General features: G+C 41.8%; 17 protein-coding genes, 1 long non-coding RNA gene and 4 other non-coding genes across 37 annotated transcripts; 11 read left to right on the forward strand and 11 right to left on the reverse strand.

The window, feature by feature from the left end:
* Nucleotides 1–1,069: 1,069 nt before the first annotated feature.
* Nucleotides 1,070–2,950, forward strand: LOC108953190 (putrescine hydroxycinnamoyltransferase 1-like). The gene is made up of 2 exons (XM_065155938.1): nt 1,070–1,762; nt 1,857–2,950. The coding sequence occupies exons 1-2, from the start codon at nt 1,349–1,351 to the stop codon at nt 2,745–2,747; spliced, it is 1,305 nt and encodes a 434-aa protein (XP_065012010.1). The 5' UTR covers nt 1,070–1,348; the 3' UTR covers nt 2,748–2,950.
* Nucleotides 2,951–3,063: 113 nt separating this feature from the next.
* Nucleotides 3,064–12,502, forward strand: LOC103986766 (uncharacterized). Of its 2 annotated transcripts, XR_010497518.1 has the most exons (12): nt 3,064–4,046; nt 4,342–4,456; nt 4,729–4,839; nt 5,006–5,178; nt 5,264–5,590; nt 5,682–5,807; nt 6,314–7,075; nt 7,167–7,322; nt 7,395–8,058; nt 8,188–8,281; nt 8,956–9,188; nt 11,925–12,502. XR_010497518.1 is itself a non-coding variant. In XM_009404859.3 (11 exons), exons 1-11 carry the CDS (start codon nt 3,753–3,755, stop codon nt 9,113–9,115), a joined length of 2,982 nt encoding a protein of 993 aa, XP_009403134.2. In that variant the 5' UTR covers nt 3,064–3,752; the 3' UTR covers nt 9,116–9,333. The 2 variants fall into 2 exon arrangements, 1 of the variants encoding a protein (XP_009403134.2); XM_009404859.3 differs by lacking the exon at nt 11,925–12,502 and having other exon boundaries at nt 8,956–9,333.
* On the reverse strand, nt 9,715–15,291 carry LOC135641002 (NADP-dependent glyceraldehyde-3-phosphate dehydrogenase-like). The gene is made up of 9 exons (XM_065155937.1): nt 15,014–15,291; nt 14,083–14,276; nt 13,879–14,007; nt 11,571–11,690; nt 11,318–11,454; nt 11,058–11,213; nt 10,477–10,855; nt 10,141–10,257; nt 9,715–10,067 (listed from the first exon to the last, which is right to left on the reverse strand). The coding sequence occupies exons 1-9, from the start codon at nt 15,156–15,158 to the stop codon at nt 9,954–9,956; spliced, it is 1,491 nt and encodes a 496-aa protein (XP_065012009.1). The 5' UTR covers nt 15,159–15,291; the 3' UTR covers nt 9,715–9,953.
* A 2,752-nt stretch (nt 15,292–18,043) lies between these two features.
* LOC108953171 (uncharacterized) lies at nt 18,044–21,599 on the forward strand. 2 transcript variants are annotated; one of them, XR_010496975.1, is made up of 2 exons: nt 18,044–19,355; nt 19,465–21,599. It is a non-coding gene; the product is annotated as an uncharacterized LOC108953171 (long non-coding RNA). The 2 variants fall into 2 exon arrangements; XR_010496976.1 differs by having other exon boundaries at nt 18,044–18,634.
* A 1,235-nt stretch (nt 21,600–22,834) lies between these two features.
* LOC135640211 (zinc finger protein 1-like) lies at nt 22,835–26,193 on the forward strand. Its single transcript, XM_065154448.1, has one exon. The coding sequence runs from the start codon at nt 23,159–23,161 to the stop codon at nt 23,903–23,905; it is 747 nt and encodes a 248-aa protein (XP_065010520.1). The 5' UTR covers nt 22,835–23,158; the 3' UTR covers nt 23,906–26,193.
* Nucleotides 26,194–28,007: 1,814 nt separating this feature from the next.
* Nucleotides 28,008–30,716, forward strand: LOC103986702 (proteasome subunit alpha type-4-like). Its single transcript, XM_065154447.1, has 2 exons — nt 28,008–28,148; nt 29,766–30,716. The coding sequence occupies exon 2, from the start codon at nt 29,767–29,769 to the stop codon at nt 30,517–30,519; it is 753 nt and encodes a 250-aa protein (XP_065010519.1). The 5' UTR covers nt 28,008–28,148; nt 29,766; the 3' UTR covers nt 30,520–30,716.
* A 1,933-nt stretch (nt 30,717–32,649) lies between these two features.
* On the forward strand, nt 32,650–32,721 carry TRNAW-CCA (transfer RNA tryptophan (anticodon CCA)). Its single transcript has one exon. It is a non-coding gene; the product is annotated as a tRNA-Trp (tRNA).
* Nucleotides 32,722–32,929: 208 nt separating this feature from the next.
* On the forward strand, nt 32,930–33,001 carry TRNAW-CCA (transfer RNA tryptophan (anticodon CCA)). Its single transcript has one exon. It is a non-coding gene; the product is annotated as a tRNA-Trp (tRNA).
* Nucleotides 33,002–33,452: 451 nt separating this feature from the next.
* TRNAW-CCA (transfer RNA tryptophan (anticodon CCA)) lies at nt 33,453–33,524 on the forward strand. Its single transcript has one exon. It is a non-coding gene; the product is annotated as a tRNA-Trp (tRNA).
* Nucleotides 33,525–37,422: 3,898 nt separating this feature from the next.
* Nucleotides 37,423–39,260, reverse strand: LOC135641783 (FCS-Like Zinc finger 7-like). The gene is made up of 2 exons (XM_065157492.1): nt 38,821–39,260; nt 37,423–37,828 (listed from the first exon to the last, which is right to left on the reverse strand). The coding sequence occupies exons 1-2, from the start codon at nt 39,129–39,131 to the stop codon at nt 37,672–37,674; spliced, it is 468 nt and encodes a 155-aa protein (XP_065013564.1). The 5' UTR covers nt 39,132–39,260; the 3' UTR covers nt 37,423–37,671.
* Nucleotides 39,261–41,998: 2,738 nt separating this feature from the next.
* On the reverse strand, nt 41,999–44,726 carry LOC135584404 (elongation factor 1-alpha-like). 5 transcript variants are annotated; one of them, XM_065153680.1, is made up of 4 exons: nt 44,569–44,626; nt 44,371–44,442; nt 43,292–43,767; nt 41,999–43,202 (listed from the first exon to the last, which is right to left on the reverse strand). In XM_065153680.1, the coding sequence occupies exons 3-4, from the start codon at nt 43,751–43,753 to the stop codon at nt 42,321–42,323; spliced, it is 1,344 nt and encodes a 447-aa protein (XP_065009752.1). In that variant the 5' UTR covers nt 43,754–43,767; nt 44,371–44,442; nt 44,569–44,626; the 3' UTR covers nt 41,999–42,320. The 5 variants fall into 5 exon arrangements, with proteins under 5 accessions (XP_065009752.1, XP_065009753.1, XP_065009750.1 ...); XM_065153681.1 differs by lacking the exon at nt 44,569–44,626 and adding an exon at nt 44,219–44,245 and having other exon boundaries at nt 44,371–44,425; XM_065153678.1 differs by lacking the exon at nt 44,371–44,442 and having other exon boundaries at nt 44,569–44,726.
* Nucleotides 44,727–45,540: 814 nt separating this feature from the next.
* Nucleotides 45,541–51,471, reverse strand: LOC135639780 (protein SCO1 homolog 2, mitochondrial-like). Of its 2 annotated transcripts, none has more exons than XM_065153683.1 (8): nt 51,161–51,471; nt 48,625–48,757; nt 48,413–48,488; nt 47,292–47,498; nt 46,653–46,742; nt 46,427–46,559; nt 46,205–46,329; nt 45,541–46,073 (listed from the first exon to the last, which is right to left on the reverse strand). In XM_065153683.1, the coding sequence occupies exons 1-7, from the start codon at nt 51,235–51,237 to the stop codon at nt 46,221–46,223; spliced, it is 825 nt and encodes a 274-aa protein (XP_065009755.1). In that variant the 5' UTR covers nt 51,238–51,471; the 3' UTR covers nt 45,541–46,073; nt 46,205–46,220. The 2 variants fall into 2 exon arrangements, with proteins under 2 accessions (XP_065009755.1, XP_065009757.1); XM_065153685.1 differs by having other exon boundaries at nt 48,609–48,757; nt 51,161–51,176.
* A 2,174-nt stretch (nt 51,472–53,645) lies between these two features.
* LOC135640707 (VQ motif-containing protein 22-like) lies at nt 53,646–54,452 on the forward strand. Its single transcript, XM_065155406.1, has one exon. The coding sequence runs from the start codon at nt 53,646–53,648 to the stop codon at nt 54,450–54,452; it is 807 nt and encodes a 268-aa protein (XP_065011478.1).
* A 4,128-nt stretch (nt 54,453–58,580) lies between these two features.
* Nucleotides 58,581–66,249, forward strand: LOC103986706 (protein LNK1). Of its 7 annotated transcripts, none has more exons than XM_065156949.1 (12): nt 58,581–58,727; nt 58,876–58,943; nt 59,052–59,118; nt 62,713–62,926; nt 63,042–63,255; nt 63,352–63,616; nt 63,723–63,803; nt 64,225–64,291; nt 64,382–64,893; nt 65,162–65,304; nt 65,697–65,838; nt 65,947–66,249. In XM_065156949.1, exons 3-12 carry the CDS (start codon nt 59,095–59,097, stop codon nt 65,950–65,952), a joined length of 1,668 nt encoding a protein of 555 aa, XP_065013021.1. In that variant the 5' UTR covers nt 58,581–58,727; nt 58,876–58,943; nt 59,052–59,094; the 3' UTR covers nt 65,953–66,249. The 7 variants fall into 7 exon arrangements, with proteins under 7 accessions (XP_065013021.1, XP_065013022.1, XP_009403067.2 ...); XM_065156950.1 differs by having other exon boundaries at nt 64,228–64,291; XM_009404792.3 differs by having other exon boundaries at nt 58,582–58,727; nt 64,219–64,291.
* Nucleotides 66,250–72,910: 6,661 nt separating this feature from the next.
* Nucleotides 72,911–79,137, reverse strand: LOC135641060 (DIS3-like exonuclease 2). 3 transcript variants are annotated; one of them, XM_065156065.1, is made up of 8 exons: nt 78,638–79,137; nt 78,212–78,537; nt 78,078–78,131; nt 77,924–77,992; nt 77,268–77,339; nt 74,756–77,017; nt 73,887–73,958; nt 72,911–73,812 (listed from the first exon to the last, which is right to left on the reverse strand). In XM_065156065.1, the coding sequence occupies exons 1-8, from the start codon at nt 78,759–78,761 to the stop codon at nt 73,417–73,419; spliced, it is 3,375 nt and encodes a 1,124-aa protein (XP_065012137.1). In that variant the 5' UTR covers nt 78,762–79,137; the 3' UTR covers nt 72,911–73,416. The 3 variants fall into 3 exon arrangements, with proteins under 3 accessions (XP_065012137.1, XP_065012138.1, XP_065012139.1); XM_065156066.1 differs by lacking the exon at nt 77,268–77,339 and having other exon boundaries at nt 78,638–79,135; XM_065156067.1 differs by lacking the exon at nt 78,638–79,137 and having other exon boundaries at nt 77,268–77,358; nt 78,212–78,297.
* Nucleotides 79,138–80,251: 1,114 nt separating this feature from the next.
* On the reverse strand, nt 80,252–84,942 carry LOC135641627 (cryptochrome-1-like). The gene is made up of 5 exons (XM_065157143.1): nt 84,331–84,942; nt 83,160–83,378; nt 82,059–82,765; nt 80,942–81,711; nt 80,252–80,493 (listed from the first exon to the last, which is right to left on the reverse strand). The coding sequence occupies exons 1-5, from the start codon at nt 84,677–84,679 to the stop codon at nt 80,442–80,444; spliced, it is 2,097 nt and encodes a 698-aa protein (XP_065013215.1). The 5' UTR covers nt 84,680–84,942; the 3' UTR covers nt 80,252–80,441.
* A 3,555-nt stretch (nt 84,943–88,497) lies between these two features.
* LOC135641896 (small nucleolar RNA snoR83) lies at nt 88,498–88,620 on the reverse strand. The gene has a single exon (XR_010497834.1). It is a non-coding gene; the product is annotated as a small nucleolar RNA snoR83 (small nucleolar RNA).
* Nucleotides 88,621–92,423: 3,803 nt separating this feature from the next.
* LOC135639803 (protein EXORDIUM-like 2) lies at nt 92,424–93,629 on the forward strand. The gene has a single exon (XM_065153720.1). It carries the CDS (start codon nt 92,469–92,471, stop codon nt 93,384–93,386), a length of 918 nt encoding a protein of 305 aa, XP_065009792.1. The 5' UTR covers nt 92,424–92,468; the 3' UTR covers nt 93,387–93,629.
* A 4,248-nt stretch (nt 93,630–97,877) lies between these two features.
* Nucleotides 97,878–100,513, reverse strand: LOC135640337 (ABC transporter G family member 1-like). The gene is made up of 7 exons (XM_065154663.1): nt 100,123–100,513; nt 99,558–100,022; nt 99,401–99,487; nt 99,189–99,317; nt 98,924–99,115; nt 98,739–98,825; nt 97,878–98,657 (listed from the first exon to the last, which is right to left on the reverse strand). The coding sequence occupies exons 1-7, from the start codon at nt 100,453–100,455 to the stop codon at nt 97,974–97,976; spliced, it is 1,977 nt and encodes a 658-aa protein (XP_065010735.1). The 5' UTR covers nt 100,456–100,513; the 3' UTR covers nt 97,878–97,973.
* An 11,469-nt stretch (nt 100,514–111,982) lies between these two features.
* LOC135640267 (ABC transporter G family member 1-like) lies at nt 111,983–114,705 on the reverse strand. Its single transcript, XM_065154553.1, has 7 exons — nt 114,298–114,705; nt 113,733–114,197; nt 113,576–113,662; nt 113,364–113,492; nt 113,099–113,290; nt 112,914–113,000; nt 111,983–112,832 (listed from the first exon to the last, which is right to left on the reverse strand). The coding sequence occupies exons 1-7, from the start codon at nt 114,628–114,630 to the stop codon at nt 112,149–112,151; spliced, it is 1,977 nt and encodes a 658-aa protein (XP_065010625.1). The 5' UTR covers nt 114,631–114,705; the 3' UTR covers nt 111,983–112,148.
* A 5,214-nt stretch (nt 114,706–119,919) lies between these two features.
* LOC103986769 (plant cysteine oxidase 3-like) lies at nt 119,920–121,392 on the reverse strand. The gene is made up of 5 exons (XM_009404862.3): nt 121,144–121,392; nt 120,906–121,060; nt 120,676–120,808; nt 120,242–120,448; nt 119,920–120,170 (listed from the first exon to the last, which is right to left on the reverse strand). Exons 1-5 carry the CDS (start codon nt 121,262–121,264, stop codon nt 120,046–120,048), a joined length of 741 nt encoding a protein of 246 aa, XP_009403137.2. The 5' UTR covers nt 121,265–121,392; the 3' UTR covers nt 119,920–120,045.
* A 5,204-nt stretch (nt 121,393–126,596) lies between these two features.
* LOC135639791 (transcription factor bHLH94-like) lies at nt 126,597–128,043 on the reverse strand. The gene is made up of 3 exons (XM_065153698.1): nt 127,510–128,043; nt 126,848–127,237; nt 126,597–126,756 (listed from the first exon to the last, which is right to left on the reverse strand). The coding sequence occupies exons 1-3, from the start codon at nt 127,927–127,929 to the stop codon at nt 126,652–126,654; spliced, it is 915 nt and encodes a 304-aa protein (XP_065009770.1). The 5' UTR covers nt 127,930–128,043; the 3' UTR covers nt 126,597–126,651.
* Between the last annotated feature and the right edge of the window lie 5,426 nt (nt 128,044–133,469).

Raw genomic sequence — 133,469 nt, forward strand, 5'->3', positions numbered from 1 at the left:
AAGGTCAAAAAAGAAGAATATTTGTTGACTAAATTTAGAGAGATGAAGAATTCTAATTGTTCTTCTTCTGTCTTTTGTTCTATCAAATAAATATATATATACTTATAATTACAAGAGAAAAAAGTTGAATTATATTTTTTATTTTTATAGAGAAATATGTGAATAAAATGAAATCTGATATTGATAAAGGGGTGTAGACGTAATCAAATTTTCAACGATGATCGATATCTTAACATCGTATGGCTCCTTTGTATTACGTGTGACGATATCTCACATTGTAATCAACACATCAATATCACTAGGCAACACCCAGCATCGTGAAGTCGACACTTCTATGATCAACACATAATTGGTATAAGGTTAACAATTAAATTATAATAATAAGGTTAAGCGAATCAACTAAGCATTGTAAAATCTTAAATTCGATGTAACATGAATATGATTGGGTTTGGGTTAAATGTATAATTCCCTATAATATTATACCCCATAATTGATATTGATTATGGGAATAACGATCCAAAGAGTCCACTGTAAAAATACTTGCGAAGTACATCATTCAAATACTTTTTAATACTACTTTTTAAGTTATATCCGAATATGTTAAACCCTAAGTTTAGTAGCAAAGACATCCATTGAGAATGTCCCAACTTAGTCTAATTCGACACTATTAAAATCAAACAAATAAGTCCTTAATCGAAATTAAACTAAGATAAATATTAAAAAAAACCTAATTGACTTCGAATCAGCATGTAGTTGGGTCAATCAATTCGTGACTTAAGAGATGGATACCAATGTGTTATATATATATATATATATATATATATATATATATATATATATATATATATAGATGGTTGAAAATTTGAATATAATATCTATCAATGCCGTCCGAACTCAACCCAATTTTGAATATTATATTGATTTCATCGTTTTCTTAGTCAAAATTGATGAAATCTTATATGATCAGATTTGTCGCTGACACAGATGGCTGCTACCAGTCACGAATTTGGATCCTCTGCGAGCATCTCGGTGGCGCCATGGCGGTGCCACGAAACACGAGAGGAGCTCCTCCCATTCTTACGTGGGAGATGAAGCAGCAGGAAACGCCATGTCCGGAATCATTGGGCAGGAAGATGCTGTCCTTGTTACTCATCGACACCCTGTTTGCATCTCTGCTACGAAATCGCCATGAAATTTACTGCACTGCACTACGATCACCTAAAAAGAAACGGTATCCAAAGCAGTCATTTATTTCTACTGCTGCTGCTGCTGTGATCGTCTGCAATTGTGCCTGTGCCTGAGAGAGAGAGAGAGAGAGAGAGAGAGAGAGAGAGAGAGAGAGAGTGTGATGGAGACCATTGAATCAGGTATGGTGGTTCCGGCCGAGGAGACCCCAACACACAGCATCTGGCTCTCCAACCTGGACCTACTGGTGGCTCGCTCCCACACCCCCACCGTCTACTTCTACCCCCCCAGCGCCGCCCGACCGATCGGAGGTTTCTCCTTCGCCGTAGAGGCGCTGAAGGCGGCGCTGGCCAAGGTTCTGGTGCCGTTCTACCCCCTGGCGGGCCGGATCGGGCTGGACCCAGCTGGCAGGGTCGAGATCCAGTGCACCGGGGAGGGCGCCCTCTTCATGGTCGCCCGGTCCGCCTCCGCCATGGACGACGTCCTTGACGACTTCGCTCCTTCGGATACGATAAGGCAGATGCTGGTGCCATCCGTGGAGTCCGGCAACGCTCCTTGCCCCCTTGTCATGGTTCAGGTGATCTTCCCCCCTTTAATTTTTTGTCATTTTTCTTGTCGATTGTTCGCCATGTCCACGGGATCGGCTAAAACCTCAAGCAAATCTACTGCAGGTGATCCTCTTCAAGTGCGGTGGCGTGTGCTTGGGCGTAGCAGTGCATCACACTGCCGCCGACGGGCTCGGCGCGCTTCACTTCGTCAATTCATGGTCCGACATCGCCCGAGGCATCAACGTCTCTGCCCCTCCCTCCCTCGACCGAACCCTCCTCCGTGCCCGGTCACCGCCGACCGTCCTCTTCGACCACGTCGAGTACATTCAAAAGTCAGCAGCCAAGCCGTCCACCGGCAAGGCCCCTTTCGATACCGCCATTCTTAAGCTATCGAAAGAACAGCTACATCTCCTCAAGGGCAGCGGAGGCGGAAAGAAAGGTCTCTCCACCTTCAAAGCAGTGACGGCTCACGTATGGCGGTCAGCATGCAAAGCGCGCAAGCTCGGGGGCGACCAAGAGACGAGGCTCTACATGACGGCTGACGCACGTACCCGCGTCAAGCCGCCGCTTCCCGCAGGCTTTGTGGGCAATGGCATCTTTAGAACATCGGCGGTTGCAAAAGTCGGGGAGATCCTGTCCAATTCGCTGGAGTTCGGGGCCGACAAGATCAACGACGCAACTGTTCGACTAAATGACGACTACATAAGGTCGCTGATAGACTACTTGGAGCTGCAACGAGACGTGAGAGGCCTGCAGAAGGGCTCATGGGTGATTCCCGGCACCGATCTCTGGGTGATCAGCTGGCTGGGGCTGCCTATATATGAGGCTGACTTCGGGTGGGGGAAGCCGGCGATCATGGTGCGCGCGACGCTGCAGTTCAGTGGATTGGTGTACATCATGCACGACTCCGGCGTGGAGGGGGGGCTGTCGCTGGCGGTGGCCATGGAGCCGGAGAACATGCCGCTGTTCAAGCAAGTATTCTACGAGGAACTTGAGGCTCTGAAGCAATCTTAGGCATGATTCTTTTCATCAGCTTTGATTTCTTGGTGTTCTGTTTGAATTTAGAGTGTCAGAATCCGATTAAGTAGAGCTTCCATTCAAATAAGGCCATCTGCAACTCGAGCATTTCTTCTGTGTTGTCGCTTGAAAGCTTGAGTGAATCAATGTCTGTAGTAGTGTCCTTAACTCCTTTCATCGCTACTGTGTGTTTGTGTCAACTGCATTCAGCATTGGACTTCTTGGAGCTGATCTACAGGTGGGCGAAGCCGGCGTTCATGGTGTCGGCGACAGTGTTCTGCGAAGCCAGCATTCATGGTGCCGCTTCTCTTATTGTTCCGTGCCGCGCTGGACATAGAGTTTGGGAGACAAAAGTCCAACAGACGGCGACTCTCTTGTCGTCCTGTTGAACGCTGCTGGTGTACGCTTCGGACGTAGGCTGCAGGGAGAGGACTGGGAGGATCAGGATGACGAGGGAGCGGAGCAGAGCCGCGCCGTCGGTCATGGAAGGGATCAAGCACCTAACGAGATTTGGAAATAAACATTCTTCAGCAACAGCAGAATCGGCCGTGAAATGATTCAGGGGTGATGTGGTGTCCAACACAGATGCGCGCAATGTCGACGTCATCTCTCGCTCACGATATGCGGAATTAAACACGTGGGCACAACAGTCCGATAGTTCCAATTCTCCCACCCGCGTCAATCGCCAACCGCTTCCTCCTTTCAGTGGGTCCCACCCGAGAGGAGTCGCTACCTTCCTGCCCACCAACCAAGGGCCTCGATCTCTCCTTCGTCGTGATATCGCAAGCTGCCACCGTTGGATTTGCGCCCAAAACCGCACGCCGGGGTTTTATATTCACACCCAACCCCATAACTCCGCGTCCTCTTTCGCGGCCAATCTTTGTGAGAGACAGAGCGCGAGAGAGAGGGGCGCTCCGCCGAAACCCTCGTCTCGATCTCGCGGCCCCGATCGCCAATACCGGAGGGTGGAAACCCGATCGCCTCGATCTCGTCTCGTCCCCAATGGCAGACGATCTGGTGGAGGCGAAAAAGCCGGATGGCTGCGACGCCGACGCGACGGTGATCCAGAGGAGGATCGAGTTCCACCCTGCCCGTAAATTCTTCTCACCATCGTCCAATGGGGCTTTCTATCTTGAAACCCTGAACCCCGATTCGGAAACTCCCAGGCCCTCGGCGTGCAATCGGGATCCTCCCGCGGTTTCGGCGCCGTCACTGGGGAGGAGATCGGATGGTGCGGAGGCCTATGAGCATGAAATGGACCCCGAGCTCAGCTCTAGGATCAGGTTTCGTAATATTGTAAGTGCAGTTTTTGGTATGCTGCCGATTCGGGATTCAGAAGTTGTTGATCTTGTAATTTTGGGGAGCGTCTTTCTTGATTGTATGGTACCTACCGCTTGATTGGGCGGTCTATTCGTTTATCTGATGGGAAACAGTTGTAGTCTAATAGTTTCCTTCTTTACATTATCTCTTACTTTTATGTAAACCTCCCAGATTGGCTGTTAGTCTGTTTCCTTTGCTTTTACAATCACATACTATGGGTTTTGAGATTGTAACATCCCGAGTAAAAGCGTGAAAATCTTATAATTTACAGGGTGCTGGATTGGCCAATCTTGGCAACACTTGTTTTCTTAATTCAGTCCTTCAATGCCTGACATACACTGAGCCTTTTGCTGCATATCTACAAAGTGGGAAACATCAAATTTCTTGTGAGTTTTTTTCTCTATCCTCTTTCCTTTTTTCGTTCATTTTTTAGCACCAACATTAATGTTTGCATGAATATCATTAACTTGTATTTTTGTGGAAAATTTCTTGTTTGTCTAATCAGTTCAGGGAAAAGAATATCAGTTTGTAGAAAATAGCCTGACTAATATTTTCATCTGCACTATATATATGTTTACACAGACCAGATTTAGTATACATTCGAATTCCTATTTTTGTTTATTTTTTATTGATTTCAGCTCTGAATTTGCCTTTGTAGGTCAGATAGCTGGATTTTGTGCAATGTGTGCCATTCAGAACCACGTCATGATTGCCCTACAGTCAACTGGAAAGATATTGTCACCTTCTACTCTTGTCAAGAACTTACGTTGTATCCTTATTTGTACACAAAATAATTTTACCTTTCTTGCAGCCCTGTAACAAATATTTTTTTTCTGCCACTGAAAATGATGAATTTAAATTTAGAAAGGGTATGTAGTGAGTTAACAAGTAGTGCTACTGTAACTTAAAGCTGCAAACCTTAACCAGCTGATCAGGCATATCTCGCAATTTTCGTAATTCTAGACAAGAAGATGCACATGAGTACATGGTTAGCTTGCTTGAGTCCATGCACAAATGCTGTTTACCATCTGGAGTCCCTAGTGAGTCCCCTACTGCTTATGAAAAAAGTTTGGTACACAAGATATTTGGTGGCCGACTGAGAAGTCAGGTTGCTCATATAAACCTTCTGTCTATGTACCTGCAATTTTTACAGAATATAGACCTGTCAGTGAATCTTGAATGCTCTATTGCAGGTTAAGTGCATGCAATGTTCCTATTCTTCCAATAAATTTGATCCCTTCCTGGATTTGAGTCTCGAAATAGCAAAGGTTGATTCTTTATGGAAAGCACTAAAACATTTTACTGCTGTGGAACAATTAGATGGAGGGGAAAGACAGTACCAGTGTCAAAACTGCAAAGAGAAAGTTAGGGCCCTCAAACAGCTCACCATTCACAAGGCCCCTTATGTTCTCACTATTCATCTTAAACGTTTTGATTCTTTGTTTCCTGGACAGAAGATTGACACAAAAGTGGATTTTGATCTCACTCTTGATTTAAAACCTTTCATCAGTGATCCACATGTGTGTAAATTCATTAAAATTAGTCAGCCTTTCATCTTGAACATTCTGATGTATGTAAACATCTGATTCTTTGCCTCATCAATCTTTTCAGGAAGATGATTTGAAATACACCCTTTATGGAGTTTTGGTGCATGCTGGCTGGAGTACCGAATCTGGTCATTATTATTGTTATGTTTGTACCTCTAGTGGCATGTGGCATTCTCTTGATGATAACCAGGTTTAGTTTATGTTTTGCTTTGTTTGTTATCATGTTATGTTTATGTTATTATATTTTATCAGTAAATCGTTGAATCTTGACTTCTTAATAAAATCATCAATAATAATATATACAAGCTGAAAATTTATATTTTAGGGTTGCATGAATAATGTGTAATGGATTTATTATGATCACAGGTCCTGGTAGGAATTCTCTTGGATATCTATTACACCATGCTCTGCTCATGTGCCAATGCACCTCACAATACAATATGATCAAAGACACCAATAGAAGGGGGCAAGGGGAAAGATTCCCTTCCTTCAAAATGGAACTTGGAAGATATTATGATAAAACCAAATCATATCCTTAGGTTATATGTGTTAAGCAGAAAAGAGAAAAGACTTAATTATGAGTCATCTGAATTGCTTTTACTGTGATTTTGTCTGAGCAACTGAAAGTTTGGCTTGTTCATGCTTGTATTATTTTAGTTGGTTCTCATGTTGATTCTTTCAAAAATACGATTGCAGGTTTACCAGGTTAGTGAGAAGACTGTCCTAGAGCAGAAGGCCTACATGCTATTTTATGTCCGTGATAGGAGTTCTATAGTAAAGAAATCATCAGAGATGATTCAAAAAGATTGTGTTTCTACTAATCCTCCTGGGAAGAAATTAATTCCTCACTCAGCCTTAGTTATAAAGGGAGCAGTTCTAAATTGTTTGGTGGATGGGAAACTAAGCACCTTGGAATCTAGTTCTGCCATACTTAAAAGTTATCCTATTACTGATTGTCATCCTGATTCTGGAATAGGTTCTTCATCGGATTCCCAGTTACCTGGAGTAGCATTTTTGCGAGAAAATGACAACAACATACAAAATGAAAATGTAGCTCCCCAGAGTGACAGCCAGTTGCTAGGGAGAAAAGCTGCATTATTGCGAGCAAATAGTGATATTATGTCAAATGCATTGCAGCAAGGGAAAAAATCAGCGGATGCAGCATCTTCAAAAGAGTTCATGATGCCTGTTTCCCAGATTATTCAACAGAGGTTGATTGAAGATTCAATCGAACCTGCACGGGACAAGGATTTTGTTGTTATGGTTACCCATGCAAATGATGCCACTGTCACCTCTGAAAGTGATCAAACTAACAGTGGAAAATGTCTTCTTTCTAATGATTGGAATGAAGAGGTGAAGTCAGAAGTGCTCCTCTCTGTGCCAAATAATGCTTCCTGCTCAGACTCTTCTCCTCAGCAACATCATGAGAAGATTCTCAAGCAAATCAATATGCACGAGGTAATTTCAGCATTATCTATCAGATCTGATGCAAGTGCTTTTCCAGGGAACATATTACTCTTTGTTGACCTTGGTTTGTTTTGGCATGTAGAATGATGATGTTGCAATTGCAATTTATCAGAATAATGATGCACTTAGCCAAAAAGGAACAAGTAACGTACCTGCAGATAAAAATCCTCTCAAACTTTTAAACCAGTTGGGATTCATGCAGATGGCATCACATGATAAAACTTCCGTGGAACATCAGGTGGGTTTCCCTTTCTTCATTCCTGATTCTTGTGTGTACAATCTAAACTTTTCCTCTTGTTTGCATATCCAGATTGGTAATGAGAGCAAGAGGTGCTCAACTAACACACAGTGCAATGGGGGCTACCTTAAACTGGAGGAATCTGGAATGACTAATGTATTAAAGGGATGTTCAAGTGGTTTTGTTGAGAAGGAAGTTCTTGACGTAATGAAATCCCAAACAGGACTAAAGCCAAAAAAACATGTAAAACATTCACTAAATGGAATCTATTTTGGCCGCAAGCAACTGTTTCTTTCTTTGTTGAGTGCAGATAAAATCAGGAAAAGAAACAGAAGAAAAAAGCGGCTTTCAATTATGACAAGCTTGCAAAAAAAAGCTGTACCTGATGATGTTAGCTTGAATGATCAGGGCACATCAACCTCTGAGATTGTTAAAAATGTTGTACTTTCTGAGTGTTCTGGTCGAAAGAATTCTCGTGCTAGTTTCAAGAAAAACAGAAGTACCTGCAGTATGAGGAATGATAGTTACTGTAACAGTGAATCTTTGAATATATCAACTGGAGGAATTGGCGGGGACAATGGTAAAGATCGAACACATGATCATCCTGAGCAATCAAGATGGTGTTCCAGCTCCACGGATTATCAGTGTAACTCAAGAGACACAATTTTAGATGACAATGGGCTCCTTCAGCATAATATTATGAAACTACTCATGAGGGGCTTGAACAAAAAAACTGGTACCATCTACATTTCAAATATTTGTTGAATTGCCTCCCTTTTTTCTTGTATTTTTTGTTTGGATTCATGATCTTTGTTACTTCACCTTAAATTTTACACATTGATTAATGCTTTCTTTTATTATGCAGTTGCCAGATGGTATCACCTGGAATCACCAGAGTTCAAAGTACACGGACTTAAAAGTTCAAGAAGTAGCAGGATTGATTATGTGGTGGATGAATGGTAAGTTACTTGTACTGTGTCATGGCTATGGAGATAAATGGTACTAGTACTGCTTTCAAAGCCCATAATTGATAAAATTAAAGCTACTACTGCAGCTGGACGGCCAACTCTTATGCTTGTTTGCCAGCATGTCAAGCCATTTATATTCTATGATTTGGTTGATGTTTCACTAAGGCCTTGTTTTTTTTTTTTGGCATGCGTTGGTATAACATAAAGCTCACTAGGGAAAAAGCCCCACAGTTTGACTGGCATTGGTGCATCCTCATTTGGTTCATATCTATGCCGTAAGAAATGGCTTACCAGTTAGGACAATTTTCTTACACAAAGCTTAATGCGACAAGGATTGCATGGCTTACCATGAGATTCTGCCATTCCGTGACCAAGCACCAGCCTTGAGATGGCAATCTTCTGCTATAGTTATTATGCCAATTATCTGTTGCCAAATTCATCTTGAAAAATACTTCTCTCTATATTGTAGTGTTTATAGTACCTACGTGTACATAGATTATCTGAACTGGAAATCTTTGGCTTGCACAGGAGGTTAGATTCTCCTTCTTACTACTGCCAATGACAAATTGTTGTTTATAACACCAACATTACCAATTGCTCTGAGTGCCATTATTTATTTTTCTTCCCATGGATTTTGGTGTCATTTGATCCATAAACTATCTCAGGAATGAGGAGTACTGTCAAGGCAGGAGGAAGAAGGCAAAGAAGTCTAAAGAATCAAATGGTGGCCAAAACGAGTTCCAGGAGATGACCAATGTAAAACAACAAGAAAGATCCAAAGTGAAGAAACAGAGGTTGCTGAGTATTATTCCGTTCAGGATATGATGGCAAAAATGAAATTGCTGTTCTCTTAGTTTTTGGTATTCTTTTTTGCCAAACGAGAACGGAGGAGATTATGGTCATTTCTCTTCTCTTCTTTTCCCTTCTCCTTACAGCTTTGGCTTGTAAAAGAACTAATTTATCTGAGTAGAAAGCTATGACAAATTAATACTCGTCTGATTACTTTTCCCCAATGTTTGTTTTATTCTAAAACAAAGCATGCACATATGTAAGTCGAGCTCAGTAACAGACTTTTCATCAATCATTGTTCTAATTTTTTGGATTGGGTTTTCATTTATATTACATGTCGGATTTTCGTTATCCAGTGTTTTTGGAGACATCAATCTTTCTTTTACCGATATATTTTTGTTTTTTAAGAACGAGATTAGGTTGTTAGATTAAGTGTTTTTTGTTTTTCATGAAGGATAGATAGATGATGAAAATCTTAGTTATCTTATGATCATCTATCAAAATCTTAGTTAAACTAACTAATATGTTAAATAAAATTTTGAACCCCTCTCAACATTTTGAAAAATGAATGGATTGTCAAAATATGACCAAATAGGTTCATAATAGAAAGACTAGAGTAGAGTAGAAATAGGAAATGCAAGAATAAAAACCACCAGCCAACCGTATTGGAATCTGATATTGATGCTGTCCTACAATCTTTTTCATTTCAGATTAAAACTAAGAATCGAGCATAATCGAGCTTTCACAGCACACACAACTTTCTCTAAGCTTATTTAACATGTGGACTACTCCACAAGATCTTTCAACCCAAACCGATTTATTAGTCTTTCTCACTCACTACTTATCCAACATCTAAACTAGCCTATGAGATCTTTCAGCCGATGGTGTAAGATGGAGATGGCAAGTTAATAACCGTGCTCTTTATCTTTGTCATCATATTGATGCTGTTAGTTATGCCTTGCGATCCAATGCCGCTTTCTTTCAAACCCTGCAGAAATCAAAGATACCACCACAATCAACTACTTTATGTTAACTCCAACATCAAAAGAGTTGCTTATTACCTGGAAAGGGAAATGGTCAGGTCCTCGAGCTGGTGCCGAATTTATCTGAACTGTTCCTGTCTCCATAGCATCACTGATCATTATCGCTTTGTTGATGTCCTTTGTGAACACACATCCCTACGACAAATACATCGACTACAATTTAGCTAAACTAAAATCTAGGAATGCACTAAAGTAAGTATATGATATCTAATTAATTTGATATAGCAATCTACTAGACTATGGCTATTGTTTTTGGAATGCACTAAAAAAAATCTATGATTCTTGTACATTTCACTCTGAATGAAGTAGGCTTAGAACTAATTTGGTGTCAATAGGATCTCGAAACAGCATTACCTGGAGGCCAAAGTTGCTGGCATTACAATGATGAATACCTTCCTCGACAGAGCTGATTCTAATCACAGGCAGCACAGGTCCAAACGGTTCCTCCCAAGCAATCCTCATATCAGGTCTGACATGATCGAGCAGCAATGGCCAAATGAGATTTCCTTCCCTCCGGTACTCCTGGCAAAATGTGGCTCCTTTCTGCTTGGCATCCATAACCAAACCTTGTATAAAATTTGCAGAAGATTCCGACACAACTGGAGTGATGTCACAGTTCTCCTCTGGTGGACCAATAGTTAGATTTGCCATTTTCGCTTTCACCTTCTCTACAACAGCATCAGCTACTGATTCCATGATTAGAACTACTTTGACTGCTGTACATCTTTGACCACTGTGATGGACAAAAGTAAAAACAATTCACATTCTGCTGAAATAAATTCCACATCAAACTAAAACCGCAATGTGACGGTGTACTCATCTCTTCTAAATCTCTATCTAAATCCTCCCCCCCGCAGATAATAGAGATGAGAAGTTAAAGAAATCATATAAAAGTCGATCTCAGTAAATATTTATATGGGACTCTGTTACAAGACCTGTAAGAGTAACCTCCTTTCACTATATTTGCGGTAACCAAGTCAAGATCAGCATCTTCAAGCACGATGCATGCGTCTTTGCCTCCAAGTTCCATCTGCAAAGGGATCATTCCAGCTTTCTTTGAAATGGCAATCCCAGTATCACCTCCAGTAAAGCTGTGATAAGAAGCAAATAATTTTTATAATCATGGCCTTTAGGAGACGAACAAGGCATAAAAAGATACAACCTCGTAAGATAGTACCTCCAGGTATGCTATTACCTTATACAATTTACTCCAGGGTGCATCGTTAAAAAATCGCCTATTTCAGATCCTTTGCCAGTGACACAGCTGATCAGGCCTTTCGGAAAACCAGCAAGGTGAAAACAGTGTATCATGTGAAGAGCAGCCACTGCACCCTGGCCACGAAAGGACAGATAAAAGTTGTTTCATACAATTTCCAAGATCAAAGACATGAATTTTGAGAATATCTTGCTGATTGTATAAGTGGAGCATTTAGATTTAATTTACATACCTGAGTAGGAGGCTTGAGCACGAGGGCATTGCCGGCAATTAATGCAGGGGCAATTTTGGAGACTGCTAAGTTTACAGGATAGTTGAAAGGAGGGATAGCTAACACAACACCAAGAGGGATCTAGAACAAAACAAACTCAAAATCAGATTGCAGTATATTTCCCAATGTAGATTATATAAAATCGCAGTTGTAGCTCAGTTCGGAGAGCTTCGGGTTGAAGATCTCCATATCATCTTTTATCCATATTTACTGCAATTGTCCTGTTGTAGTAGATATTTTTTTGTGTTTTTCCCGTTGATTTTGAAATTTTGTTCCTTATATGAAATGTGTTTACTAGCCTTTGATCCATTGCAGGTGCAGAACTTCGGAAAAAGGCTGTTCATTGCAACTCACCTTAAGGTGAAGACAGCACTTCTGTGATTTTGCAATAAATGATAGCTTTCTATCGGGGGGTGTGCCTTGGTATGCCGGTAAGATTGCTCCTTTGTTACTTGAGAAAACATGATTTGAGGCATAAAAACAGTCTCGCTGTATTTAAGTGTAAAGGTGCATATATTGATCCTTCCCAAACCTCACATCAGCGGGAGTCTCATGCATCGGATACGTCCTTTTTATGACAACTTTCTATTGCATCACATCTTAAGTTATATGCAAGATTAAATCTATATAATCAAGGATGCTATAATTGCACATCCATGGATCAAACATTGCATAGGGTAAGGTGACCCCTATAGTTTCTTGCCCATTCAACTAATGAAAATGCTCTTTCTAGTATTTCTCAAAAAATCTTTTTTATATGTTATATGTACAAAGTGAAATATCTCTCTAGTTTAAGAAGTAGAAGAAAATGGTAAATCAACTTAGATTGAAGAAACAATTGGCGATCTAGAGTAACGAAGCAACTACAGAGTTTTCAGGGCTAATTACATATTACCCCCTATAGTTAGACCTCTTTAGCATCTTAGTCCCTAGACTTAAAAAATTTTCATTGAAATCTCTATAATTATAAAAGTGAAACATCTAACTCCATTTATCATAACGTCGTCGGTTTTACTGATAGAAACACAAAATCAATGGGCAAAAGAATAATTCCTAACGTCTCAATTATATTTTTGGTGGTGGCAGACGATGGCGCCGTTGCAGGCCGTAGGTGGCTGTTGTGGATGAGGAGGAAGAGTGACGACGAGAGATTAGACAAAGAGAAGGGGAAGAGGACGACACAGATGTCGACGCTCTACAGCTGTATAGGCCTAACGTAGATGCAAAGTGACGAAAGGATTGCTCGGCATCTACATCGGCGCCAACGCAAATGCAAATACAAACGTCGTCGCTCTGTATCTGTGTCGGCATCGTTGCAGTTGCCGAGCAACGTCGATAGATGCAGAACGTCAACATCTGCATCGTCCTCTTCCTCCTCTCTCTTCGCCTCATCTCTCATTATCACTCTCCCTCATCCATAACAGCCACCAGCGACGTCGCTGTCTGCTACCACCAAAAACGTAACTGGAATGTTGAAATTACTTTTTTGCTCATCGTTTTCTTGTTTTCGTCGGTAACACCGACGACATTAGGATAAATGGAGCTAGATGTTTCACTTTCATAACTATAAGAATTTCAATATAAATTATTTAAGTCTAGGAATCGGGGTGTCAAAGAGATCTAACTACAAAAAGTAAGCTATAATTAGCCCGAGTTTTTAAGTTATCATACCCAAAGTAGGATGAAGAATATCCTGATTTATTCAAAGAAGTACAAGAGTTTGTGGATAAGATATTTAACAAACTGAATAGAAAGATCGATACAGCCAATAATTAACCACATACAAAAACAACAAAAAGCTTTCCTAAGTATTTCCTATTAGCCTTATAACTCTTCCATTTTTTACACCCACTGTGCTTCCTTTTTCAAATGTAATCATCCTAAACAAAGAAAATCATAAAATAAAATATTTTATCAATACACATGCAAAATTATGTTCTCCTCATCTACATTTATTTTTGAAGTCCAAGGAACTTTTTTATTTTCCTACTAACTTTTACTGCATTTCTTTATGGATGATACACTAATGACTAGGAGATTGATTCAAATCATCAACTGTTGTATAGCCAACTTTGGTTACTAAAATCGTTTCAAACATATTCAACTTCATGAAGGTGAAAAACTCAAAAATATATCAGGACAAGTTTTGTTTACAACCTATATCAGGACAAGTTTTGTTAAAGATGTCCTTGCATTATGTCTTATTCCTTCTCATTGCTGAATAGTTACGAACACCAACAAGAACAAGAAAGAAAATAAAGACGATCACCTTGGAACTGAGGCAGTACTTGCTGCGCTCATTACCAGGAAAACTATCCGAGACCAGGAGCTTGCCCTCTCCGAGAATCCTAACTCCATCCTCTGCGGTGTATGATATCAGATCCCCCGACCTTACCACCTTCATATTAGCCACTCAACACAAATTAAACCAAGATCGATAGATACACGGCAATAAATGAGAAGAGTCTACTACCTCAGTGACAGCATCCTTTGCAGGCTTGGCGATCTCTTTGACAAGGCACTCGGCTATGGGGTTCTTGTGCTCTTTGAGGATCGCAGCCGCCTTGTGGAGAAACTCCGCCCGTTTCCACAGCGGCGTCCGCGCCCACAACTTTTGTGCTGCCTTTGCAGCGTCCATCACATTGTTCACCTCCTCTTGCGTACATGCTGGTTCAAACACCCGGCCAATCAACAGTAAAAGAAAAAGAACAAGAACAAACATTAAAAACCTCATCACCAAAGCTTGAAATAAAGCACAATTAGATGGGCCAATTATCTCTATATTTCATCAAGAGGGAAAAAGAGTTCAACTAAAGCTTGAAACAACAGCTCTTTGTTTCGAAGGTCATAGAAGAAAGATTCGAGTGGCGGTGGTAGTGAGGGTAGCAACGAAGGGCTGGCAGGGCTGATGAGGAACTGAGAGCATGAGTAGCTGAAACAAACTCGGAAAATGAAGCTGTGAGCAGTCATGGTCTTCAATATCCCCTTGATATCGAGGATGCCCTCGATGACTGGGATCACTCCGCGTTCATTGCAGGCGATGTTCTCGCCGCCGCCTTGACAGCATGCATCCTAAAGCGTATGAATCTGTACTGACAAATTACAGACCTGATCCCCCAAAAAAGATCAATTTTTTAGGGGAAAACTCCAGTAAAGATTCCATTTCTTGGTGAATTTCCAGTCTCCGAATACCAAAAGGCTGAAATTACATCAGAAAATTGGAAGAGTTTCCAGGGATTCCGAACGTTGTTGGTTGCTATAACACATAAAGATCACTTTTTTTTCCCCCCCCTCTAATCGAACACGACCAGATCACCCACCGAAGAAGAAGAAAAAGCTAAAAGAACTAAAATTTCTGCTCCAAACAAGCAGCTTCGAGAACTAGGGACAAAGAATTCCATCACCTTGGACCTTGTACTGAGGCGTCCTGGTGGTGGGATTGATGATGGAAACAGACTTCCCGGAGGCGGACTTCTTCCACTCCCCGTCGGCATAGTACTTGTAGACCTCCCCGTCGATGATCTCCGCGAACACACCCGTTCCCGCCATGACCGTCGAATTCTGTCCCCTTCCCTTCTTCCACCACCACCGTTCTCAGCGCCGCGCGAAAGCAGACAGGAGGCGAGCAAGCGGCCGACAAACGAGTGCTGGAGCAGCAGCAGCAGCGGTCGGGGGAGGCGACCGACGGACGAGGAGGCTTATTATAAAGCAGCGAGGGGCTAATTATTAAATATTTTTTTAATTTTTATTAAAAGATTGAACTTTTTCACTTGCTGATTAAAAAAATGACTAGATTTAATATAATATAACTAAATCTACCATATACAATTATTATTGGTATTTATTATTTATTTCACATTAATTAGATGGTGAAGGTGCAAACTTCGAGGGAGTCCAAATTCTTTATTATTCTTACCGTTAATAATATTTAGTATTTAGATTCTTTATATTTTAAAAAAATATATTATTTTATTATTAAAAAATATTTAAATTTATTTATTCTAATATCATCGATTTTATTAAGAAAAATATGAAAACAAAATATGAAAAGATAATTTTAACGTTCTAGTTGATGATGATAGATAATGTCGGTGGTGACGGACAATAATACCGTTAAAACTATTATGCATCTACGTTGATGTTTGCGCAATTGCTACTGTGGATGAGGAGAGTGATAGTAAAAGGTGAGGGTTATTCTACATCTACGTTGATGTTTGCGTAATTGAGGAGAGTGATAGTAAAAGGTGAGGATTATTCTACATCTACGTTGATGTTTGCGTAATTGCTACTGTGGATGAGGAGAGTGAAAGTAAGAGGTAAGGGTTACTCTGCATCTATGTGACGTTGATGTAGTTGTCAAATGGCTCTCACATCTTGTTGTCGCTCTCCTCGTATATAATAGTCATCCGTAGCTCTCAACGACGATGTCGTCTGCCATCATCAACGTCATCCGTTACCATCAATTAGAATATTAAAATTATTATTTTATATTTTATTTTTATATTTTCGTTGATAAAACATCGATGATATTATGGTAAATGGATCTAAATGTTTCACTTTCGTAATTATAGGGATGTCAATATAATCTTTTAAAATATTGAGATTAGAATACGAAAGATAACTAATTAGTCGATACATTTTATTCCATTCACAAACTGTCCGTCCTTTAGGATTTTGGACCTCTCACGAGTCTCAATATATCAATTTATGGAAAACGTTATAAGCTTGTTTGTGGGTAGGTTTTTAGAGAGTTTCTTTCCTCATCGGAGACTGCTGCTGATGGAGATGCCTTTGGTTTCTTTTCTGGCCATGAAGAGGAGTAGTACAGCGAGGTAATGATCAAGCAATGGCTCAACAGAGTGTATTATTAGTTCAGCTACTAGTGTTATGAACCCAATGGGGGTTATGAATGCATCAGTAGTTTTGCAGATCAGATCAATGCTACAATTCACATGGGTTTTAAAGAAGATTCTCTTGGAAAAGTATGCAAGAATATCCTAAGAATTATACTGCTTTTGAAGGACAGTCAATGTTGGATTTGTACTTTTCTGATTCTTCTTACATCATAAAGCTTAGCATATTCCAGATTGGCTTTGTTCTACCTTCTCTGATTACCAAGTAAATTACCATACTAATTCATAGCGATGCTTTCAAGTCTCTTGCCACATTGATATTTAAGAACAAAAGAGACTTGATGCATGGATATTTAATTCTCATGATTGGGTTGGATGCTTGACAATGTCATCTGTTGCTAATGGTGGTTCACTGCAAGCTATATATGCCATGCCCAACCACAGAGAAAACAGAGAAAGAGATGCACTTGTGGTAGGAGATGAAGAACATGTGGATGATGGGCTCTCTTGTTATCCCAATCAAAAGTGGATGGCATATCTTTTGAAAGATGGGTGACTCCACATTTTGCATCCACCACTAGATTGCAAGGACCAGGAATTGGTGGTGTTTATATGGTCATATCAGAAGCTAATATTTTCTGGAAGAACAATCTTTCATGTTCTTAAGCTCCCACAGTAATCATATCTTTTCCCTGTGTTACACATTAAAAGGGGAAAAAAGAGGTTTGATATGAGCATTCTGTATGCTGGTAAGAGTCATTCTCTAACATAATCTCTGCACACAAAACTGTTAAATGTAATTAGGAAATTGAAATGAATCTTGACATCGAAATACCTGTATCTGTAGATAGATGATGTGTGCTGATGATGACAAGAAGGAGGTGAAAGGCAAACAAGGGAGATGGCTGATGGAAAGAAGATGAAGTCAGCTTATCTTCGAGTCTGAAATATGACAGAGAAAAGTGCTGATGCCATGGAAAATGAGAAGCCCATGCTTGCAAACCTTGGAATTAATGCAGCTGAGGTGATATCTGCAGCAAAAGGATGAAAACTGTGTCTTCGAGGAAGAAGAATCAAACGTCACCCCCCTAAAATAAGCAGATATGGTTGATTGAGTAAGCATTTGTGCCATGCCATCGATTGAACCCTCGTAGATTGTGTACAATCCATTGTTACATCTCCAACCTTGAATTCCTTACATGTGTGTTGATTGTATCAATTGCATTGATTCCTTGTCGAAGTGATCGAATCAATCGATAGCTCTCGATCGATCCAACTGTGTGTACACGTCAGATGTTTGGCATCACAGATCGTCCACGTGTTGTTGTCAATCAGATGCCACTTCGAGACATACGTGACCGTCGCACGACTCTTAAAGCGTACATACACATCTCGACAAATCATAGGTCGTCCACGTGTTGCAAATGAGATGCCACTTCACTACGTAGTTCGGGTACCCCGGGCACGAATCTTGAAGTATCGACGAATCATAGAACGTCCATGTTTTGTTAATCAGATGCCACTTCGATATATGGTTAGGGTACCTGGGCACGAATCTTGAAGCGCGTTTATTACATCGACGAATCATAGATCGTCCACTGTTTGTTGATCAGATGTCACTCCAATATGTATTAGGGCAACTGGGCACGAATCTTGAAGCGCGCAGCAGAGGCACCGTGCCTGCTTTTTATTCTCCGTGAGCTGCGCAACAGAGAGGGAGAGGGGAGAGCGAGAGGGAGGAGAAGGGGACTAGTGCGCCGTTACCGAGGGCGGGCATGCTTCCTCCCCTTCTCCTCTACCTCCTACGCCGACGAGTTCTGCCGTCGGAAGTGAGCGCTCCTTTCGGGAGTGTGTGTGTGTGTGTGTAATATATATATGTTCAAGAGGCGATGACGATGAAACCTTCCTTGGGGGAGGCGGTGGCGGGGCAGCTCGGATGGCTTTGCCGCTGCTCCGCAGGGCAAGCAACCGCTGCAGCCACTCCTCCAACAGAGAACGGATGGTTTGTTCTCCAACCTGTCCGTGATGGATCAAAGGCGAATCCGAGCCTCCCCTTCTTCCTCCTGTTTCCGTCCTTCAAGATCATTCCAATATATTCTTTTTCTCTACAATCTTTCTTCCATTTTCTTTCTTTTGGATCACATTCAGTCTGAAGCTTGATTCTTTCTACGGGTAATCGATTCAGCATTCCTGCTTCGATTTTAGGTTGTTGATCTATATTTAGGGTTCTTCTTTTTACAAGATTTCCTTTTTGTTTATGGTGCGGTGTGTGTCTGATTTCCAATTCGTTTAGAATTTCTGGTTTCGAACTCTGCATTTTAATTTTTGTGATTGGTTGGTGTGGCTAATAGATGCCTACATTTTTAGGGTTTCAATTTATAGTGTTTCATGGATTTGGAATGACCTAAGGCAGGCAAGGAACTTCGAACCCCAAGGCTTGCATGACTAGGGTTTCAATCTATGGTATTTCGTGGATTTGGTCGTTCTATTCTTTTTGTTGTGTTGCAACCCCCAAATTTATTCTGATATTATAAGCTTCGAATAAAATAATCGAGACTTCAATTCAAGCCGAGAGAGGGTGGCCGTAGCAGAGTCTGACATTGATGAGACGTGTCGGGCTCTTGCTGGACGTGATGAGTATCCGCTCCTTCCTTATCTAATAAAAATACTGTTTATCTAATAAAAATACGACTTTGATGAACAGATTCGACTGCTTGCAAATTCCTTAATGCAAACTAACATTATCTTTGGGCAATTGCCCAAAATAAATCTTCAAGATCTGGGGTTTCCATCTTCACGTTCTACGATGGCTTTATGCAATCTTCACGTTTTGATGTCCTGTTTCGTACCCATTTTTTCGGTTCTTCGAGACCTTTTTGTACCTCTTTGCCTTGTGAGTTACCTGCAAGATCAAACAGCTTCAGTCTCATCTTGCAGCTGTAAAAAGCCTTGATTGCTAACAGCAAGTCCTGAATCAAATCCCGTCTTCACCCTTTTTGCAGTTGCAGCCATCTCTTGGTTCTGTTATTCAGAAGTCTCTTACATGCCGATGTGGGATCGCGTGGGCTTTGAAATTTTTGGCCGTGTAAGTTCAAAAAGTTCTTCTTTGGATAATGTTCAGTGTCCCAAAGTTCCCTCCTAAATAACTCTCTCATCCAGTGTCAGATTTTATGGATATGAACCCTATTCTGCTAAATTCAGTGATTTGTTTTATATTCATATCTACTAGATCATATTCTGCCAAATAATTTGGAAGTATATTATTCTCATTATTTTATGACTATTCTGGAACCCTTTGTGCATATCTTCTGAATACGCATGATATCAAATGTTGTGTGTAGATGAAAACACTTGTATATGGGTAATATCACCTATAAATGGCTGCATGTTATGTTCCGTGCTCAAAATTTTGCCAACAAACGATTATGTGGAGGCTCTAATTTACTTGTTATTGCCAGTTTTCCTAGTACATGTTTTTAGCCCTTTTTCAAATAACAAGTTTTTTCTCCTGCCTTCTGTTTTTTTAAATATTTTATAAAGTTTGAGCAATTGTTCCATCAGCCAACTGACTGAAATCCAGCCTTGGCCAGGCTGATGGCCAGTTGGGTTTGATATATATTGTTTGAAAGGCAGCTCATTGGATCTTGGTTAACCCATGGTTATCCTCCTGTCTTTGGATTCCTCTCTCTCTCTCTCTCCCTCGCGCCCCCCCCCCCCCCCCCCCCCCTAGGAGTTGGCTGTGGTGGTGGAATTTTTCATGTTTTCTATCTTTTTTTATACAAGGAGGTGATGATGATTTACTTGGAAAGGGCAAAACTTTGTTATTATGTCTTTGCTGCCGTTGTTGTTGTTGTTGCTGCTGTTTGTTTTACCCTATTGTGGTAACTATGGTGGTCCAACAATTGGGTGCTGTAATAAGACTGGCGAGGCAAGACTTGGATGGGCTCTTACTCTGTGAGCAACCAGTTGCAGCCATGTCTTATTTCAGTTAGAAGGAAAAGTCCTGCTTGCTCTAATTGATCCTGACAAACTGTGGTATGGGAGCATGCAAAGAACTGGACATATATATATACATATATACATACATATATATATTCACCCTTCCTTGTCATACTCAATGTTTGAAAAGATGAGTAAATCTGAGCCTCCTCTGGTCAACATATTTGGTGAACTTTTTGAAGTAGTAAAATAGTTTCAAGATGGGCAAATCTAAGATTATGTACTCCATTGTCATGTTCGGACAGATTTTTCAATTCTTAAGTACAAATGATGATGGGTAGGGTACACGAATGAATTTTGTTGTATCTGTTTCCAAACTTAGCTATCTTTTATTATCTATTTTCTGAGATATACCCATGACTAACTACTGAGATACCCAAATCCTCCTCAGCTCTCTATTTTCTGTCTTGTACTCATTCCAAACTCAATTTACAGGTATCTTGTTGTAGCTTAAGGGGCTTAGCCCTTAGGTATGCACAGAGTACATGAAAAACTCTGACCTGCTGCCATCTAGAAATGGAAATGGGAATATGACAAAATTTTCACTCTTTTTGTTAGCAAAGCCTTCTTGAAACGTAACATCTTCCTATAGGCATCGTACAGGCCATTAACGAGAAATTGATTCTGCTTTCTTTTTTGTTAATAATTTTTTGTTTTTTCTTTATACCTGAGCTCATTTTCCATTGTGGTAGATGTCTTTGGTACTAAAGTTGCTCTTTATGTGAAATTATTCAACTTTAGTACTTAGAAAATTGTCTTGTTTACCACATTGTGCTTAGTGTTTGACAGGATCTGCATATCGAGTGTATGAATTCTCAAACTTACAAACTACTGTGTGCAGAAGAGATGCCCGGAACAAAAGTTCTTTGATGTATTGTCAGTCATCTTTTATATCTTTTCAGAAGCTACAGATTGGATGTGGCCTGAATCAGTGGGCGTTATCTAGTTGCAATAAGACCGAGTCAGCGCAATTCAAAGCCTAAGGCCACCTGCATGCTTGAAATGAAATATGCACTGCTGTTTTATCAACTTGAAAGCGCAAGTCTCTTTGAATCTGTACCTATTCTCCTGTTTTAGACTACTCGTTCTTGTTGCTACTGGTGATTGGTTTTGCAATTCTCAACGACATTAAACTGAATGAGCTGCCCCTGAAATTGTGCTAGCCAGAGATTAGCATTCATCATCATGTTCAGTAGTCATTTGCTTGAGAACTGATGCAAGCACGTAAACTGGGACTAGGATTTGTACTGTGGATTGTTCGAGTTGGATATGTCGGCAGATGCATGGTTTTCCAAATTATCCCATTCTTTCAGCTGCTAAACAGTATGTTTGTCGTGTTGTCAAATACAAGCTTTTTTAATCAGGGAAGGATTATTGTCTGGTTCAAAATCAAGAAGAAGAAACAATTTCATGAAGAAAATAATAAAGAAGATGTACATAATTTTAACATGGTATATAATAATATTTTTAATTTTGGTAATGATTGTGAGATAAATATTAACAACTCTAGTGTCAACAATATCTATGCATAAATCCTCTTTTAATCAATTGAGATTCAAGCATTAATCGATTTAAATTTATATCATTTTTTAAATGTAATTACACTCATTATAACTATACATCCATCTTTTCAAATTTTAGAAATGAAATTTTAATTTTAAATTATTTTTAATTAAAAATAATAATAAGTTATCGGTTCAATATCAATTCTAAGTTTTCAAAAATCAAAATCATCGGTTCTGAAACCGAAGCCATTCACATTCGACTGCTTGCTAGAAGCAATGCCACAAAATGTTACGTACTTAATTCTTATTCATGAACATCATCACATAAAAATCGTAGACAAGAAATAGACTTTCTAAAGCATTTGCCGGATTGCTGTAATCTCCGAAAGCAGAAACAATCACAATTATGCATCATCTTGTAAGGAAAAGTATGGGTAAGACCCACCCCATATATTGTTGACCTTGACATGAGAGTTGCCTGTAGTCATTACCTGGTTTGACCATGAAACTGCCAATTCACAGAGATACGGTATTCTATCTTTCCATTAAACTCACTTGCTACACACAACTAACTCTCCATTCGGCATTCCCATTCCACGGAAAAAACGTGCACGAAAACAATCCCAACCAGAAAGGGAAAGACGGTCATGCCACATCACCCAGCACGCGGCATAATCGCTGGCCGGCCAAAGACCCAAATAGAAGTCGTCGTAACATAAATCAAGACGTTGTCATTCTCCATCAGCACAAAAGAAACAGATTCATGTCAATCTTTTATGATTGACCAGCAAAAGATTCAGTATCAATCTTGCATGATATGATTTGTATCAGAGAAGCCATCTCTACTCATCTGAGATCGGTTTTTGATGTTTCCTTGGAATTAATGGGACAAAAAAGCATGCACATAAGGTGAGTGTTAAGGAAGAGAGAGAGAGAGAAGGCATGAATGGGGAACTTAAATGCTATTTTCCTTGTTGGCTCCTCTTTCTCTGTGCAGTCTTCAATTTTATCTACAGGTAACTGTAGACCTGTGCTTGTTTCCTTGGAAATGAGATGTGAGATGGCGCAGAATCCTCATCATTCGCTACTCTTTCTTTCTTTCCATGTAGACTTCCAAGGAGAAGCCCTCCTTTTAAGTCACCGCCAACGAGCAGAGCCAACGAGCCATCCATCAAACCTAGACTAGACTTCCATGGCAGCACTTGGGTTCGCCGTTGATGCCACTCTCTCTCGGACTTCTTCCGCCCACTCTGATACCCGTGTCGCCAAGGACGAACCTGTCATGCCGTTGGAGGAAGAGGAACAGCGGCAGGAAGGGATCGGAGAGCAACCCGAGTTCAATGGGAAGCTGTTGGACCTTAGCTTGTCCAACTCGGACACAGAGAAGACCACGTCGCCGGGGACGCCAGTGTTTGTGCTCAATCTCATCGAGTCCTTGGGTTCCGTGGAGCCACCGAATCCGGAGTCGTCGGAGTCGGAGCCCCGCGTGTTCTCGTGCAACTACTGCCGTCGGAAGTTCTACAGTTCGCAGGCGTTGGGCGGGCATCAGAACGCGCACAAGCGCGAGCGGTCCCTGGCGAAGAACGGCGGCCGCGGGGGTGCCCGGCTCGGCGACCAATTCAGCCACAGGCTTCCGCCGAGCATGGCGGCGCTGCCACTGCACGCGTTGTACGGCGGGCGGCATCTGGGCGTTCAGGTGCACTCGATGATACACAAGCCTTACTACGGCACTTCCTCTGGCCTCGTGTTACACGAACAGCACCGGCCGACGATGATCTTCGACCAGCAACATGGCGTCGGCACAAGGACGTCGGTTCTCGTGGAACGGTTCGACGAGCCTGGGGTAATGACCGGGGACATCCGATGGGTTGACGCCGGAGACAGTGGTGTAGGGAGCAGGAAGGAGGTGCAGATGCTTGACTTGACCTTAAGGCTGTAGAGAGGTGGTGTTAGGAGCTCAGCGGTTGCTTCTTCTTCCTTTCACTTCATCCCCCTGTTCTGGTTCTCTCTCTTGGTGAAACCAATGGTTAATATAGATTGCTTGTTCAGAATGAGGAGCTTCACCGATTTGCCGAATCGTAAACTCCTTTCTGTTTAGGCCATAACATGGAAGAAGAGAGAAGGAAACACAGTATAAATCCGATAACAAAGTGGCAAATATGGTCTTTGATCATCCTTACTGATTAAGATGACACTTAATTATCTTGGATAATGCATGCATGTAGTATTATCCAATGAAAGAAATCTCAAATATCACAAATTTCACTTTAAATAAACCCTTCTCTAACATATAATCAATTTTTTGATATATATATATATATATATGCACCACTAAAGCCTTGTAGTGAACTTTATTCTGCAGTGATAATTACAAAGGTATTTTTGCTGTCAACTCTATATAATAAGTCACCATTATCTCAAAAACAGTGCTTTAGACAGCACAAAAATGTGGCAATAACCATGGATATGGATGTAAAAAAAAAAAAAAAAACTTAATTTAATTTCAATCTTCCATGCAATAAGGTAAGTTGAATTTACAGGCCACAAGAAATAAAGAGAGAGAGAGAGAGAGAGAGAGAGGTGTACAGCATAGTTTTGTTTAACTTCATCCAGAAGCAGTTATTTAAGATTATAGGCATATATTGCATTGATTTCAAAGACATAAAGAGCCATTACAACTAGATTAAACTCCTCTGCAGGAAGTAAGCTGGCATCATGACAAGAGAGTAGGCTCAAATGCAGGAAATGCTTAAGTTTCTGAGGGCCAGTTAGGAATAAGAAGGGACCTGCAGGTTGTAGTAGTAACAGCAATTACTAACCACAAATTAGTGCAATAAAACTTGCTTTTCCACAATATCTTAATGCATTTAGGTACTTGAAAGGTTCAGGTGAACTATAGGGAATTTTCTTCATCCTTGCATCATTTGATTTGATGCTCCTATTCAATGAGAATCTACTGTTGGTCTTTATCCTGCTACATCAATAAGCTTTGTTTAGAATCAATCCCCTTTACAACTTACTAATAAAAGAAAAAAAGGAAAAAAATATTGTCTTTTCAAAAGGTCTTTGCAAGTGAGTGGAATCATCAACATTTAATTCTCAGAGAATCTAGAAAGAACAGCTTATGGCTTATAACATGTACAAATTATTATTTTTATTCAAATAACTAACAAATTTCTTATGGAGAAATATTCTTATGACATGTTGGCTAGCAAAGAAAAGATATTTGAGCTGTTCTGAATAAGAACTTGTAACAATGTGTACAATGAAATGAAGAGAGATGAGTTATTGTAAGGTTATAGACTATGTTTTCGGCTTTAAGGCCACTAGTGATTGGGCTAACCCAACTCGATTACTGGGCTGCATTACCACATTGGGTTGGACCTGTTGAGAGTCTTTGGAATAACCCAACCGATAGAGACATTTCCACAAACACTTGATGTGCACTATATAAAAAAAATGTGTACCTTGCTTTGGCTGCGATTCGCACCGATGTCGGTAGCAAAGCGTATCCGACGGTGATGGGCACCGTGTTTACAGCGCGTCCGTCATGGCCCACGCCGCCTCTTTCGCTCAGCGGCACAGCCGTCGCCCTCTGACTCATTCCCAGCCTGTCTCTCAATACAAAAATGCGTACAGCGTGGGGGATCGAGGAGAGATCCAGAGGCTCGAGAGCGGAAAGGTTTCATCTGGTGCAGGCGCAACGATGGCCACTGTAGCAGGGCATGCCCTGCTACAGTGCGTCTTCGACCGATGCATCGCCGCCTTCGACACGGAGGTGCGACGGCGGCCATACCACCGCAACTGCGGCTGCGCCTTGCACCGAGCCGGGCAATCCCCGGAGGGCCTCCCCTGCAACGGCCGCGTCTCGTTCCGGATCCATCCATCCGGGGGAGATCTCGCCGCTTCCATGTCGGTCTCCGGCGGGCCGAAGACACAGAGCTGGAAGACGAAGCCCCCACCTTATGCAGCGAAGTGATGTGTCTGAGCCCTTCTATCTATCTATCTAACTATCTATCAATCAAAACCAAACCTTTGCTTTCATCGTTCTTTCTTTCTTCTTCTCATTCCAAAATCTAAAATGAAGCCGACCAAAAATTTCAGCAACTTTGGTATGAACCTTTTTTGATCCCTTGAAGTGATTTCTGTGGATTGAATCTGTAGCAGGCAGCATTAAACGCCATGTAAATTATTTCTCAAGGAATCAACGATGAATGCTTGATCAAATTCTTTCATCTCAGTACAATGTAAGATGTTTCTATCATGCAGATGGCTTCGTATCGTCATACGATTCGCTAAGTGAAAACCACACAAAAATATATTTTTTCTTATAGTGTTTTAATATGATTTTTTTTATAGAAATAAAAAAAATACGATAAAATCTAATTTTGTCGTAAAAGAAGAGAAAAAAAAAAATCATTTCGAGGGAATCGACCTCCTTGATAAATAAAAAAAATAAGTACATTCTTATTTATCAAGATTCTTAATAAATAAATCAATATAAAAAAAATATCTGAACTAAATAAATTCAATAAAATATTATTCAAAACTTAAAAAATAAAAACATCATAAAAGACAAATGATATAATATTATCCTAAAAATAAAAACTAACCAAAAAAGAAAAGAAAATCTTAAACATTACATTGGAGCTTCTACAACTTGCATACTCTGCCTAAGATGATTCACATGTGTTGTGCTTCTTATGATATGTTAGTAGATCATGACTTTAGTAATAAATACATGTGAGCACACCTAAGAACATGTTTCTATTTGGTGTATCTAACAAATGATTATGGAGCTCCACTCCAAAACAAAAAAAGGAAATTTGTGTAGTTGTCAACTCCCTTTTGTGTTTCCTCAACAGTTCAAAGACAGCCGTCATTTCACTTTGTGGTAGTCCTCGAGAAATCCAGCCGGCAAACCTTACACCTAGTCTCATTGATCTCCTCCCACCATCTTCTCTCCTCCTCATTTTCTTGCACCACCTCTCTCCGCGAACACCTTTCTTAAGTCTGATGGCCAAGCTTCATGGAGATAGGGTAGCAAAAGTGGGTTTCGAAGGCCATGAAGAGGAGGAGTTCGGAACAGGAGGTCATCTCCTTAGCTGCTTCTGCCTTCTGTGCCCGCTCGGAAAGCCGGAGAGGGTCGGTTATCGGTCGCTGCCGCATGGAGATTGCACCAAAGTCAAGTGCTGGGAGGGCGGAGGTCAGCGAGCAAAAGACCTCCTCCTCTTGGAGTCCATGGCGAGGATGAGGTGGAGATCTTTGGCGAACAAGGTGATGAGGAGCCGCAACAACATCAAGAGAAGAAAACCTTGTCTCTCTTATGACTCGAGGAGCTACAAGTTGAACTTCGATGATGGTCCTGATGGTTGAGTCGACGATCGATGCTCATTGCATAGTGTTGATTGATTCTTACAGCCACTGGATCTTCTTCTTGTTATTTCACTTGTGTTTCTTTCCTTGGCTATCAGTCATGCGTTCACCATAAAGATATCTTGAGATGTAGCAGAAGAACTAGCCTTGTAATTCATAGAAAGGATATCTTTCAGTGGTCTTCTGATGATTTCTGTAATCTGATTGCAGGTGTATTTCTTTCTTCATGCATTGTCTCCATGCTCGATTCCCCCCCCACTCCTTTCTTCACAAGATCTCATTGCTTTCTGCTGTGATGGAAGCTGAAGCAAGAAGCTGCCTTAGAGCAAGCCAGTTCACTTGTGGGTTCCCGATACCATCACCATTCATCTGTCCTCCATTAGTCTGTCTTGCCTGTGCAAGAAAACGTGTGTTTTCTTGAACTGATATGTGATTCATAGGTTCATCAACGATCAAAATATATAACACAGCTTTAAGATTAGACATTCATTCGATGGTGCGAGACAGCGGTGATGGGCTCGTGACCGCTAGCACAGCTTTAAGATTAGAGATCAATTTGATGGGGAGAGAGTGAGCTGATGGGCTGTTTTGGGCGGCCCAAACGAAATCCATCTACGAAAACGAGGGTGCAGAGTATTTTATCCACCGTTAGATGTAATTTCAACGGTAGATCTAAAGCCTTAAGTCCCCATCATCTCTGTTCCCGATCCCCGATCGCAGATTCCACCCCGGTTTCGCGGCTCCCGCGCTCCTTTCAGCCTTCGTCCGACTTCCATCAGCTACTACCAGACCAGATCACAGCACAGGTAGAGCCTCTCTCCCTCCCTCCCTCCCTCGCCCCCCGGTAGCTGTAATCTTATTGTTGGGACCTTGTCAGCATTTTTGTCATGGAACTTGAGTATGATGTTTGGTTAGGGTTACAATGTTGCATTATAAGCATAGTTAAGTGAGAGATCTGGATGCAAGTTGGATGAAATATGATTATATTAGAACTGATAGATTTCAGTGTCTGATCTCTCAATTTTGTACTCAACCGACAGAAATTTTCTTCGTCGTTCGTTTCAGTGCAAGAAGCAATATTTATTTTATGTTATTGATATGATATACGTTGTAATTTCTCTAAATCTTGATCAGGTTGGTGATAGTTGTTGCTAGTTGAAGACTTCGAACGAGTGTTTGGACTTATCGTCCATTTTAGTCATATAATATAGACATTTTGTGGTGTTGATTGGTTCGAGATGGTAGTCGCTTGTTCTAAGCTTTCGATTATAAATTCTCCATCATGATTGAAATTCTTTTTTATTGTTTAACACTTTAAGATGGACCAATGTTCTTGTTAATCATAATCGTGTAGCATTTTGAGAAGGATTGTGTACTCTCTCTTGCTTAAAAATGTTTCTTTCCGTTGTTTATGATTCGATGGAATATAAAACTGGCGATACAGTTTGCAAAAATATAGAACTGGTAAGCTTGAATCGACCCGGGATCTAATTCCTGCTTGTTCATATACATAGTTTCTTTAATTTATAGTTATCCTATAAATTATTGTCTAATTTGTAAGGTTTTATTCTTGCATGGAGCTTCTTTTATTTCTTGACAGCATTTGGTTAAGCAAGCATTACCAGTTTCTGGCTCTATGATGAAGATCTTATTCTCAATTTTATAGTTCACTCTATAGCATAACACAGTCAGCCTTTACAAGACATTCTTATTTATACATGTATAAATGCTTCTTAGTCTTATCCTGTGAAGGATTTCTGATTTATATGTTAGTATCCATGACTTTCAACAATGTACTCAATAATTTGGTACTTCAATTAGTTTTTGCCATTGCAATTGATCTCAGAGCAAATAGTCTTGGTTAGTATCAGAAGTTGGTGAAATAAATACAGTGAACATTGTACAATTCAAAATAAAGAATCAACATGGGATCCTGTGGATGAAGTTATTGGATTGTGACACCAAACAATTTAGTTGTATGACCCTTATTTTTCTTTTATTTGTAATTATGGCAAACAGCTCTGTTGTGTCTCAAACTTGTGACTGGTTTTGGATTTCTGTACACCAAACCTTCCGATATAACATAAGAGGGTGCTAACTATGCATATGACGTAGAAAATAGATCGATTTGATATCATCCTTCAATTTGAATTAGGAAAAGCTATGTCTCCTTGCATAATATAGATTCCAAACATTCGTGATCTGTATGTGAATGAGTCGAATTACTTATCCATCGGTGTATTAGAGAACTATCTCTCCAAAGATTGTTATCGATGTTACCTTCAAGAGTTCAAGTCCAGGGCACAAAATAGGAGTGCTCCAACCAATATTACCTTCTCATGCAGCAAACCTGTGGAATTATATGCTAAACTTTGTTTCCAAAAAATTGAAGTGATTGCTCTATTTTTTTCTGCATTTTTAAGAATGTCTCGCCGCTACGATAGCCGGACAACAATTTTCTCCCCTGAAGGACGCCTCTACCAAGTGGAGTATGCTATGGAGGCCATTGGCAATGCCGGGGCAGCTATTGGCATCCTAGCACGTGATGGTGTTGTCCTGGTTGGCGAGAAGAAGGTTACCTCAAAACTTCTCCAGACATCCCGGTCAACTGAGAAGATGTACAAGATTGATGACCACCTTGCCTGTGCTGTTGCTGGCATCATGTCTGATGCCAACATCCTTATCAACACTGCCCGTGTGCAGGCCCAGCGTTACACCTTTGCCTATCAGGAGCCCATGCCTGTTGAGCAGCTGGTTCAATCACTTTGTGATACCAAGCAGGGCTATACCCAGTTTGGTGGCCTCCGGCCTTTTGGTGTCTCCTTTCTTTTTGCAGGATGGGACAAAAATTTTGGATTCCAGCTGTACATGAGTGACCCTAGCGGCAATTACAGCGGATGGAAGGCAGCAGCAATTGGTGCCAACAACCAGGCAGCACAGTCAATGCTGAAGCAAGACTATAAGGATGAAATTACAAGGGAGGAGGGGGTTCAGCTCGCTTTGAAGGTTCTGAGAAAGACCATGGACAGCACGAGCCTGACATCAGAAAAACTTGAACTGGCAGAGATTTTTCTAGAGCCCACTGGAGAGGTGAAATATCAGGTGTGCAAGCCGGAGCTGCTAGAGAGGTTGCTGGTGAAGTGTGGGGTGACCCAAGCTGCTGCTGAATCCACATAAATTTGTTCCTGGTGCATGCTTTTAGGACCATTGGAAAATGTGTAACTTAGCATTTGGAGCATTACTATATACCTGTTTAGAACTGATTGTCATATTTATGTTTTGATGTATAAACTCTCCAAATTAGACATACTTCTCCTTTCCATGTTGTTGGAACTGTCAATTCAGATAATTGGGGTATGACATTCGTCTTTCAAGGGCTTCTGTGATGCAACTGCTATGGATAGGATGAGCTTCAAAACATGTGGTAACAGTTTATAAGTTGCATTCTACTCTGCTTATGTTCTTGTTTATTTAAGGATCGGTGTCATTATCATATTTTCGGATCTTGTGTCTTAGAGTAGGAAAAACTGGTATGGTTTCTTTCATGACATTTTACTTCATGCCTATTGAGTTTCTGGTACAACCGGTGCTCTTTTATTAGCTTTACATGATCAAGGCAAGTTGTAGACATGTGAAAATAATGCAATCTGTCTTGGTTATCATTACCTTCCCAATAAATCATCAAATCTTCTTATTGTACTTCATACTTCATATGTATTGAGAAAGTATATAGCACTGCCAACTGCAAATGTCTACTCCGCTGGTGGTGCTCCAGACCTGTCTTTGGAGCATTTAATTGGACCGAGCATAACGAGATGCCTAAGTCAGCTACATCTAGGAAACAATGACAGTACAAGAAGAGATGGGCACTAAACAATTTGAGAGTGACTGTGGGAGCCATGGCCACAGCAAATGGGTGCTAGAGATCATTTTAAGATGGTGGTATTAATGCTTTCTGGGATTTGTATTGCCTTGGCATGTGCGGTGGATGGAGAAAGAAGGATAACTGATGAAGACAGGCCAGCTCATAATCATTTTACAAAGGTCAATAAGGTAAGATATATTTGCTGATCAAATGTTGTATGTTTCTAAACTGGTGAAACTAATGTTGTAATTTTGTTTCAGGATGATTTTGGAGATGTTTTTGACGGCTGGATCTTTACAAGCAATCTGCTTTTGACCATCCATTGCTCTTAAGATTCATACCATACAGGTTAACATTTTTAATGTTTTTTGGATTAAATGCAATTTTACTGACAAGCTTACACATTATGGTAATTCCCAACAATTAAGACAAATATGAGGTACATCCATGTTGTTACAGTTTCTATTTGGTACACCTCAACATATTAAAGGGTAATCAGAAATTTAAATTAAATTAGTAAGTTCTTTGATAAACACCAAATAATTAAAGCACATCATTTTCTTAAGCACTATATGCATGGAATTTTAACATTCTTAATTTTTAATTATGAGGTTCATAGTGTGTCTTTAGTGTACAATCAATCTTGTTAATTTATGTATAATAAAAAAGTGGGAATGAGACAGAGAGATTTGCCAAATCATGCTTGTTTCAAGGCTGATTGATCCCATTACCAGCCAGAGTGTATTTGTTTGTTTTGGTAATGATGGTTCAGGCTTGTTCTAGGAAGAAAAATAATAACTTCTGATGGAGCAAGCAAGAGGCATATCAGTTCAGTCATCATCAATTTTAACTTTGTTGGAAATATCTTACATGTTAAAATTGGATGTCCATAATGCTTCTGAAGAAAGTGCACAAATAATGGCAAAGGATACAAGCTATTATTGCATTATATTTCACTAATCCATATTTAATTTACTTCTTTGAAAGTTGAGCAGAGTCTTTGGAAATTAATGACCTCGTTGTACAGATGAGGTCAACTTCACTTCCAAGATATCATCAGCAGTAATGATGACTGAAGAGCTGTACAGAGGGTATTATTTCAATCATGAGGACTCCAGGGAAACTTTGGAGATGTGCCCATGCCAAATTCCACATATGGTGCTGTATATGTTAGTAACTTAGAGGACCTTCTTATACCATCCATATAAATTGTCTCATGCAGTAAGCAATGAACTTTGTTTGTCAGTATCTTTTAGCAATCTAGGCAACAAACTTAATCCACAAGTGAATTCAGGTATCCAAAGTAAGCAGGACTTTCTAGCTTCTTATTCCTGAGAATGTTTGACATGTAAATGAGGCAGAAAATTGGTCGCTGAAGTGATGCTTCGAATAAACATAGTATTAGTCTTTTTATATATTAATGTGGATAGATATATCAACTCGGATCCGTGGCGCAATGGTAGCGCGTCTGACTCCAGATCAGAAGGTTGCGTGTTCGATTCACGTCGGGTTCAAATCCCAGGCAAATGTTTTTTTGACGCTTATTTTTTTGTTTGACGCGCTCCCTAGCCGTCCGATGCCAATCAAACGATCACAGCTTCCCCCCTTGTGGGGCCCACAATGGTGGCCCATCTCACCCTCCAATAGCAAAGACAGGTAGATGACGCCTCATTAGGCTGAATTCACCATCTTATATATTAATGTGGACAGCTATACCAACTCGGATCCGTGGCGCAATGGTAGCGCGTCTGACTCCAGATCAGAAGGTTGCGTGTTCGATTCACGTCGGGTTCAAATCACGGGCAATGTTTTCTTGACGCTTTTTTTTGTTTGACACGCTCCCTAGCCGTCCGATCCCAATCAAACGATCGCAGCAGCCCCCCTTGTGGGGCCCACAATGGTGGCCCATCTCACCCTCCAATAGCCAAGACGGGTAGACGAAGACCGTATTCGTCTGAATTCACCACCTTTTATATCGATGTGGCCAGCTATACCATCTTATTGCGTGTTCGATTAACGTCGGGTTCAAATCCCAGGCAATGTTTTTTTGTCGCTTACTTTTTTGTTTGACACGCTCCCTAGCCGTCCGATGCCAATCAAACGATCCCAGCATCCCCCGTTGTGGGGCCGACAATGGGGCCCATCTCATCCTCCAATAGCAAAGACAGGTACACGAAGACCGACGCGCGCCTCATTTGGTTGAATTCAACACCTTATATATTGACGTGGATAACCATTGCAACTCGGATCCGTGGCGCAATGGTAGCGCGTCTGACTCCAGATCAGAAGGTTGCGTGTTCGATTCACGTCGGGTTCACATCCCAGGCAATGTGTTTTTGACGCTTACTTTTTTTTTGACACGCTCCCTAGCCGTCCGATGCCAATCAAACGATCGCAGCATATCCCGTTGTGGGGCCCACAATGGGGCCCATCTCACCCTCCACTAGCAAAGACAGGTAGACGAAGACCGACGCACGCAACCCGCTTCGCCTCTCTCTCTCTCTCGACTCCACCGTTGTGGGCCCCACGACGGTGGCGAATCTCACCCTCCAATCGCAATGCAGGCAGGCGTCGACGACCCACGCGTCGTTTGCCTGGAGTTCCTACCTGACCACGAGCATCGAGACGAATCAACAGAAGACTCAACTTAGGTAATGTCATTCCTCATAATAGTTCAGAGGTCAACATATCATCATCATATTCCATCCATATAAGCTTTGTCACACTGAATAGGACAGCAAGCTGAAACCACATCATGTTTGCAGTCTATCACCTATCAATCACCCACCACAGGTGCATTGCCCTTTTCATGATGGTGGTGGAGAAATAATTGCAGAGATCACATATGGTGGTGGTGGTGTTCTCTTTTCTCAAGTCAGCCTATTCCATGGAGGAATCAGCCTACCCTGATTATTACAGGTTCCCACTCTAAACTCTAACTCTGGTGTTACTCCTTCTGTTGATGCTTTTGTACTGCAACATGGGCCAGCCAGTAGAGTATGACTGTGAACACACCATCTCTCTCTCTCTCTCTCTCTCTCTCTCACAGGAACCCTAACTGGAAACACAACTTGTTTTACCTGAGGCATGTTGTCTAGCTGATGGACCACATCACACTTCATTGTGCTATAAATGAGAGTTACTCAAACATTCTCGGGGTAGAAGATTTGAATAGCAAGTACTTTTGAAGTAAATAGGAAATAAATAGGGAAGGAGTCTACAAACCTACTGATAAAAATAATAAAAAATAAAAATAATTATTGAAGAAGTTTTATTGAAAATTTTTTAACTTAAATATATTAACATATCCCTCTCTTATTTATATAGATTAGGAGAAAGATTTTCCTTAATAGAATGGAGGATTTTCGAATAAAGAGATTTCCTCGCTTGCTACCAACAGTATAAACTAATTCTGTTTGAATTGGAGTCGAACTAAATATCATATTGATGAAGAATTGAAATCGAATCAAATCAGAATATGATTTCTAGAATCTTAAACCATAACTCAAATGTCCTTCCCTCTAAAGAATGGATCTTACTCTTTCAACAGCTTAACAAATGGCTAATTCGAGAGATATTTTAAAAAATAAATTATTTTAGTTCGAAATCGAAATAATTCAATTTGGATTTCAAATTTAACAAAACTCTTGTTGTTAAATTTGGAAACTCTTGATCTTATTGTACAAAACAAGGGATTAGACTTATCGTGACTCAGGCCTAATAGGTTAGTCGGCTTATCAATTTTGTTGGGCTCAAACCATTAATCAAAATACTTAAGTTAAAATTAATAATAATATACTTATCAAACCCTTATAAGTCAATTTTAATCTTACCCACTTCCAATTTGAGACTAATCGGGAGTGTTACAGGACTTGTTGTACGTACAAAATATCATGAAGAAAAGAAACTCTTGATCTTGATCTTTGATAGCTTTGGAGAGGTTCGATGTGAAATGAAACCGGAAGAAACAGGCTCATCCCCCTTGCCACTGTTAGGTCAAACATCCCTGCATTAGTTTCCATACTGATGCAATTGTAAAGGTAGCAAAGCTTTTGTTTTGGCTTAAACCATGCTGAATTCAGCTCCATCTGAATGCAAACTTTGGTCTCCAAAAATCTCCTTTATTACAGTTCTTTATGCGGCTATCGACAATTCATCAAACTCTTAACATGCAGCTCAATACCACATTTTTTCCTCATCATTGTGAGAGAGATCACACCACACAAAAAAAGAAGAAAAATTTTTAGTTAGTGAAAGTAAATTTCTCAATGAAACAAAAAGCATAGAGAAAAAGAAAAATTGATCACCTAAACCACAAACATAAGCAATGCAATTTGATGAATGCCATGGTTGTTGGTACAATTAAGAAGCCTACCTACAGTAGAGTAGTATTGTTTAATGAGCCAACAATGGCATGGCCTCCTCAGCTAAGACAAGCTATGATGCACAAGAGGAGACAGCTTTCCCTGTGGCAGGCCATTGGATTCCAAACCCTGCAACCTTTTCTAGCTTAAAGCCTTAAACTATTCAACTCGGATGCACATCACAGATTCCTGCAGCGTCTCCAGCAACATGATACAAACACACACACACACACACAATAAATGCATAGCATATATTTTGCAGGTCTACTGCCACCTCTATATATGTTCTTTGGAAGAAGCACCCTATCATAAATCTTATAGTATGCTTATCTGAAATCTGCATCATTTGCATAGCTAAGAAAGCTCTCATGAAATATGAGTCAATTCAGATGCAATGCTATTATTAACTAAAAGAATGGCATACTTACCCTTTACAATGAAAAATATGATTCTCCATGTTTAGACCTCTGCAGAGATTGTTGAGCAGATTTAGATCGGAAGGCATCTGCAATGGAAACTCAAAGATATTATTAGATCGCATTGCATCAGTATGTATCAAACTCGATACACTTAGAAAAAGTGGTGAGGGAAAAAGAAATATTAGGTGTAGTGAAAGCTTTTGGAGGCTTGTCATGCTATCCAATAAAATGGGAACTAAGCAAAAGCGTTTACAGTGACAGGCATGCCAAAACAATATGCATTTCTGCAAGAAAACAGTGAGTTCTCTGTTGAGGTAGCACAGCAGCTTTTCAGCACCATTCCATTCAATGAATGAATGGAAGGGTAGTGTGTGATCAAAGTCACACAGCAAAATGTGAGACTGATGAGAGTGGAGGAGGACATGTGAAGGATGCTCAACTGGTGGTGATAAAGTTGTGTTGTGTGGGTGGCTCCAATTGCATGTTCTCAAACAACTAAAACCTCCATAGGAGTCTCTATTATTTCCCCCTCCCTCTTCTTTAAGACTTGAAGAGGACCCCACACCATGCAAGCTGACACCAACCTAACCCTCAGATTCCTACTGTCCACCATTCAACTGAGGGTTCTGTGGAGGTGACAAGTGCTTTGATTTGTCTCCACTGATGTGAGGAGCTAAGCATCATTAGGTGAAGGGCTGGAGGAGCTCCAAATCTGTGCTGAAACACCAACCACAGACTTACTTCCTTCCTTCTCTAGCTTTCTCTACCTGCAGAAAGGAAAATTGTGTAAGTTTATGCAACTCATCTTCAACTTTCTTTTCCTATTTCTCAAGCAAAAAACTTGTTTTTATCTCATTTTTGTCCTCCTGAAAATGAACACAAGTCTGATCTGAAAGAGGGAGGTGTTTGGTTCTTCCCAGGGTGGACTCATTCTTTCATTCTGAAATATTTTGGAAGAAGTAGCTCGAAATACAATTTTTCTACATCATAAAACAAACAAAAACCTTGCTTTCAAATCTTCTTTTCTCATAAACAATATCCAACAAAAGGGGAAAGTCATTGAACATCAGTATGATAACATTAAGCAAGAATCACAAGTGTAATTTTGATTCAAATTCTAGTAGTTTCTTGAACTACAAACTGTATTATCAACTGTCCTGTTGTCAGACAAAATCCAACCTTTATAAAAGGATTGGAATTGAGATGAAATCTCAAACAAAGCTTGTGGCAGTCCCAGTTTTATGGGTTCAAAGTGCTTGCAAGAATCACAAGAAAAGGATGGGAATCACCTGACACATATGATTCCCATTTTATACCACCACCATCCATTTTGGTTCAGAAGTTGTAGGCAATCAGAACCACCTAAAGAAAGAGCATACAGTTCCAGTAGAGGATAAGCCAGCAAGATGGTATAGAGACTTCTTCATCCAAAGATCACAAAAAGATAAAGTTTGGCATTGCTTTAGCATCATGTTTACAGAACATGTTCTTCAAATATCTAAAAACGATGCTACAGTCCCTTTTCACTCTCCCACAACAACAAAAGAAAAAGGTTGCCAAGCACATCAGCACCTGAAATGATGCTGGAAAACCATGGAAACACTCAGCTACATCTATTTACTTTTGTCTTATGGCATTCACAATATGCAACTACGATAGGATACGATACGCCGGTCGAAAACTAAGCGGCAGCAACAGTTTCACCACCGTCGGAACTCTCAGAGCCATTGGTCGCCGGGGGAGTATCCTTCAAGGAAGTTAGGGAGCACTTCTCCTTCGGCTCGTCCTGGTTCATGTGCTGCTGCCGGCACTCGAGGCTACAGAATGCGATGTCACCCCTGTGGAAGAAAGATGCAATAGATATACAGCGAAACAGCAATGGTGTAATTAGGATTCTTCGAAACATGATGCCAAAGCAAGTACTAAAAAGAATTATGGAAGTACAACTCATGCAAAATAAGAATAATAGCAGCAAAGATCATTGATCTTTGTTATCCAGCCATTAAGAAATTATCATCGGCATGAAACAAAGTCCCATAGGAGGATCCAAGAGAATTTTAGTCAAGGCTTCCTGTGTACTGTGATCAGAAACTATGAAGATATACAGCGTTTTGTCCTCTAAAGCAACAGTTTGATGAATGAACGCTGAATAGAAGATGTGGATCAGCCTGAAGTTTAAGCATGGAATGACATCAGAAAGAGATCACACAAATCCTAAATCCTACAAAGACACTGGTAATGATTAATAAGGCAAATGGAAAGAACTGCAATCATCCCCTTGCCAAAATCTGCATAAGTAGCACTTGATCGGCCGGTGTTTGCAAGAGGTGGAAGAGCAAAAGACATTGATGAGTGAGGAGCTACTGTTTGAGACAACCTCGAAAGGCAGTAATACAAGCGAAACATTCCTGAGCTGACCGCAGCAGATCCATCATCTTCGAGCAGGAAGAATCAAGATTAAAGCATCAAAAGAAGAATCTATCAAGCCTGCACTTCATCGTCTCCATAAACTTCGCCTCAGAATCACCAACAGAATAGGAAAAAAAATTGAACCTTTAAGGAGACAAGCAAGATAAAGAGCACTAAAATGGACAGATGCACATGCACTCGAGCATCTCCATGATTCCACAGCAAAATCTCATCAAGATAAGAAGACAAAAACTAAAAAGTTGGAATTTTTACAAAGATTTGAGGCGAAAACTCACGAATCGAAGCAATAAATGAACATGCATGAAGAGATCTCAATGTTTCCTCGTCGAGACAGCGAGAAAACCCCCCAAAAAGATAGATCTTTTGAGGCAGAGAGCCACGGATGGAGCGGAGGAAATACCTATACATGAACGTGTCGCGGCCGGGGCCCAGGCGGCGCTTGCAGAGGCCGCAGGCCATCAAAAAGGAAGCGGTCTCCACCACCGCGAAGTTCCCGGAGTTCCTCCTCCGACCCCCGGCCCCGCCGCTCCTCCACAGCGCAGCCTCCTCCCCCCGCCGCTGGTTCCGCTGCTTCTGGAGGAGGTGGGGGTGGCGGCTCTGGTTCTCGGCCCCTACCTGATCGGCGGTCACCTGGCCCTCCACCTCGGCCGCGAACTCCGTCATGCTCGTCGTCCGCCGCATGGGCGGCCGCGGCCGCTTCCTCAGCAGCATCTCTATCCGTCTCCTCGCTGAGAAAGCGCGTAGCGGTACGTCCAGAGAGGTGAACGGGCGGTGAGCGAAAGCGAGAAGAGGAGGCAGTGAGAAGACCGCAGAGAGCGAAAGGGAAGGGAGGGGTTTGGTGAAGGCAAAAGTGGACGATTAAAGGAAGCGAACTACGAATCTGGACCGTCCGTTGAGATCTGATCATCATTGTTATTGCGTTTGAGAAGCGATCACTCAGTGAGATTATATTAGCGAGTGAGCCCATAAAAAGGGGGATTAAGATGGAGGGGATGACAACGAGACATGCAATGATGGCATCTACATCTTTGATTAGCATAAAATTATGCTATTATTTTGCCTATCTACCGTAGTGGTAATTATACCACCCAAAAATTAAGGACACAAAGCCATAATTAGACATTAATAGTGAGATTAATTTCTTGGGATAAGGAGCCGTGTACTATCGTTGATGGTGACATGCTATCCATCCATGTGTCGTGTTCGTAAAGGAGCACATCATGGGACGGGTCCCACGTGGATTGAAGTCACATGAGCTTCATGTTCCAATTATTAGTCAAAATTTAAGATTGGACATATTATTTTATTTTACAATTATTAGTCAATTTTTTATTATTTTGATTTTTTTTTAATATAATAGTCCTTCGAATTTTCTAATTTCAGATATACCAAGGAAACCCAATAATAAATTTATTGATGTTGGTGAATTCTAAGAGGTATATCAACTAATTACATCATCCATGCACACCTGTCAATGAATATTAAGGATAATTTATAGTATCTAAGACTTACACACATTAAATTATAATTAGTATACGAGTAAAAATATAAATTATATATATATATATATATATATATATATATATATATATATATATATAGTATTCTCACTTATTGATATGATTTCGTAAATATAAATATGATAAATGGCAGTTTCATGTTTTCAACTTTAAGATTGAACTATATTTTTTTTAATATTATTTTTAGTATTCTATGAAATATTAGTTAAGTATACATAAGTATTAATGTATACTTCAAATATAATGTAACAAGCCAAAATGTATTAATTGATTTGAATATGAGGTTAAGTTATGGTAATAAGAATATGCATATATATTATGATATACGGTAAGAAAGTACACGTATATGTTATAATTGTTATAATATATGGTGTGGAAGTGTACGGATATATTATGATGATGTGCAAGGAGTAAATATATTTGTTACGATGAGAGAAGTAAAAGATCATGAATATATTAAGTTTCCTAAAGTGCATATAAGTATTTTGAATTATTTCGACATAAAATTTTACTTCTTTATTTTACATATGCTATGATGTAGGGTTATACTTGATAAAAAAAATCATATGATGAAAAGTCAATCATTAAATATCTTATGTCAATAATTTTCAAATATTATATACATGACATAATGTATGTTGGCATAAATAAAACTATAAAGGCTTTATAGATAAAAATATAAATCATATTTTATAGGTAATCACATTAGTACCCCTTCTAAGTGGTTGGGTAGGGAAATGAGCATGAGTACATGATGATATACGGGTATATGTACGTGTATTACTTTTGGATATGTTATATTTATATTTTTCTTTGATTATATATTATAATTATATACAGATGTTAAAAATAGTATGTACATGGAAACCCTATAATTTTATTTAATAACTTAGCATGTGTTAATCTTAATATTAATTATTTTCTACTGAACTCTTATGGATAGGAGTGGATGTAGAGTGTGGATGAAACTAGGCGTAGGGTGTTACATAATTATTATTAGTTTTTAGAATTATATTTTTAATAAAAAAAATCTAATTATATATCACTATTGGTGAATTTTATTTTATTTTTTTTCATATAACACATATATCTTGTACATAGGGATACTAACTCAACATGACATGATGCTTGCTCAATCATACCGACCATAAATCTGACGACTCAAGTGGCTGACGAAACGTGAGGGAACTGAGCGTACGACACGTCTTCCAATCGCGACTTAAGTTTTAGCTTGATTCGGAAACGTGCGCACTCGCGGTTTCCTCGTCAACGAATCGGTTGCATCTTTGTCTCGACCAAATGCATCCATGTTTCGACCTAATCAAAGTCTCAATCCGAGTGATGTCGACTTCGTGTCTTTGCGACACGTCCCGTCGTCCGTAATAGTAATAACAAAAACCACACCCTTCCGCCCTAAGCAAACTCACCACCCCAACCCACACTTTTTCTTGGTCGCGTTGCAACAATGATGGGATGGGAGGCAAAACGATCGTTTGCTCTCACCGAGAGGTGACGGTAGCACGACTGCACCACTCGGTTGATTCCATGCTACGAGGGAAGAGAGACTTCGACTTTGCGAAATGTGTCGATGACGATTGTGCACTTTTGGCGCTCAATTATTGGTGTTTATTTATTTATTTAAATAAATAAAAAAACTTAATTTATTTGCTATTTATTTATATATTAATTGGAGTAGGGTTACTTTGGACCCTCTTTACAACAATTATAGGCAACATCAATCTACACCCACTATCATTGATATAACGCATTCATACGTCAAATAATATGTATATATAGGCATTTATTTGGATCTGTGATCATCGTGCAGCATGAACATCAACAATCATTTAGTTACAGACTCATATATAGCACAACCTCAACATGATTTACAGTATCGATCCGTACTGGGTGGTACGATAGGCTTCCGGTACGCGGACCGTCTGTTACCAGTCCGATACCAGACAGATATCGAGCCCAGATCGAAACTCCGATATGATACAATATTACGAACCTTGATTTAAAGATCCTTTGTCATAACGTACCAACAACAACAGCACAGAAGACTTCACCCGACAGATTTATTTAGTAAAATATCATATCATACATACTACGAAATGGAATTGTGCAAATACGTGACGGGACACATCGCAACTCGCTGCAGATCACAGTTCAGAACATAGACATTCTCAAACTATCATGAGATATGCAAACAGCAACACACCAGTACAACAGGGAGACCTTATGTCTGCCACCGCCTGTCGAGCACCCAGTTCTGCACCCAGACACCAGATACAGTGCCTATGGACTGACAAAGACGACCAGGACACATACTAAGACAGCAAATCACTCCAAATAATATTAACGCAGAATTCTCCTCCCTTCATTTTTTCTTTTGGGCTGCTTTGGTAACCTTGGCTCCGGTGGGATCCTTCTTCTCCACGCTTTTGATAACTCCAACGGCAACCGTCTGTCTCATGTCTCTAACAGCAAACCTACCCAGGGGCGAGTACTCGGAGAAAGTCTCGACCACCATCGGCTTTGTCGGAATCATCTTCACCAACCCTGCATCTCCATTCTTGAGGAACTTGGGTTCCTTCTCCAGCTCCTTGCCGGATCGCCTGTCGATCTTGGTCAGAAGCTCCGCAAACTTGACAGCTATGTGAGAGGTGTGACAATCAAGAACCGGAGCATAGCCATTCCCAATTTGACCGGGATGATTCATAATGATGACTTGCGAGGTGAAGTTGGCAGCTTCCTTTGCTGGGTCATCCTTGGAATTCGAGGCAACGAATCCACGCTTCAGGTCCTTTACAGCAACATTCTTGACATTGAAACCAACATTGTCACCGGGCAAGGCCTCCTGAAGGGCCTCATGGTGCATCTCCACAGACTTAACTTCAGTTGTGAGACCTGTAGGACCAAAGGTAACAACCATACCAGGCTTCAGGATTCCAGTCTCGACACGGCCTACAGGCACAGTTCCAATTCCTCCAATCTTGTACACGTCCTGCAGGGGGAGACGAAGGGGCTTGTCCAAGGGTCGCTTGGGCTCTTGGATCAAGTCAAGGGCTTCCAGTAGGGTTGGGCCTTTGTACCAGTCAAGGTTGGTGGATCTCTCAATCATGTTATCGCCTTCAAAACCAGAGATTGGCACGAAAGGAATCTTCTCCGGATTGTAACCAACCTTCTTAAGATAGGACGAAACCTCCTTGACGATTTCATCATACCTTGCCTTGGAATATTTGGGGGTTGTGGCATCCATCTGTCATGAATAGAACAAATGTTAAATAAGCTATCCGGTAAAAGAGATCATCATTCATCCAAAGATGCAATCGAACACTAAATTCCTACCTTGTTACAGCAGCAAATCATTTGTCTGACACCAAGAGTGAAAGCGAGAAGTGCATGCTCTCGAGTCTGCCCATCCTTAGAAATTCCAGCTTCAAAACCACCAGTTGTCGAATCAATAATGAGGACAGCACAATCGGCCTGAGAGGTTCCAGTAATCATGTTCTTGATGAAATCACGATGTCCAGGAGCATCAATGACAGTGCAATAGTACTTTGTGGTCTCAAACTTCCACAGAGCGATATCGATAGTGATACCACGTTCACGCTCAGCCTTCAGCTTGTCAAGCACCCACGCATACTTGAATGACCTCTTGTTCATCTCAGCAGCTTCCTTCTCAAACCTCTCGATAACACGCTTGTCAATCCCCCCAAGTTTGTAAATCAGATGTCCAGTTGTTGTCGATTTACCAGAATCGACATGGCCAATAACCACAATGTTGATGTGAACCTTCTCCTTTCCCATTGCAAGTTTCTTAACTGCAAATAGCATGCACATATATCAGTCACGTTTGTGTCGTTATCAAATCTAAAAATATCCTACATATTATTTTATAGCATTATAGATTAAGCAAATTACTGCAAAAGAATAATTAGATAGCAAAAATGGCTTCATTCTTGGCAGAAGAGGAATAAAAAATAATATTGAAACTATAGAGGTTAAAAGAGAAAACCCAAATGTTTGATGCTACAATTCATGTCATAATCTTGACTTAAACTAATCAACGTCCCCCAGATATTGTCACAATGAACCTAATTTTTCCAGCTAAATAAGTAATTCCACAACATAGACCATCATCACCAAGTTCAGAATTGTTAATTCATTACCTCCTTTAGTTTACTAGGAATAAAAAATATAGAAAAAAAAAACTTGCCTTTAATCTACAAAGTCCAATGACATCAACAAAATAGTAAAAATTCAAGCACAAACCCTTCTAAAAAGAACCTCGAAAATGATCTGCAAAGGAAAACTGCAACCCGTGAGCATCGTTCTCCCATTATAGATATTATATTCATATGTTCACACTAAGCAATGAAATCATGGATCGCTAAAGTGAATCACTAAGATCAGTCAAAACCAACAGCGTTTCTCATCCAAAAGAAAGCGTTTCAAATCCCTCCTTCAACATGAGGTTCCCCCGGAACGTCTCGGATCTAGGACAGAAACAGGATCACAAATCACTAAAGAGAGAATTACCACAGGGTCAATCAGAAAATTCGAGGCGTCAAAATCGACCAAAGAAAACTCTTAATAATAATAATATAAAAAAAAGGCCTCACCACAAAGACCCCGAGAGAGTAGGAGGAGAAGAGGAGAGATCGGCGGCGGCTTCCTCGACCACGGATGTCGCGATGAGAGTGGTGTCCGAACCCTAGCAGCTGGATACTTATAGGCTACTCGATTACCAAAACGCCCTTATGCTTCAATGGGAAACGTATGAGCAGAAACATCATTCCACTGACACAATGGGATACTTGATCCGGATCCGGGTTGCTTTGGCTCCGAATGATGTAGATATCGGTACGATCTGCGCCGTTGGATCATAATCGGAAGGTTATCGATGGCTTTGGTGTATGTTATGGATATTGGACCAGCACGAAATTATCGGATCACTGTTAACACCATGTCAGAATATTATCATCGCATGTCGAAGTCAATCTTTCTTAATTGTAGTCAAACATCATGAATTCCATCAAAACGAAAAATACACAAAATCTAGCAAACATGATGTCCAATGCTGGCCACCACCACCTAACCGCGACATAAAGATCACATGGAGGCACCATTGTTTGCATGCCAAAGATTTCAAGTTGTAGTCATCATGATGACATCTTTAGACTCGTGCATACATAAGATGCCTTCTTTGCGGCCATATCTACACTTGGGTTTTCGTTTTAGTAAACATACCACAACATGAAATTTTCTGGCACATTATTAGAGCCTAACTTGAGCTACACATTGCATCCAACTCACCTATTCCTACTGTTTGTGTCCTCTATCTATCACCATTTTTGTATCTTCTCCATTCTCCACAAACTCTTTTGATGAAAAGCCAATTTTGGCTAGCTACTCGTATTCAAGATCTCACCTTTGGCTGCTGCCCTTGTCAAGATCCAACCTTGGATGCCTGCTCCAAGGTGAGTTGATCTCTGGTGTTATGTATATGATAGAATCGAATCAAGGACCATAAGTTCAATTTGTGATGTGCACCAGTGGCATTTTCCAATGAATACTTGTGTAGTATATGGACATCAGAAGAACAGAAGCACAAAGCTGCTCATATTAAAGGCAGATCACTAGTATCAAAGAACAAAGTGAGAATATTCTCAGCAAAAGATAAGAGGGGATATAAGATGTCACTCTTCTATCACCCTTTGTATTTGGAATTGCTGCCTCCAATATTTCCATCTCTGCATCAAGCAATGAGATTGCTAGATTAAATATCACCATACTAGTATACATCCGCAAAATAACTGCATATGAAGCATGAAATCCATTATGTGAAGAATCAGCTTCAGCACATTGAGTCCCTAATTATATTGAACTCAAGCTGGGAACCACCAATTCAGGAATTGTTCACTCCTAATGTTGCAATGTGAAGAACAATCAATGTTTACTAGAGCATGGAGAAAAAGAAAGCATGTAAGCCATCAGCATGGATGTAACTTGAGAAAGGCAGTTGCTTCTGCCAACTATGTAATACCACAACCACACAAGGTCAGAAGCTGCTTCAACTCGGTTTCAACGCATAACTTGGAATCTTGGATCATCCTTTCCGAAACAACTGAAACAATGCACCAAGTGAGCCACATTAATGAGATAAAGGAAAAAAAAACTAAAACTACCAAGAAAGCATTGCATACTTGCAACAAGTTCAGTGCTGCCGACAAAGAAATGGCACTTAAGAACACTTACAATAGTAGCTATTTGGTCATCTTGATGCCTTGTTCACCTCCATCATTATGGCATCAGCCAATTGTCGTGCATCATACTCCACCCCGAAAAACCTGACAACCTCCATGTTGGGATCTAACAGGTACCTGTCATTACAAGATGTTGTATCATCATGTCCATGTTTAGCAGTCAATGATACTCAGCATGACTCCTACCTAAAACTATCAGATTTAGGAGCATTACATGTTGTTTGAAGATTCAACAAGATAATCTTGGCCTTCTTCATCAACTTTCCTAAAGAATACACGATATTCCTGTGCCGCCTGTCTTACAGAGGATACAGGACCTGTTAGTCCTATAATTCTTGGATCAAATTCTGAAATCACACAGAAAAAGAAGTGAGAACTTGAGTACAGCAAAATCACAGAACCATCTGAGGAGAAAAGGTAAGAGGGATCAAACAATTAACCTTTTAGGTAAGCCTTGACTTGAGCACAGGTGTCACGTTGAGGATCAATGGAGATAAAAACAGGTTTAATCTTGAAATTGTATTCAGACTCTGCTTACAGGTAAATTTCTATCAACAATGATCATCAGCTATGCTATATCACATAACAAGGAAAAAGAGGAAATAAAGTCACATGACAAGCTGGTTAGAATACCCACACACTTAACCCTTTATTAGAGAGAGGAATTAACCACTAGGCTAAAGCTCAGCTGCAGCATTATTATTTATTCAGGACATTCAAATAGAAGAAGTGTTAAATGTCTGCCCTTTTTTCCTTATCAAATCAAGACGATCAGGCTGAAAATTTTCTTGTTTTATGGTTGTACAGATGAAAAAAATTAACAAAAGATCATACATTCTGACAAATCATCCAAGTTGACTGATGATTTTATAGAAATGTGTGAAGGGGTTTATTTTCACCATAATGACACTTAACACATAACACAAAGACATTCTACATGGGCCTTATCAGCGACGTCCTACCTCCGGCAAAATTAGACATATTTATCATAAAAAAATACAACTAATAAAAAAGTCAGACTCAAGTTGTTTCAAAAAATGTTTTAAAGCTACCAAAAGATATGCAAGAAAAAATTTCACCTAATACTTTAATAACATCAGCCATCTTTTTAACTTCTTCTGGTCCAACATCAGGTGACGAAGTGTACCCAAAATACATGAGTACCCAATTTCCCTGGAAGGTTGATTCAGTTACAGAATTATTTTCAGTATCAAACAGTTTGAAGGGCCCTCCAATTGCTGGTCTGTTGACATTATTCCTCTCGTAAACAATACTTTGTTCTGAACCTGTCAATAATATGTAGATGAGACAGTTACTGGTAAAATATCTCACTGGAATATCTGAAAAGAAAAAAAATAGGGATATAATAAAGGCAAGATCCCAACTTTTTCCTAAAGCCCTTGCTTTAAATTTATCATTGTCTTACTATATCTATCAACAAGATGCAAGGTCCCAATTATCTGTGGATGACTGCATAAATCATGTGTTAACTTGTAATAAAGAAGAGTATGCACAATGATTACATAGTTATAGTAACTTAAGCATACATATTGCTCATTTTATAATGAGTTAAATGTTATGCCACTGATACTTTTATGTGTTACATTAACTTTTGGTATTGGTCCTTGTCTAGTTATTTGGGAGTACTAATCGCTTAAAATCATTCTGATATAACAATAATGGAAATGTGATGATTGATGCAGTAGAATTCATTAGGTTACTTGTCTGGAGCCAATATAGTTCTTGCCCATATTCAAGCAGTATATTGTGTTTGATAAGAAGTTATGGCCATGGCTCATTTAATCATTCATTCTCATTAACTATGATGATATCTTTAATAACCTAACAATGTGCCTGTTTTTCTTTCTTTTTTTTTTTTTTTGTTGCAAATGTTGCAATGGAATTTGACTGTAAATCTAAAGCTATCAGATGCATAACTGCACAATCTAAACCAAATAATTTTGCTTCATAAAACCTATTGGATGTCTCAGAAATAATATACATATTGCTCAAGAAGGAAGATAAGTAGAAGATAAGGTCATTATATTTGCATCTAGATTTGTTTCAGCTCTTAAACTGATCAATTATAATGGATGTTCAGATAGCAAAACTTAAATATTGTCATCAGAAAAGCAGTCAAGCAATTTTTTTTGGCAGAAAACAACATATCAAAGATTCCTAATAACAAAAAGATTTTTACCTTTTAAGATTGCTCGCTTTTCATCATTATAATGAACATACAGGCCAGTTCCAGCGATCAATAGTACCGCGGTGGGCTGTGAGAAATCCAATACATCAATTCAATCATGATACATCCAACACAAAATAACTATTAAGTATACAAAAAGAGACAAAAAAATGACTTCAGTATCTATCATCATAAACCAAATTGGTACTTTTCCGTCGGCGTACAATAACATAAGCTATCCATGACCGAGAAGCCAATGGCTCATCATTTTCTAAAACTTGTTTTGGTAGCTTATGATTCCCGAAGTTTGATCCATTTTTATAGCACCGAGGTTCGAATTTTTGAGAAGGATAAAACCTACAGCAACATGAGCACAATTAGAAATTTCAAATATGTAATTAATATATGGATGTTCTTGGGCAAAGAAAGCATAGTCACTAGCAAACTCCCAAACAAATCATTAACAATATCAATTTATACAAGAATCTGTCACCAGAAGTAAATCTTGCATCTTAGAACCAACAAAACCAGTCATGTTTCATGCAATTATACCCACATCTTAATAAGATGCATCTTCAGCACCATTTTCTCATTCGTGGTTCACCTTGTTCAAAATTCACCTCATTTGACTTGGAACCTCTGATAGGAGGTACCTGTCTCTTCATTCCAAAAACTTTAGTTGGACATGCCACCATGGTTGACTGCCTCCACCAGACATTCATAGAAGGCAATGTCATCAACCATGGTAGCATGTGCCACCATGGTACAAATGCCTTCTTTAGATATTCAAATGTTAATCAAGTTCCATTTATGTTAATTAAGAAAAGCTGTGATTCCAAATTGAATAACCACAAGAATAGTAAACGAGGTCACAAGTGATTATCTCTCCAACGATTGTTTCTGTCATCCTTACATAGCTTCAAGGTGCACATATCCATGACAAACCTTTTAGCAATATCAAGGAAAAAGATGGGGTACAAATGTACGATAGACCTAGAAAAAAATATGGCATGAAGTGCCAGATGTTTTGTTCTTTGTTCTGCCAAAGTAGATCATCATGAATCAAGGCGGAGTAGAATAGATCATATATGAAGACCTTGCAGAATGTGAAGAACCTTCAAAGCTGTCTCACTTCTCTCTTGGAGGCCACTAGTTTGACATCACATGATCACAAGAGCACCTCCCCCAGTTTAGACCTAAATAATGTTACAATCAATGTGATACCATGATTAGTTCCACTTCGGATAGATATAATTCTAGCTCATGTGGCTTTTTGGGCTTGGATCAAGAAGAATATAATGTCATAGTAACAATCTCTCAAGGTGTACATGCCGCATTAAGACATAATGTAACAGCCCAATTCGGTATGTCCCTCATCAAAGCCCACCCACGATTTAATTATTCCCTTATCAGGCCAACCTGATAGATTTGACTAGTATACGAATTTCTACTCACCCCAAAAGTAGGAAATTATAACTACTTGTTCCAAACTCTCATGATTAAGATGAGTTCTATTTATGTTAATTAAGCAAAGCTGTGATTCCCAATTGGATGACCCCAACAATTGTAAAGCAAATTGCAAGTGTATATCTTCCTCCAATAGTTTGCTATATCATCCTTGCATAGTTTGGAACTTAGTGCACACATATCCATGACAAACCTTTTAGATTTATAGAGGAAAATGATGGGTTACATATGCACGATAAACCTACCTTTTAGTTTTCTAGTAAATATAATGCTTTGATTAAATATAATAAACCTTGATAAAAATATGGCATGAAGTGTCAGACAAAAAATACCTATAATATAATGCTTTGATTAAATATAATAAACCTCGATAAAAATATGGCATGAAGTGTCAGACAAAAAATACCACTTGCCTTTATATGAAAGTAGATGGTCATGAATCAATGTGGAGTAGAATAAATAAAAAAAGATCCATAGAACTTGATGAATCTCAATCATCTTTCATCTCAAACACTGTCTCGTGTTGTCTGAAGGCCTCTAGTTTCACATTAAAAGAGTAACTCCCCCAATTTGGACCTAAATAATCTTGCAATCAATGTGATACCTTAATTAGTGCCACATCGGATATAGTATGGCTTAGATAGTATACGAGTCACTACTGACCTTCAAGCACTTTTTGAATTTTGTGTACACCTTTTTTTTTTTTTTTTTTTTGGCTTAGCCTATGTAGTTCTTCGGCCTAGATCGAACAAATACGATACCAAAGCAACAACCTTTTGAGGTGTATGGACCATATTGGGACTTATCATATGTAGTGCTACTCATGCCAAGAGAAAAACTTGGTGTATTTCTATCCATCCCAAGAGAGGAACTTCTAATTACTCCTTTATGCAGGCTTGGCCCACGTGGTTTTCACATCAAGGTCATGATACATAGTGCATCCCCATGAATTTCCGCACTGGCAGGGACAAATAGCGTGGTAAATATAAGCAGCGTGATAGGCAATAACACCTGTGAAAACTCGTATCACCCATATAGACTCTTGACCCGTGCGTGACTTTGAATGGACTCGACAATAAAATTAGGTAATTACATGTTATTAGTCTCGAATCAGGGGCGGCTTATGACTCTAGCTTACAATGACTCACGACCCACCACCTCCAAGAAGCACCTTTTGAGTGCTCTTTCTGGACCAAATCGAAGGAATTAACGCAAACACATGTCGGGCATTGCAAGCACAACCAATCAAACAAAGTTAGATAGACAAAAAGAAAAGATAAACAGACTAATCACCGAGGTCGCCAGGGAGAAGGACTGGAGACGTTGAGCGCCGAACGAAGCGACAGGCTGCAGAGCGCGGAACGGATCATGTCGCCGGAGAGAAACCAAAACTGAAAAGAGAAGCTACCGGCGGAAACACGGGAAGGCAAATCAGTAGAAGAGCTCCTCCATCTAGGGAACAGGACAATGACTCAAAGAAGAAGAAGAAGACGCGAAGATTTGAGCTTCTCGGCAAGAGCTCGAGCGCTCTCTCTCTCTCGCTCGCTCGCTCGCTCCGCGTCTCCGGGGTCTTAAGGCGTCGCATGGATCGGCACTCCCACCAGAAACCCAATGGTGGAGGCCCAAGATCCACTTTGTCAACGGATCATTTTGTTACGGGACCCGTTAAGGATCCGCATCCGACTCGATCTAAGAAGAGTAAACGGTAAACCATTCGTTTGTCGATCATTCATAATCAGCATCGAATGAAAGATAACAACATATTGGGAAGATCCAAAACCGACCCGAAAAGCTTAGTGGATGGATCCCGTATCGTTAGACCCGTACCCGAAAAATCACGTTGCTACGGACCAGGTTGGCATGCCATATGATTTCATTGACTCTTCCCTCTCGGGGGCCAAATACATGACTTGGTGCTCAAGACAAGCCTCACTGTTTATATAAGCTATATCATCATACAATGTGAATACTTTTATTCTTCCCCCAAACACTTTCTAAGCAAAGAAATAAAAGAGATTTACATTGAAGATTATGACTCTAATTTGAATTGATTTCTTTAAGGGAAATCAAAACCTCATGATCTATATGTTTTGAGCTAATTAGATATTAGCTTTTAATTATTCTTAATTTTTGATTCTTATATTTTTTAAAAGTGACATTACGTTTCTTATACTCACGAAAGTGAAATATTCAATCTCGTTTCTCCTCGTGCCGTTAAAATACCGTAGAGTATTTTATTGAATACATATTAATTTTGTTTCACTTCGATTTTTCATCAGTAAAATTAGTATTTTCATAAATATAAAATTTATAATATAATTTTAAAAATTATAAAAATCAAGATATCAAAATAACTAATTACAGATAATAATATATAATTAACCTTATTTATTTTGTACGTCGACCAACAATGGTCAACTGAACTGCGTTAAACTGCTGCATCAGTAGAAGTGTTGCAGCAACTGCTGAGTTCTCCAAATTGCCACAAGTTTTCTGCAGTTCATGCTGAACTCAGTTTAATATAATATTTTAGGATTCTGAAATGTTGTATTCTAATGTAATGAACAGCAGCCTTCTAATTCAAATTTTCCTAATTTAATTGATTTGCTAACTTTTGATTTGAAATTTAGAAAATAAATATTTTAGCTTCAATTTACTATGAATCATTTAGGTAAAGATATTTTAAAAATAATCATAATTTAATATAAAAAATAATTATTATTTATTTTAATATCTTTACCTAAATGGCTCATACTAAGATATTTATTTTCTGAATTTCAAATCACACATTAGGAAATAAATTAAAATAATTTAATTTGGAAATTTCAATTTTAGAAAGGGATGGATAAAAAATATATCCCTTTGATTACATTTTGTAAAGACCAAAAACATTAGAGGAAAAAAGATGGAATTTTAAATAATTATATATCATACTATACAAGAAATAACTCCAATATGGAAAAGCTAATTCACTAGCATTTTTCATGCTAAATCTCCCCATACGGAACAGATTAGAAATCCCCATCTGCTTTGGTATTTGGTGAGGATTGTGAGGAACAATCTTTATATTCAACATCAGCTTAAGAACATACATCATCTGTGAGGCAAGCAGCTCGTAAGCATATGGATATAAGTCCATCCGTGTGACAAGTCACTGCGACTTATCAACCGGTGTGTGTCTCTCACCACCGGACGTTTGTGGTGCATTATCCTCATCATACGATCCATGCCATGACATGGTGTTCGAGTGGGCGCCATTCCATGAATGGTCAATGTGATATGCCAATCGAGGGATTTCGACATGGACCTAACTTGACATGGAGAGAGGGAGTGTGTTAGGCTCCATTGATGGCTACGTATATATGGTATGTCCGAAGATGTTGCATGCTCCAAAAGATAAGGTTCCACTAGACTACAAATGAATTGTGCTCAGGTCAGAGTTGGTCATCCCATATCCAAACTGTGTCTGATCCAATAATACGATGAATCAAGTAAATGATGCACATAATTGGAGATAAGTGCATATTTGTATTCTTTTAGGAGATACTTGTCGTGGAAGGAAGCCTAAGTTTGACACTTTCTTCTCTCTCTCTCTCTCTCGTTACCAAACCCCATGAAAGATCCATGGTTGTTCTCAAACACTTGCCGGCTTTCAACCAAAAGCTCATCCAATAAGGCAACGAAGCTGAGAACTCTTCTTGCTCATCTCTGCTGCTGTCTTCTAAGGATCCACTGATATCCCTTTCACTCTCTCTCGCTTCCATTTCTTGTTTGTTTAATGGACTCAGCTAAGAGTAGCAGTCTTCAACCGTCCGGGGGTGGCGACGATGAGTTTGGTTCTCCCGCCGCTCCTCTGTCCGCCTTCTTCCGCTCCAGAACTGCCACCTCGGACGCCGCCACCTTGCAACCATCACCCTACTACTACGGTGACTACCACTTCGACTCGCTCTCCACCCGTCCTTTCACCAGTTTCCCCTCCACTGTAACGTTTTCCTCCTCACCGCCATCTGCCGCCGTCTCCCATGGCGCTGGCGTCGGTGCATCACCGGCGCAACAACTGCCTGACCAGTCTAACGTCGCTGCTGCGACACCTGCGCCGGAACGGAGCTCCAAGAAGCGGTGCAGGGCGTCACGGCGTGCCCCGACGACGGTGCTCACCACCGACGCCTCCAACTTCCGCGCCATGGTGCAAGAACTCACCGGCATCCAGTCCTTCTCGGCCTCCCCCTCCCCTTGCGCCGGCGCTCGCCTTGGCATCTTCCACTCTGCCGCTGCCTCCCGTTCCTACTCTGACCCTCCACTGCCGGCGTCCTCTTTCTTGCTCCCTCGCCCCTTCATGCAGAAGGTCCAGTCTCCTTCCTTCCTTCCCATCTCTTCTACTTCCCCTGCTCATTCTAGCTCCGCTGTTACTGCCATTAATAGCATCTCCAATGCCACCACTAGTAGCGATGGACATCGTTCATCCAGTAGCAAAAGCTACCAACTACGTTCGTCATCACATATTCTTCTGCAGCAAGAAGTATATATGAAGGAGCAACTGCAAGGCGAAGATATGATGGAGGAGATAAAGAAGAGGTGTAGATAGCCAAAGAGGAGGAAGATTGAGTTACTGCTTCAACCTAATTGGTTTTGGTGTTGACACAATGATTAATGTGCTTACCTTAGCTCTTGCCGTAGATCTCCAGTGAGATAGATATCACATGAAGATTATAAGAGATGTGGTGGTGCAAGGCAGTAATGAGATATATATATATATCTCATGTGTACCATGTTCTGATGGAGTGGGAATGATTGGTGAAGATTGTCGAGGCCTCATCACAAACTAAATTGCCTGCTAGCTTCACCCCTGTTTGTGAAGAGCATCGAATGCCTATTTATGCTGTTGTTTTGTGGTCCTAAAATACTTTGGGTTGAACTGTGATGTGATGTGTGTGTGAAATGATGTCGGGTTGCTTGCCGCTCGCAATGTCTCGATCAGAATTTAAAGATAAGTTTCTTCCTTTAAGTCTGAATTAACAGATATTAAAGTCTAAAATAAATTAGTAATATATTAATTTATAATAAAATATTAATATAATAATATATATAATTTAAGTTAATAATAATAATAATATTATTATTATTATTTCTTGTTCCCTTCGGTGACCTCGCAGCGCAAGTCGTCAGTGCAGGAGCAGCACCAACAAGTGCTGCAAGCGAGGACGCCTCCACTGCCGGCGGTCACGCCGGAGCAGAGGCACGCTTTTGCTCTAGCCGTGGCCTCGATGGCAATGGCGAAGGCGACGACTGCGATAGCGCAAGCGGTTACGAAGGTGGTTTGTCTCATCAGGCCTTCTGCTAGCTTCGTCAAGGAGCATTACGTCGCCATCGTCATCCAAACTGCCTTCGAGGTTATTTGGTATATGACTCTTCGCACTCTCTCCCTCTCCTTTTCTTCTGGAATCCAGGGATAGCCGTAAGGGAGGCTTGGGTTCGGGTGTGCAGTGGAAGGCGAAGAGGGTGCTGCAGGCTTTGAAGGGGCTCGTGAAGCTGCAGGCATTGGTGAGGGGGCACAACGTCCGGAAGCAAGCCAACATGACGTTGCGATGCATGCAAGCGCTAGTGAGAGTGCAGGCGATCGTGAGAGACCAACGCATGCGGCTGGCGCAGGAGTTGTCGGCAGCGGTTTCTCGCGGTAGCAACAAGTCCTCCTTCAACTGCTACACCTCCTTCTGGGAGTCCAAGTATCTCCAGGAGCTCGCAGAGAGGAGATCCATGGTAACTAACATGTCCCTGAGAAAACCCAAGCTTTATTTTCTCGTTATGTGTCTTCCTTATTTGGTGGAATGAGCAGTCGAGGGACGGGAGTAACTTTTAACATTTAAGCTTACTAAAATATGATGTGTTTATAGAATAGTTTTTAACATTTAAGCTTCTAAAAATCAGAGTATCAACCTAAAAAAATGATCCAAATGTTTTAGAACAACTTTCATTACATCCAGATGGACCATTATAATGACTTTTCCAATTTAGAGAATTATTTCAATATTTTCTGATTTATTTAGAATTTTGTATAATTTGTGACTTTTAGAATTTCTTTATATTTTTTTTTTCTATTTTTACCAAAATATTATGTATTTAAGTATTTTTTTTTAATATTTGAGCATCTAAATATGTTCTAAAGCTATCATAAAAAATTAGTTCAAAAAGTCAACTTTTAGTATTTGATATTCTGATTTTAATTTGACCTCAAAATCAAGATATCTACATAAAAATATGATTCAAATACTTCAAAATTTATAGGATAGCTTGTAATTGCAAATAGATGGACTTTTAAAATAATTTATCTAATTTTGATAATTATTTTAATACTTTTAAATTTATTCAAAATTTATGCATTTATTGTTTTTGAATTTTCTTCGCATTTTTCTTATTCTCACCCAAATATGATGCATTTGTGTAATTTTTTAACATTTGAGTTTTTAAATATATTCTAAAGCTATGGTAAAAAATTGGTCCAAAAATAAAAAATAAATCAACTATTAGCATTCAATATCCTGATTTTGGTATGACTCCAAAATCAAAGTATCAACATCAAAGAATGGCTTAGATGCTTTAAATTTTGAAGGACAACTTTTAATTGAAATTAGATGGACCTCTATAGACTGTTAAACCAATAATTGAAGGATAACTTTTTTATTTATATATAAACCCATTTTATTATATATAAATAACTATTAAACCCCTTTTTTGATAAACTATTCTGAGTGAGAAGCCATTTTATTATATATAATTATTATAATTATATATAATAATTATAATGTTCAAATAATTAAAAGACAAAGAAAGATAAGGGGTACGAAAGAGCAACTCTTAACCTTGTGGTCATGAGTTCGATCCTTCATATGGGTGTCTTTTTTATTCGTTTGGTCAAATAGTAACCTTAAAACAACCAAAAACTTTAAAGTTATTACATAGGCCGAATGGATCACCATCGCCTGAGCTCAGCCTCCGTGTCAAGCGGTACAACCCAGCGGTGGTACCATCATCAGGCCTACATAAATCCCACTCTAAATCTGTAAAACGGTGGTTTGCCTTCGCCTATTGAAGGAAGGTTTTGTCTGAACCACACTAAATCTCGATTTGCATTTACGTTCTACTCTCTATCTTAACTGCAAACTACATTCGTTGCTTTATTTCAACTATACTTTTCTTTCATCTTAAGTTGAAGAACTTTTCGAAACGATTTTCATCAAAAACGCTTTCATTGTAGATACGTTACCAGTATTTTATAAATGAAATCAAAAACATAAAATTAGAAGAAAAAAAAACTTTAATGTGGACAATTTATACGTATGATTGTGTGCCAAATATCAATTAACAAGTGGCACCAAATATTCCTGCATGTAACAGAGCTATTACAGGGTCATGCACCGACATTTGGTTCCACTTACCTAACTGGTAGGCCGCGACACCCCATCTCATGTCTCCGCTCCCTTCCGCTATCCATCTTGTTCGTGTCCCGTATCTGCACGAGTTGCTCCGCGCCAACTTCGTGTTCCCGCTACGTGGTGGTGCCTCCACAGAGCTCCACGCGTCGTCGAGCCTCTCTCAACGCGTGGTAACACGATAACCATCTCCTCTCCGTCGCTCCACACAAAGCAGCGGGCCCCGCTCCACCCCCCCGAGCCATCTCCGCCACGAATTCCAGCTCCGGTCTCCGACCGGTCACGGATATGCCTCGCGCGTAGCCGTACGCTTCCTAACCCGTTATTTGGTTTGTAACAGTAAGTCACATAATTATTTGTTTTACTTGTTAATCAGATGTAAACAGTTACATAACGTCGTGGATAAAGTTACAGATGTATTAAGCCGATTCTTCGTTGGTGCCAAATGTATCAAGTCGCAGTGAAGCAAATCTTATGGGAAAGAAGAGCTATCACAAGGCCATGCACCAACATTAGCTCAAGTTGGTTCCTCTTGCCCAACTGTTAGGCCGTGCCAACCTACTTTTCTCGTGTCTCCGCCCCCTTCCGGTACCCGTCTCGTTCGTGTCCCATATCCGCACGAGTTGCTCCGCGCCAACTTCGTGTTCGCGCTACGTGGTGCCTCCACAGAGCTCCACGCGTCGTCGAGACTCTCTCAACGGCGTGGTAACACGATAACCATCTCCTCTCCGCCGGTCCACACAAAGCATCGGGCCCCGCAACGCCCCCCGAGCCATCTCCGCCACGAATTCCAGCTCCGGTCTCTGACGAAAAGATCCGGTCACGGATATACCTCGCGCGTAGCAGCACGATTCTTACACCGTTATTTGGTTTGTAACGGTGTCATATAATTATCATGTAACGTTGAGGATTTTACTTATTTCGCTTGTTAATCCGATGTAAATAGTTACAGATCGGACTGAAGTTATTGATCAGCGGTATGATTTCCCACATGAAATCACCAAAACTCTCGCGCATATTTTGCCGGTTTAGATTTAAAACGGAACCGTTACGTACGTTATCATTGTAACAGATGTGACGCGACCCACGAGAGGCGGCGGTGGACCGGCACGTGGCGGAGGTCGGGGAGGCGCTGCGCCAATGGGCAACCGGCAACGGATCGGATCCCGTACCATTCGCCTCAGCCGTGAGTTGCGACCTGGCGGGGCCCGCTGGTTTCCGGCTGCGTCGCCACGCACCCACAGCGGGACCCGCTGCCGCCCTCGTTTAGAGAGTCGGGATACATAAAATAAGTTCTCACCCAATTTTTGCTCTTCTATCCCGGTAAAAGAATTCGTTCCTGGAAGCCGACCAGAGGAGAAGAAGTCTCTAGAGACAGAGAGAGAGAGAGAGAGGAGGCAGCCAACCCAGATACAGTACAGCTTCTTTTTAAGGTTGGGGTTTCTGGTTCCGTTCTTCTTCGGTAGATGATTCCTGGTTCTTGAGATCTTGAGGTGGACAGGGAGGGGATTCATGAGGTCTCTGTTGATCCGAGTTTGAGTTTCTATTTGATATCTGAATCTTTTTTGCTTTCATGTTCAGGGTTTCTGGTCCCGCTCTTCTCCATGATTCCCTGGTTCTTGAGTTCGTGAGGTATCTGTTGATCTGAGGTTTGTGATTCTTTTGATGTGATCATTTCTTTCTTTTCTTGATATGGAGCATTTAGGATGGTGGGTTGTTTGTTCTTGCGGTCTGACTATAGAGTGTCGATTTTGCAGGGAGAATTGGATTTAAGGGGACTTGACGGGCTCCGGCTGAAGGATGGCAGCTTGGAACGAGCGCGAGGTATATTTTCTTACACTCGAATTTATAGCAGATTTTTGTTTTGTTTTCTTTTATTTATTGCCTTTTTTATCTTGTGGATTTCTTGTGATATGCTATTTATCGTTTTTTCGGGTATATAAGGTAGTAATTGATGCTAGAATCTCTCTCTCTCTCTCTCTCCACACTTTGAGATCGGCACCTTCTCGGTAGACTTCATAGTTAGGTGTTTAGTTTCTTCGGGTACATAAGGTAGTAATTGATGCTAGATTCTCTTTTTCTGATACCACACTTTGAGATCGACAACTCTTGGCAGATTTCATAGTTAGGTTTTTGGATTCTTCGTGATTCAGTTACATCTGTCCACAACGATGTGTTTTTAGCTGTGGGGATGGGTTTTATCATGATGCGTTATCTAATTTTCTTTGAATGAAGACATTCATTTGGATTTGAGCGATTTGTTAGGTGTAGTTGATGCTTAGTCTTGTATATGCAAGCTTTGGGAACATAATCCTTGGATTCCTCTGGAGTAACGTGAAAACGGTAAATTTTTTCTGTTCTAGAGATCCAACCGGTCGGATCTCTATCTTCTCATCTTGGGAATTCCACCTTCATGTGTGGATAGCTTGTGTTTTATTCTTGGTTTATTTTTCCTATGTCTCCGGATCAGTTCAATGTAAGACTTGAAGTTTCATTTTGTTGAAACTTGCTAGAGCTCTCCAATAGACTCTTTTTAAAATCGTTAAGGGTTTCTTGCAGCCGGTTCTTAATTATGGTTTCCAAGGCTTCTAATTGGGCTTTCACTGAGTTATCAGTAGCCATTGCATAAGACCGCAGATCTGTAATCTCCAACTCCTGTTTCTGGTGTCAGTTCAAGGGCATCAGTACTGCACTATCCGGTGCGGCTGTTGTGAAGTTTGGCTTGAGGCATCATTGAGGGCGTAAGAGAGTGCGAAGCTGCTGAGGAAGCAGATGCCGAGGGCAACGTAAAGGCTTGCTGCAGTCGCTGCGAGGAGGAAAGGTTGCACCCTTGTTTCTGTCGTTGTATGGGGTGCGAGCGCCGAGGGATCGTGAGCGGTCGAGGGCTGAGGCTGTGGGGCTGGAGCGCCCGAGGGCGGCTGCGGCTGCTGTGACCCAAGGGGAGTGATCGCCTAGGCTAGGAAGGAGACGATAGTGCGGCTGTGGGGGCTGGAAGGCGGTAGCGTCAGCGTGGGGAGCGACGAAGGGGGTGGTTCGCTGGCCGGGAAGCAACGGCGACGACCCTTTATCGCTCGAGTAGGATGGGGTGTGGCTGTCGTCACGCTGCTCTCGGCTGGGAGGCGCGTTGCTGAGGGTTGGGATGGTCCGCCGATGGTAGGAGATGCTAGCAGCGTCGTCTCCGACGGAGGCGCGGTTGAGGCGACTGTAGAGATGCCGAAGACCGCGGCTGGGAAATAGAGGCGGTGGCCCTTTCTCGCTCGAGCGGGATGGGGTGCAACTGCCCTCACGTTGCTTTCGGCTGGGAGGCACGCTACTGAGGGCTGGGATGGTTCGTCGAGGGTAGGAGATGTTGGCCGCGCTGTCTCCGGTAGAGGCGCGACTAAGGCGGCTATAGAGATGCCGAGGACAACGGTTGGGAAACAGAGGTGGTGGCGCTTTCTCGCTCGAGCAGGATGGGGGTGGTCCGCTGTCCGGGAAACAGCGACGGCGATGGTCACTGGCCAGGAAGCAGCAACCCTTTCTCGTGGCGACGATGGTTGAGGGGACCGACCTCTTTGATCATTTCGAGGGGATTGGTCTCTTAGGGTTTGTTAGAAGACTGAAATAATATTTCATTGATTACTGAAAAGAAATAGATACATTCTTATTTATAGAGTTCCACCCAGAGTCCCTTAGGACTTCGACTCTTAAATAATAAATAAATATCAAATAAATCTGTGTCCAACTTTTACTGTACTAGACAAACTCAATAAAACATTATTCAAAGCTCAGAAAATAAAAGGATCCTAACACAAGGTGACATCAAATGCCTTAGTTGGAAACACAATCCCTCCAATGAATTATAACAAAAGGGCAGATAAGAGTAAGTGATCATCAGTCTCTGTAGCTGAATGGAAAAATGAATCGACATGTAAATGCAAGGAAGTTCTGCTTCTTCAGTATACAACTATGAGCAGCTAATGATGTAAAGAAGACACACTTGCATGTGATCTTTTAGCCAAAAATTCTTGCCAGAGGAAGGACCAACCTTTTTGAAAAGCACAGAAGGATTTAAAAGAGAAATATTGATTCATTGTCCATCTGCACTGGATAATATCAAGAGTAGCTGCGGCTGCAAAATAGATGACCTTGGGACTGAGTCCACAGTAAATAGATTTGAGAGATATCCCCAAGTAAGATGCCGGCCATCCTGAACCACTTTGGAAGAGATTCGGCAGCTGGTATTTGTTACTAGACTGAAGATGTCACCGTGTTTCTCTTCCAATGTGATCAACACAATAGGTACTACCTTGAAAGTTATCAACCAGTCTTTGCATGTCCCTTGGGAATGGTATGAATAGGAGGCAACAAACAGTCACAGGGTGACGAATGCTTGTTATGGAAAGTTTCATTTTCTAAAGATAAAAAAAGGGCTTAACCTAGAGCGCTAGACTTTTGGCAACACAGGGCCGAGGGAGGGTTATTATATGCAACTTTACTTTATTATGATGAACAAGAATATTTTATTCCAAGGAACATATGTTTTAGCCATTTTTCAACCTTCCGCATGTGCCTCCTTTGGCAACTTTTTAAAAATTTTACAGTTCATTTAGTCTTCGGACTAGTACGGTGACCTGCCTATCTATTTGCTATATCCTGCAACAGAAACAGAAGTGTGAACAATTCAGCAAGCATCGTGTGAGAGAACTTAACCATTGGCATGATAATTACTCAAATGGTTCCAATTTTAAAACCTATCATGCTATGAAATTTAAAATGATGGTGGTTGTGTTTATTTTGTGCTATTTGGCTTTCCCCTTGTTCCTGGCTGACAATCATATTTTTGCGTCTCTTGGAAAATGACATTATTTTCAATTTCACCAGCCCCTTGTACACACACACACACACATATAGAAGCCATGGTGTCCTGAATGCAAGTGGTATAGTTTGGTTGAGTTTTGTTTGTGCATCTAATATCTTTGATGTTTCCCCTTTTGCATCTGTGGGAGAGAGAGAGGAACACTGAAGATTATAATTGCATGGTCTTTTAAGAGTTCTGACCTTTTGTGGTGGCCGAAATTCACCGAAATGCTCTCTTCACAAGGGAGAAAAGGATAAGACTGGAGTCATTTTATGCATTGTTTCTTACTTGAAAAAGAGAAAAAAAAAAGGAACAAATGAAAAGTGGGAACATTTTGCTTTATAAATATCTTCCAGGAAGTGATGATTTTAATATGCTAGTTGACATGAGGCACAAATTTTCCTTTTGTCTCCTTTTTGAAGCAAGACAAAATAGATCATCCATGAATCATGCCTCACTCTTTTTGAAAGTCAATTATTTGTTAGTTTTGAGTTATTCTTCCGCTGTCATAAACAAATTGAACCTTATCTACAGATTACAGTGGTAACTTTTTATATGGCTTTTAATTGACCATCCAGATTGAGGATATTGTTTTTGGTAAATTTGGCGAAAACGATGACCAAAGAGTGGCCCACCGACATGGTAGACCAGTCAAAGAGTCTCTAGCTTCGGGTGATATTCTTGTCACTGGAACAAGTGAAGATAGCATAGTGTCCAAGACTAACGGCGTTTGGAGAAAAGAAGGGACAAACATTTGCCCTTTGGAAATTGGAAATTCCAGGATTGTTGCAGGTTTGTTGCCTCATGCTATAAAAATAACTTGTCAGCCTCACATGATCCTTTGTCTGTACCTTTTCAACTCCTGGGAATCGTCAAATTCCTGACAACTTCAAACAACACAATGTAGGTTTAGACAGCAACACGTGCAGCACAAGCTATTCTATTGGTGCAAGTAGGGGCACTGTAGAAGAGATCGGCATCTGCCAACTGTCATTTGATAATAATACTACAGCTGATTCTAAACTTACTTTTTTGGAGAATGACAATGATCGAGAAACCGATCTTCTGTACTATGACTGGTCTGATATAAGCAATTTTGAGGACGTTGATACAATGTTCAGGTAGGTCAGAAAGTTGGTATTTCAGATTAAGGCTTTAATTCTAATTTTGTATTCTTGTATGACCATCTGTTTTCATTTATTCTGTTTCTTTTGGAGAAATTGTGACCCTACGTTTGGGCAATGGAGCAATACAGATGGCTGGTCACGGATTTCATCTTCTTCAAATGACATTTTTTATCCAGAAGATACTTTCATTTCAGGCTTTGAATCATCGACTTTAGAATTCAGAGACTTTAATGATGCATCAGCATATTGTGCAAACATCAGTTCCTTGCCTGAAAGCAATACACCAGAGGTTAATAATCATAGGCAATCATGTCTGGCCAACCAGTCCTTTGAATTACTCAGAAGCACAGAACAGGTTATTATACAGTTCCATCTCACCGTATAACTGTTGTGTTTGACTGACATTGTTGAATGATTATCCATGAAACCTTTTTCAAAATTTGTTTAATTTATCCCTGCAGCCATATGATGGTGGTGGAGGGAGCGAGACGAAATCAGCTCTAACAGAATTTGGCAATGTGAATAGCTTGAATGAATGTGAGGTAGCTGGGTTAAACCTTATGCATTCTTGCTATTGTTGAGTTGCCATGTATATTTGTAGTTTCTAAAGTGATCGAGAGTTGGTTGGCTGTTTGTGCTGAATTCAATAGAAGATTGAGATATAACTCCTTAGTTTATTCTTGATAATCTAACTTGTTCTTTTATTAGTTCAATTAACCTAATCCAATGGATCAATGGTTGAAAGTCAGCCTACTTGAAAAGATCATGATTTTTTTTCCTTCAAAAGATCATGTTACTTGGAAGTCTTGGACTAGAACAAGTTAACATTGTGTATGCTCATAACTCCTACTCTCTTCTGCATGGTTAAACATCTGTTTGGACTTTCATTGTTAATCATCGCTAGACGTAAAGAGGAATTGGTTTATGGATATTAGTTGATATATCTCTTTTTTAAAGTTTCAGCAGCCCCATATCAATATCCAAACAGAGCAGCTTAGTAGGCACTGCCCATCTGAAGTAGAGGGAAAAGGTTAGGATCTGATCGACACAAGTTATCTTTCTTTGCCCTTAGACATACAACAATTGGTCAGTATGAAATATTTGGGCTGATGTTTTGCAGGTTTTGAACCTTATCAATCTCAGATTCTTCCAAATCATAGTTGTTTCATGAAATCCGACCCTTCAAGTTATATGCCTGCCCTCAAACTTGATGCTCATATTGAGGACAAACTTCTGTACCAGGATCTTCTTATGCCCACAATGTCGAGCTCTATAAATGAATGCAAACAAAATCCTTCCTCCTCTTTTGAGATCTCAGCTCAGGCTATTAGTAACACCTCCCATGGCATGGAGAATTTACCTGATCTTATATCAAAAGATCCAGTCAAGCATCTCAAAGAAATGGTAGAAAAACCAAGCATAGGACTACTAGAGCTGGATAATTCAGTTAAGGATCAGCCTGATAATCTCGAACAAATGATTGTTAGTGACACAGGGAACATGGGTTTAGAGCTTCATGCAACAGATATGGATTTTACAGTGGGGAAAAGCTCGTCAATACCATCTGTTTTCTCTGAAGATGCTGCTGTAAAAGCTATTAGCTTTCAGCAGCTTCAGGATGTCATAGGTCAGGTATATTTCTGATTGTTGCAGTTGGACAATTTCATTTTGAAGTATGCCTGTGTGCTTCGTTATGCTCACTACCTGATATGTGCATTGTCTCTTCTTGTATCAGAAGTTGAACTTTGTATCTTTATCTTACATGCATGCTATGTAGAAAAAGATCCAACTTACATGCTTCGCCAGTCTCTTTCATAAATAGGTTGTCTATGAATTAGGCAGTAAGTGAGAGGTTCACATTACATTAAAATGAATTTAATTCTAGTTGTTCTCATTGCAGTTGGATCTTAGAACAAAGCTATGTATAAGGGACAGTTTATACCGATTGGCCAGGAGTGCAGAACAGAGACACGGTTTTGCTGCTGCAAACAATGAGAATGTAGAGTGTCGAAGAGGAGTACATGGTACAGCAAATTTAAGAAAGTAAGCCTAAATTTAACTGTATGATTTAGCAAAATTCCTTTTTTGTTGTTTTGTCTTGGAAGGAACTGTAATAGTGAACCGTAGTTGGTTTCCAGTGTGTGCTTATAATTTTCCACAGCCTGAAATATTTAGGACCATTAGTTATTAATGCTGCATTTTTTTTTGTTCAAAAGTTGTGTTACAACATGATTTTGCACTAAGCCAATGATGTGTTGCATTTGGTTTTTGAAATATATTTTCAACTGGTATATTCAGTTACATGGATAAGGATTTCCATGTACTTTCTTGTTCAATCTCTCTCAAGAGAAGGATTGAAAGCAGCACAAAGCAGCATAGTTTTCTGCACCATATATGATGTGGTTTTCTTAATCTTTTATGTTTCTGGTCATAAGCAGGTCTGCAGCATACATGGACATGGAAACAGAGACAAATCCCATCGATCGGTCGGTGGCGCACCTACTCTTCCATAGACCGCCAGAGAGTGCAAATAGATTTGCTGATGATGATGCTATGTCGCTCTCGAGTATCATAACGGTAAGATTATTTTTTTTCTTCTTTTATTCTGTAAATATAATGATGGTCCTAACTGTTGTTTCAAGTTTTTTTATTTTTGAACTTTAGCTAACTTTAGGATTGTGACAGGCTTGACAGGTTAGTAAATCCTATCCTGCGGGAAGTATTTGATTTATACAGGTACTTGGAGGTTACAAAAATTTACATACTGTTGAATCATCTCCACAGGCGGAGTGTACCCACCAGCTTTTCTACCCGGAAGAGTGAAAAGGAAAAGTTCAAAAAGTAAATATGAATTATCTGTTGAGATTATATATATATATATATTCCATCTCTCTATCATAATCCCGGTCAGTCATGTGGACAAGAGATTATAAATTTAGTAAGTGTCAGTACTATCAATCTAAGCTTACGTCACAGGCTTGGACTTCATGTCATGGATTTAATTTTGTTCGCACGAAGATTTTCCCCACTGGGCTTAAGTCCGATCCAACACCAAGCGAATAAGATAGAGAGAGAGAGAGAGGGTTCCGATCGATCCAAGAAATTTATAATATTTCCTTCACCTATCAGTTGGTCGCAGCGCTCTGAATCTCTCTCACTGTGCGTACCATTTTGGTTCGTCAAATATGTGTATCTGAACACGTGTTAAAAGTTGTTCAGTTGCTTGCATAATTAATACAAGTATATAGATTATACCAAGGTGACTTTGAATTCTAATAACGACACCAAAATCATGTAACTAATACTAATGGTTGTCGATCAAATTTGCAGTTGCTTGCATAACTGACAACAAATATCAACATCTCATGAATCTCAAACGTAAGCAGAAGGATTTCAGTTTAAGAAGGTGTTTGTTTCTGGTAGGTATATACATACATGTATTATTGAAACATTTAAGGTAGTTAGTTACATTAGCATCTAGGTATATTTATCCTAACAATATCAATTTAAGGTAGGTACATTAGCATCCATATAGTTAATGTTTGATGGTAGCATTTAAGGTAGGTACATTAGCATCCATATAGGTATATTTATCCTAACAATATTAATTTTATCGATAAAATTATAAAAACAAATAGCAAAAACATGATTTTAATGTTTGATGGTAGCGGGCGACGTCGCTAGCGTCAACCTCGTATCTGACATGTTGAGCAAATCCTAGCCACAACCTAAAGTTGGGGCCGTTGTAACTTACGTCACTCCCCTTGTTGTCGCGTTAGTTTCGACACCTCGTTGGGCGATCCTTTTGTCACTCTGCATTTGTGTTGAAGTAGTTGTGGAACGATAGGAGCTCCAACTTCCCTAGCTTTAAGTTGAGGGTAGGATCCAATTGAGTCAACGACGAGACAACCATCATCTTCATCATAGATGCCACGACGACCAATACCATATGCGTCGAGGTCGACGTAATTGCCGCTCAACAATTACGCCAACATCGACGCAAAGCGACACAAGACAAGCTATGATGAGGTCGATGACGCACTCCTCATGGATACCGATGATGTCGCAATGAGATCGAATCTTATCATCATCGAATGTGACCAGGTGACTATGTTAACGTCAACGCCAACGCCAACGACATCGTCGTCATTCGCCATCGAACATTAAGTTTACTTTTTTACCTTTTGTTTTCGTATTTCCGTCAATAAAATCAATATCGTTAGGATACTTGCAGCAGAATATCACTGTCCCAAAGTGCAGTATGCTCTGCCAATTATGCAGATCAGTACTGTGATAGCATGCATAATAAAGTCACTGAGGACTCGATAAGCATGATAAGAATTCCTGATTCATTAATACAACCCAATGAAATCTTTTTAGCAGATGAGTAATCAGTAGTGAGGTGACATAGCTTCACATGGTCCTCTTTTAGGCATGGCAACCATTCAGGTATTTTTAGGTACCATGCTGATCCAACCTGCTTGAGTCATGATTTGGGCACTCACCGATCAAGAAAATGGATAAATAGGATTTAGGATGAACATGGATAGAAAAATAGGTATCCAAGTTGGGTTTGTATGAGTTTGTATACTTGGTTGGGTTAAGGAGACATGGTCATTAAAAAATGTCTGTGTATGAGTTGGTACACTCAGTACATCCTGTTGGTCCATCCATATATGTTGTACCATTAGAAAAGTTGATTTCATTTTCCTTTGGTGGGTTTGGGGAATGATATATCATCTACGATAGGGGCACTCGGTACACGAGGTTCTTCCCAATGCAAGGTGGGAGTCAATATAAGCGGCCTTCCTCTAAAAGAAAAGTTGTTTCTTTGTCATTTAATGCATCTGTCTCGAGAAAATGCAACATACGTATCAAGAGTCATGATCATATTCTATCACTTGGGACATAGATGTAGAGCAATGCAGGGAGGGCGGTGATGAGGTCGACGACGCACTTCTCGTTGGAGCAGGTGACGTTATAGTGAGAACGAATCTTAGCGTCGTCGAAGGTAGCCAAGCAATTATGTCGATGTCGACACCAGCGACGCCATCCGCTACCACCAGCATCGTCGTCCGCCATCGAACGTTAACATTACCTTTTTGCCCTTTCTTTTCGTGTTTCCATCGCTAAAACTGACGTCATTAGGGTAAATCGACCTAGATGTTTCACTTTCGTAACTATAAGGACGTCGATGCAACTTTTTAAAGTGTACGGATCGAGATGCTAAAGGTAGCTAACTACAAGGGATAATCCATAATTAGCCCACCTAAAACCCACATCAAGTGGTGTTTGAGCTAGTGGGCATACTTGGCAAAAAAAACTATATTTAATTCAATTAATGCATCAGGTTGTACTCTAACAAAAAGGCTTATTATATCCAAAAGACTCTGGATTAAGTAAAATTGCCACTTATCTCTACCCTTTCCCCATATAAATTATAGCAAAGAATTTGGAAGAGTTGCCTTGATTTCACGGCAAGCTCTTCCTCACGTTCAGCATGTTAATAATGCTTCTTGTATCTTTAGTGCAATTTTCTCATCTTGGAGAAAGTCTACAACCAAAATTTTGAAATGAAGTCTCCAAAGATGATAATGATTGTCCAACGTTTGGGGTGTGTGCCATCATAAGCCATATTTGAACAATATGCCAATAAAGAAAAGAAGACAAATAATCTATTTAATTATTTATAAAAGAAGAGAGAATAGTGAAAAAGAGACATACATGGAGATCAAAGATTGATTGTGACGCAGGGAAAGTAAAGTTCAGTCAAGAAATTCACCACTCCATTCTGTTACCACATTTAATTTAAAAAAAAAAAAAAAAATCAAGAATGGGTTACAGAAGAGGAGGATAATATTCATAAGAGTAATAACTTTCTAGGGTCTTAAATCTCTTTACCTACACAGAATTGTTTATTAGCTGATATACCCAAAATGTTCGAGTTACCAGAACATGTCTCATGCATATGATGCAAAAATTGTTAATCAAGGTACAATTTTTGGACGAAGAAAGAATTTCTGTAAACAGAAAATTCATTTAGAGTTCTTACGAGACAGAAAGTTTTCTAGAATCAGAACAGAGATGTATGTGCTTTCAAATATATTCAACAGCCGGTGCTTTCAAAGTCTGGTTCTATGGAGGTTGTTCGATTTTGTCAAGGGAATATCTCCTATTCCCTTAACAACTTAAGGTTCCAATAAAAATTGGATACAGTACAAATTGCAAAAGTTGAGTTGTCTAAATGCCACTGTTTAATACTAACAACAGCTTTATTTTCACAGTAAAACATAATAAGTTGATACAGTATAAAGTAGGTAAATCTCAAAATAAAAATTGGATAACTGACAAATCAAACTAAGAAAATATAAGCACCAGTAAACTTACACCGAACACCACCAAGCCCAGCAAACTTCTACTGGGGGAGCACAACCAACCCCAAGACTCGCCGTCAATACATCAGTATTGTCATTGCCACATCCCAAAAAAGTTAAGAATTAAAAACATGGCCTCAGCAACAACTGACATATCAACAACAAGAATTAAAGTTATCATTATCCTGCCAAAGATAATCATCATAAACAATTGTGAACAACATTAAGAAACAACAGCAAATGAAAAAATTGAACAGATTAGAGGTCAACAAAATCAACATAAACAAATGCTTTCATATTAAGAAACAACATTAAGACAATGTGAACAAGAACCAAATTGGTCGAAATAATGTAATGTGATTAAATTTTTAATGTACATGGGAAATTATGCCAAATTAGGATTATGCTCTAGTCCTTTAATTAACAACCTGCTAACATCACGGTTATGAGATAGTAAAAGGATAACGAAAACAATAACAAAATCACAAGAGTAATGGTTTCCATAATAAAACCAAACAGAGATAAGGCCAGCAATACCATCTTGTTGATTTGACCACGAACATTATCTTCAAGGTTCTCTTAAGGATGTTGATGAATACTGAATACCAATAGCCAGAAAGTGTATATCATATTGAACACTGTGAATCATTGTTTCTACCCCTCATTGTGGGTTTTAAAGCCACCCGATCCAGCTTCAGACAGAACAATGCTTTCCATAGTAACACTAAAAAGAGATGGCCCGCAAGGCAGTCTTGTTGATTTGACCAAGAACATCATCTTTAACGTTGTCTTAAGGAAGTTGATAGATACTGATAGACAGTGTATATCATATTGAACACAGTAGATCATTGTTTTTACTCAGTGTGGGTTTCAAAGCCACCAGATCCAGCTCCAAACACAGTCAGGCTTGTTGTAGCATGACTCATGATGCCCACACCAAAATTACTTCTAGCAACCAAGAAGTGTGGGGAATTGGTATAAGTAGCTAACTAAATAAGAGGCTAAAAACGCAAAGAAGCCACATAATGCACAGGTATCCAATATAACGATTATCAGGCTTTAGAGAACAAAAAATTTATCATTACAAACATCCAAAGATGGGGAAAATCTATCATGCCTCTGCATATATAACCTATAGGACCAAATTTGTTTCACCTATCAATGTTTTCTTCATAATGATGGCTATGAATCCAACATATAACATGGTCACTAGTACATTTGCCACCTCGAAGCTACTTTTTTGTGTGCCAACCAAAAGCACGACTGACAGGTATCCAATATAACCATTATCAGGCTTTAGAGAACAAAAAATTTATCATTACAAACATCCAAAGATGGGGAAAATCTATCATGCCTCTGCATATATAACCTATAGGACCAAATTTGTTTCACCTATCAATGTTTTCCTCATAATGATGGCTATGAATCCAACATATAACATGGTCACTAGTACATTTGCCACCTCGAAGCTACTTTTTTGTGTGCCAACCAAAAGCACGACTGAAAGCTTCATCCTCAATTATTATATAAAATTCTTAACTCAATTCGATAGAAATACCTAGTTACGACAGACAATAGCTTCAAAATGCAGCAAGGAAAAGGCACATACAACAAGAAGAAGACGCAAGGCCCCAACTATTTGGAATTGGCCAGGAAAAGAAAAAGAACATGGAAAGAGAAAAGAGAAAAGGAGGACGTTAATCAGTTCCAAGATTACCAGTCTAGGATGCTTCTAACCAAGTGAACCGATGCAAATTAAGGTATGGATGATAAACTAAGCAATTAAACATATAATTAACACAAGCTGACATTTAAACCAAACTATTAACATTTAGTCATAATTGAATAATTAAGGTTGTTTATGCACTGTTGAACCTTTAGTGCGTTTGGTTTTGTCCCAAAATTAATTTCAGTACCATACCAGTCGTGTTAGATGCATGATAGATATGTTGCTCATCTTTTGTAGCTTGAAACTAACAGAAGTGTGGTGACCAGAGAATTCACAAAATATTGTTAAAAACAAAAGGATTAGAAAACATTGACCCACTCATGCTGCCTCCACCCAACATATGTCGTTTGCACAGCTGCATGCCCATATGCACACATTGTTGGAAACAAAAAGGATCAGAAAAAGTTGATCCAACTCATGATGCTTCAACCATTTTAGGTATTAAGAGAGGTCGGTTGTACAACACCATGCTCATTTGCGCTGTGATTACTCCACAACTCAGACCTTATACGGCCGAGGCCACAACAAAAGATCAAAGAAACCCTAGCGGTCCACTTTATGCTCCCCTCTGAACAAAAGATTAACAAGAAAGCTCCAAAACGGAGCAGGAAGATATATCGCTTGACTCACATCGTCGGACCGTAATCATAGTCCATCAGGAAACATTCTCAGGTGACCTGACTTAGCAAATATGCCATGTTTCTTGAAACATGAATCACAAACGAACAGAACTCCATGATCAATCTCCATCACCTATTTCAGGAATTTGCAGAACAAGAACAGCTAGCAGTACCTCATATCGGACTTCAGCCGAGGAGACATCCTCCTGGGGGCCGAAGAGCTCGTCCTCCCGTGTCCGGTTGCGGCGCTTGGCACGCTCCTTGGCGGCGAGCAGGGGATCCATCCAATTGTCGAGATCATCTCCGCCGCCCCCATCGACCGGGAGTCATTCGTCGCCCCTCTTAGCTGTCTTTCCCTTGGGGAACCGCGCCCGCCTCTGCCTGCGATCGGCGCCCACCCCGACATCAATCAAGAAACCGTAGATTCTAAGCAAGAAACCGAGAGAGGGATTCGGGAGAAGAGTCGAGGGACACAGGCGTCGCTAAGGGCGGCGACGATGTCGGCGACGGGTCGAAATCGTCTTCCGGGTGCCGTCGTTTCTTGGCCCTATCCGACATGGCTTTCTGGAGTCGCTGCTGCTCGCGCCGCTCCTCCGTCCCTTTCGACCAATAATATATATATATATATATATATATATATATATATATATATATATATATATATGTATTTATTAGAAAAATAAATAAATAATATTATAGTAGTATATTGCTTAACATTAAAAAGAAGACATTAAGGTGTTCAGTTCACTGCATAGAAACCATCACATGGTAGATTTCTTGAACCATATGGTAGGATACAAAAGGGTAATAAAATTTTCCAGTCTCAAAATAATATGTAAAAGACTATGGCATCATAACATCTGCTTAAATTCACCTGTGCCACATAATGTATAAAAGACCAATAAAAGGGCATAACAGAAGCTCTATGAAAGCACTTGAAATGTATAGTTTTAGGCAGTAATAATCCAGAGTTGGGAACATGAGAAGTGAAACAGATTACTACAATCAAGCCCACCAACCAAAAACACAGATGGGCTACAGTTCATAACATAGAAAGTGGAGGTCAGGAGCACCCTGGGTAGGATTTGCCCAATTTGAAAAATAGCCTAAGCAAATCCCAACTCCAGCAAGCAGCTGGCTGATTAAAAAAGTCAGGCCACCTGAAACTCCAAACCAACCACTACCTCAAAACAGAAATTTAAATCTTCCTCTAGGAGAGACCTTTCCAAGTACATTATTAACAAACATCCATCTACTTTTAAGGTTCCTCGGTGTCGCTATCCTACAACTACACATGGATGTTATATCTACACAGTACAAGCCCATTTAAGTCGTCGAATCCTCCATCCATGACCTTGATTTCTGTCGACAGAAATATTCCACTTGTGTGTGTGTGTGCATATTTCTCATGCTTTCTGAGCATCTTCTGACCTTATTTGAAGTACGAGCACATATACAGTCTTGCCGCGATATCTACTGGACTTTTTCCCCCCCCAACTGCATGAAGAGCAACGGGAATGGTGGATAGAAGTCGGAGCACCAAAGGAAAGCACAGGGGAACAGTTGCATTGTTTTCTGCTGCAGGAACTGCTGGGAGTAGATTGGAAGTACTAGGTAAGGTGGTGTTGTCTTCATTTTCTTCTTCAGGTATAACTAACCCAGACGTGTTCAGCACCAACGCTACATCTTCGATTACACGTAATTTCCCAGGGATAACCCTTCTCTGGAAGGGTTTAGTCTTTGGTATATCTAGAACTAATGTACCAGAAGTTTCCAACCACTCAACAGCCAAGCCTTCAACTTCATCATAATATATCCGCCTCTCGAGCTATTTAGAAAAAGAGAAAGCCATGAGATTAAAGATGGTTAAAGAATCGATTGTGTCTGGGTTAGGATCCTTACAGCAAAATTGTTTATGTAAACTGTCATGAATCTTGGTCCCAGTCCCAGAACCCTGGCTTCAGAAAGCAGCACCTGCAAAGGATAACCAGATTAATAACAAAATATACGGCTCAAACAAGAATATTAAGCGAAAAAACTTGGGTTGGAATTTAAGAGTAAATATGAGAAATCAGCTAGCTTTGGCCAATATCAGTCAACTCCAATTGGGTTTGTTTAATTTTAGCGATATCTAATTATTAAGAGGAGAGATCGGCTAAAATTAAATCAGTCTTAAAGATACTGATACGGGTTGGCCGAATGAAACCAAAATTGACCAATATCATGAACTATGATTGAGACCAATGAATTTGTTGTCTCCCACTATTGTGGCAAAAGAAAAGAAAATAATAGAATATGGCTTAAACCTCTTGAGGAACTAGGGATAATTTTACAAAGAAGATACATGTCATGGATTTTAATTTGATCACAGAACCTGCATGTGCTCTTTTAAAATAGTTTATAATAGTTTATTGTCATTTTACATTGCTCCAAACTTAACTTATTTGATGATTAGAGAAGAACTGGAGTTATAACAAGTTTAATCATGAATTATCAAAATTGAAAGTAGTAAGTTTTGGATATTCTGTATAGAATACGTATAATTTTTTTTTTACTACCATAAAATATTTGTTAGCAGTCTAACTGTGAGTCGAGAAAATTGACAGGCCTGCAGGAATAGCTACACGAGTGATATACTAGAATCAAGCATTTCAGAAGTGAAATGTTTCAGATAACCTCATATTCCTTGGTTGAAGCTTGACACCATGTGACAATTTATTAGCAGTGTAACTCAAGGTCATAAACTAAGTGAAAAAACAAAATTAAATTACCTCCCTCCTCTTCAATAGAGTCCAGAGATAAAGCTTTTCTCCAGCTTCCTCAGCATGCTTGCTAGCTTGTTTTCTTTCATTGCAATATGCAGCAACTTCTGCAAGCACTTCAGATCCAGGAACTTTATATTTCAAAGCAGTAGATAATAGTATTTCTCTAACTTGCTCAGATTCTGCAACATCATTATCAAAATAAAGACCACTAAAGCATCTACCAACAATTCCATCACCAGATATTTGGCCATTGTTAACTGTAACCAAAGTCTGTCTTTGCTTCACATAAACTTCTTCAGCTTCAACAACCGCAGATAATGTTCGATGTACAATAATATCAGGATATCTCCGCAATGGAGAAGTGAAATGTGTATAGAGTGGAACTGACAGTGCATAATGTGCCCACTCATTTTCCCTGCCTATTAAATCTCCCGAGCAGAAGTAGGTTGCTGACTGCATTGGCTTCAAAGCATATGAGAGTAGAATGTCAAACAGCACAGGATCATCCTTTAGTTTCTCTCTTATTTTAGATAGTGATAGGTGAAGTTTGCCAGATGATGAAGCATCTAACTCGAAACCATGTTTGCTACAAAATGCTTCAAACTCTTGAAGTTTCCTTAGGTTAGGTTCAGGATGCCTCCGAAGTAGAGCACAATCAGGAAAAGCCCTGGATATAACCTCTGCAACTGATTTATTTGCCAACAGCATAAATTCCTCAACAAGTGAACAGGACTGTTTTCTCTCGTTAAGAAAGCTATCATATGGAGTCCCATTCTCATCAAACAAGAAGACAAGCTTAGGATTCTGGAGCCCAAGGGCTCCCTGTTTAAATCTAATCTCCCTTTGCTTCTTAGAGATCTCATGAAGGCTTCTAACAGATTGAATAACATCCTTGAATTCAAACTGCCCACACAATTCAGGATGCAGTTTTCCAGAAAGACCAAATTGATCAATCTCAAATCCTTCATCAATGATATCCTGCACGTAATCATATGATAGCTTGCAGCATGAACAAATCACAGACCGTCCAATCCAACACTGGATGATGTTTCCAGAGTCATTAATGTCCCAAATAATCGAGAAGGCAAGCCTATCCACACCTGGCAAAAGGGAACACACTTCAGAAAGTCTTGGAGGCAACATTGGCAGTTTATGTTGTAAAATATATACACTGGTTGACCGAACTTGGGCTTCAGCATCCAAGGCTGTGTCTGGGAGAACAAAGCATGAAACATCAGCAATGTGAACACCAATTCGGAATATTTTATCAGACACTTTCTCAACAGATAATGCATCGTCCAAGTCATTAGAAGAAGAAGGATCAATTGTAAATGTGCAAATGTTTCTAAGATCCTTTCTAGTTTTATAGTCCTCCACAGGAACCTTCCATGGCACATTTGGAAGACAAGCCAATGACTCAGGAGTAAAGTTTGCAACACTTATCGCATGTTCAAACAATATGGCACTTATATGAGGTTCAATTTCCCCGCCTCGTCCCAATATATGAACAACTTGGGCTTTGGGGCAAATATTTTCTTCATTCCACTCATCTATTTGAGCAGCAACTAATTCAGTTTCAATTGATATGTCACCATTCTTAAGTCTTTCCTTTGCACAATCTGGAAGTCTTTTCACAGAAACTATCATCTTTGGGAATTTAGAATCTGTAGGTACCAGCTGTATGTAGTCCAAGCCAGCTGAAAATACAGATTCCTTGTTTTTCTTAGACAACTGTCCGTTGCTCTTTTCTTCCTCTTCAGGAAGCCATGGCTTCAAAGCAAGAAAACCAATCACTGCCCCACGGCGAGGAGAGTTCCTGATGATAGACAAGACTCTACCAGTAGGTCGTTTTGATTGGTTAGAACTTATCATTGCACGTATTCTCTCTAAAGCTCTTGCAGCTTCTCCCTGCTCAGATTCCCAATTTCTAGTTGAACCTGTTGAAGACTTAGAGTTCCATCCGCTGTTCCTGTTATCAGATGTCACAGATCCATTTCCAATATCATTACTAACAGCTTCACTAAAACCACTGTTTTCATGATTTTGATACCCCTTGTTCATTGGGTGCATGCCATTACCAGGAGTATAGGATTTGCAGTTGGCATCAACTTGTTCTTTCTTGGCGTCATTTTTGTCAATCACTTCACTGGTCTCAGTTGGAAAATCTGAACCACCTGATGCAACAGGACTGCTACGCATACTTAATCCTCTCAACTTCGTCCAGTATGCAACAGGATCCAACATTACAGCAATGATATCACCTTCTATCTACAAAATCATTAAAAACACCAAACAAGAGTATATACATGAATCATCAAGGTGACATCCATATAGAGTTTCGCTGTATCATAAATAAATATTTATGTGCATTGTGTTAAGATAGTACACCTTGCATCAATAAATGAATACCTGTGCATATGAAACTAATGATACCACAAAATCCCTAAAACTTCTAATATATTGGTGATATCTGCAAAAGAATCTTCAAAAATGCATACATCTCAAAATGAATACTCACAGCCTCTTCCTCTGCTTTGCAGAGAAACACATAAAGTTGTTCTTGAAGAAAGACAAAGTTGCCAACACATCCCTGTGCATTTATCAGCTCCCTAAGCACATTGCACGAACTTAAGAAAAATAAAGGATGAGTCATACATGAACTTTCTTTTAGTTAATTAGAATTTTAGATTAGATGTACTTTGTTTCAAGAAAACACTCACATATAGCTACAACAGATCATGTAACCAACAAAACTTATGTAGTGGACAACCATCTCCACGATCAAGAATCCAGCAACTAATGCAAAGATCAAAGTAAAGGATTGATAATGGAATCAGGGGATAGTCAAAGATTCTGATAGCACAGAGATGAGGTTTTGGGTAACCAAATATGCTAATCATCGTTAAACCTGGTCTTTAACTGTCTTATGTGCTTTTGATTAATGCTATTGACAATCCAAACAAACATGGCCTATATCATATAACTCCAATAGAACAGTTTAATAAAGTAGAAGATATTGTAAATTTTTCAGAAAAACAACCCAATTATATTCACCAGATATATACACATTGTCAAATTGGCTATTTTTTAATCTGTACCATAGATCTACCAACTCTTTGTAGAAAGAAGCAGAAATGGTGGAGAATCCATGCAGGATCAGGACAGCACACATACCGCTCTATTTTGGGCAGCAACTCCATTGATAAGAACATCCACGGGGAGACCATCTATGGTACAGTAGGCCTACAGCAGCCAAGAAACCACTACCCTCTAAGAATTCCAACAAGAATAGAATTTATACGTTTCAAAGACAAACTTTGTGTTTCACCTCAAGCCGGTTGTATGCATTCACACGAAATGTTGCTTTAAAGGCGCGACCTTTCTACAAAATGAAAGACACACACATAAGAATAAGCGGGAGAAAGATTACTCGGTACGTGCAAAACCACGGATATTGATTACCTCGATCGCCTCTTCAACAGCCTGGTCTGACCAATGAGGATCAAAATACTTCTTTGAATTGCGAGGAGGAGCTGCCACACCAACAGTGACTTCATCTACAGGAAACGAGGAAGCTGGCAAGGGGCACGATTTCGAGATTTCCCCGCCAACCACGCCGGCAGGTGGCGATGTGGAGTTCAACCCCGCCACATCCACGTCGCCGTTCAAGTGCATAGCGGGCAGGGAAGTGAAGGCAATTTCGGACGCGCTGATTAGGCTGGCGTCCATGATGCCAGTCCAAATCTCTGGCCGCCCGCACGCCGAGTCCACAGACCCGCACCCGCCATCTGCCCATCCTCCCCACAAAACACCAAAGACAAAGCCGATCTTTAGATCAAATCTTGACCGAAGCAAATCAAATCAAAACCCTGGTAAACAGAAGGCGACCTGGTAGGAAGGCCGAGTTCTGCTTGGGGCGGCGGTTCTGGCGCCGCCGCCGCCTCTTCTCTTTATCGGCCTCTTTCACCGCTACTGCTACCGCTGCCGCCACCTGCTCGCCCACGGCGCTCATGGTTGGAATCGATTCCCACAAACAGAAGTGGAGAACAAAGAACCGGAATAAAGTAGAGATCGGAGAAGAAAAGGGGAGAGAGAGAGAGAGAGGGCAATAAGGAACCCTAGATCTGGAGACCGATCGATCGATTCTTCTTTCCGATAACAGGAAAAAATAATAATTATCGGAAAAGGTACGAAAGGAACGGGAAGAGACGGAAGCTTTTGGCTTATATTTTCGTGTGGACGAGGGTTAATTGCGAGGAGGAGGAGGAGGGGCAGACGACATGATTGGCGGCAAAGACGATTGCGCCGACCTCTTTCTCGCTCGCTTCGCCTTTTTCTCTCTCTCTCTCTCTCTCTTGCCAGAGTAGTGACGCCCACCGCACACTCTTCTCGTGGCGACCATCAGCCCCGGTCTCATCACGGGGTGGAGCGCGCCCACCGCGCAGGATACAGGGGAATCCTACGCTCGTCTCGCAAGGGACGTTCGGGACCCACGCAATCCTTCGTCTTCTAGTGGAGCGGGAACCGTGTTTACTGTCTCGAGAGTGACAGGCTGAGCCTTATATCTGGGTTTGTACACGATGGTACTGCCTTCCACCGAGTTCATGGGCGGCGCCGGGATTTGTGCGTGATTTGTACCCTTGCGCTCTCGCGGGTCGGGTAATTGCTGTTAGTGGCAATTCCTCGAACCGGTTTCGGTCGGCCTCGATTGGGAATTCCGGTTCGATGCCGCGGTGCACGCCACCGCTACAAACCCTAAAGAGGGTTTGAACGATATGCGATACAAAATTATCACGTGCAAATGCACGTGATTTGTGTACCGTTATCGAGAAGCCAACTAAGTGATAACATCAATGGAATCGACAGAAAAGGAATTAGAAATGACTCCAGAAAAAAAAAGAAGAAGACATATAAAGCACTTATCTTTTGGAATTATTTTATCTCATTTTTTTGAAAAAAAAAAGTAAGGCTTTTTTAATTTTTCATCAACATCATTATTACATCTAAAAACTTAAGTTAATAGATGAGATATGATCTATATATTTATATATTTTTTAACAAATTCTATGATATTAAATAGGTCAACAAGTGAAATAAATATAATGCAAATTATTTGAGGTCAGTTATAAAGAATACATAAACATAAAGAAAGAGATAATATGAAGATGCAAAAAAGATGAAAAGTATGACAAAAAAAAGCATTCAACAAGGGAATTGTGGTAAGTGCCACTGATGTGGTGAATCCATGGCAAGAAAAAAGAATTCCTCAGGTGTTGTAGAACAAGTTGAGCAGAGACAGAGTGAGAACTACAACCTTCACAGGAATAATAAGAAACATTTTTGGCTTGTGTTGACAATCATCTCGAACATCACCCTGTTATATCATTTCCGGATCACACAATAGGGCAATTGCAGTGCTCAACTCGTTTACTGGTGCTCAGATCGAAGAATAATGCATCGGCGACACTGTTCAGCAAAGCGAGGCACATGCACGCGTGTTCATGAGAGAAGAGAAAAACATATTTGCAGGAGAAATACTCTAAAAAATAGCTACACGACATCTTAATGGTACATAAGTACTATAGGATTAAACTGTCAACACAGATTTAAACATTCCTATACGAGGATGATCATATGCAAGTTATAAAGGGGGAGCGAAAGACAATTTACATAGGTAGTCTTACTACATAGCCTATCCAATGGCATTCGGCTGCAGAGTGTTTTCCACCTCCCAACTTCTCGTCCTGCCACATAAAGAGTTGTCAACAATCAATAAGATAGTAATAGCAAACCCATAGGAATAAGAAATACCTAAATAAACATAAACCTTATACGAGTCCACACTTTACAAAGGATAAAATGCCAACAACTGGCATGTGAACAGTTCATCCTCATTTAAAACCACAATGGTGTATGCATATACTGCATAATGACTGGTTAGTTAAAAACTTGTCTGCCGGAGTCGACAAATTGCTTCAGTGATGTTAGCTCATACTAAGAAGACCAGAAAAAAAAAGCATAAAGATGCACTTTTGAGGTCAGAGGGATTAGTCATTCTGAACAAAAGTCATATAGGTTGAAGAACAGCCAAATCAACCAGCACGATATGTGGAGCTCATAGAAATTCAAGCATAACAGAAAATGTGAAAAATCTCTAGTAAAATGGTATTATACAACTGAGTTTGGAGCGACCTTGTCTGTGAAAGCTGCCCCCAATTCATCAATTGGCGGGAATGTGGATGCCCACCATCCTCGGTTGCTAAAAGCCCTGAGCAGCTAGAAGTTGTTGGAGGGGACCAAACAGGAACGACGCCACTGTCTCTTTCCCTCCAACTACCAGATGATGGCCCTATGGAATGTTCAGGCATCTCCAACCTGGTTGGGTTGAAATGTTGAGTTACATTATCTCTGACGGTATGCATGCCAGCCTGAGCAGTGGGTTCTCTTTGAGGCAGCAGACCGTAAGTTGTGTGTGACGGTACTTCTGCTCTGCTATCAGCATCAGCATTTCCTGAACTAGTAGAAACTTCCTCCTCTTCAACTCTAACCAGTGAAGAGGTCATGCTCGGAACCATCTGATCTTGATGTCTCCTGCCTGAAGCTGGGGAATTGTTGATCCTTAATTGTTCCTGCTCCACTTCCATATGTACCTCCCGAGGAAAATCTATTACGGGTAGTTCTGATGAGTCACCAAGGCCTTCCTCTGTTCCATTCTCTAGTGCAGCTCTTGATGCAGCCTCTAGTTGCCACATCTCAGCAAGAGCTTCTTGAAGTCTGGCTACAGCTGCAGCAATTTCTACAATAGGGAGAGGGTAGTTGGAACCAAGTTCAACCCCTGCAGCTTGTAGTACAGATTCAGGTGCATCCCATGGATGGTGTATCCATTGAGTTGGTAACCTTGCAAGCTCAGGAAGCCAACGTCGTACATATTCTCCATGCGGATCAAACTTGTAGCCCTCGAACTGTAGATCAAAACAAAAATATGGAAAGAAAAAGAAGTAAACAATCAGGGGCTTTATGTACATAAGTATGTTTATAATTAAATCTGTAATGCATACATGTTAGACATTATTCAAGGATTGACTAAAGAAACTTCAAAAAAGGAAATAAAAATAGCTACAGCTAAAATTTCCGCCAAAAACTGTATATGCTAAGATATCATAGTTCATAATGTTGCTTGGTAGTTTTGTACTTCCCCAGGAAAGGAACTGTGCCACAGTAATATCAGGGAACGCATGAGCATGAAATAGCTTGATGGACGGGAGAGAGGATAGTAATCTGGTTGACAGCTACTAAACAAGAACAATACCTGAGGGTTATCAATGCGATCCAGCTCACGGCCATCAGGAAGAGACCCGGATATGTACTGCCAACCCAGGGCATCACTTTCAAGATCGGCATCTAATAAAGTGTCCCAAAAGTACTTCATTCCCCACCTCCAAGGAAGTTGCAAGACCTTCACAAAGAAGCTGGCCACAACCACACGTATTCGATCATGCAGCCAGCCAGTGGCCCAAAGCTCTCTCATGCCAGCATCTACGAGAGGATAACCCGTTCTACCTTGTCTCCAAGCTTTGAAATAATCTTCATCGATCACCCAAGGAAAGAACCTAAGGTGGGCCAAGAGAGGTTTCTCATGACTGTAAGGGTGGTTGAAACTCAAGTATCTAGAGTACTCCCGAAGACCAATAGATTTAAGGAACAAATCACAGCTCTCTTCGGCTGCTTTATTCCCCTCATTGGTCCACACAAGCTGCTTCATACGAACAAGATGGAAGACTTTGCGGACACTTAGCTCCCCAAAATGCAAATGAGGTGAAAGTAGTGATGTAGATGCACTATCTGCTTTCCTTCGATTCACAGAGTACTCAATCAAAGGTCCATTAATGAAGGAAGTCAGAGACTTGTCAGCATTACGCCATCCTGGTGACCACGCTCGAGCAAGAAGGGCATTGCTTCCCTTCTCAGACTCATCCTCAAAGACCAGAATATCTGAAGGGCATCCTGATACATCGCCTGATAGAACCAAAATCAAAGACATGAGGAAGCAACAATAACTGAATTAAGTTAACCGATGATATCAATAAACAACCTTTGGGAGAAAAGAAATTTTATAAGGTCGGATCAAGGAATTCAATTTCAATGCTTCTAAATTTTTTGTAAGCAGACTGGCAATTGAATTGATTTATCTAAAAGGACAAGCGCTACTCTTGAGTAACATTGCCAATAACTACCAACTACCCATAACCTCAGCTAGCCCTGGGAAAGATTGACTAACAAGAGGCATAAATAACACTAGGAAATGTTGAAATCTGATGACCGTACCCTGAAACACATGAGTGGTTAGACTGCAAGAATTTGTACCATGGAAATTAAAGAATAAATGCTGAACTTCATAAATCTAAAGCACCTGGTACTACTCTTTTCGGGGGCAACAAAGGTGCAGCTGGATCATAAGGCATGCTGAGGCATCTATTCCAGAAAGGAGCAAACGTTGTAAATGGTTGACCATTTTCATCATTGACTTCCCATGGTTCATAGAGCAAATCCGCATTGAATGAGCAAACTCTTATGCCTTGAGCAGTCAGAAGTTCCTTCAGCCCATGATCCCTAACAAGAGAGAGAGGATCTGCAAGAACAAAGGGATAAATGGATCTAAAGAACTATTTCAAGTCAAATTGTCAGGAATCAGGATAGTTCAGTGATACCTGCATACAACAAGCTAGATAATATATGGAGGCTAAAGTGATGAAAAACTTGTTTCCAATTATTCAGAGATATTTTTTTTTTGCAAAATTTATATATATAAATCAATACGAGAAAATCTTGAACATGAATGACCCTGTGCTTGCAAAATCGTAGCACCACTATTCAATCATGAGATACTAGAGACAATTCAGTCACGATGAAGAAAGAAAGTATACAACAAATTGAACACACTTTAAATGATCCAACCTCATAATTGGCTAAATCTTGATGGATAATCCAAGCGTGCATCAAATTGAAGATCTGTAGCCTTTAGATTACAAATGGCAATCCATAAAATCACAATATGCATCTGAATTTTGCTCAAAAAATTTAGAATATTGACCGATAGAAGGATACAAATAATAGGCACGAGGTTAAACCTGATTATAACAGGAACTCGACAATCAAATAGCAGGAATGAATTACAACCATTTCTTAGCTTTAATTAGTGAAACAAATAAGTAGCTGAAGACTGTTATAATCTGTCACACAGATTTTATCAGTGATAGGAAATTAAAAAAATAATAAATACGATAGGAATCTGATAGAAATCAGAAAAAGAAAACTATCATTAATCGAGACCATAATATATCAGAAAGGGGAGAAGTAAATGGCATCAACTGATTGAACAAAGAACGCCAAGATCAATATAATGATTGGAAAAAAGACATAAAAATATATCAAGGAGAAAGTAAAGTTAATACAAAAAATGAAAAGAAGCTACAAACAAGGATCAACCACACATGGAAGGATATCTCACAGATCTAGCTTTTACGATAACAACAAAATTAACAGCCTTTAACAAAAAGGCAGTAGCTACAAGAGAGACTGACCGTAGAGGTGGTTGAAGAAGAGGCTGGTGGCAGCAGTGGAGCGAACGACCTCAAGGAGGGTGGAAGCCGTATCCAGTGACCTCTTGGTGATGAGGGGGGTGCCCAGGCTCCTGAGGGAGGAGTCAAGGTGGTGGAGGCTCTGGCTGAGCCACCACCTGGACACCCTCCCAGGGTAGAAAGACCCCTCCTCCTCAGGAGCCCATATGTACAGGGCCACCACCGCCCCTGCCCTCACCCCAGCAGCCAGGGCTGGGTTGTCCTCCACCCTCAAGTCCCTTCTGAACCATACTACGCTAGTTTGGTTGCTGCTGCTGTTGTTGCTGCTGCTGCCGCCGCGGCCACCAGGCATCAATCCCTCTTTCTCTCTCTCTCTCTCTTTTCCTGCTACTACAAATCACAGTATAATGGGAGAAGATTTAGATTAGCTTATGCCACCATGAATCAAAGTGGAGATGAGGGGAAAGCTGCAGCCTATGGCTGGTGGGTTGTGGGAATTGGTTTTGGTCCCTTTGGCGTCTCTTTTCTGGTGGGGGACAGCCATGGCTTGCGCAAATGGATGTGGGGATTGAGATGAATGGTACTGGATTTTCCTCTGCTTCTTTTTTCTATTTCCCATTCCGAACTAAATTAGTACTGATTTCTCTTCGCCCAATCGTTGCTTTATTTTACACGTGCTAATGATTTATATCCTATAAATGAATTATTCCCACATTATGGTGAAGGAAAATTTAGATATTAAGTATCTGCTCGAATATGATCTGATCCGATGGATGGATGGAACGATAAAGAAAGCAAGTAATAAATACATTTCGTAAATACCACCTCTGCGTGCTATACTTGGAGAAGTACTCCGTCAACTCGACTCGACGCACGACTTGGGCTCCGGTGAGAGGGCCTCCTTACTTTCCGGTGGATGCCCACGTACTCGTTCGTGAGTTGTCAGCAGCTATTCGTGACTCTTATCTTCTCCTCATTCGCCTGTGTTGGGACCTTCGATGTGTACGTGTGGATTGCGTTGTGCATTCCCCTGCCACCACTCGAATAATCTTTTCATATTCCTCTTTTTCTACTTTTGAACACGACTAATCTCTCTCTCTCTCTCTCTCTCTCTTGTATATATATATATATACAAGAGTTTCCTTCAGCTAACAAAGCCTTATAAACAGGTTTGACAGGCATGACATCTATAACAATGACATGTGAAGGAACAGACCACTGTAACCTTAGAGATGGAAATTTTCCTCCAACATATAAACCCCTTCAGATTCGGATCATGTCATTGTTATAGATGTCATGTGGATAATGAAGATGCTTGTAAAGACTAATGTTGTTCCCACCCTAATTTTCCTAGTTGATTGGATATGATGTCAGGCCATACCAAGTCAATAGCTTGATGTCCCCATGTTTTGACTCAAAAGAACAAAAAAGAAAAGAAAAGAAAAAAAAAAAGGATTCGTGCATGATGCTGAAAGCTGGGGGAAGGGAGCAAAGCTGCCAAGATTGAGAGGAACAAAGCTAGTTTTGATTCAGCAGTGCGTTCTGGAACACGTATCAGTTGAAATCTCACTATCTGGATGTGGATGTCATAGTTATCTCAATGACAATAAGAGATAAGGTCTAGATGAATCTAAGCTTTTCAGCAAGCCTGTTTAGATTTATCTTTTTCTAGTTGCACTTCAAACCACAATCACTTCTTGTTCCAAACCCTCTTGTAGCTGCATATCTGACATGCCAAACCTACCTTTCTGCAAAACCATGTCAGTGACAATTAGAGATCAGGTCTAAGATGAATCTATGCTTTTCAGCAAACCTGTTTAGATTTATCTTTTCTACTTGCAGTTAAAATCACAATCACTTCTTGATCCAAATCCTCTTGTAGCTGCAGACCTGACATATCGATGGCAATAAGAGATAAGGTCTAGATGAATCTAAGCTTTTCGGCAAACCTGTTTAGATTTATCTTTTCTACTTGCAGTTAAAATCACAATCACTTGTTCCAAATCATTCTGGAGCTGCAAATCTGACATGCCAAACCTACCTTTCTGCAAAACCATAATAATGTCAGGCTTAACAAACTGTGAAGAAATTAACAAATTTGATGGAACAATATCAGGATTGTAGTATTTCAGTCATGTAAGATATGGTGTCGCCAAGGGTTTTTTTTTTTTTTTTTTGAAAAGAGGTTGTGAACAATATGCAAAGCAGCAGAAAGAAACAACACAATTCATAGGAATAGGATTTTTTTTTTTGCAAGGAAAATTGTTTACCAGAAAACAGCAGTCTCCACAGGACAAAAATATGCTTGTGGTTGAAGTTTGGCACCACAGCAACTTGTCAGCCAGGACCACAAATTATGCTCATTTGTGGATGAACGAACTTATGATTTACATCAAAATAAAATTCCTACATTGGATCTATATGCAGCTTATTCATATAGATGATGGCGATTCTAAAGTTACATTGTTTCCTAGTATCATAGCTTACCTGTAATATGTAGCATTTCAGATGGAATTTGACTACTGGTTGTTCCATTTTATTGCTATGAAGAATATAGCATGCACTCTTTTTGCCCTTAATGCAAAATTTGGTTGTGGGGTTCAGATCTGTCGTGTTCCAGAATATTTTGTTTCATGCGAGTTATGAGACTTGATGAATGAATTCATAAAATGATTATTCTGTTCGCTAGATAAATCTCTTCTTACTCCTCACCATCCAGCAAAATTGAAGGAAAAAACATTTAGTAAATAAAACATCTCGTGACAATTGATCAGCACTTGCAAAAGTTAGAAAAGAGAATTGAGAATTGAGATGTAATCCTGTCACAAGGATTAAGCATTCAGTCAATTTTATCACCTAACATATCAAAAAGGGTCTAAACCGAAGATGAACATTGTAAGCATGATCAGGATTCAAGATATTCAATGAAAAAAATTCATATAGTTTAGACATGTTTTGTATGTTCATGGAACTATCAGAGAATGAATAGCATCATAAAGCTTTTATACATGAAATTGTTTCTTAAGGAACCATGATTGTAGCATCAAAATAAATGATATTGATCAAACTATCAAGCATTTAAACACCACTAAGGATATGACTCTTTACGTCTTTGTAGTTGGGTCTTTATAACTTTGTTGTTGTCGTCGAATGAACATATGAAATGATGCAACTTATTTTAAAACTTGTAACAAAATTGATCAATTCAAAATATACTTTATACAGTTTAAAATGTTTACTTTAATATGTAAAAAACATGCAATATTTATTTCTAATTGTCTTAAACATCATAAATCATGTTCAACTGATCTACAGATATCAAATATATGTATTTTCAGGAAAAAAAAAAGGAAAAATATCTCAGCACTAAGCACCTTTCGACTGCCAGATACATACCTTGCTGAAGCAATTTCTATAGCAACTTTGCCACAAGAACATACCATTTTCTTTGTATGCCTTCCTCAGGATTGGTTACTTCCGTGACAAATTTTCTTGAGCCCATTACTAGTGAATGACCTACAGAGTCAGACATGTAGCAGTGAAGTATGTCCTTTTAAGATCATAGACAAATCTGGTGTGCAGAAAGCTACAAAATTATAAACCAAGATACATATGCATTATGACATCTTGTTAGTTCCAATGTCAAATTAGCCCAGTGGAAGAAGTAACATGTGAGCTAGAGACCAAAATTGATGACCCTATGCATGCTGCTTAAACTACATAGTTCAGGTGAAAGAAGCTTCACTTCCAAATTGTGCAAACTATAATTTCCTATACTCTTGGACAACACAGGATACAACAAAACACCAGCAAAATTATTGTCCACAGGGCAACTGATTATAATCTTTCTCAAGTTCTCAAGGCATGAAGAGAAACAGAGAACCATAACCCAAAATGATACAGTCTAGGTTTATAATGAAAGTTCTCAACAAAAATTCATTAACAGAAAGACAAAGGAATGTCTGAAGCGACTAATAAACCATATTAACCTATAATATGTAAACTCAGTGCCACAAGAATCAACTCACACAAAGACAGAAGTTAAGGGCTGATATTTGAAGTATCAAATATGAGAATTCGTAGAAAAATGAAATAAGCATAAAACAGAAGATAAACATATTTTTTGGTAGAAATTGTCAACATAAACATGAAACGAAAAGAGAGAAGTGACAATGTGTAGTGAGCAACTAATGAGACACCTCCATGTATAAAAAAGTGCTATCAGCAAAACTCCCATCATTGGTATTGGCCTCCCATGAATCAGATAAAAATTTGATCAAGATTATCTGGGATTATGGAGGCACATGGGTAAATCAGAGGACAAAAAAAAGAGAATCAGAGAAATGAACTTTCATCAAATAGCTTATGGATCCTCGCAAAACAAAATTATGGAAGCAGACATCATGATCGAACTAAGATTGAAAAGAAGGAAATTAAGGCAAAAATATATAATAACACAGCCGATCATAAATATTCGGTAGTTAATATACACATGAAAATAATTCAGATCTCTTGAATAATGCAATCAAAAGTGTGCCTAAGGGAAGTACCATGGTTATTTGATAAACACGGTTACCCAACAGATACAAAAGATCCCATAACATTACATCACAAGCAAATAATAAAGTTATCTATATCTTTAGTTGTTGAGAAACAAGGTCAACAACATGTTCAAGTTTCTTAGCTAAAGCCTGAGATATAATACAGTAGATAAAATACTTCTCATTATATTTATCTCACTGGCACGTCCATGAAAACCAGACAACAAAGGTTTCATCCAGATTGAAGAACTATTACTATTATAGACCACATGAGTACTCCTTTGTAAGAGTTGCACCACTGCACAATAAAGGAGAAACAATGAGCAACTGATCCTGTAATATCAACCAGCATAAAACCGGACCCAATTCAGGACAAATTTTGGCTTTAGCTATTTTTAAATGAATAACTAACAAACTAAATACTCAATTAATACACTTACATCATGGAGCACAAATACATTATAATATGGTTACCCATGTTGGATTGCTGACCATAATCATTAAAAAAAATGGACAGGGAACTTGCACAAGAAAATATCAGTCAAGAACTTACGAGGACAGTGCTTCTGGAAACATAATCCATCAACAGTGGTTAGTTAAAAGACAATTTTTTCAAAAAACTTGCATGAACATGAGGCAAGTCAGTATTTAATGAGATGATTTATTGCTTAGTACCTTGAGATGTGCATGCAGGATAAATGAAGCAAAATATATCAGATTCTTCTTCAGTATCAGCAGCTACATGGCTGAACTCTCTATGTACCACACACAAATAGATGTCAGTTCCTATGCATTGTTCTGCAAAGAGATATCCCACACTAACTGAACAGAGGAGCAACCCACATTGCTTAGATCTATCACATAACACAATCCAATGGGTGGCTTGGGCACAGAGAATCTTGACCATCCAAGTGAACAAATTTAAACATCCAATGTCAGCTCATCAAGACCAGATATCTTTTCTGCTTCTAATCAACACCACTGACTGCTGCAAAAACAGTCTTTTAGCAGGACACTGTGTGGCCCCTCTCCAAATTAATTAACACAATAGAAAATGCTAAATTTCACAGATATAAGGAACATGAAGGGAAGTGAAGAAAACTCAATCAAAATCAGCATTATAACTTTACTGTGTTGCTGAAAAAAGAAAATTTACTGTGTTGCTTTGAGTCTACATTTTGTCCATAAAACAGGATACATTTTTTTAGCTAGGGTTCCTCTCTGCCTCTCCTCATCTCCTGTTTTTTTCTTTTCCAATTCTTTGTGTTGAACGTGATGTGTGTGATGAGTGGTTCATTGCCTTTGCATCTGTTTATATATAGAAGATAGAAAAACAGGGGCAAAAAGAGAAAGGAGAAAATTGGAGTGATGTAAGTTGACCCCATGGGTATTGGCCAATCCAGAACAATATGATTCCCCAAACAGTTAATACAGAAGATAGCAAACTAGAGTCAGAAAGAGAAGGAAGAAAAACAGATGGACTGATCTAAGTCGATCCCATGGGTATTGGCCAATTTCAGACCGATCAAATTCCCGGAACAGGGAACTACAAAAGAACTTGACACTTTTAATGGCGAAAGGGCTGATCCATTTTTCGACCCTCTGAAATATATCAGCTTTTTGGGTCATCGTACACAAACAAGCCCAGCAAATTTGTCATCAATATTAAGAACATGCCACACTGTAGCTGCTGCAATGATCAATTTTCAACTTTGTCATGTGGGCGAACATCACAAGTTATCAAAGTGTCTCTTCAAGTCTTCATTGCCCTTACGCCCTATGAAGATGTTCAAACATTTTCAAGTTTTTTCATGTCTCTACAACCTCATTCAGGCCACAAAACAAAGATCATCCACAAAACAGAAAAATGGCACCGAGCACATATTAACAAACATACAAATATGTGCATGCATATGCGATATTCTTGCAAAATGGGATGGATAAGGGCATCATCCAGTGGCATCGCAACTTAATGTTACAATAGATCTAAACAAAGATAAGTATGTTCCGCAACAACCAATTCAAATCATTCACCTTCATTTTTAAACAGTGAACCAGCAAATAAGGGACAAGCAAGGAGGCAAACCTGATGTAGCACCGACAATACTTCACCTTCCCCTCGAGGCCAAGAAGCAGTTTCCATCCCTTTGGCAAGCGATCGCCCAACTCGGAATCATCCACAGTCATCCTTCTCCTCCGGCTTCCCCATTGCCCTTCCAATCCGTTCATTAAGCCCGGAAGCTGCTCCTCCATCGTCGGTCCAGCCATTCTCTGCCTCAGCTCCTCAGCAAAGGGATCCTCCACCAAGCCCCCAACTAGATCAAATCCACCGTCTGGCCTTCTCCATTCACGACCTCCCGATCCCATCCTCCACCAAAACCAAGGCCAACTCCTCACTGCCATGAGGAGTCCCCTGGCGAGACAGAGGGTTAGGGTTTGATCCGGAGAAAAGCTGACCGTGGTGGAATACGATCTCAAGTTCCTCGAGGCGACCGGTGTCGATCATTCGACTTCCATTGTACTGCCATTTTGTAAGTTATGTAAAAAGATGATTTGTTTTACAAGATTAATTATATATTATATTTATAATTAATTATTCTTAACATCACGATCTTTATACCTTCAAAAGTTAAATTAAGATATCTATATTTACAAAAATAAAATATTAAATCCTATTATTCTACTTGGCAAATTGGTATCGTCGTGGACACGTTAGGTACCAATTCATGAAGTGGTACCCACTGTTGACCACGGTCTTACTTGCCGGCAGTCAATGATCAACTTTAATCCAGCTATATGATCTGGCAGTATTCCTGTACCATAAAAGAATGTAACATGACATATGTATATTAGTTTAAATTGCAAATAACAATAATATAATTGACTTCATATCTGCTGGTTCACTGAACCAGCTTCATGGGTTCAAGCAGTCGCCCTCACTTGCTCAATCATTCAAGCCGACATCCTAAATAGATTGATGCTACATTTCGCACTATATATCACGATACATTATGAATACAAATGCATGGAAGGACTTGAGTGGACATGATTCCTTCGTTTATATCTCAATGTAAATTGGTCCATGGTGTTCCTTATTGTGTACCATCTTTTTTGTTTTCATTCCTCACGTCACATCTGTCACGTGTTAATCACACGCGGTCCTTGGTCCCATGAGCCACAATTGTCCCCGTTTATTTGGTTACTTTGGAATATTTTTCACCTTTTTTCTCCGGAAATAATGATATAAATTGACTTGCAATACTGATAATTAAAAGGTGCTCGACATACGTGCATGGCGTTCACGTCCACACGGCAATTCCATTGGGTCGTAAATTACTTTCCACTTGTTTTTGATTGGAGGGTAAGCAAAGCTGCGCACGGCATCAGTCAAAGTCCACCAACCCCGGCAATCATTTGGCTGCTTCCAGTTTACTTCGCCCGGTCCCACCTTGCGAAGCTGCTGCATCCAAGGCCACTCATGCACACCACCTCCACACCTCCAGCTTCCTTACTCCCCACCGCTATATATACCTCCCTCATTGCTCCTCTCTTCCTCGCTCCATTGGCTCACGGTACAACCAATAAACATCGCCCGAGTAGATGGATAGAATGGCCGCTTCTTCCACTCTGCTTCTCTTGTGCTCACTCCTGCTCAGCTCCTACTCCTTTGCAGCTGCCCCCAGGAAGCTTGTCCTGGTGCAGCAGCCACCCCTCGTCCTCAAGTACCACAATGGCCCGCTCCTTAGGGGTAACTACACCCTGAGCCTGCTCTTCTACGGCCGCTTCTCTGCCGCCCAGCGTTCCATCGTCGTCGACTTCGTTCGCTCCCTCACCCCCACCGGGGCCTCCCTCCCGCCTCCCTCCGTCGCCTCCTGGTGGCGCACCACCGCCAGCTACGCCGGCGGCGACGTGCACCTCTCTCTCGGCCCGCAGCTGCTGGACGAGTCCTACTCCAAGGGGAAGCTGTTGTCCTCCTCCGACATCGCCGCGCTGGCCGGAAAGGCGGCGGCCGGGGGCGGGCACCGGGCCATTGGGGTGGTCGTCACCGACGGCGACGTGGCGGTCGAGGGATTCTGCTCCAGCCGGTGCGGGACGCACGGGCGGCTCGCGGGCTCCGCCGGGTTCGTCTGGGTGGGCGACTCGGCGAGGCAGTGCCCGGGCCAGTGCGCGTGGCCATTCCACCAGCCGATCTACGGGCCGCAGGCGCCGCCGCTGGTGGCGCCCAGCGGCGACGTGGGGATGGACGGCGTCGTCATCAACCTGGCGACGCTGCTGGCGGGCGCGGCAACCAACCCCAACGGCGACGGCTACTTCCAGGGGCCGGCGGACGCGCCGCTGGAGGCGGTGACGGCGTGCACGGGGGTGTTCGGCAGCGGGGCGTACCCGGGGTACCCGGGCAAGGTCCTGGTGGACCCCACGAGCGGGGCCAGCTATAACGCGAGGGGACTCGGAGGGAGGAAGTACCTGCTGCCCGCCATGTGGGACCCCGTCACGTCCCAGTGCTCCACGTTAGTCTAAAGATTCGCGCATCGTGATCACAGGGCCTCTCTAGCGTTTAAGGTGGTGTCGTCTCTGTTCGCAGTCTATACAACTGTTGTAGAAGTGAATAAGGTTAAGGGGAAGGAAAAGAAAGGAAGACAAGGGAAGAGATAGCGAGATGTTGTTATATATTGTCGAAAGGTTATATATGTCTGTTGTCAGCATGAATATGTAGTACAGTATAATACAAGATTTGTGTTATGTAAACCACAGATTGATACAGAGCAGAGCAGAGCAAAACAGACTATGCATCTTCAAGCTTTTTCTTTATGGCAGGAATCATGTGCTAGAACAAGTTCAAGCAGATTTAGGAGGGTGTTTGATTGATTGATGACACGAACAAACTTAGAAATATGCAGAACACCTGTTCTCGATTTTACGCTCCCACATAATTGACTCAAATATTCTAATCTATGGGTGTTCTTGTAATCATAGTTTTGTATTGCCATTGCGTTCCCAAATTCTAAAGTGACAAATTCACAGAGAGAGAGAGAGAGAGAGAGAGAGAGAGAGAGAGAGAGAGGAGGGGTTATGCAAAATACCTGAGAAAAAGCCAAAAACTCGACTTATGGAGTTGTCTTTTTCCCTGTTAACCATTATGATGATGCGAACAGTTTCCTCATCTCCAAGATCATCTAAAAGCTGGTTGAATCGTTGATGATATATGGTGGGACATGAGCTCCTTGTGCTTCTTATCCTTTCGCTGACCTTCTCCATGCATGTCGGCCATCGTGCCCTCTCCATGCCCATTTGCCACCCTTCCGCCTCCTTATGCCCCACGCTCCATTCAAGCATGCTGCTGTTCTACATGCTTGTTCATGGGCTGATCGACATTCTAACATCAATTATTTTGGTGCATTGTTTGCTGAAAGGAAGAGATCGATTTGGATTATGACCACTCAGCTTCTCTTTGACAGATGCCATGGCCCCCTCTCCCCCTCCTCGCAATTCAATAATGTCGGCAGGCATTAAAATAGTACCAATAAATAGATGCATATCTCCTTCAAGTTGTCAGCATGCCAGAAGAAAAGAAGATGCAGGAATCAAGTACATGAAACGAGATTCTCACGCACTGCACTCAAATCTTCTCCTCTTCCTCCCTTTTCTGGTCAACCACGCTGTTTCCCTTCCCCTGCACAGCATCAGTTTTCACCATGAGGACCCGAACAGAAGAAGAAAAGAAACTTATCATCACTTTCGATTCATGTATCTTTCCATCGCCAGTAGTTATGATGTCTCTTGCGCATCATTTATTTGGCCTTGGGAGCATGCAGGTGCATGGATGTAAACCCTAGGGCTGTCATAGCTTCCAGATGTCAAGCCATCATGGGGCTACGTCCCAGAGCTTTCAAATGAACTGTACCCATGAGCTCTGGATATCGATCAGCTCGGCAGTGTTGGGAGCTTCGAGGGCCACGGTAGCTTACGAGGTCTTGTACTAAGCTGCTCTGGATATTGATCAGCTTGGCAACTTCATCAACAGTAGAGCTTTCATGGAGCCTGTACTCGGTACTCATCTCCTCGTGTTTGCATTAGCATGATTCCATGGAGGAGTGTTTAAACATGGATGAGATGGAACCCTTCCTCTCTCGAGATCTTAGTTGGGACACTGAATAATCAATCAACATGGCAACCTCATCGACAGTGTTCAAAGTTTCACTGTGCTCATCAACACTCGGAGATTGGCACCATGACGACAACCACTGCTTTGGTGCCATATTCAACCAAAACACCTTCCCATCACCAAATCATGCAATATCTGAACATCATAGGTCACAGTTTGGAGCAGTTGATAGGATTAAAATGGACGGCAACAATATATATATATATATATTCTAGCAAAGAATTATTACTTTAAAAAATTCTTACATATGTTTTTTTTTTATAAAATAACTATTTTGCTCTTGTCATGCTTGCCTACCACTCTCATACAAGGAAGAAGGGGGCGAGGGTCATCGTTGCAATCTGTGAATATACATCGCCTCTTCCCTATACTATCTTCACACCTCTTTATCTTGTCGAAATCATTGCTTGTAGTCCTTGCACGAGGAATGAGGGAGCATGAGAGTCATTGCTTTTGCAAACCCTGTTGTCCTTCACCTCTTATGCACCTCGCGCGAGGAAGGAGGTGGCGTGAAAATCACTACTGTCTTTGTAGACCCACTAGCCTCATCAAACCTATTATCACCTCCACACCCTCTACTTTCTCTCATAAGGGTTATGATGTGAGCAACGAATTTAGACAGAGGTGGTGCAAGAAGGAGGAGCCAACGATGAATCTAACAAAGATATAATTAAAAAATAATCTTTTCACGTAAGGAGATAGTGCTTTGTACAAAAGTTTCAAAGTAGGGGCACTATTTAGAAAATTTTCAATCTTTTTTTTTTTCAAGAGTTCGTTATATATAGATTAGTTCTGAAAAACAATCCTTAGTCATATAAAAATAACTTTTTTACTCATCTTCGTTGGATCTATCACTCCTGCCTCTACGAATCTCAAGGTCATGCTTACTTCTTCCTCGTGCAAGGGTTGTGGGCGATGAATCCGATGAAGACAAGAGAAAAACCAGTAATTACTCTTGTCCTAGAAAACACTTCTTCCTCTTTCGATAAAAGATGCTCGCTCGTCTACCACCCCTATCCTTTCTCACCCATGATATATATATATATCTATATAGAGAGAGAGAGCTAAAACAACAGTAGCTTTATCTGACGCGTATGCATGTGTATATCTGCAGGAATTTGCTGCAAACTGTAACCATGTTTGATCTATGAGATAATACTTGAAGATGCAGTAAGAAAACACTTGTTATCTTGGAAGATTAGCATGGGTGAAGACCCGAGATATCTGATACGATATCGTTGATGTCGGTAACCAATCGGATCATTGAATCTGTACCATCTAATATAAATTTCGATATCAAATAGTGTGATCGGTTCCATAATTCTCTGTGGATATTAATCATTATGATCGAGATATGAGATTTTGATGTTGAGTGTGGTCAATTCCATCAGCTCAGAATCCTCAGATAAAGATGGAGTCCATTTCACCTGCCAAATCCAGTCTTCCAGAACTCGAAAGAAAAAGACCAGGCAACAACTGTACCAAGTCATCTTGCTATCTCAATTGCAGAAATATTAATTAGGTTTACTGCAAAAAACTATGGCAAATGATTAGACAAAATACTTTTGGATATAATTAAGTCGTGATGAACCATCGGAAGCTGGAATTAAAATTAAGATTAATTATTATGATTGTTATCATATAGTATCTCTTTTGAAGCCCAATGTTCTCTCTCTAGAGTTTTATGTGGCCCATTAAGACTGAGCCCCATGCCAGGCTTTCCTCGACCTCTTCGCGGCCACCGTACCTCGGCCGCCGCCGCCGCCGCCGTGATGGTTCTCACGAACGGAAATTGAGTCCGGGCTTCGTGAAACCATAATCCATTGAATATATCTCATAACACTTGTACGAGTTGTTTAGACTCAATGTGATGAATATGTTAATTAACTTATAGGATTTGATCATGATAAATGATAGTATTCGGCGTGCTAAGTTTGGGTGAGAAGCAGTGAATGATTCAAACACAATAAAATTAATAAATCAGACATATTAATCTTTTTTTTTAGGTTCAAATGCAAAATGATAAAGACGATATTAAAATCCAAAACTTTAAAGTTTTAATTAACTAAGTTAATTAGTACATTCGATGAAGGATGAATTGGTAAACAATTAATGAAATATATATATATACATATATATTTATATATATAGACATAACTGTTTAGTAAAATCATATTTCAAAAGTCCATTGAATGTTATATGATAAATTTGCCATAATGATATTTTTATATTTCTTCAAAAATATTTTTTTATGTTTAAATTAAAATATAAAATAGAGAAAATGAACTCAAGTAGTGTTACAAAAAAAATTGAATGGCTTAAATATATAATAAATAAAAAATAATCATATAAATGAATGTAAAATAAAATTTAAATATAAATAAAATAATACTCATCATATAAAAACATAAATAATGTTGGTTGGGGAAGAAATAGAAAGAAAGGGGAGGAAAATGAGGGTTAGAATTTCTATAGTAATTTTTTATTTTATAGAATATTATAAAGTACCTTTAATTTTTTTAAAAATAAATATTAACATTCAATAAATATTAAAATACTAATGTTACCCTAAAGTAATATCAATATTTGAAGAACATTTTTAATGTGTCATATGGGTTAAATATAATTTTTAAAAAAAAAATTATCAAGCATTAATTCATATTGAAATCCTAATATATATTTTAAATATGTTTTCAAAGGCATCCTAAAATCACTTTAATCATATTTCTAATGAATAGATGGGAGGAACAAATAAGCTTAATTTGCTGGCATATCACAGTACACAAAACCCTATTTATTTCTGTATACAATATACAAAAATCACTAACTCTTACAGTCCAAAAAAAAAAAAGGCAAAGAAAATGGTACAGGAAAAAAGAAAACATGTTAATGATGATGGAGAAACTAATTCCACCCAGAGAAAGTCAAAAGTGCTGCATCAATCAAGGGTTTGGTTCTGTGTCATCTTCTAGGGGCTGTTCCATGACCTGCATGACCTTCTTGGGTGGAGCATTCAGCAGCTCCATGAGCATTGGCTTCGCCTTCTCACTCACCTTTATGATGACCAAGAACAAGAGCCTGTAAAGGATCACCATGAGGAACAGTATGGCCAGATCAACCCACTTGGAGTAGCCCACCTCCATCTGCCAGTAATCTTTCACCACAGTCTCCCCAGTCACGGCGGCTGCTCCGCCGGCTTCGCTGCCGGGGAAGGTCAGACCGATGAACTCGTTCTTGAAGTAGCCCTGGTTGGCGTACTTGTGGAAGGCGATGTGGTAGACCGGGTACTTCCACACCGGCTTGGGTAGGTCTCTGGGCAATCGGAAGAAGCCACTTGACAGTATCATCACCGCTTGGATTCCGGCACCGGTGATGATGCCCATGAGGAAGTTGGGCACGATGCTGGCGACGATCATCATCAGCCCCTCCACCAGCAGCATGCACATGTAGAGCACCAGGCTGAAGAAGATGAAGTGTTCAAACCCTCGTTGGAGACCGGCGAGGTAGTACGCCATGGCCGCCGGAAGTAGCGAGACGAGCGCTAGGTAGGGCGCCGACGAGAGCGTGTTGCTGATCACGAACGCCGCCACGCCGTAGTGCCCGTTGAGTCTCTCGCGTCGAAAAATCTGCAGGAAGCGTATCGTGCCCAATTCAGTTGCTGGACAGCATTTAGATCATGAAGACAGTAAAAACAGAGTGCCTCTCACCTTCATGTCTTCCACGAAGGATGGAAATCCTCCAATCGCCATGAAAGTGAGGAATCCTGCTACGAACATCAGCATCGAACCCCTTGCCTGTAAGATTTAGCGAGTGCATGCGTGTGATCGGTTTCCATCCTTCAAGTATGACTTGCTTATAGCCAAGCATAACACGACAGGGTTGATCATCTCACCTGAATCGACCCATAGCTGAGTCCAATATCATAGAAGACGGTACCAATGCAAAGACAGAGCATGATGTAGATCGCAAGTCGCAGCCAATAGTAGCCTAAATCCCTGTACATGTTCACGAAGGATCTCTTCGTGAGCACAACGCACTGGGCAGCAAAACTGGCTTGCCTTTTGTTCTTTACCAGATCTCCTTCCTGCAAAAGTCAAACTCCCTGTGAGCTCAGATTTAGCGAAGTGATCGATGCCGATAAGTGACCATTAGCTCACCGTATTGCATATCTCAGAGACTCGTCTCGCCACATGTTTGCACGTCTCGGACTGCTTGTATGACATCGTCAGTACATCGATAGCTTTGTTGGCGTTGTTCAACCTCTCACTACATCCTTCTTTAGACTCCTGCACAGAGCAACAACTTTCATGAGCTTCGAGGAAGAAGCTCCAAAGCATGCACATGACAGAATGAGAATTCATTATCTGACCTTGTCGAAGTCCTTGTTTATGGTTCGAAGGTAGTGATCGGAGGGGTTTCTGAAGGTTGGGCATGGAAAACCATTCGACGCAAAGAACTGCAGAACCGAATCATATCAGCTAAAACGATGTTGCACAGATGTTATGTTGCGAAGGATGTGGATTTACCTCGTTGGTTCTGGAAGTTGGTCCGAAGTAAACGGTTCTGCCAGAAGAGAGAAGGCACAAGTTGTCGAAGAGCTCAAAGACTTCGCTGCTGGGTTGATGAATGGAGGCAAGAATGGTCATTCCGTCGTGCCTTGCAAGGTTGACGATGCGATGCATGACGTGGTAGGAAGCGGCGCTGTCGAGGCCGCTGGTGGGCTCGTCCAAGAAGAGAAGCTTGGGGCGAGTGAGGATCTCGACGCAGATGCTCACCCTTCTCTTCTGGCCGCCGCTGATGCCTTTGGACGAGTAGCCGCCGATTCTCGTGTCCATGGCGTCCTGCAGCCCCATCTCTCCGATGGTCATGTCTGCTCTCTCCCTCTTCTCCGACTTGGTCATCGTCTTCGGCAGCTGCAGTTCCGCAGAGTAGTACACCGCTTCTCGTACCGTCAGCGTCGTCATCAGGATGTCATCTTGCGTCACATAAGCCTGAGTTATCACGTCGGAGGAGATCGTTAGAGACGAAGGACAAGAAGCAGATGTGAAAGAGATTCAACCATGGAAATGTATACGAGACTAGCAATCTCACCGAAGTCCCAAAAGACAGCCTCTGTCGTCGGCCATTCACCAAGATGTGCCCGGACTGCCTTGTGCTGGACCCCAATCTCCCTGCTAATGCATCGAGAAGGGTGGACTTGCCGCAGCCGGAAGGACCCATGATGGCGGTGACCTCGCCCGGCTGGGCATATCCGGTCAGGCCGGCGAGTATAACGTGCGACGCACTCCTCCCGTTGGATGCGGTTACCCACAGATCCTCCCACGTCAGATACACTCCCCTTTCACTCGGCCCGACCGGAACAACATGCTCCGGCTGCCGGTTCTGGGTCACCAGTCCCATTTCCTGAGCTATCTCTTCTGCCATTAGTTAAGCTAACGAAAGAGATCACAGAGAGAGAGAGAGAGAGAGAGAGAGAGAGAGAGAGAGGGTTGGCTTGGGTTACATTCTACCTTCGATCTACTTATATAAATGGGTAAGGGTAGAAAGAAGACGTACAGATGAGCGTCATTGATTGGTCTGGTCGGACCTAATGAATCTGCAACCGCAACGTGAAACATGAACTAGCGGGATGTCAACATTGTAACGAACCCTGGCCCATGCGACATGTGAAACATGCGATATATATATATATATATATATATAACGAATGTTATTCCAACAAGAATAGTTATTTTGTACTCGAATCCACGACTTAAATACATTGATACACAGTTGATGTATTTGATTGACAATAACAACAACGTTGATGGAGATGGAGATTATTATCGTCAGAGAAGAGCTGAACCACTTGTTCGTCCTGCCGGAAAGTGACACTGTTCATGGAGACTATTGATGTCCGGGAAGAGCTGAACCACTTGTTAGTAATGCTGGAAGTGACCGGAACTGGACATGTTCGATGCACTGCCAAATAGAAATCCAATACAGGGCGAAGAGATTTGAAGGATGTTTAATTGTCTTTCGCAACATCATTTCATTCATATAACCTAACTCGATCATCCTCTTCTCTTGTAGTAAATTTAGAAGCAGCAGCGGCAAGGAAACAAACGAGAAACGCCGGCCCGAGAGAGAGAGAGAGAGAGAATGGAGCGAGCACAAGAAATTTCTTGATGAAGGACTTCCATTACCAAATCAGCCGTGTCAAACCATTCTTCTCGTGCAAACCAGACTGACAAGGATGCTTTGACGGTGTGTCCGAAGAAGTTTGATGGTTTGAAGGTGTTTGTCTCGTGCGTCAAGGGTGTGTCACGATCACAATGACAGAAGACCCCATGCATGCATGTTTCGGTCCTTTCTCTTCTGGTGGAGGAGCCAACACGATTGCCATAGGCGTGGAAGGAGATCTGTTCAAGTGACTTTGAATGCAGAGAACAGTTCCAGCAAATCGACACTCGAGATTTCCTGTTCCTACTTCTCTGACGGGGATCCAAATTACCTTACTATGCGTTCTTGACAAGATATCCAAGTCATAATCGAACAAGCCATCATATAGGTTTTTCTATGAAGATTTAAAGCTCGATCTCTATATCGACTAGGAACCACATATCTCACGGCTGAGCTAAAGGCTCTAAACTGTGCAACGCAGAGCCAGTATCTGCCAAACATGTGGCAAGGACTGCAAAATAGACGCATGAGAAAAACCTGCAACTGTTCTTCCTACCATTTTGGTGGAAACAAAACTAAAAAAGCTCGAAATTTTCAGATAAAAACAAGCCGAATACAAAAGATCAAACGAGGTTCAAAGATGTTGCCCGTAAGAAAGCCTTCACGCTTGGATGTTTGTAGTAGCTTCAACTAATCCAAAAATATAAGCTCAAACCGGTGGCTTCCACACGCAAATTGGTGGCTGTGACGGCTAAGCAACACAATGTACAGGCAGAAAGGAAGACTTAGAGAAATCAAACATTGTTGTTCTTTCGTGTAGTCTGTCACCGTTGTGTAGATATATAATTTATATTTGGAAGAAGGCATTCGTTACACGACAGCCTCGTTTCAACCTCTGGTTTTAAGGCGCGCGAGAGAGACGCATAGGCAAACTAGCAACCGCGCACACATGCGTATGGTACGGTTAGAATTGTGTCAACACGGCTCGATTCAATCCCGGATGCATAACGTTGTCCATCTCGGATGGTGGAAGTGAGCGTCGAGTCAGATTCGGTTCGATTCGAGCCTCGTTTCCCCAGGCTCACATTCTCCCTTGGCAGGTTGTTACTTCTTTGTCATCAAACTCCTACACACAAGCTGAAGTCGAAAGGGAGATTTCTCGATTTGACCCCTCCGAAGTTTAAGTTAGTATTAAGTGAAGTAAAATAGAGTTATGCTCGAAATCCTCTCCTGACGTTGGTCAGGGGGTTGATTTTTATACCTACGAATGAGGGTCGGTCGTACATAGTCTGTTAATGGTTACCGACTTCTCGGGCAGCTGGCTTACCTTACTGACCAACGTCGACCGCCCTATACCGACGCACACTGTGTGGCGCCGTTCCAAGCTTTCCAAAACGGCTCTATGGTATGCGACATCGACTTATACGATGTTGAACGATACTAGGGCAATTAACGGATCTGAAGTGTCGCGTCATGCTAACCTAGAACTCCTTTGTTGGCATTGTCATGATTGCTAACCACATGAAGTGGGAATCAAGTTAGAATCAATTCGTTGATTTATCAATTTCAAATAAAATTATAACCGAAGGCGATTCAATTCTAGTTTCTAATTTTGAAAAACTAAAACTTAGTACTAAACCAACGATTCTGGTTTCAAACCGATTAAATAAGATAAAGAACATAAACTAAAAATACTTTTATTAAGTAAATTTTAATAGGAGTATTTTTTTAATTTGATTAAAATTTTATTATTTTATTTTTAATGTCATTACACATATTATACACATATTTTTAAATTAAAAAAATAAAATTATAATTTTTATATTTTAAATAAAAAATTAATGGTTCGAATCAGAATCAAACCTAAGAAGGGTTCGGTTCCAATTCTTGGTTTTGAAAAACTACTACAACCGATAGTTCCGAAATCACGATCATATGTACGGTTGCACGAAATCTAATCTCCTTCTTGACCATTTAATGGGAGGATGAATAAGATGCGGAGTCAAAACCGTTGTTCGTCGTCGAAGATGTAGGAATGCTGTCTCGAAAAGGTTTGAATGTTGACTCCACGTGTGCTCTTTGCCTGTCTTTGACTCTGCGTGGACTCTTGTGTTGTCCGGCATGAACCTCTCCTGCTACATGCGAGGAGTTTGGTTTCCTTCCAAGTCGATCTTCTTCGTGTACACGTTCATACCGCGTGCACATCTGACACCTCAAATGGGAGAGAAGCATGAAGTTAAATGTGCTCACTGGTCATGCATTGATCCTCTCTTTCCTCGTGACCAGAAGGAGATGGGAAATATTAGGTAGCTCGACTATTTGATGGGAAGAGGAATAAGATGTGGAGTCAAAACCGTTGTTCGTCGTCGAAGACGTAGGAATGCTGTCTCGAAAAGGTTTGAATGTTGACTCCACGTGTGCTCTTTGCATGTCTTTGACTCTGCGTGGACTCTTGTGTTGTCCGGCATGAACTTCTCCTGCTACACGCGAGGAGTTTGGTTTCCTTCCTAGTCGATCTTCTTCGTGCACATCTCACGCTTCAAATGACAGAGAAGCATGAAGTTAAATGTGCTTACTTGTCGTGCAATGATCGTCGGGACCAGAGGAGATGGGGCATCTTAGGTAGTAGCTCGATACGTGGCTGCATTAGATGAACATGTCACACAAATAGAATCTAAGAAATCTAATTGATATATGGAGGTAAAAACCAACATTGCGTGCACATCTCACCATTGCGTGCCATAGCACAATAAGGCAACAACCTATTATCCTATTTACATTTATGTATATACATATTATCATCTTAATAAAATAAATTATAAGGATCATTATAGATAAATATTAGGAAAAACTAATTATTTTGTCATACCGAGTATAATATAAATGACACACAATCATTTACTCGCATGGGTAGTCAAACTTAATATAATATTATTATATTTATTAGATTTATTAATATATTTTATGAAATTTATATGCGCGTGTGATGATGATAGTAATTATGATAAGACTCGGCTGACGTCAACTGATGCCTCACGCCTCGATCGGCATAATTGCACTCGGTCAAACGAACCGGAACATCGGCCGAGGTGCATTAACGCCTACTCAGGCTCGGTTCTTCACGCCACGCCAACACCCATGTCAGACGCTACTAGCTTGCCTCCTACAGGCGAGCACATCAAACAACAGTAAGCTTCCCTATAAATACCCTCTCGTTCATCAGAAAGGGAGGGGAGAACACACCAGGGACACACTAAAACACTTCTTCTTCTGAAACCCCCTCCACTATCATCTAACTTGATCGTCGGAGGGGTCGGGCCGAGCACCCCGACCTGGCCTTTGTGCATGTGCGAAGCCGAGGGTCCCCGCCGGACGTGCGGACGAGGAGTTCCTGCCCGGAGGAAACGACGACCCCGTCCCGATCGGACCATCGCACCAGACCGACCCCACAGGCTCGAGGAACGCCCCGAAGAGATCCCCGTCGTCCGGACCCGAACCGAGCCATGTCGGCCCCGAGGCCACGGCTCGAGGTTGTTTACACTAACATATTGGCGATAGAAGGAGGGCCCGGAATGTCAGGTGATCACCCGAACGGCTCAGACTGCCCGAGTCCACCTCAACGCAACTTGCCCGCCTGAGTCGCATCCTTCGACCTTTGCCTGATCCCTCGGACATAGACTGCCGAGCCCACCTCAGGACGGCTTGCCCGCTTGAGTCGTGTCTCTCGGTCCGAGCCACGCCCCTTGGCCATAGATTGCCCAAGTCCACCTCAGCGCGGCCTGCCCGCCTGAGTCGAGTCCCTCGCCCTTTGCCATATCCCTCGGCCGTAGACTACCGAGCTACCCTCAGGGCGGCCTTCCCGTCCGAACCACATCCCTCGGTCGTAGACTGCCGAGCCCACCTCAGGGCGGCTTGCACGCCCGAGTTGTGTCCCTCGGCCCGAGCCACATCCCTCGGCCACAGATTGCCCGAACCCACCTCAGGAAGGCCTACCTGCCTGAGCCGTGTCCCTTGGCCATAGACTGCTGAGCCCACCTCAGTGACACGGACTTAGCTGGATTTGCCTAAGTCGTGCGGCACCCTCGCGCGTCCGTCCGCAAAGGTCAGCCTCCCCGAAGCCTCCCATTGTCCCTTAGGACCACCAAAAGAGAGAACGGGTTAGAGAGAACGCCTCCAACGGGATCCACAAGCAAACATCTCCGAAAAACACTTCATAGACAATGCAAATTACAAACAGACTATTACAAGCTCTGAACAGTGGCACAACAAAGGGTAAAATGGTCCATTACAGACCGAAAAGCTCTCGAGCGTGTCCACATGACACAACCTTTATTTACAAGCCTAAAGAGGCCACCAATCCAACTAAAATGGGACTATTAAGCCTTCAGCCGCCCCTTTACATTCTGTACAAGGCATGAATATGCCAAAAGACACGGACATACATAAGCATTACATCAAACACCTTGTTTAGAAGTTTGTCCGTGACATTCTCCCCCACTTATCCCTTCGACGTCCTCGTCGAAGCCTTTGTGAACACTGCAACTCTTCACCTTTGCTGAGTCTTCAATCTTCTGCTCTAGCTGCAATGCGCCTCCTGGCTCCCAGCTGCTCTCCGCTGCTGTTTTTGAGTAGTCGAACCTTTGATCCGCCATGCTGCTTCAACTCACCAATGACTCTGACTCTGGTGTGGGGTTGGCTGAGTTGTGTTGATCCTCGTTGATTCCTGCGGATCCACCAAATGAAGGAAAAGACCATTCTTACTGCGCTAGTTTCTCAAAATTTTCACATGCTGCTTGAACTGGGTGGATGCTTGTTGGAGCTTTAACGAGCATCGCCTCGCAAACTTCTGAAGTTTTGGGTCCTTCCTCCACAAAATCTGCTCATTGACTCTTCTTTCAGTTAGTTGTCACATCCAAGTAGGTTCGCATCACTTCCGCTTTCGATTGGCATTTCGTTGGGAAATGGAGCGGACAATCTACTCTCAGTAGCACTGATCACCGTTGGTGAGGATTTGACAACTATTGTCTTCCATTATCTTCGAAGGGTCTTTGAACTTGTGCAGAGCTCCTCTGCTGGATAGATAAGAGAACTGGGGTACTCGGTTTCGCCCATTCTCTTAAGAGCTGAGAAGGCAAAGGTTACTTGACTTCGCCCGCCTCCTCGAGGTTGTACTTCATGCATCGAGCTGGTTACTGGCCTTCGCCTGCTCTTTGCTCACACTTCTGAAGCACTTGAAGTGTTTGCACTCCTTGCGTTGAGTTAGCTACTGTGATTCACCTTCTCAATGCCATTGAACTTCTGGAATGCAGGAAGTTTTCACCCCAACTTGGAGTAATTCTCTGATAGATGAGGTCGCCTCTGGGATTGTACCGTCTTCTCCATCAACCCTGCCGCCTACTCCACTGAGTAGCAAAGGTATAGCACCACGTACTGCTTGCTTCGTTCCTTGGTCATGCACTCTTGCATGACCCGAAGTCCTTCACTTACGGCTATCTTGATGAGAAACTTGTTGACACCGGTCTTACGAAGTTTCTTGGCCTCTGCCCTTCAGCCTTGTCTCGGTACTTGGAGATTGCCTCTGCATGCTCCACCTCCTCGGCCCCTTTCACGACCAAGCGCTCTCCCTCCGTGAGAGCAAGGGATCAATGACTTTGACGGAAGTCCCGCCTCTGCGGTACTATGGCGCTGCCATGCCCATGGCCCTACTATCCGTCGCCTCGCATCTGCATCCCTTTTCTTCATGATCAGTAGATATGTCTCTGTGGCACTCCTCTGAGTCCACCTCCATTCTAACTGATGCTTGATTTTGGGTAGCTAAGTCCCTCTGAACTCGTCGTCGCTTCCTCGCCCCTTTCGACCCCCTGCTTCAACACCTCTGTGTTCTCCAAGCAGTCTGTTTGGTCGATGGAAAGACAGACTGCAACTCCCATGCATGGCCTCTGCCATCGCGTTGTAGGGTTTGCACCAATTCTGTTCTCCTTAGCTTCCTTGGTAGCAACGGTCGCTTACTCGACCTTGTCCTCTGACTTGTCGGGCTCCCTTAAGCGAATATGAGCTCTGGAGCAGTCCAACTCTCCAGCTGCTTCGATCATACCTCTGCATGATCAAGTCCCTCCCATGGGACTCACTGGTACTTGTATTCGAACTTTTCCCTTGGTGGAACCCAGCCCCCATATGCTGATGACCAAGGTTTTCATCCGATGCAAAATTCGATGCACGCCCGGAAGACCCGCCTCTGCGGTACCATGGCCTTCACTCCTTGAATCCATAGCCCTTCTTGCCGTCGTGTTGTTCACCAAAGCGGAGCTCCCAGTAGCTCCCGATCATACCTCCATATGATCTCATCCCTCACGGGACTATGTCGTGTGTGTCGCATTGCCACGAACTGTTCCACCACGATCCGCTGCACCATGTCGCCTCCTGGTGACATCTCCATTGCATTCTGATCCTTGTGGAATAAACTCGAATTTTGAACCCTCCATGTGTGGCCTCTGCCAATACATCGCAGGGTCTCCTCCACCTTCGATTTTGTTCACTCCTTTGGCAATCGACCTTCATCCACCCACTCTTGGGTCACACCTAGATGAAGCACCGCTCTAGGACAGTCCGTCGCCTAGTAGCTCCCGAAGTCCACCGACTTCACTGTAATTTGTGCACCATTGTCTGGATCCTGGGCCTCTGCCCCTACCAGCACAATCTCCGCTGCACACCGCTTCCTTCATAGCAACTCGAATGGCAACACTGTGGCATATTCTTCAAGAGTACCTGCCTCTGCGTCCTCTTGCCCCGTGCTAAGGCCTTCTGAACCCAACTTCGCCTCCGCAAATTGAGTCACCTTAGTTCCTCCATCAAATGCTCCTCCGAGATAAGGTGCATGTGCCCAGAAGCTCCCTTCGTCTTTGGCACCATGCAAGATGAGTCCGCTCCGTCAGAACGAAGGACCCATGGAACAACATGATCCTACTCTTGCCTCTGCAAGAGTTCATGTCTTTGACCTCTGTCTAAGGAAAGCACTGTGCTTCTGCTCCATGTTCCAACTTCTCTGCTGGCTCCCTTCATGCGGCTTGGGTACTTCGCCAAGTTACACCCAAGTTGCTCCGCTCCTCGTTTTTGCATTGAGTCGACGGTGGCCCTCGCGCCCACCATTCCACGGGTCAGCCCTCCCTTGAGTCCGATCTCCATATCGACTCTAAGTGTGCCTTCATTTAAGTTGCTTCAGGTCGCTCCCCCACTTGATCTCGCAATGCATCCACCCATGCATTCTCTCGAGCGAGATCATGTGATAACTCCTCGCTGCTTGCTCGGTCCATTGAGCTTCGTGGAGTTGTTGTTTGTGAGGTACTCCTCCTCAACATGTGAAGTCCATCTCACATGATTCTCCCTCTGGAGAGCCGAGACTTATCCCTCCTGGATAACTGTCCTATTGGAGCAACATCTCTCTTCGTTTCGGAGACCACCATCCCCTTGGACTACTCCGATCTGCTGAATAAACTGTGCATTGTTCTGCCTCCTGCAAACGCACTTGCTAGATTGCGCCTCCACGTCAATACAGCCACCACTGCACCCCTCAAGGCCTAGCAACATGCTGAACTCGTTGCACACTTCAGCCTCCTCCGGACGTATCCTTCGCATGCCGAAGAGAAAGTTTCAATGCTCCATAGCGCCGAGTCTCGGTCGCCTTGGGATGGCCACGAACAATCCATCGTCCGCATACAAGCCCATGCATGAGTACCGAATTCTTCGAGTTAGCAATTCCCCTCACCTCTGTGAGCTTTGCACAACTCTTTCGATCGCTGAGCAACTCATTCCACTTTGCATGGTCTCGTCCTTTGCCAGGCGCCTCGCTTGCCTTGAGCACCATCAAGTAAAGTTGTCAACGTTGAGCCATAGCTCAAACTCAGCCATCCCAACCTTTGTGCGCTCCGCATTCTTCCAAGCTTGCCTATTCTCGTGGTGCCTCTTGCGCGAAGGGTTGGCCATTCCTCTGAATGCCAATGTCAGATGCCCGCTCCTCTGAGCGACTCTTTTCCCTACATCTCCATGCCTGTTTTCCCTCAAACGGTCGCGCGTGTGCTGACTGCCCTCCATGCAGCCCCACTAGGTCCCCCACGTTTGCATGTCAAGTGTTTCTATGAGTGCTTGTCCCGCTCTGATACCATATGACACGGACTTAGCTGGATTTGCCTAAGTCGTGCGGCACCCTCGCGCGTCCGTCCGCAAAGGTCAGCCTCCCCGAAGCCTCCCATTGTCCCTTAGGACCACCAAAAGAGAGAACGGGTTAGAGAGAACGCCTCCAACGGGATCCACAAGCAAACATCTCCGAAAAACACTTCATAGACAATGCAAATTACAAACAGACTATTACAAGCTCTGAACAGTGGCACAACAAAGGGTAAAATGGTCCATTACAGACCGAAAAGCTCTCGAGCGTGTCCACATGACACAACCTTTATTTACAAGCCTAAAGAGGCCACCAACCCAACTAAAATGGGACTATTAAGCCTTCGGCCGCCCCTTTACATTATGTACAAGGCATGAATATGCCAAAAGACACGGACATACATAAGCATTACATCAAACACCTTGTTTAGAAGTTTGTCCGTGACATCAGGGCGGCTTGTCCGCCTGAGTCGTGTCCCTCGGCCTTTGCCATATCCCTCGGCCGTAAACTGTCGAGCCCCTCTTAAGGCGGCCTGCTGCCCGAGACCACGCCTGCGTGGTCTGCCCACCTGCGTTGTGCTACTCGACCGCATGACGCCCGAGACCACGCCTGTGGGGTCTGCCCGCTTGCGTCGTGCTACTCGGCCGCATGTCGCTCGAGACCACGCCTGCACGGTCTGCCCGCCTGCGTCGTGCTCCTCGGCCGCATGATGCTCGAGACCACACCTACGCGGTCTGCCCGCCTGCGTCGTGCTCCTCGGCCCCATGCTCCCCGAGACACACTTGCGCGGCCAGCCCGCCTGCGTCGTGCTCCTCGGCCCCATGCTCCCCAAGATCACACCTGCGTCGTGCTCCTCGGCTCCATACTTCCCGAGACCACACCTGCGCGGCCATCCCGCCTGCGTCGTGCTCCTCGGCTCCATGCTTCCCGAGATCACACTTGCGCGGCTAACCCGCCTGCGTCGTGCTCCTCGGCTCCTTGGCTCCATGCTTCCCGAGACACACCTGGGTGGCCTGCCCGCCTGCGTCGTGCTCTTCGGCTCCATGCTTCCCGAGATCACACCTGCGCGGCCAGCCCGCCTGCGTCGTGCTCCTCGGCTCCATGCTCCCCGAGACACACCTGCGCGGCCAGCCCACCTGTGCCGTGCTCCTCGGCTTCATGTTACCGAGACACACCTGCGCGCCAGCCCGCCTGCGTCGTGCTCCTCGGCTTCATGTTCCCGAGACACACCTGCGCGCCAGCCTGCTTGCGTCGTGCTCCTCGGCTCCTCGGCCCCTTGACCCGAGACACGCCTGCAACCCACCTGCGTCGTGCTCTTCGGCTCCATGCTCCCCGAGACACACCTGCGCGGCCTGCCCGCCTACGCCGTGCTCTTCGACTCCATGCTCCCCGAGACACACCTGTGCGGACTGCCCGCTTGCGTCATGCTCTTCGACTCCATGCTCCCCGAGACACACCTGCGCAGCCAACCCGCTCGCGTCGTTCTCCTCGGCTCCATGCTCCCCGAGACCGCGCCTGCGCGGCCAGCCCGTCTGAAAGCTAAAGCCATGCCTCGGACTCCCGTTACAACGACCGACGCATAGCTTCTTTCCGGGGGGGAATATGATGAGGATAGTAATTATGATAAGACTTGGTTGATGTCAACTAACGCCTCATGCCTCGATCGACGCAACTGCACTCGGTCAAACGAACCGGAACACCGGCCGAGGCGCATTAACGCTTACGCAGGCTCGGTTCTTCACGCCACGCCAACGCCCACGTCAGACGCTACCAGCCTACCTCCAGTAGGCGGGCACATCAAACAATAATAAGCTTCCCTATAAATACCATCTCGTTCATCAAAAAGGGAGGGGAGAACACACCAGGGAGACACCTCAAACTCTTCTCCTTCCTACCCCCTCCACTATCTACTCACTCGATCGTCGGAGGGGTCGGGTCGAGCCTCCCGACCTGACCTGTGTGCAGGAAAGAAGACGTGCATGCCCAGCCGAGGAGGCCCCTCCAGCGGAGACGGCTGACCCCATCTCGATCGGACCACCGCATCCGACCACCTCGGCGGGCTCGTGGAACGTCCCAAGGAGATCCCCGTTGTCCGGACCCGAACCGAGCCGCGTCGGCCCCGAGGCCACGGCTCAAAGTTGTTTCCACCAACACCGTGTAAAATATTTTTTAAAAATATTCATAATTCAATTAATAAAATAATTTTAAAACAATTTTTTTAATATTTTTATATTTATTTTTTAAATCTTATCTATTAATAGATGAAAGAATATTATATTATATTATATTATTTTTTTTTATAAAAAATTATAAATATAATAAGATTCTAATTATGATCATCAAATAATAAAAAAAACATAATTTTGATATGATTTCTTAGAAGATAAATATGATTATAAATTTTTTTCTAAATACACGTTCTAAATGCTCTGCTCGTAAATAAAGAGAACCACTTAAGACTCTATACGTGATAATATATATAAGAGAAATTATAAATTTCCTCTTATTTTTCCTTAACTTCTATTTTATTATATCCAATAATTCTCAAAGGCATCCTAAAATCATTTTAATCATATTTCTAATGAATAGATGGGAGGAACAAATAAGCTTAATTTGCTGGCATCACAGTACACAAAACCCTATTTATTTCTGTATACAATATACAAAAATCACTAACTCTTACAGTCCTAAAAAAAAACAAAAGGCAAAGAAAATGGAACAGGAAAAAAGAAAACATGTTGATGATGATGAAGAAACTAATTCCACCCAGAGAAAGTCAAAAGTGCTGCATCAATCAAGGGTTTGGTTCTGTGTCATCTTCTAGGGGCTGTTCCATGACCTGCATGACCTTCTTGGGTGGAGCATTCAGCAGCTCCATGAGCATTGGCTTCGCCTTCTCACTCACCTTTATGATGACCAAGAACAAGAGCCTGTAAAGGATCACCATGAGGAACAGTATGGCCAGATCAACCCACTTGGAGTAGCCCACCTCCATCTGCCAGTAATCTTTCACCACAGTCTCCCCAGTCACGGCGGCTGCTCCGCCGGCTTCGCTGCCGGGGAAGGTCAGACCGATGAACTCGTTCTTGAAGTAGCCCTGGTTGGCGTACTTGTGGAAGGCGATGTGGTAGACCGGGTACTTCCACACCGGCTTGGGTAGGTCTCTGGGCAATCGGAAGAAGCCACTTGACAGTATCATCACCGCTTGGATTCCGGCACCGGTGATGATGCCCATGAGGAAGTTGGGCACGATGCTGGCGACGATCATCATCAGCCCCTCCACCAGCAGCATGCACATGTAGAGCACCAGGCTGAAGAAGATGAAGTGTTCAAACCCTCGTTGGAGACCGGCGAGGTAGTACGCCATGGCCGCCGGAAGTAGCGAGACGAGCGCTAGGTAGGGCGCCGACGAGAGCGTGTTGCTGATCACGAACGCCGCCACGCCGTAGTGCCCGTTGAGTCTCTCGCGTCGAAAAATCTGCAGGAAGCGTATCGTGCCCAATTCAGTTGCTGGACAGCATTTAGATCATGAAGACAGTAAAAACAGAGTGCCTCTCACCTTCATGTCTTCCACGAAGGATGGAAATCCTCCAATCGCCATGAAAGTGAGGAATCCTGCTACGAACATCAGCATCGAACCCCTTGCCTGTAAGATTTAGCGAGTGCATGCGTGTGATCGGTTTCCATCCTTCAAGTATGACTTGCTTATAGCCAAGCATAACACGACAGGGTTGATCATCTCACCTGAATCGACCCATAGCTGAGTCCAATATCATAGAAGACGGTACCAATGCAAAGACAGAGCATGATGTAGATCGCAAGTCGCAGCCAATAGTAGCCTAAATCCCTGTACATGTTCACGAAGGATCTCTTCGTGAGCACAACGCACTGGGCAGCAAAACTGGCTTGCCTTTTGTTCTTTACCAGATCTCCTTCCTGCAAAAGTCAAACTCCCTGTGAGCTCAGATTTAGCGAAGTGATCGATGCCGATAAGTGACCATTAGCTCACCGTATTGCATATCTCAGAGACTCGTCTCGCCACATGTTTGCACGTCTCGGACTGCTTGTATGACATCGTCAGTACATCGATAGCTTTGTTGGCGTTGTTCAACCTCTCACTACATCCTTCTTTAGACTCCTGCACAGAGCAACAACTTTCATGAGCTTCGAGGAAGAAGCTCCAAAGCATGCACATGACAGAATGAGAATTCATTATCTGACCTTGTCGAAGTCCTTGTTTATGGTTCGAAGGTAGTGATCGGAGGGGTTTCTGAAGGTTGGGCATGGAAAACCATTCGACGCAAAGAACTGCAGAACCGAATCATATCAGCTAAAACGATGTTGCACAGATGTTATGTTGCGAAGGATGTGGATTTACCTCGTTGGTTCTGGAAGTTGGTCCGAAGTAAACGGTTCTGCCAGAAGAGAGAAGGCACAAGTTGTCGAAGAGCTCAAAGACTTCGCTGCTGGGTTGATGAATGGAGGCAAGAATGGTCATTCCGTCGTGCCTTGCAAGGTTGACGATGCGATGCATGACGTGGTAGGAAGCGGCGCTGTCGAGGCCGCTGGTGGGCTCGTCCAAGAAGAGAAGCTTGGGGCGAGTGAGGATCTCGACGCAGATGCTCACCCTTCTCTTCTGGCCGCCGCTGATGCCTTTGGACGAGTAGCCGCCGATTCTCGTGTCCATGGCGTCCTGCAGCCCCATCTCTCCGATGGTCATGTCTGCTCTCTCCCTCTTCTCCGACTTGGTCATCGTCTTCGGCAGCTGCAGTTCCGCAGAGTAGTACACCGCTTCTCGTACCGTCAGCGTCGTCATCAGGATGTCATCTTGCGTCACATAAGCCTGAGTTATCACGTCGGAGGAGATCGTTAGAGACGAAGGACAAGAAGCAGATGTGAAAGAGATTCAACCATGGAAATGTATACGAGACTAGCAATCTCACCGAAGTCCCAAAAGACAGCCTCTGTCGTCGGCCATTCACCAAGATGTGCCCGGACTGCCTTGTGCTGGACCCCAATCTCCCTGCTAATGCATCGAGAAGGGTGGACTTGCCGCAGCCGGAAGGACCCATGATGGCGGTGACCTCGCCCGGCTGGGCATATCCGGTCAGGCCGGCGAGTATAACGTTCGACGCACTCCTCCCGTTGGATGCGGTTACCCACAGATCCTCCCACGTCAGATACACTCCCCTTTCACTCGGCCCGACCGGAACAACATGCTCCGGCTGCCGGTTCTGGGTCACCAGTCCCATTTCCTGAGCTATCTCTTCTGCCATTAGTTAAGCTAACGAAAGAGATCACAGAGAGAGAGAGAGAGAGAGAGAGAGAGAGAGAGAGAGAGAGAGGGTTGGCTTGGGTTACATTCTACCTTCGATCTACTTATATAAATGGGTAAGGGTAGAAAGAAGACGTACAGATGAGCGTCATTGATTGGTCTGGTCGGACCTAATGAATCTGCAACCGCAACGTGAAACATGAACTAGCGGGATGTCAACATTGTAACGAACCCTGGCCCATGCGACATGTGAAACATGCGATATATATATATATATATATATAACGAATGTTATTCCAACAAGAATAGTTATTTTGTACTCGAATCCACGACTTAAATACATTGATACACAGTTGATGTATTTGATTGACAATAACAACAACGTTGATGGAGATGGAGATTATTATCGTCAGAGAAGAGCTGAACCACTTGTTCGTCCTGCCGGAAAGTGACACTGTTCATGGAGACTATTGATGTCCGGGAAGAGCTGAACCACTTGTTAGTAATGCTGGAAGTGACCGGAACTGGACATGTTCGATGCACTGCCAAAGAGAAATCCAATACTGGGCGAAGAGATTTGAAGGATGTTTAATTGTCTTTCGCAACATCATCTCATTCACATAACCTAACTCGATCATCGTCTTCTCTTGTAGTAAATTTAGAAGCAGCAGCGGCAAGGAAACAAACGAGAAACGCCGGCCCGTGAGAGAGAGAGAGAGAGAGAGAGAGAATGGAACGAGAACAAGAAATTTCTTGATGAAGGACTTCCATTACCAAATCAGCCGTGTCAAACCATTCTTCTCGTGCAAACCAGACTGGCAAGGATGCTTTGACGGCGTGTCCGAAGAAGTTTGATGGTTTGAAGGTGTTTGTCACGTGCGTCAAGGGTGTGTCACGATCACAATGACAGAAGACCCCATGCATGCATGTTTCGGTCCTTTTTCTTCTGGTGGAGGAGCCAACACGATTGCCATAGGCGTGGAAGTAGATCCGTTCAAGTGACTTTGAATGCAGAGAACAGTTCCAGCAAATCCACACTCGAGATTTCCCGTTCCGACTTCTCTGATGGGGATCCAAATTACCTTACTATGCGTTCTTGACAAGATATCCAAGTCATAATCGAACAAGCCATCATATAGGTTTTTCTATGAAGATTTAAAGCTCTATCTCTATCTCGAGTAGGAGCCACATATCTCACGGCTGAGCTAAAGGCTCTAAACTGTGCAACGCAGAGCCAGAATCTGCCCAACACTTGGATGCAGATCGCAGCAAACATATGGCAAGGACTGCAAAATAGACACATGAGAAAAACCTGCTACTGTTCTTCCTACCACTTTGGTGGAAACAAAACTAAAAAAGCTCGAAATTTTCAGATAAAAACAAGCCGAATACAAAAGATCAAACGAGGTTCAAAGATGTTGCCCGTAAGAAAGCCTTCATGCTTGGATGTTTGTAGTAGCTTCAACTAATCCAAAAATATAAGATCAAACCGGTGGCTTCCACACGCAAATTGGTGGCTGTGACGGCTAAGCAACACAATGTACAGGCAGAAAGGAAGACTTAGAGAAATCAAACATGTTTGTTCTTTCGTGTAGTCTGTCACCGTTGTGTAGATATATAATTTATATTTGGAAGAAGGCATTCGTTACACGACAGCCTCGTTTCAACCTCTGGTTTTAAGGCGCGAGAGAGACGCATAGGCAAACTAGCAACCGCACACACATGCGTATGGTACGGTTATAATTGGGCTGGTTTTAAGGCGCTAGAGAGATGCATAGGCAAACTAGCAACCGCACACACATGCACGAAGTATCTGTTAGTTAGTGTAAACAACTTTATGCCGTGGCCTCGGGGCCGACACAGCTTTGTTGGGGGTCCGAATGACGGGGATCTCGCGTCGCAGCACCGGGAGGAAGCGATCCCGTTCTCGTATCTGCACACAGGTCGGGTCGGAAGCTCGGCCCGACCCCTCTGACGATCAAGTTAGCAAATGGTGTGGAGGGGGTTTCAAGAGAAGAGATGTTTTTGGAGAGTGTCCTCCTACGATCCAGTTAGTGGATGCGGAGGGGATTTTTTGTATCCAGAAGTCCCCCTCATCGTTTAGAACTCGGGGGTATTTATAGGGCAGTTTAGTGTTACCTGATGTGCCTGCCTGGAGGAGCAGGACCGTACCTCTGATGGCGTCTGACATTGTCATTGGCGTGACCTGAAGAACCAAGCCCGAGTAGGTGTTAATGTGCCTCGGCTGGTGTTCCGATCAGTTTGACCGAGTGCTGTCGGGTCGATCGAGGCGCGAGGGGTCATCCAAGGTAGCTGATGTTAATCAGGTCGTGACGCCTTTATTGCCTCTGTCAGAGGGCGTCCTTCCGGTTGACCTGGCTACCGCGGGATGGAGCGTTACTAACTGTAATGCTGTCGGGTCCCCAGGGTATCCCTCATAAGTATCGACACGGCTCGATTCAATCCCGGATGCATAACGTTGTCCATCTCAGATGGTGGAAGTGAGTATCGAGTAAGGTTCAGTTCAAGCCTCATTTCCCTAGGCTTATATTCTCCCTTGGTAGGTTGTCTGCTTCTTTGTCATCAAACTCCTACACATAAGCTGAAGTCGGAAGGGAGATTTTTCGACTTAACCCCTCCAAAGTTTAAGTTAGTATTAAATAAAGTAAAAGAGAGTTAAATGCTCGAAATCCTCTCTTGACGTTGGTCACGGGGTTGATTTTTATACCTATGAACAAGGGTCGATCGTACATAGTTTGTTAATGGTTGCTGACTTCTCGGCCAGTTGGCTTACCGTACGGACCAACGCCGACCGACCTGTATAGACCCACACTGTGTGGTGCCGTTCCAAGCTTTCCAAAACGGCTCTGCGATATGCGACATTGACTTATATGATGTCAAACGATACTAGGGCAATTAGTCACCCCGTTCGGGTCTGAAGTGTCGCGTCATACTAACCTAGAACTCCTTTGTTGGCATTGTCATGGTTGCTAACCATATGAAGTTGGAATCAAGTTCAAATCAATTCGTTGATTTATCGATTTCAAATAAAATTATAACCGAAGGCGATTAAATTCAAGTTTCTAATTTTGGAAAACTAAAACTTAGTTTTAAACCGAGTTTCAAACCGATTAAATAGGATAAATAACATAAACTAAAAATATTTTTATTAAGTAAATTTTAATAGAAGTATTTTTTAATTTGATTAAAAAATTTATAATTTTATTTTTATTGTCATTACACATATTATACACATATTTTTTAAAATTTAAAAATAAAATTATAATTTTTTTTTATATTTTTAATAAAAAAAAATTAATGGTTCGAATCAGAATCAAACCTAAGAGGGTTCGGTTCCAATTCTTGGTTTTGAAAAACTACTACAACCGATAGTTCCGAAATCACGATCATATGTACAGTTGCAAGACATCTAATCTCCTTCTCGACCATTTAATGGGAAGAGGAATAAGATGTGGAGTCAAAACCGTTGTTCGTCGTCGAAGACGTAGGAATGCTGTCTCGAAAAGGTTTGAACGTTGACTCCACGTGTGCTCTTTGCATGTCTTTGACTCTGCGTGGACTCTTGTGTTGTCCGGCATGAACTCCTCCTGCTACACGCGAGGAGTTTGGTTTCCTTCCTAGTCGATCTTTTTCGTGTACACGTTCATACCGCGTGCACATCTCACGCTTCAAATGACAGAGAAGCATGAAGTTAAATGTGCTTACTTGTCGTGCAATGATCGTCGGGACCAGAGGAGATGGATGGGGCATCTTAGGTAGTAGCTCGATACGTGGCTGCATTAGATGAATATGTCACACAAATAGAATCTAAGAAATCTAATTGATATATGGAGGTAAAAACCAACAAAGCAGACTGATCTACTCACTCATTGAGGTGGTGACAAGCGACATCCAAGGTGGGACTAGTTGGGCTTTATTATTAAATTAAGAGGATATATATATAATTATATATATATATATAATTATTTAATGAAATTTAAATTTATTTGTTAATTAAACATGCGATCCAACACATTGGCCCGCTGGTTACACAAGTGGCCCAATATCAACCCAGTTACTAGTGCGTTGGAGCACGTGTTAAACGCCTTTTAGGCATTGTCAACATGATCCCAACCAACATGATTATTACTGAATTAATCTGTAATGTATTACATCTGATTTGTGAAACTATTTCTTTGTGCTCATCGTCTGCTTGCGAGTGATGAAATCTAGGTAGAACCATCAGATGTATGCTGCCCACATTTATGAAACGAGCTGTTGTTGATATTATTGAGGGTGATGCCCTTCATTGGTCCAATTGAGAGCAACGACTATGTAAATAGTAGTGTTATTGGACAACTGCATATGTGCAGTAGCCTAAGCATTGCGATGACTTGTCTTGGTCGTCAGCATTACACCATTGCGTGCCATAGCATAATAAGACAACAACCTATTATCCTATTTATATTTATGTATATATATTATTATCTTAATAAAATAAATTATAAGGATCATTATTGATAAATATTAGAAAAAATTAATTATGTTGTGATACCTAGTATAATATAAATGGCACATAATCATTTCTCGCATTGATAGTCAAACTTAATATAATATTATTATATTTATTAGATTTATTAACATATTTTATGAAATTTATATATATGTAAAGTATTTTTTAAAATATTTATAATTCAATTAATAAAATTATTTTAAAAATTATTTTTATTTTTTAAAATCTTATCAATTAATAGATCAAATGAAAGAATATTATATTATATGATGTTATTTAATTTTTAAAAAATAGTTTATAAAATATAATAAGATTCTAATTATGATCATCAAATAATAGAAAAAACCTAATTATGATATAATTTCTTAGAAGATAAACATGATTATAAAAAATATTTTAAATACTTATTTAAATCCTCCGCTATCGTTCGTAAATAAACATAACCTCTTAAGACTCTATACGTAATAATATATATAAGAGAGATTATAAATTTTCTTTCATTTTAAATTAAGCTCTATTTTATCATTTACAATAATTCTATGAAATATATATAGAAAGAAAAATAATAAATTTAGTTCTCTTTGCATATTGAAATCTATCATTGTAATTTTTTAAATGATGATATACTTAAATATCAGATTTTTTTTTAAATAACATAAAAGATACATAAATCTAAATTTTTATTTATAATTATTTTATTTCAACTCTTGATATTAAAATTTTTATATAATAAAAATAATTTAATTTTTATACTTCCATCAATATTAATTTTTAGGTAAAAAAAAAAAGTCAGTGATTCATCATCTCTTTACATCATTATCATCACGGGAAGCAGCAGAAGTCATCCGACTTAGCTGAACCTGTACAGCTGGAAAAATATGTGCAGTGTACAAGAAAAGCTAATCAATACATGTCATCATCATCATCTTCTTCTTCTTCATCAACAACAATGAGCTCAGGACCAAGGTATGGCGCTCCGGCAACGACCAGATCATCCGGCAATTCTGCCTCTTCAAGTATGCAGAAACCTGAATGCATCCACATCTCGTCATTCTCCCATGACTGCGAAACCAGCAAAACGCAGCAGGTTCATGCTTACCCGGAAGCCAAGGTATGGGTATGTCGATGTAGTAGGTTGATGGCCTTCCAAGTTCATCAGAATACGGAGGAGTCAACACATCAAGTATAGCACAGGGAGTTAGAGCAGTGAAAGAGTGTATGTTTCCTCCGCTCCTCGGGAACAAGACCGATGTCCTGGTGGATGCTTGGAGTATGCGTTCTTCTGCCACAACCTTTGCTAGTCCATCTGCAAGGAGTACCTCGACGGTGTCATAAACTCTATCTCAACCTTTCTAAGCTTTTGTAGAGTAATGCTGTTCTCTTCCCTGCCCCATTTATGAGTTGAGCACTCCACAAGTTTCGTGTTGGTTACCCACTCACAAACTTGCTTTTCTTCGAGGGAAGATTGAGAGATGTTTTCTGATCTCAACAACGAAGGAATTAAAGGGGTGGAACTGAGAAGAAGGTGCTCACTCTTTCTGGGGTTGGAGACCCAATCATAGGCGTTCCATGACACTGAACCGTCCAAAACCTTGGTGAGCACCACCATTCCCGGGTGATCATGCAGAGGCATCGTTGCACCAGCCGGGAAGCAGAACACCCCCATCTGTTTGGCAATCGTATCCATTTAGCTACTGACGAAAACGAACGAGGAGTTTCATGAACATGAATACATCCTATTTGGAGTTGAGAGGCCGACGTACCGAGAAATCTTGGCACTCATGGATGTGTATATAGGTAATCTGCTCCAACGCATGCCCTAGCACCAGTCCACGGCGGCTCGTCGGACTCCTCTCATCTCCTCGCGGCCCTTCGTCTCCGTATCCATCGATTCCGACGTCGGCCGGCCCCACGCCATCTGCATGCCTTCGACGAGGTCAGTAATCAGTTGCAGAGCCACTAACGACGCATATGGATTCGTGTCGGAGAAGAGATTACTACCCAGGAGGCTTTGCAGCCACCGGATCTGCTCGAACGTGAGCGGTTCATCCTCCCCGGTGCGGAAGACACTGGCGCATGCGTCGTACAGCCTCTGCACTTTGCTCCTCACCGCCACCTCCATTGTCGCGAAAGCTTGACGAATTCGTCGGAGATGTATTAATGGAATAGTCGATCCAACTCCTCAGATTATTTATATGCGTTGGCGTCCATCGCCGCTGTTTGTGTGAGGCTACAAGTCTCAAATGAGGGGGCGAGTTTTTCCACGCTTTGTACGTTATTTGAAACAATGGGCTTCTTCTCCCCACGGAAATCTAAGCAGTCAAAATGGCTTCCGGCAAAAATCATTTGCTTCTACTGCACAAAAGTCTATTTATATTTCAATATGGCACATTAATTGATATAAAGACTAAATTAGAAATTAATTCAAGGAAGAAAAATAGTGTTCTATGAAACCCGCCTCGAAGGACAAGCCTTCTTTCTCGCTGAGGTGATCGTACAGGTGGTAAGTGTAAACCGGCGTGAACCTTGAGCCGTCTCCAGGGAAACAGCGGCCACCGTGCGCACCGTACCAGCAAACCAGGAGCGTCCGATTTGGTGGGCCATTCTCCTGGTATTCTCCTGGCTCCACTTGTAAGGTATTGGTATAGCCACGTGGCGCCCTAGACACAGGTTGTGGAACACATCATCTAACTGGCGATGCGTTTATTACCATCCAACCATTACTTGTTTCCTAAAAGAAAAAGCACACGCAGAAAGACATAAAACAAAAACAATATTTTTGCTTGTCGAAACTAACGAAGGAAGATTACGATGAGTTGACCTCCCGGTGCTAATGAGAGTGGTGCAGGAACTCATAGATCTCAAAGAACCAAGGAGACAGATCCATCAACCGGAGCAGTTCTTCATCACATCAGATTTCGATGACCAAGAAGGAACTCATAGATTATTGAGAAGCATCACTTTTTGGTATCGGGAATGCCCTGAGACAAGGATCGACACAGCCCACAGCTTTGTGGAGACTTGTGGGAGTGGTGCAGGAAAGAGCGGAATAATCTCAACCACAAGACTCGTCATATGACTTGGGAAAACCGGAAGCAGACCACAGGAATGAGCTTACCGAGAAAGATGAGTAGCGAACGAGTATGAAACCCAACACTTTAGATGGGGCGACGTCAAACCGGTGACAAGCCTTGCAGTTCTTTTCTCCTTACTCGACGAACGACAAATCAGAGGGAGCAGTGTGGCCGCCATTGGAAGGTTAAAAAGGACACAGTTTCTCGTCCACGTTACTGCGGTGGTCTATTTTTTTCTCTTTCCTTTTTGATGAAACTGTGGTCGCTTTTGATCGATTGGAAAATGCACCAGCAGAAGTCTCTCTCTTAGTGCAACCCATCAATATATATGTCGAAATCTCTCTACTTCAATCGTATGAGCAAAGGGCAAGTCACCATATGTAATCCCACAGATCCGAAGCACGCATTACAATTATATCGCTATGTTTAACATCACGAGAACAAGAAGAAAAATGACAAAAACCCACTATAACACCACCAAAGAAAAGAAAAGAAAAGAGAAAAGGCCATGCTCGAGAGTCTTGACATGGATGGACGCGTGCAGGATCGGGCATCGTGCATGGAGATCAGAAGCCGCAGAACTCGAAACGATTGGGCTGGCCACCGTAGCCAGCTTCACGGCAGCCCTTGTCGCAGGCGCGGGAGCACACCCCCTTGGTGGCTCCAACGAGGAGCATGCACTGGTCTCTCATGCAGGGGCAGTAGCAATTCTCGGGGTCGTCGAAGTCGGCCCTGGCCTGCTCCACCGTCGCCGCGGCCACCACCGCCGCGATCAACAGAGCCATCACTCCCTTGCCGAGAGCCATGTCCGCCACTTCCTTGTTGTTTATGTTTGAGGAACGCACAAGTACAGCACGCGCGCAAAGGGAGTAGCACGAGACGGTGGCCTTTTATACGCAGGTTCGGGAGGATGCATGTCTTTGGTTTAGAGTGAGAAACGGCAGTCGTCGGCAGCAAATCGAGGAGGAGGTTAGAGTTTGAAGTGGTCTTAATCGGATAAGATAAAAGAATGGAAATGCTGAGCAAACCTTCACAGATTACACCAAATTAGGAGTGTTCTTTGACCATCTCAAAACAATTACATTCAACTTTCTGCTTTCTGGATCACTACTTTCAAGATATTAACAAACCATTGCTGTTCCTAATTTATTTTTATTAATCTCATCCTATCTAAAAATTTCAGTTGATAAGATAATATATTATAATATCTCTATTCTTCACCTCTATAATTAGCTCTATATTATTCGTAACCTTGAAATGTGGAGCTAAAAAGCAGGGTCTGCAGTACCGAACTGCACCGCCTAGAACAGGAGGTACGTATCGGTCCGACCGATTGCCGGTACACAGACCACCTGTTACCTGTCTGAGTGCACTGTAGCAGTGCTACAGTATGCGACACACCTGAGTGTACCGCTCGGTACACCTGGGTCTACCGCTCGATATACCGTACCGTATCGATATCGAGCCCAGGTCAAAATATCGGTACTGTACGGTATTACGAACCTTGCTAAAAAGTACTCATGAAAGTATTATAAAAATTAGAACATTTCTTTGGTATCACATAAACCCTATTTTCAGATAACATGTTTTTTATAATTATAAATTCCCAGAATTATTATTTGAGTTTGCAAATGTTTTAAACGTGGTGATTTCCAATAATTTCTAATAGAAAAAAAATCTGATTTTGTTTCTTCATTAAGAAGAGAATGTATTTATACGCAAGCGATTTAAGCAGTCAAAGATGATAGTAGAGGTGGTGCAACCGCCTGCTAAGATAGTAGCTGAGGTGGGATAACCTTTGCTGATGTGACTCAATTACTTGTCGATGTGGGCGTAACTTTTGCTGATGGGGCTCGATCACCTGCCAAGACGGCATAACCGTCAATCAAGATATCTCAATGACACCTTACACGGCTACATGTCGTAAGTGACTTGCTGAGGTGTCGACTTTCGTTGCTGAGGTGGATGTAAACATGTGTCAGTCTTGAGATGATCCATTTTGTCCTCTATCAGACACCATGGGTTTGGAGTCTACATGCATTAGAAGGGTGTAAGATCCTACATTTTGTGTGTCCATGTCTCCTGATGCTCCATGGTGATGATGCCATTCAAATATCTTTTACGTTGCACTGGTTGAGGAGCCAACTCGTCTAATGTTCAAGGAAATGTGACCCAATTCTCTTTCTTGCATTGTGTTGTATAGTTTCAGCTTAAGAAGCGTGGTTGAAGCATAACAAAGTCATTTAATCTTTGTTGAAGGAAGATATATCTCCTGATGCAAACACTGTGGATCTGTGGATGCAAAAGATAGATGTGAGAGACCATTACAGAAACTGAAGTGAGCACAGACATCGCCCGAAGAAGTCAATCCAGTGATGGACCATATTGCTCTTTTGTCTCCATCTTTCACATGTTTTATACGGCCATTATTTGCAGGTCGCTCAAGCTGGTCATTACCACTAGGCCTTGTTGGTTTCCTGCCCTGGCTCTTCCATCGCCATGAAGCTTCCATCTGGTATTATAAGGTGCCATGTACATACTCATACGTCTCTTTCTTCTACTGAAGGGGACCATGAGCTCTATACGAAGCATGCATGTGCTGTTGGATGCGCTTTTTGCGACAGCAACAATGCAAGAGCAAATATGACAAATGCACACCCTTCTCTTTTCAGATTCATTTTCCACAGTGGCCCTTCGTCTCCTTCCTTGTCTCAGTTCACCACCCACCCGCACAGTCTTGCGAACCGAGTGTTTTGACAAGTAGATTCCTTTTAGCATGATGTACAACAGGTCGTAGGATTAAGAACTTTTACAAGGTTATATGTACTTCCTGTTTCCTACATGCTGCTGAGTTCATGTTTATACTCTCAAAATGATGTGCATTTTCTACTTCTAGCCCTTCATCATCTGCTCAATTCGTGTCACCAAAACTTCTCAGTCAGTAAGAACATACTTAACCTTTGTAGTATTTGCCATTCTATGATCTTCTAGTTTGGGAATTGGTGTGGTCTTGGATATATGTATATATGTGAATGTGATGTATCACTTTTTGGCTTCTTTCTATGATAAGACAGACCTTTTGTTGATTCCTTTGAAATTATTAGAACCTTAACTCCAGGAACATTTGATTAGCCTGGAATCTAGAAGAGATTGAGTGTTCAAGAATTCAGAGTCTCTTGCACGCAACAAAAATCATCATGAATTGTTTTTTGTGGATCTTACCAGTATATGCAGTTATCTTTTCTACTTTGCACTAACCTTTATGAATGAGAAAAGGATGGTTAAAAATCCAAGAAAGTTATATATATATATATACACTGTAGAACAGAACCTATTTTCTTCTTTCTACAGTTGGAAATCCAACTGTTCACCAAATGTATAATCTCTATCCTCTTGGATAATCAAAAAGGTATGATGCTTAAGTATTGGATTCTCAGTGGACATAGGCATTAGCACTTTAATATCCTTTCTTTTGATAGATTAGGCTGTTTTTAACTTATCATGAACAGATTAGCATTAGAATCATGGATTGAGCAGTTTCTTAGCCTTTTTTGGTCAAGCAATTTGATTCTATAGTGAGTGTTTAGAAGGGGGGACCGAAGATTTTGGCCCCATACTGGGATGAACAAACATAAATGTGTACCAGCAGAAGAGGCTCCATTGATGTGGGGGTATGGGGTGGGTCAGATGTACGTTGCTTTCCCTCCTCCACAGGGCATCTGGTGCTGGTGACATGAATCTTGTCATCCTCATCTCGCAGTGAAGGGACTTTGTTACTGCGTCGAGAATGGCCCTCTTGTCACATGAAGTAGTAGGATGCAGTCACTCTTTTGTTCTCTTCCTTCTTCCCTAGTGAAATGGTACCATCAGCAAATCCTCATGGGGGGGCTCTTCCTGTCTTTGCAGCACCACATGGCAGTAAGTAGTCACTAGGTCTTTTCATCTTTTAATCATTCATCCCCAACCCCTACAGTATCTATCCTCTTCCCAATGCTTTCTCTCTCTCTCTCTCTCTCAAACAATGACATGACATGGGAACCAAGACGACACTTCAAGGTCGCTTTCTCGATTTGAAACTTCTGTTCTCTTTCCTTCTCAGTTCTTTTTGAAGGGTCTCATTTTATTAAGTCCACATCAAATCCCTTGGAATCCAACATCTCCCATCTCCTAATCTTTCCCCTGTTCTCCACTTCTCCCATTTCCATCGACACAAGGAAACAGCTCTCTACGTATGTAACTCGAGCACTTACACTGTTTGTAGAACCTCCCGACGAGAAGGGCTCTCTTTGAATTGGCTACATGCATGCATGTGAGGTCATATATTAAAGCTATGCTTGAATATTCTTCAAGGATTGAGACACTACAACAAGATCTCAAAGCTGCATATAAGAACAGTAGTGGATTGCTGGATCTACTTATTGTGGTTAGATTACAATCACAGATTGCTGTCGCGATCAGCATCCTCCTGAATCGTCCCAACCATCTGATGGACCGCAGTTGCAATTTCATCCACCGATGTCAGTTGGCAATCGTCTTCCACCTACGCCAATCGGATGAAGAAAAAGAACAGGTCGACATTGTCGGTTGCAACCAAGGAAGACAGAAGAGGAGCGTTTGCATGGCTGCCATACCTTCAGGCTGAAAGAGTAGAAGGCCATCTCGGCAATGGAGGTCACGTTGAGGTGGAGGGTGGTCAGCCGGAGGTTCTGCAGCCCCAGCACCATCTTCAGCAGCTGCTTCGGCCGCCGCCTGGAGAGGACCTTGAGGTTGGCGTGGCTCTCCACCATGGTCACCTCTATGTCAGCCACAGCCGGCCGGTTCTCCGTCGCCCCCTCGTCCGCGCAGTCATTGTTTGCGCTGCGCGAACCGGTGGTCGAATACTGGGGGAAGGTGAAGAAGTCGGCGAACGGAGCCGCGTCCATGCGTTGCTCGACTCGCTTTCGAGCCTCGAGGGATTGGACCAGTTGTTCGAGCTCTTTGACGAAGTTTATCGCCCCTCCGATGATCGATGCTTGATCACCCTGTTCATGCAGACATTAACACCTCGCTAGGTTGCTGTATCACGATTAGATCCTCTGTCTTTGGGAACCAAAGGACCCTAAACGATGACCAGATATGAATGCAAATACTGTTACTGGCTCTGAAAACTATACGCCATAAAGAGGACATCAACGGAAGGGAGATCAGAAAAGTGGCACACACAAACACACACAAAGGCAGCTTGAATCAGTGCAAATGCAATGCCAGAGGAAGGTTAGAGAAGAGGAGGAGGAGGAGGGTGAGGAAGACAGACCCTTTGAACGTAGGAGGCCGGCATGAGTGATTGGAGCACAGCCAGGTACTCGTTCATCTGCTTCCGCCGGTTCCGCTCCACGGCGATGTGGGTCATCCTTTGGTTTTCCACCTCCTCCTGGTTCTTGAAAACCTTGGTGCGCCGCCTCTTCCTCCCCCCTGCCGTTGCCTCTCGGCCGATGACCAAGGCGCCGTCCTTGGCAGCTGTCTCCAGCAGCGACGAGCTTGCACCCGAAGAGACGTCCAAATTCCCATGCACGCCACCTCCTCCACCACCACTTATCTTACAATCTAACGCCACACCCTTCTCCTCCCCCTCATCACCAAAGGCGTAGCACCACGCTGCTCCTCCCATGTTGTACAACTCGTTCATGGCGCAACCGAAGAGGTCCTGTGGGAGCGCCACAGCTTCCAGTGCCATATGCCTCTCTCTCTCTCTCTCTCTTCGGACGCTAACACCAAGGAAAGCTTAGATGGGCGCAAACATACTGAGACCGAGCTCTTCTTTCTCCTCCTCCTCCTCCGTGGCGGTGAGAGAAAAAGCTACATACAACTTGGTGGGGTGCTATAAAGGCATCAATGGTGACAAAAGCAACGCAACATTTCCGTATAAGTCCAACGGAGGGAAGGGACACGAGTAACGTGGTCTGTGTTAGCTTTTGTTAAGATGTAGAGGAGGCGCATGATGAGCTATAATTAACCTCTGATGATTCCAAGGCCCAAAACTCTCGAGTCGAACGGCTCAGTGACGACTGACAGAAAAGAAGTGGCAGCAGCCATTGGAGTCAGAAGCTATCCATTGCCTTGCAACACCGGTGACAGCCGCATCCCTTATTAAAGGACCCATGTCTTTGCCTTGTTCTTTTTATATGCTTTCTGGAGAAACGCCATGTGATCTTCTCCTCCAACTCCTCTGCAATCATCAGCCTTAAAGGCCCAACACCTTTCTCCTCTCTCTCTCTCTCTCATCTCCCACGTAAATCTTTAAGTTTTGTAGGTTAAACCGTTCGTGCTCGTTCTGTGGCAGAAGGGAACAGCTTCATGAGCTCGTCAGAACCCACAACTTAATGATTACTCACCTTGATAGAACACTGCAACGTTGATCGCAGAGAAGGACACATTTCTTGGGTTGCACCACCTGACAAGGACGAATCAACAGCTTCTTCTCGAGATAGACCTGTTACTGATGGCATGGTGGGGGAACTCGCATTGATTAAAGCTGGGAAGAGTGATATCTACAAAATAGAATAATTAGAAAGTTCATCAGCAAGTACAAGTGTTATGAATTCTATAATCACATTCAAATTCCAGTAATATCTTTAAGTATCAGATAAGGTTGCAACCATGATGCTGCATATTACCTGACCATAAACGTTGGTGGATGCAGCAAGTAACTGCAGATGAAGGATTTGTGGCATGGTATGGTGAAGGGTGCGTCCCATGAATGGGACTCGACGTGGGGGGTTTCTCATGACCCATCTCCACCTTATTATCCTTCACATGATGAAGAAGATGGATGGAGAGCAAATCATTTGGACACAAGCGAAGGGGAAATTATAACATTGCTTTGGGATCACATCACCCGTGCCAAAAACCAAGTACTACTAATGATCAAGTCTTAGCAAGACATGAATGCAATATGATCCCGGAAGAACGTACGAGAATTAGGTGGACTTGTTCAGAGGTTGTGTCGCCCGAGCTAGATGGATCATTGCAATTGGATTTCATCGAAGAATTCATTGCCATTTCGCTGTTTCCCCAATCCCCCAATCCCCCAATGTAGTGTAGCTTCGATCCATCTCCATGCCTCTTTTTGCTTGCACCAACTCCATCTTTGAGCCAACATATAGTGTTTCATTTCATACGGCAGCTCACAAAACATTATATTCCACCTCTCAAATCATGTCATATATACATATATAATATATACAGTTTCGAGAAGTCTGGGGATTGTATTGGTCATTTATCCAAATGTTTGCATGGGAAGGTCACGAGAGCGTCCGAACGACATGCCGACGTACCGATTTGACGTGGAAGATTCGTTCGGTCTCGTTTTGGACTATGCTCTCTTCCTCTCTCTCTGTTTCTTTCTCTCTCATAAGAAATGTAATTAGAACAATCCATAGGATGCTTTATGCAATCGCTCCAACCTTTAGATCAGCGTCGGGATGAGGCTTGAGAAACGTGGAAGGGAAGTGGAAGAAACCATCAGCAGCTACATGGAAGCAGATCTCTGAGAACAAGCTGTCAAAGAAGCCTTCGGTAAACAATGTATGATGACCACGGAGCCAAGTGTAGAAGCTGCCGTACTCCACTGAGCCATGCACAGTCGATCTCCGGCAAAACCACAATGATTCATCCCGATCCATTGTTCCCCCACAGTGTTCAGCTAAGAACCTTCAGTGTTGAAAGATTATATATGTCAGAGAAGAATTCAGAGTCAACATGGACTTTGCTGTGGTTTCTTTCTATGCATACAGAGAGACAGAGAGTGAAGAGAGAGAACGATAATGATATGATCTCAAGATACAACAATAATAATAAAGCCATAGGCCCAAAACATGAGCCTCGTCTGACTCCATACTTAACAACAAGCTTTAGAATCACTTCATCATAACAAAAACAAGAAAACAAACAGTTGCAAAAGTAGTACTACACGTATCCCTGAGGGGTCATTAGCTGATCCTTTAAAGCCAAAAGTAATGAACAATGTTGCTGTTGCATGCGCAGGCATGATTGGATTCCTTCTCCCTCTCCTTTGGCCAATCCGTGTGCGTTTCGCCTGTCCATCCTGTGAAGCGGTACGGTGTGAGGTGATGATGATAAGGGATAGATAGTGCTTTAGATCGGACCCAGTATGATCCCATTAATGTTGTCTGTGGTTACGTGATTCATCCTTCCATCGCCAGCATCAACCCGTCCTTATCTTGATTGCTAAGCGTTTCATGTTCGGATCTTACAAGAATCCAAAGACAACAAGAGAAGAAGAAGAAGAAGAAACAGATATTATGAGGCTCGAGAAGCCTTTCGGGACTCCATCTTGGCAAACATCTGAATCTTCTACGATATCAGCCGCTGTCCCTCCGGTTGTCTGCATCTGAATCATCGTATCATATTAAAATAATCAGATTACGTTGTGGAAATCGAAGGTAAATCCACAACAAAGCTACCGAATAATCTACCTGCAACCAACACAACAAACCCCCTCCCAACTCTCGCAGAAAACTTTCACCCCGAAAGAAGAACCCTAAAAAGATGATTGCAGTGCAAACCAATCACATGGAAAACAGGAGAACTATAAGAAACTGTTGGTGCAGATATGTTGGCAAATGAGAGTTTACGGAATCACTATACAAGTACATGCACAAGTCCCCAGCACAAGACACACCACATGCATATCTCAAGTCACCACAGCCTATAAAACCCCACCATTGCTCGTTAAGTGCATCTCATCAGCTCACTCACCGAGCTTAACTATCAGCTACCCCAGAAAGCAACAGTTGAAGTTGCACACAAGCCCATATGTCGCGGACAGGCAGACCTACACCTCAGGCGCATGAGAAACAAGAACTCACCTTCGTTTAACTAAATATGGAGGAGGTCAGCTATGAATCCACCACAAGTCAGCATCGATGGTGTCTGCTCATGCACAAATCAGGTGTGAAGAGGAACAACAGCTGAAGACCTAATCGACACAAAGAATGTTCAGTCTTATTTCACCAGTTTGCCACTTTTTTCTCCCCAGAGAAGAAGATCTAATTACCTACAAATGAAATGGTTACCAGTAGCATCAAAAAGGTCATCCGGAAAATGGAAATTCCATATCCAAGTGGACCGGATAACTCTGGTATGATTGGATATCCAGTTGACAGTCCTGCTTGCATTCCTTATAATCATGCTACACCCTTACAGCATCAAAAGTGGATGTCATGTTAATAGAGGAGTCGTTTTGGTTTCTAGAATAGCACGACGCAAGCCACTAGATTCATTCCTTCATGGCCAATGCTTCACAGGCTCCAACACATTCCTGCCACCGGCAACAATGCAATATCCAACACCACTTGGCTTTGTTGTGGACTAAAAGATCCATCAATGTGCAATTACCTAATACATGCATGGCTTTGTTGAACTTAGCTTCAGTTCTGGCTCGCCATAAGCACCATAGGCTATTAGCAATAGCAACTCTCAGAAACAAATGATTCTGGTCAGCATTGCGCCTTCCTTCCGTCCAATCCCTTCTGTGTTGAAACTGGATACTCAAATAGAGCAGCTGAAGAAGGCATACCGGCCGAGGGAGTCAGAATCCTCATCACATAGCCAGCAAGGGTGCCCATGGCTGCCAATCTTGTTGTCATAGGCAGCCTAGCACAATACTTTGTGCAACTTCCATAAGCTTCCGCAGCCCTCCCGATCGTTGGTTTCATTTGATTGCCTTAGCTAGCTTAAGCAGATTCGAGTGTAGGCAAACCATTAGCATTCGTAGCCCAAATCCATAAATCGTCACTAGGGGTTGAGGCGAGGCAGCAGCACATATTTTAATCGCAGATGATGCTATCAAAGAGATGGCGAGCGAAGTACATTGAAATCCCAGAAATGAATTCTAAGAATCTATAGGCTTCCAATAAAGAGGAAGGTCACAAAGAACAGAAGTGGAAGCATGGAAGACTGTATAGTAATATTCCCTTTGCGTCGTACCTAATGGTTTTGTCCCATCACATTCTGACCTTTTGCCAGGCATCTTTACAGCGAAGCCTTGGGTTGGGTTGGGTTAGGTTAGGCCACCAGACTCCCTCGTCTTCAGTTCTCTGTACACAGACGACTCTAGGTCTTTCAGTGAGGGGAACGAGACCGGAGGCGGTAAGAGGCGCCGCCGTCCTTATTCATTGGTCTTTCAGTGAAGGATGGAGGATTTGATGTCTTCCGGTGATCTTATCGCCCGACGCATCCAAGGATGAAGAAGTCGCATCAAAAATGGGAAATTGGTAAGTAGAATTCTCGGTGCGCTTACCGCATCGCGTGATGATCTAGACGATGTTAAATCATTACGAAACAATCCAAAGACCGCCATCTTACCGTCAAAACGGTGACTGGATTTTGACGCGACTCTCGAAGTAATGGAGGTAAGCAGAGCTTTCGGTTGACTTACCGCGTGACAGCCTCGGGATGAACGGCCTCATAAATAATTAAATCGTTTTAAGACTGTCCAAAGACCATAATCTTGCGATCAGTCGCGGTGACTGGATTCTGGAGCAGGCCGATAGCTTCGGTCCTCTCTCCACGGTGCTGCTCATCCTTGGAAACAAGATGGCTTGTTCCTCCGTTGCCTCCTTTGAGAGCCCTCTGCAACCCCGACACTCTGATTCACTCTCTGGCCCCATTGCATTCAATTGACAGTATCTTGTTTGATCCGCTCAATCGGCTCCCTTCCTCGTCGTCTTTCTTCGACTACTTTTGTTGTAGCCTGTCCTAATATCTCATAATCTATCATCAGATTGCTTATCATAGTCACACGACTCCTGCTCTCATCCGCTGCTTTACTAAGTACCTATCCAGAACCGCCACCAAGTTCAGCTGCATAGGACCTCTAAGAAATCGGGGGGGACAGTAAAGTTTCCAACCTCATCGTCAACTTCGACTCAGTTGTTGTTCCCAGTAGTAACTCCACCACCACCAACAACAACGACAACGATCAGATAAGCTTCGACTGCATTGAGAATGAATTGGATTTGTTAGATGCCATGAATGACAAACTCTATTAGGTATAGGCTGGTGAGGACAGAATGCATGTCGCTATATCGGAGGAGCATGGTTGGGTTTTGGTCAGCAACTACTATGGCTTCAATGGCCCCGATGCTACCGACTACCTCCTTGCCAATCTCTATCCTGCCATCCAATGAGAGATTCAGGAGCTGCTCTGGGACAACCCGGAAAACACCACTACTGAGCCTTCGACTAACACCT

Source organism: Musa acuminata, chromosome BXJ3-6 (assembly GCF_036884655.1).
Source record: "Musa acuminata AAA Group cultivar baxijiao chromosome BXJ3-6, Cavendish_Baxijiao_AAA, whole genome shotgun sequence".
Classification (NCBI taxonomy): domain Eukaryota; kingdom Viridiplantae; phylum Streptophyta; class Magnoliopsida; order Zingiberales; family Musaceae; genus Musa; species Musa acuminata.

Coding starts and splice junctions, on each gene's coding strand:
- LOC103986769 (XM_009404862.3), bottom strand. CDS start 121,264: ATGGAGGTGGCGGTGAGGAGCAAAGTGCAGAGGCTGTACGACGCATGC. Junction 121,061..121,143: donor GTGGCTGCAAAGCCTCCTGG/GTAGTAATCTCT, acceptor GAAGGCATGCAG/ATGGCGTGGGGCCGGCCGAC. Junction 120,809..120,905: donor ATGAGTGCCAAGATTTCTCG/GTACGTCGGCCT, acceptor ATTGCCAAACAG/ATGGGGGTGTTCTGCTTCCC.
- LOC135640337 (XM_065154663.1), bottom strand. CDS start 100,455: ATGGCAGAAGAGATAGCTCAGGAAATGGGACTGGTGACCCAGAACCGG. Junction 99,488..99,557: donor CAACTTCCAGAACCAACGAG/GTAAATCCACAT, acceptor TCGGTTCTGCAG/TTCTTTGCGTCGAATGGTTT. Junction 99,318..99,400: donor TAAACAAGGACTTCGACAAG/GTCAGATAATGA, acceptor TGCTCTGTGCAG/GAGTCTAAAGAAGGATGTAG.
- LOC135640211 (XM_065154448.1), top strand. CDS start 23,159: ATGGCAGCACTTGGGTTCGCCGTTGATGCCACTCTCTCTCGGACTTCT.
- LOC135641783 (XM_065157492.1), bottom strand. CDS start 39,131: ATGCTGCTGAGGAAGCGGCCGCGGCCGCCCATGCGGCGGACGACGAGC. Junction 37,829..38,820: donor CGCGACACGTTCATGTATAG/GTATTTCCTCCG, acceptor TTTCTTCCACAG/GGGTGACATCGCATTCTGTA.
- LOC135639791 (XM_065153698.1), bottom strand. CDS start 127,929: ATGGCACTGGAAGCTGTGGCGCTCCCACAGGACCTCTTCGGTTGCGCC. Junction 127,238..127,509: donor CGGCCTCCTACGTTCAAAGG/GTCTGTCTTCCT, acceptor CTGCATGAACAG/GGTGATCAAGCATCGATCAT. Junction 126,757..126,847: donor TCTACTCTTTCAGCCTGAAG/GTATGGCAGCCA, acceptor CGATTGGCGTAG/GTGGAAGACGATTGCCAACT.
- LOC103986766 (XM_009404859.3), top strand. CDS start 3,753: ATGGCAGACGATCTGGTGGAGGCGAAAAAGCCGGATGGCTGCGACGCC. Junction 4,047..4,341: donor GGATCAGGTTTCGTAATATT/GTAAGTGCAGTT, acceptor TATAATTTACAG/GGTGCTGGATTGGCCAATCT. Junction 8,282..8,955: donor GATTATGTGGTGGATGAATG/GTAAGTTACTTG, acceptor AAACTATCTCAG/GAATGAGGAGTACTGTCAAG.
- LOC135639780 (XM_065153683.1), bottom strand. CDS start 51,237: ATGATCCGTTCCGCGCTCTGCAGCCTGTCGCTTCGTTCGGCGCTCAAC. Junction 48,758..51,160: donor CCTTCTCCCTGGCGACCTCG/GTGATTAGTCTG, acceptor ATGTTGCTGTAG/GTTTTATCCTTCTCAAAAAT. Junction 46,743..47,291: donor TGATGTTATTAAAGTATTAG/GTGAAATTTTTT, acceptor ACCTGTAAGCAG/AGTCTGAATACAATTTCAAG.
- LOC135639803 (XM_065153720.1), top strand. CDS start 92,469: ATGGATAGAATGGCCGCTTCTTCCACTCTGCTTCTCTTGTGCTCACTC.
- LOC135641627 (XM_065157143.1), bottom strand. CDS start 84,679: ATGCCTGGTGGCCGCGGCGGCAGCAGCAGCAACAACAGCAGCAGCAAC. Junction 81,712..82,058: donor ATCGCATTGATAACCCTCAG/GTATTGTTCTTG, acceptor TTTGATCTACAG/TTCGAGGGCTACAAGTTTGA. Junction 80,494..80,941: donor GGGCAGCTTTCACAGACAAG/GTCGCTCCAAAC, acceptor TTTATGTGGCAG/GACGAGAAGTTGGGAGGTGG.
- LOC135641002 (XM_065155937.1), bottom strand. CDS start 15,158: ATGGCGGGAACGGGTGTGTTCGCGGAGATCATCGACGGGGAGGTCTAC. Junction 14,277..15,013: donor GCCTCAGTACAAGGTCCAAG/GTGATGGAATTC, acceptor TGTTTGAACCAG/CATGTACGCAAGAGGAGGTG. Junction 11,455..11,570: donor TGCTCAAGCCTCCTACTCAG/GTATGTAAATTA, acceptor TTTCGTGGCCAG/GGTGCAGTGGCTGCTCTTCA.
- LOC135584404 (XM_065153678.1), bottom strand. CDS start 43,753: ATGGGAAAGGAGAAGGTTCACATCAACATTGTGGTTATTGGCCATGTC. Junction 43,203..43,291: donor TGATTTGCTGCTGTAACAAG/GTAGGAATTTAG, acceptor TATTCATGACAG/ATGGATGCCACAACCCCCAA.
- LOC103986706 (XM_009404792.3), top strand. CDS start 59,095: ATGGCAGCTTGGAACGAGCGCGAG. Junction 59,119..62,712: donor CAGCTTGGAACGAGCGCGAG/GTATATTTTCTT, acceptor TTGACCATCCAG/ATTGAGGATATTGTTTTTGG. Junction 63,256..63,351: donor GACGTTGATACAATGTTCAG/GTAGGTCAGAAA, acceptor TTTCTTTTGGAG/AAATTGTGACCCTACGTTTG.
- LOC108953190 (XM_065155938.1), top strand. CDS start 1,349: ATGGAGACCATTGAATCAGGTATGGTGGTTCCGGCCGAGGAGACCCCA. Junction 1,763..1,856: donor GCCCCCTTGTCATGGTTCAG/GTGATCTTCCCC, acceptor AATCTACTGCAG/GTGATCCTCTTCAAGTGCGG.
- LOC103986702 (XM_065154447.1), top strand. CDS start 29,767: ATGTCTCGCCGCTACGATAGCCGGACAACAATTTTCTCCCCTGAAGGA.
- LOC135640267 (XM_065154553.1), bottom strand. CDS start 114,630: ATGGCAGAAGAGATAGCTCAGGAAATGGGACTGGTGACCCAGAACCGG. Junction 113,663..113,732: donor CAACTTCCAGAACCAACGAG/GTAAATCCACAT, acceptor TCGGTTCTGCAG/TTCTTTGCGTCGAATGGTTT. Junction 113,493..113,575: donor TAAACAAGGACTTCGACAAG/GTCAGATAATGA, acceptor TGCTCTGTGCAG/GAGTCTAAAGAAGGATGTAG.
- LOC135640707 (XM_065155406.1), top strand. CDS start 53,646: ATGGACTCAGCTAAGAGTAGCAGTCTTCAACCGTCCGGGGGTGGCGAC.
- LOC135641060 (XM_065156065.1), bottom strand. CDS start 78,761: ATGAGCGCCGTGGGCGAGCAGGTGGCGGCAGCGGTAGCAGTAGCGGTG. Junction 77,018..77,267: donor GCAAAGCAGAGGAAGAGGCT/GTGAGTATTCAT, acceptor ATGATTTTGTAG/ATAGAAGGTGATATCATTGC. Junction 73,813..73,886: donor TTTACATAAACAATTTTGCT/GTAAGGATCCTA, acceptor TTTTCTAAATAG/CTCGAGAGGCGGATATATTA.